Raw genomic sequence first — 144179 nt, forward strand, 5'->3', positions numbered from 1 at the left:
GTTTTTGGTGACCCTTGCATCCCACTCGGCTCCTCTGAGGTTTTGGTAGCCCTTGCCTCCATTAGCTCCTCGGTGCTTTCGGTGACTTGGCCCCTTTCCCTCGCGGTCTTCCCCAGTGGGCCCTCCCCTCTCCGCACCCCGCCCTCCTCCGCCCCCAGTTCCCCGCCCCGCCCCGCCGCCTCCTACCGTGTGACACAGCCCGGTCCTCCGAGCGGCCGCGGCGCCGACACCGCCTCCAGGGGCCGCGGACTCGGCCTGCGCGGCCGCCTCTGCCGCAGTCATGGCTGCTGACGGCGTGGACGAGCGCTCGCCGCTGCTGTCCGCGTCCCACTCGGGGAGTGTCACTCCCACGGCGCCCCCGTACCTCCAGGACAGCAGCCCCCGAGGTAAGGCCGGCGTGCACCTCTCCACTTCACAGGGGAGAAGCCTCGGACGTTCAATAGACCGCGATTTGGGAGGCGGAGGCTGGGAAAGACGGAGGCTGGCGGTGCCCCCTGAAGGGGAGCCCGCCTGCCCGGGAGGCCCCCCAGGGGCTTTCTCGGGGTGTAGTTTGGGGGGTGTGTGTGTATGTGTGTTTCGCCCCTTCCTCCCCACCGGTATGGGATGTGTGCGTGTGCACCCTGTCTTATCCACTGCTCTGTGTGTCTGTACTTCGCCACTTCTGACCCACGTACGGGATGTGACATGAATTTCCCAGGCTGGGCTTTGCTGTTTCACAGCAGCTCCTGAACTGCATCTGGATGATTTGGTGCAGATCTTCCGTAGTCATTCACAGTTCCTTTGGGTGGCCGAGAAGCCGGGAGTACTGCTCAACCTTGGCGTCTGTCCTTGAAAGGGCTTAGTTTGAAAAAATATGCATCTTCTACCATACTCCGTTCAATCAGGGAGTTGCCTTACCAAAAGGAATGGACGTTACTAATATATCTGAAACCTCTGTCCTTATTACTCCTGCTTGTAAGGAGTATGTGTTAATTTGAGTCGTAAATGCAAAGGAATAGAAGGCAAGATGGAATATTTTTGATGCATATCTAAGACTGAAATGGACTCTATAACATTGCATATTTCTCTTTATTTCTTTTCTCAAGGTGGAATCAAGAAAGATTTGATGGCAGTGGGATCTGAAGAAAATGAGGGGGAATCTATTTAGCAAACCATTCAATTATTCCAGTAACTATCCTTGTTCTAAGCCTGTAGTAGAAATAAGGCGGAGTCAGGAGTTAAAGATAACTGGAAAGCAGAGTCAGGGGTTATAGGAAATGGAAGGCTAGACTGAAAAAACACTTAGACTAGTGAAAAGATTGGTCAAATATGGCTCTTGCAAATGTAGGTTGTGTATCTCTCTTTTTTGGATAAATGTGAGAGGTTTAAGGAAGCACACAATAATGCTTTTGAAAATGTGAGTGGATCATGTTTCTTGTAACACAACTTTTTCTAAGTTCAAGTCTGAAATTGGAGCAGCTGTAGAGCAAGTTGAACTTGTCGAGTATTTAAAATTTCTGTTTAGCACTGTATAACTTTAAGAACAGCAATCTAGTTCTTAATCCACACTTAACAAGAAGCAGGACAAAGGAAAAAGATGTTTAGTTGTGAATAATTTAGTGTGATTGATGAGTTGAGAAATAAGGTGTGAACTGTACAGATACTCACACACTGAAAACCCGCAAGTCATGTTTGTTGGCCAGCATTAAAGATGTGTTAGAGGACCACTTGGGGGAATTTCCTTTACTGGGCAAATTTGATGTTAATATATTTACTATTATCTAAATTTTATAGTCTCCATTAGGTTTAAACACTTATTAATGACTGTTTCAACTTATCAAGTCACCTTTTTAAGAAAATATTTGACAGTTTATTGAGAGACAGAGTTTAGATTTAAGAAACTGTTTTATAACAGATTTTCATGCCTTCTATCTGGCATCTTTTTTTTTTAATTTTTAGTCAAATAGTAGCTAAATCATCCCACAAAAATGGTCATACTCATGGATCTGCTTGTAGATTTCTTTATCATTTGCCATGCAGTTGTTTAATCTGATAAGACTTCTGAAATCACACACTAAGGTAAAAGTTCCAGCTAAGGCACTAAGAAAATGAAGTTTTATTCCAGAAAACTTTTAACAATCAAAGAAATTCAATGTGTTATAAAATTCAACTGAGTAAATTTTTAAAGTCTTATTGGCTTCATTTATTGATTCATGAATCAGGCAGCCTCCCATCTAGCATATAGAAAGGAACTCCAGAGAGCTATCCATACAAAGTTTAAAGACTGATATAGGCAAAAGGCAGTGGGACAGGGAAATTATACTAGCAAAAAGTGGATTGATTGTGGCAAGGTCACTTTTCTTTAAAGGATGGCAGGTCTCTATCAGGCAGGTTGTCTCACTAGTGCTGATCAGGAGATTCCTGATTGATTAGGTTAACATTTCATTTCTGGGAGAAGCATGAAAGGTGAAAGGTGAAAGTGAAGTCACTCAGCCGTGTCCGACTCTTTTTGATGGACTGTAACCTACCAGGCTGCTCTGACCATGGGATTTTCCAGGTAAGAGTGGGTTGCCATTTCCTTCTCCAGGGGATCTTCCTGACCCAGAGGTTGAACCCAGGTCTACATAAGTGATTCCAGTTCGGGCTTGTTGTCTTGTTCTTAACAATTGACTTAGCCAAACGCTCTTTTCACCTATTGTAGAATTTTTTTCTTAACTGGTCATTGAGACGAGTTAGATAATTAGAAACACTAATTTTATATGGCATAATACCCAGGAAGCAAGAAGCATAAATGATAAGTAAAAGGCTTTTTTTTTTTTTTAATTTTTGGCAAAATATTTTTTCTTAATAAATAACAAATAAGAATATTGATAAATATTTTGCGAAATACATAGGATCTGATTCTAGAAGACCAGTGCTAGTCACTCATTCAGTAATTCATTGGTCAGGACCATGTGCCAGAGATTGCTCTAGGTAAACAAAACTAACCGAATTCATGCCGTCACGGAATCCACACTGTAATGTGGAGAAAGCATAAGTACAAACGTGGTTGAATCACTTCCGATTGCAAGAAACAGTCTTTCACTAGGCCAAATATTTTCAGTAGTTGACATCAATCAGAGTTGAGAGGCTTGGGATTCAAAAGACCAGAAATAAAACGTACTTTTTGATAAAGAACTTTGGCTTATGATAATTACCATCTATAATTATCCAGACTTTAAAAAAATTTTTGTAGAAGTGGTTAAAAGCCATAACTAGTGAATATTACAGCTACTAACCACTTCTACAAAAAAAAATGTTTAAAGTCTGGGTAGTTATAGGTGGGTTAATAGCCATAACTAGTGAATATTTGGCTTCCCTGGTGGCTCAGATGATAAAAGATCTGCTTGCAATGCGGGAGACCTGAGTTTGATTCCCGGAGGAAGGCATGGCAATGCACTCCAGTATTCTTGCCTGGAGAATCCTCATGGACAGAGGAGCCTGGTGCGCTACAGTCCATGGGGGTCACAAAGAGTCGGACACAGCTGAATGACTAAGCACAGTGAATATTTCCTCCAATTTAACCTTCCACCCTTTGTGTAACTTTCTAAGAACAGGGATGTGAGATCCCACCAGAAGATGAAATATTTCATTTCAAATAGAAACTTGATAGAATGTTTACTTGTAGACAAGTTATGGCTCAGATGGTAAAGAGTCTGCCTGCAGTGCAGGAGACACAGGATCAATCCTTGGGTCAGGAAGATCCTCTGGAGAAGGGAGTGGCTACCCACTACAGTATTATTGCCAGGAGAATTCCCTGGACAGAGGAGCTGGCAGGCTACAGTCCACGGGGTCACAAAAAGTCAGACATGACTGAGCGACTGACACTTTCACTTTTTTATTGATAATATTGTGAGAGGCAGTTCGTATTTGGGTCTCGTTTCACTTGTGTATCAAATCCCCCTGGGTTTCTAAGTAGAATGCTTCTAGTGGTCTTTGCTATCAGTACTGGATTCCTGTGTAGAGTAGGAAATCACCTCTCCATTTGGTATACTTTTCTGCTTTTTTTAAATCATAGAAATTAAAGTCAAAGAGTTTTAGCCTCATTTGAAAGGAGATTAGAAACATACCGCAAAACTTATTCAGTTTAGCTATATGTACTTGCTTTCTTTATACATCTGCTAATTTTATAGATAGGATGTGGCAAATGAATATGACATCTAAATTCATGAGACGTCATCTGTGAAAAATGGTTTATATTTGGGTTGTCTAATTATTTATGCATGGAATATGGGAATGTGATTATCTACTTCACTATAATTCTGTAGGGAAAAGGGTACTTTGTTATGCAGAGATATTTCATTTGTGTAGTTTATTTCTGTTTGTTATTTATTCAGAAAATAAATACTGGACTACTAGCCAGGCTTTGTGGTAAGAAAGGAAAAAACAGACATGGCTCTTCTTCCAGGTTAGTGGGGGATATTAAGACAAAAATTACATAGTCATTCAGACAAATACAAAGTGCAGTGGGGAAGAGGACAGTGCTAAAAATATATCCCATGCCCTGAGAGTATAGAAGATATCATGAAAAGATTTAGCCTGATTAGGAAAGGCTTTCGTCAGACTTGATTTAGGTATGAAAACTGAACAGTAGTTCATTTGTCAAACTGGGGATCAAAAGAACACTCTAAGCAAAAAAAAAAAAGGGGGGGGTGTGTGCAAAAGCCTGTAGCAGGATAGAGGATGGTGAGTACCAGGACCAGAGAGAAGGCCAGTGTGGTGAAAGCAGAAACAGCAATAGGAGATGAAATGCAGAATGGGAGGAGAGAGGGTGCTGTGGTTCATGTTCTCCAAAGACTTTCCTCCTCTCCTAAGAACTATGCTTTTTGATATTCAACTCCTAGAATAGTTCTTCTCTTTGAATCTGGACTGATATTGTGATTGCTTTTAGGCCACAGAATATTGTAATAGAGACCTGGATGACTGGAGACTAGGCCACAAGAAGTCTTCTAGCTTTTGCTTTGCTGTTGTTCAGAAGCTCAGTTGTATCCGACTATCTGCAACCCCGTGGACTGCAGCTCGCCAGGCCTCCCTGTCCTTCACTATCTCCTGGAGTTTGCTCAGACTGATGTCCATTGAATTGGTGATGCCATCCAACCATCTCATCCTCTGTTGTCCCTTCTCCTCCTGCCCTCAATCTTTCCCAGCATCAGGGTCTTTTCAAATGAGTCAGTACTTTGCATTAGGTAACCACAGTATTGGAGTTTCAGCTTCAACATCAGTCCTTCCAATGAATATTCAGGGTTGATTTCCTTTAGGATTGACTCGTTTGATCTCTTTGCTGTCCAAGGGACTCTCAAGAGCCTTCTCCAACACCACAGTTCAAAAGCATCAATTCTTTTCTGTTCAGCCTTCTTTAGGGTCCAATTTTCACATCCATACATGCCTACAAGAAAAAGCATAGTTTTGACTAGATGGACTTTGGTCGGCAAAGTGATGTCCTTGCTACACTGTCTAGGCTTCTCGTAGCTTTTCTTCCAAGGAGCAAGTGCGTTCTAATTTCATGGCTGCAGTCATTGTCCACAGTGATTTTGGAGCCCAAGAAAGTAAAGTCTGTCATTGTTTCCATTTTTTCCCCATCCATTAGCCATGAACTTATGGGCCTGGATGCCATGATTTTAGTTTTCTGAATGTTGAGTTTTAAGCCAGGTTTTCACTCTACTCTTTCACTTTCATCAAGAGGCTCTTTAGTTCCTCTTTGCTTTCTGCCATAAGGGTGGTATCATCTGCATATCTGAGGTTATTGATATTTCTTCCAACAATCTTGATTCTAGCTTGAGTTCCTCAAGTCCAGCATTTCGCGTGATGTACTCTGCATATCAGTTAAATAAGCAGGGTGATATTATACAGCCTTGACGTACTGCTTTCCCCATTTTGAATCAGTCTGTTGTTCCATGTCCAGTTCTAACTATTACTTCCTTGAGTTGCATACAGGTTTCTCAAAAGGCAGGTAAGGTGGTCTGGTATTCCCGTCTCTTTAAGCCAGTTTGTTGTGATCCACACAGTCAAAGACTTTAGTGTAGTCAGTGAAGCAGAAGTAGATGTTTTTCTGGAACTCTCTTGCTTTTTCTATGATCCATGGATGTTTGCAATTTGATCTCTGGTTCCTCTGCTTTTTCTAAATCCAGCTTGTACATCTGGAAGTTCTCAGTTCATATATAGTTGATGTCAGGCTTGAAGGATTTTTAGCATTACCTTGATAGCATGTGAATGGAGTGCAACTGCATGGTAGTTTGAACATTTTTTGGCATTGCCCTTCTTTGGGATTAGAATTAAATCTGACCCTTTCCAGTCCTGTGGCCACTGCTGAGTTTTCCAAGTTTGCTGGCACATTGAGTGTAGCACTTTAACAGCATCATCTTTTAGGATTTGAAATAGCTCTACTAGCTTTGTTCATAGTAGTGCTTTTGAAGGCCCACTTGACTTCACATTCCAGGATGTCTGTGGCTCTAGGTGAGTGACCACACTATCATGGTTATCTGGGTCATTAAAACCTGTTTTGTATAGTTAGATTCTGAGTATTCTTGCCACCTCTTCTTAAACTCTTCTGCTTCTGTTAGGTCCATGCTATTTCTGTCCTTTATTGTGCCCATCTTTGCATGAAATATTCCCTTGATATCTCTAATTTTCTTGAAGAGATCTCTAGTCTTTCCCATTCTGTTGTTTTCCTCTATTTCTTTGCATTGTTCGCTTAGGAAGACTCTCTCTCCTTGCTATTCTTTGAAACTCTGCATTCAGATGGGTATATCTTTTCTTTTCTCCTTTGCCTTTTGCTTCTCTACTTTTCTCAGCTATATATAAGGCCTTCTCAGAAAACCATTTTGCCTTTTTGCATTTCTTTTTCTTGGGGATGGTTTTTATCACCACCTCCTGTACAATGTTACGAACGTCTGTCCCTAGTTCTTCTGACACACTGTCTATCAAATCTGATCCCTTGAACCTATTTGTCACATCCGCTGTATAATTATAAGGGATTTGACTTAGTTCATGATTTAATTGCCTAGTGGTTTTCCCTACTTTCTTCAATTTAGTCTGAATTTGGCAATAAGGAGTTCATGATCTGAGCTACAGTCAGCTCCTGGTTTTGTTTTTGCTGACTCTATAGAGATTCTCATCTTCAGCTGCAAAGAATATAATCAGTCAGATTTTGATATTGACCATCTGGTGATGTCCACATGTAGTCTTCTCTTGTGTTGTTGGAAGAGGGTGTTTGCTGTGACGAGTGTTTTCTTGGCAAAACTCTGTTAGCCTATGCCCTGCTTCGTTCTGTACTCCAAGGCCAAACTTGCCTGTTACTCCAGATATCTCTTAACTTCCTGCTTTTTCATTCTAGTCCCCGGTGTTTCAAAGGGCATCTTTTTTCCTTTAGTTCTAAAATGTGTTGTAGGTCTTCATAGAACCGTTCAACTTCAGCTTCATCTTCATTAGTGCTTCAGGCATAGAGTTGGATTACTGTGATGTTGAGTTTTTTACCTTGGATATGAACTGAAATCATTCTGTCATTTTTGAGTTTGGATCCAAGTACTGCATTTAGAGTCTTTTGTTGACTATGAAGGATACTCCATTTCTTTTAAGGGATTCTTGCCCATGGTCATAGATATAACAATCATCTGAATTAAATACGCCCATTCTGGTTCATTTTAGTTCACTGAGTTTAAAAAAGTCAGTGTTCACTCTTGCCATCTCCTGTTTGACCACGTCCAATTTACCTTGACTCATGGATCTAACATTCCAGTTCCTATGCAGTATTGTTTGTGGTAGCGTCGGAGTTTACTTTCACTACCAGACACATCCGCAACTCGGCATTGTTTCTGCTTTGGCTCAGACTCTTCATTCCTCCTGGAGGTATTACTTTGCTCTTCTCCTGTAGCGTTTGTTGTTCCATCACTCAGTTGTGTCCGGCTCTTTGCGACCCCACGGACTGCAGCGTGCCAGGCTTCCCTGTCCTTCACCCTCTCCTGGAGCTTGCGCAGACTCATGTCCATTGAGTCAGTGATGCCATCCAACCATCTCATCCTCTGTGGTCCCCTTCTCCTCCTGCCCTCAATCTTTCCCAGCATCAGGGTCTTTTCCAGTGAGTCAGCTCTTCTCTTCAGGTGGCCAAAGTATTGGAGCTTCAGCTTCAGCATCGATCCTTCCAGTATTAAGAGTTGATTTCCTTTAGAATTGACTCATTTGGTATCCTTGCAGTCCAAGGGACTCTTGAGAGTCCTCTCCAACACCACAGTTCAAAAGCAACAATTCTTCTGTACTCAGCCTTCTTTATGGTCCAACTTCACATCCATGCATGACTACTGGAAAAATCATAGCTTCAACTATACAGACATTTGCCTTTAAAGTAATGTCTTTGCTTTGTAATACGCCATCTAGGTTTGTCATAGTTTTTCTTCCAAGGAGCAAGTGTCTTTTAATTTCATGGCTGCAGTCACCAACCACAGTGATTTTGGAGCCCAAGAAAATAAAGTCTGTTTCTGTTTTTTCCCCATCTATTTGCCACGAAGTCATGGGACTGGATGCCATGATGATAACCTGGACTCAGGTAGTGGTAGAGGTGGAGAGATAAGAAGACATTAGGGATTGCTGACGTGGGGCTGATGATAGATTAAATGTAGGAATGAGAAGGAAGTGTCAGGCTATTTCCTAGAACTCTGGCTTGTACAGCCTGGTATGCTTACACTGAGACATAGAGAATACCAGAAGAGGACCAAGTTTTGAAGAACACAAATCATGAGCTTAGTTTTAGACATGATGTATTTAAAGTACTTTCCAATATCCAAAAAAAGATCTCACATAGGCAATTGGATCTAGGGGTGCAGGGCTAATAATGAGGACTGGGCTGAAAATATAAAATTGTGTCACATATTGGTGATAGCCAAATACATGGATCTTAATTTAGAGTTGCCCAGATCCACACAGATTGTGATGAGATAGAACATACATGTGTTAAGATGTTAATTATCCTCTATCTGTGGAGTAGCAGAAGCCTTTAGGCCAGTGGCCTCCAGCTTTGAGTATCTATACAAAGATTTTCATTTTCTCTGTGTACCAAAATGTTTAAAAGTTGGAAGCTTTATCTGAGCCCACTTAGAGAGAAAGAACAACATGAGAAGAGGAGAGAGCCTTGGACAAAGCTTTGAGAAACTCCCACATTCAATGACCAGTTACATTAAGATGAACCTGCAAAAAGGCTGATAAGTTTCTTCCAGTGACGTAGGGTGAAAACCAGGAGACTGTACTCTTACAGAATCAAGGAGAAGAAAACACTTCAAAAAGGGAATGATCAAACATGTCAAAAGCTACAAGAAAGGACAAACAGATATAATCTAAAAAATGTCATTTGAATTTAGTGTCATGAAAGTTATCAGTGACCTTGTTGAGAATTGTTTAGATATGTTTATATGCAAATCCTTTTTAAGAGAACTGAGGAACTGTTCATTTCCATCTAATGTAATATGCTAATTACATTTATTTTAATCATAAAATTACCTCAAATCAACTTCAATAAAGAGGTTAATACTCCTTTATTGTGAAAACAAGCTTAGATTACCTATGAAACATTTTAGAAGGCATTGACATTTCCTTTTCACCTTGTTTCTCTTTAAAAAGTGTATAAATTCATAGTTGCTTGAGGAAATGTTTTCAGTGACTAGAAAATAAATTGACTCCTGGTTGGAGAGATAAGTTATTTAATATGAGCCTTTGTACATCTTACTTAGAAATTGTACAATAAGGAAGGTATATTTTAGTGGTTCTCTTAAGTCCTCTCCCTGAAGAAATCTAAGTGAAAATGGTTCCTCACTTCAACGTCTTTACAGTGGGGCAAAGTTTATTTCACTTAGAGCTACGTCCTACACTAGGCTAGAGTTTCACTAGACGCTGTAGAGTGCCTTGATTCAGGCTGTTATAACAGAATACCATGGACTGGATGGCTTAAACAGCAAACATTTATTTCTCACAGTTCTGGAGTCTGGAAAGTCCAGGGTGGAGGATCCAGCAGATTCGGTGTCTAGTGAGAGCTCTCTTCTGGGTTGCAGAGCCCCCAACCTCTCCTTGTATCCTCACTGTGGCAGAAAGAGGGCAAGAAAGCTCTCTTGGGTTCTTTTCAGAAGAACACCAGTCTCAGTCATGAGATCTCCATTCTCGTGACCTAATTATCTCCCAAAGTTCCCACCTCCTAATACCATCATATTGGAGGTGGGTAGGATCCAACATATGAATGGTGAGGGGATCACAACATTCAGTCCATTGCACTGAGCTAGCATTCTGTAATCTCTTGGGACAGTCTTAAGTTTCTGAACCTTGCATCCTTGCAGAGTTTAAGGTTGGCTGTGGATTGGCAGGAACAGATAAGGTCGACCCAGAGACCTACACTTACCTCCTGTAAGATTAAATTAAATTCTCATTTTATTTGCCAAGGTTTCTGAAAACCCACTAGAAACCAGTTGTCACCATGAGGGGAAATAGATGCAGCATATTTAACAGCAGCTACCTGAAGCTCCCAGTAAGGGTGTGTATCTGCTGTGATACTGAGAAGGTAGGAAAGCTTGATTTTGTGCTGTGCTGAAGCTCATCCTCCATTTAAGGAGATTTTTTTCCCCAATAATTCTTTTTTTGTTTGTTTTTTTACTGAAATATAGTTGATTTACAATGTTGTTTCAGGTGTATAGGCAAGTGATTCAGTTATATATATATATTGCCTGGAAAATCCCATGGATGAAGGAGCCTGGTGGGCTGCAGTCCACGGGGTCGCAAAAAGTCGGACACGACTGCGCAACTCCACTTTCACTTTTCACTTTCATGCATTGGAGAAGGAAATGGCAACCCACTCCAGTGCTCTTGCCTGGAGAATCCTAGGGACAGGGGAGCCTGGTGGGCTGCCATCTATGGGGTCGCACAGAGTTGGACATGACTGAAGCGACTTAGCAGCATATGTATATATATATAATTTTAAGATTCTTTTCCATTATAATTTTAACAAGATATTGAATATAGGTCCCTGTGCTCTGCTTGTACAGAACAGTTCTTGAATCAAAATCTGCTTCACTGAGACCATATCCTTATGAAGGGAAAATAGAGCCCAAACATTACTGAAGTATATCTTCTTCCAGGTTTCCAATATTCTGGCAAGCCTGTTTCCTATTATAATCCTTTTCTGTTATAATCCTATTCAGCAGGCTCCATGAATAAAGCTCCATGATTCTTTTATTCCATTTTATAATGCCCGCATAGCCTCCTGGCTCTACCAAACATCTTGAAAACATTAATCAAGGCATATTTCATTCAACCATTTCAAATATTTGAGCACCTGTTACACAGATCCAGATGACAAGGAGCTTACATTTCAGTGTAACATGACAAATGCCTTTGCTAAGCTTTACAGTTCCAGAAACTGAAGAGAATTAAGTATCATGAGGATAGTTAACTGGCCGTGTGGGGAGTATTTCAGGCAATGTGTTCAGAAAAGGTATCTCAGAGATGACCATTGCTCAGACACCTGAAAAAGAAATTGAGATCAGTCGTTGGAAGATTAAGGGAGGAGTGTGTCAGGCAGCTGGAACAACGGGCACAAAACATTCTGTTTTAAAGCAGAGGACAGTTGTTCCTAGTGTAGTGACTTGGGGGAAGTATGGTAGAAAGTGTTATGGGTCTAGGCTAGCATACACCAGGAGAGCTTTGTTGATGAAAAAATGCAAAAAGTGAAAGTTATGAGTTAAGCTTTCTTTGGGGCTAAATGGGGAACATAGCCTGGGAGACAGCCCCTCAGATAGCCCTGAGGAACTGCTCCAGAGAGGTAAGGGAGCAGTCCCACATATGTGATTTTAGTGAAAGGGGTGTGCGTGCAGCGAAGCACTCCTTTTGGCAGAATGTTGCTGCTAGTCATGAGGAGCAGAAGTCTCTCCATTACTGATTTTAGTCTTTTTCTAGATATGAGAAGATGCAAGGGCTTTCCCTAGTGTCTCAGTGGTAGAGGATCTGCCTTGCAGTACAGGAGGCACAGGTTCAGTCCCCGGGGCAGGAAGATCCCAGATCTCACGTGCTGGGAAGATCCCGCATGTCTTGGAGCAACTCAGCCCATGCACCACAACCACTGAGCATCTGCCCTAGAGCCTAGGCCCCACAGCTGCTGAAGCCTGTGCCCCCAGAGTCCGTGTTCCACAACAAGAGGGGCCTCCACAGCAAGAAGCCCCCACACAGCGACTAGAGGGTAGCACCCATTTGCCACAACTAGAGCAACAAAAATGCAGCACAGTCAAAAAAGAAAAATAAATGAAATCAATAAAATCATCTGTTTAAAAAAAAGATGCAAGAAAATGTGCTCGTAAAATCTTCTCTTGAGAATACCTACCTCTCTAAAGGCCTGTTCTGCCAGTTTGTCCCCCAAATACAGAATGCCTCATTCCTGATCGCCTCCCTGACCTCCTTTCAGGGCGTGCTGAAAGTCAGCAACTACAGGGGCTAGGACTTCATCCTTGTAGAGGCAGATGGCGGGTAATAGGTTTCATGGCAGCTTTGTTGGCCACCATCAGAGACGGGACTGTGTGCTCAGGGTAATGGAAGCCATGGAAATTTTGAAGCAAATGAGAGACATGAAATGTGAAATGTTTTAGCTTTAAGTAGATCATCCTGGTTGATGTTTAGAGAATGAATTATTGGGGGGGAGGGCAGGGAATGAGAAGAGGCTAATAAGACATGAAACTAATCAGGAGGCTGTTGGAGTGAAATAGGCAAGAGGTAATGGTGCTCTGAACCAAGGTAGAGGTGATGGAAGCAGTAAAATATGGTTAGATTCAAGACATATTTTAAGCAAAGAGCAGCAGGACTTGGTGAAGGATTGAATCAGTGGAAAGAAAGGAATCACACATGTCCAAAACTGAGCTAAAAAGCTAGGTAAAAAATGTACTTTTTTTCTAAAGTGGGAAAACTGAAAGAGTTTGGTGTGTGGAGGGGGATGAGAAGAAAGAAGGACAGTGGAAATAAATATTTTGTTTCAGACAAGTTGAGTGTGAAATACCTTCAGTCATCATTCTATTGAAAGTGTCCAGTATGCAGTTGGATATGCAAGTCTGGAATCTGGGGAGAGATCAGGCCTGAGAAATACATTTCATTCAACAGTTACCTATTAGATGTATGGTAAGGCTTTGCTGTAGTGGGAGATGATATTTTCAGCTTCTCATCTATTCCCAAGGATTCTTCATACTCTTCAGAAATGTCAGACTTTTAGGATACAGCATTCTGTTAAAATCTTGCAAGATTTGCCAGATGGATACAGATGTTAGATAGATATATACAGATGTTAGAGAGGAGACTCATAGCAGGATGTATGTTCACAACTATATTTCAGAGCAGTAAGCATCTGTCTGGGAAGTGATCAGTGGAAACCCTAAGCCTTCCACTTTGGAGGAAAGCCGACAACCCTGAATACAGCTTTATGCTCAGCTGTTACAAGTTTCCTTTTTATAAGGATGAAGAGATATTGTACAACCTAAGAATGACAACCCTTTAATCAATTTTAAAAGGGAATGCATTCTGCCTGCTGCTCTGTTCTTTTGAGAGAATTTCTACTTTTCTTTTTTTGAGGTTGGGTGGAGAGTGCATCAGAGTTTGTGTTGCTTTGGCATGTCCCTAGATTTTTTCCTTTTCCTATTATAAAGTGAATTTCTTTTTCTCCGAAAGAATACAAATAAATATGTAAAAAATAAATGAAAAATGTGTCTCCTCTTCCTGGTCTTCAGGTAAGTTCCTCAGGCATTGTGTAACTGAATTCCTGAGTAGCCTGAGATAATCTGCCACCGGCTGTGCTGCTGCTGCTGCTGCTAAGTCGCTTCAGTCGTGTCCGACTCTGTGCGACCCCATAGATGGCAGCCCACCAGGCTCCCCCGCCCCTGGGATTCTCCAGGCAATAACACTGGAGTGGGTTGCCATTTCCTTCTCCAATGCATGAAAGTGAAGTCGCTCAGTGTCCGACTCTTTGTGACCCCGTGGACTGTAGCCCAGCAGGCTCCTGCATCCATGGGATTTTCCAGGCAAGGATACTGGAGTGGGTTGCCATTTCCTTCTCCAATGAAGGAAAGTGAAAAGTGAAAGTGAAGTCGCTCAGTCGTGTCCTACTCTTAGCGACCCCATGGACTGCAGCCCACGAGGCTCCTCCATCCATGGGATTTGCCAGGCAAGAGTTCTGGAGTGGGGTGCCATTGCCTTCGCCACCGGGTGTAGTTTGGCCTACAGGGACCTGACACTTTTGAAATCTTTCAGCCAGTTAATAGCTGTGACCTCAGAGTAGTTACTTTACAACTCTAGGCCTCCGTTTTCACTTGAGAAGAAGTAGTACAATGTGTTCCCTTTTGCTTTTTCATCTCATGACATAATTGTTCTTGGTAAGGAATCTAGATATACCTAAGATAAAAATATCTATAACTTTAAAATATTGTCATTGTTCAGTTGCTCAGTCGTGTCCGACTCTTTGCGACCCCATGGACTGCAGCACACCAGGCCTCCCTGTCCATCACCATCTCCTGGAGCTTGCTCAAACTCATGTCCATTGAGTTGAGTCAGTGATGCCATCCAATCATCTCATCCTCTGTTGTCCCCTTCTCCTCCTGGCTTCAGTCTTTCCCAGCATCAGGGTTTTTTCTAATGAGTCGGTTCTTGACATCAGGTGGCCAAAGCACTGGAGCTTCAGCTTCAGTATCAGTCCTTCCAGTGAATATTTAGGATTAATTTCCTTTAGGATTGACTGATTTGGTCTCCTTGCTGTCCAAGGGACTGGTTATTATCTTTGTTTTTACTTCACTCTTTCACTGCCAATGTCCCTTTTTAACTAAAATTACTATTTCTTCCAGTATACTTTTGAAAATTGCAAAGACAATATATTGAGCATTAAGGAGTGCTACATAGCTCTTTTAAGCATCAGAAGGCCAACTAGCATATGATATTTTTTCTTCTGTAGAAAGTATTTGTATGTGCCATATGACCATTAGAGCATTTGATTCAAAGCATGTATTTCTAAAGGCAGTGGAAAAATCTCTTTTCCTCCCATGCTTTGTCAAGTTGAGATATTTAAGCTTTGCATATCCATAATACAAATTTAAAACCTGTATACAGAAAGCTTCTAATAGTTGCATCTGAACAGGTGAAGTTTTAAAATTTCAGAGATTAAAGTGCTAAGATTCACCATCCAGAGGAAAAGCAATACTTAGAAATGATAGTGAACAGACTTAAAATAAGAGACTTTCACCAACACCTGAGTGGTTATTAATCCTAGAGCATAGGAATTTCCCAGAGAAGGAAATGGCAACCCACTCCAGTACTCTTGCCTGGAAAATTCCATGGATGGAGGAGCCAGGTAGGCTACAGTCCATGGGGTTGCAAAGAGTCAGACACGATTGAGCGACATTACTTTCTTTCTTTTTATAGTTCCTTTTGAAGAAGGAAATGGCAACCCACTCAAGTGTTCTTGCCTGGAGAATCCAATGGACAGAGGGGCCTTGTGGGCTGCAGTCTATGGGGTTGCAAAGAGTCGGCCATGACTAAGCAACGAACACATACACACACATAGGAATTTCCCAAATAAACACTGATCTCTACTGAGCTGTATAGGTTCTACCAGTTAATACAAAATTATTTTTTAAATTTATAAGAAAACTATTTTCCAGATTTACAGAATTCAGGGATCCTGTTCTGGTTCTCTACATAGAAAGCTTTGTGCAATGCCTTGCACAACAAAAGTAGTATTTCCATTTACTGACAGTCTCTAATGAGAACATAGGTTATTTTTAAATCTACCAGACATGCCTGAAAATAAGCTGGGCTTCATGGAAGACATACATCTTTTATGACCTAGTCTAAGAAGTCACTTCTGCCACACTTAATTGGTCAAAACAGTTATAAGTCACCTGCATGTAAGGTGAAGAAATATAGACTTCAAATCTAACTCAAGTGTAGATGAGTGTCAAAGAATTTTGCAGCCATATGTAAAACCACCACAATAATCTGTGACATATACACAAATGGAGACACTGTGCAGCTGGAAAAGAAATGAGGAAGTCCTACATACCTTTATGGAAAGATTGCCAGGATATAAAATAAAATGAAAAACGTCAGGTGAAGAACGATGAAGGCCTTTTTTTTTTCTTTTTAACAAAAACGGAGAAATGAGAATGTGTGTGTGTGTGTGTGTATTAATATTACCTGTACTGGGCTTAAGAAACACTGAAAGGACTTAAAAAAAATGATTTACCTGGAAATCTTTGAAGTGGGCCATGATAAATTAACACAGAAATTGGAGTAACACTTCTAAGTATACATTTTTTGCATGAATATTGATTTTTGGGTCATGAAAATGTGTTACTTATAAAAATTTAATGTATTAGAAAGCACTTTGGCCACATGGTGTTATTGATTCTTGTAGATTTTATCCTTGACTGGGACCCTGAGTACTTTAGCATGTGCTATTTTTTAGACCCTATCCCTACCCCTCTGTACTGGCCCCTGGAGTGGAACCTTGCATTTCTTTGTGTTTGATTTAGTCCATTGCTCCAACTGGTCAAGACTTTAATAGGAAGGACCCTGTTTTCACATGGGGATCGTGCAGATGCACATGTATCACTATGTGTGTGTTTTTCCTAAGACCACACTCACTGCTTCACACCAGTGTCATTTATTAGCCACTTCTAGTCTACTCTAGACAAAGATTGACTTTTTGCTTACTGTGGGTAGGTTAGTAGGAAAGGGATTTTGGAAAATGAAGCATTCAAATTCTATCCATTCATCAAAGTCCTTTCTTTCTGTGTAATCCTTTCTAATCTCTGTTACTGGACAATATTTGTTCCCAAACCAATATCTCTCAATGTTTCTACTATATATTTTAAAACTTATTTGTGTGCATGACCTTATCGAGGAAGACAAGGAGGGAGACAGGATTCTTGGATCTTTCATCTCTGTTCCCTTGCACTTGATCTTATATTTCTAGGCATTAAACAAGTTATCAGTTGTATGAATGAAAGGATGAGAAAACAAAGAAGGATGCTGCTGGTGATTTTGAAGTCACTCAGGGAGTGAAGGTTTTATAAGGAGCTGGAAGAACATGAGAAGAAAACGTGGATAGGAGCTCCACCATTGTACTTCCAGCTGGCTACAATGAGGAACTCCCCACACTTAATAGATTAACTTTTGGATTTTTTTTTTAGTGGCTTCTCAGTTTTTATATTTTAATAGAAATGGAAAAGTGGGAGCAGTAATGTTTTATTTTCTTGGGCTCCAAAATCAATTTGGACGGTGACTGCAGCCATGAAATTAAAAGATACTTGGTCCTTGGAAGGAAAGTTACAACAAACCTAGAAAACATATTAGAAAGCAGAGACATCACTTTGCTGATAATAGTCTGTAGAGTCAAAGCTATGGTTTTTCCAGTAGTCATGTACTGATGTGAGAGTTGGACCACAAAGAAGGCTGAGTACCAGAGGATGGATGCTTTTGAATTGTGGTGCTGGAGAAGACTCTTGAGAGTCCCTAGGACAGGAAAGAGATTAGACCAGGTAATGCTAAAGGAAATCAACCCTGAATACTCATTGGAAGGACTGATGCTGAAGCTGAAGCTTTAATACTTTGGCTGCCTGATGCAAAGAGATGACACGTTGGAAAAGATCTTTATTCTGGGAAAGACTGAGGGCAGGAAGATAAGGGCGTGACAAGATGAGATGGTTGGATGGCATCACCAACTTAAAGGACATGAGTTTGAGCAAATTTCAGGAGATACTGAAGGACAGAGAAGTCTAGCATGCTGCAGTTCACAGGGTCACAAAGAGTCGGACAAGACTTAGTGACTGAACAACAACTTTTGTCTATAATCTATTAATCCTTAGGTCTTTTTTTTTTAATGAGTGAAATATTTCAAAATGGAAAACTATTGAGTGTAATATTATCCTTCATCTATCGTATCATCTAATTTCATCAGAGCTTAACATTATGCTGTGCTGTTTCATGTGTTTAAGCAAATAACACATCACAAATCCAGTTGAGCTTGTTCCCTTCCACACACTGAGTTTATCTCCCCATATTTTCTCATCTAAAATGTTTTAAAGCAAATTTTGGGATCAGTTATATTTCAGATCAGATCAGATCAGTCGCTCAGTTGTGTCCGACTCTTTGCGACCCCATGAATCGCAGCACGCCAGGCCTCCCTGTCCATCACCAACTCCCAGAGTTCACTGAGACTCATGTCCATCGAGTCAGTGATGCCATCCAGCCATCTCATCCTTTGTCGTCCCCTTATCCTCCTGCCCCCAATGCCTGCCAGCATCAGGGTCTTTTCAAATGAGTCAACTCTTCGCATGAGGTGGCCAAAGTACTGGAGTTTCAGCTTCAGCATCATTCCTTCCAAAGAAATCCCAGGGCTGATCTCCTTCAGAATGGACTAGTTGGATCTCCTTGCAGTCCAAGGGACTCTCAAGAGTCTTCTCCAACACCACAGTTCAAAAGCATCAATTCTTTGGCGCTCAGCCTTCTTCACAGTCCAACTCTCACATCCATACATGACCACAGGAAAAACCATAGCCTTGACTAGGCAGACCTTTGTTGGCAAAGTAATGTCTCTGCTTTTGAATATGCTATCTAGGTTGGTCATAACTTTCCTTCCAAGGAGTAATCGTCTTTTAATTTCATGGCTGTAGTCACCATCTGTAGTGATTTTGGAGCCCAGAAAAATAAAGTCTGACACTGTTTCCACTGTTTCCCCATCTATTTCCCATGAAGTGGTGGGACCAGATGCCATGATCTTCGTTTTCTGAATGTTGAGCTTTAAGCCAACTTTTTCACTCTCCACTTTCACTTTCATCAAGAGGCTTTTGAGTTCCTCTTCACTTTCTGCCATAAGGGTGGTGTCATCTGCATATCATGTATTTTAAAGCTGTGACTCATGAATACTTGTGACCTGCAAGTTGTCATTTAGCGTGTATACCTAGTTGTATGCAAAGGAGTGGCTGGCTTTCTCTCAGAAAATGAGCACAATCTGTGACAGTGAAAATGAGCTGTCTAGGAAGAGTGACAGGGGAGGAATTTGTTTTCTCCTCATGCTGTAGGAGAAGCGTCTAAATTTCTAGGCAAGTGTTTTTTTGCCTTGGAAATTATTTTTCTGTACTAAAAAAGAGTCTCTATTTTTCTTGAAACACATACTTTCTTGGAAGCAATATTGTAAACAACAAGTTAAGAATGGAGCCATGCATACAAACAGTATGATTTCACATATATAGGGTCAGAAAAAATTCCTTTTTTCAATAAAAATAAGTGTAGTAGTTGATGAAATGAGAGAAGAATATGTAATTGATTAGCTCTCAATACTTGAAGGAAGCACTAGTGCCACTGATGAAAGGCACTAGAATGAGATAAAAACATTGCTTAATGAGACATAGATGGAGCAGAAGCTTTTGTCATCCAGGAATTGGTCATTGGCAGATCGTTGGGCATTTCATGCCAGTATCTCCAGTTATATAGCAGTATTTTAGAAAAGGCAGAGGAACCAGAGATCAAATTGCCAACATCTGCTGGATCATCAAAAAAGCAAGAGAGTTCCAGAAAAACATCTATTTCTGCTTTATTGACTATGCCAAAACCTTTGACTGTGTGGATCACAATAAACTGTGGGAAATTCTGAAAGAGATGGGAATACCAGACCACCTGACCTGCCTCTTGAGAAACCTGTATGCAGGTCAGGAAGCAACAGTTAGAACTGGACATGGAACAACAGACTGGTTCCAAATAGGAAAAGGAGTACGTCAAGGCTGTATATTGTCACCCTGTTTATTTAACTTATATGCAGAGTACATCATGAGAAACTCTGGGCTGGAAGAAACACAAGCTGAAATCAAGATTGCTGGGAGAAATATCAATAACCTCAGATATGCAGATGACACCACCCTTATGGCAGAAAGTGAAGCGGAACTAAAAAGCCTCCTGATGAAAGTGAAAGTGGAGAGTGAAAAAGTTGGCTCAACATTCAGAAAATGAAGATCATGACATCTAGTCCCATCACTTCATGAGAAATGTATGGGGAAACAGTGGAAACAGTGTCAGACTATTTTTTTTTTTTTTGCAGCCATGGCATTAGAAGACGCTTACTCCTTGGAAGGAAAGTTGTAGCATATTAAAATGCAGAGACATTACTTTGTAAACAAAGGTCCGTCTAGTCAAGGCTATGGTTTTTCCAGTGGTCATGTATGAATGCGAGAGTTGGACTATAAAGAAAGCTGAGCACCGAAGAATTGATGCTTTTGAACTGTGGTGTTGGAGAAGACTCTTGAGAGCCCCTTGGACTGCATGGAGATCCAACCAGTCCATCCTAAAGGAGATCAGTCCTGGGTGTTCATTGGAAGGACTGATGCTAAAGCTGAAACTCCAATACTTTGGCCAGCTGATGCAAAGAGTTGACTCATTGGAAAAGACCCTGATGCTGGGAGGGACTTGGGGCAGGAGGAGAAGGGGACGACAGAGGATGAGATAGCTGGATGGTATCACTGATTCGATAGACATGAGTATGAGTAAACTCTGGGAGTTGGTGATGGACAGGGAGGCCTGGCTTGCTGTGATTCATGGGGTCACAAAGAATCAGACACGACTGAGCGACTGAACTGAATACCTTTCCTGCTCAAACTCTTCCAAAAAATTACAGATGGAAGAAAACTCTGAACTCATTCTATGAGGCCACCATCACTCTGATAGCAAAACCAGATAAAGACATCAAAAAAAATAAACTTATAAGCTAGTATCACTGATGAACATAGATGTAAGAATCCTGAACAAAATTCTAGCAAACAGAATTTAACAACATATGAAAGGATCATCCAGCATGATCAAGTGGGGTTATTCCCAAGGATGCAAGGATTTTCAATATACCCAAGTCAATCAATGTGATACTCCATATTAACAAACTGAAAGACAAAAACCATAGATCATCTCAATAGATGAAGAGAAACTTTCAACAAAATTCAATACTCATTTGTGATTAAAAAAAAAAAAACCCTCTAGAAAATCAACATAGAAACAATTACCTCAATATAATAAAGGCCATATACAACAAACCCACTGCAAACATTGTTCTCGGTGGTTACATACTGAAATCATTTCCTCTAAGATCAGGAAGAGGACAAAGTTTCCCACTTTCACCACTGTTATTCCACATAGTTTTGAAAGTCCTAGCCACAGCAATCAGAGAAGAAAAAGAAATAAAAGAAATTCAGATTGGAGAAGAAAAATATAACTGTCACTGTTTGCAGCTGACATGATACTATACAGGCTGCTGCTGCTGGTGCTAAGTCGCTTCAGTCGTGTCCGACCCTCAGTGACCCCATGGACTGCAGCCCACCAGGCTCTTCCGCCCATGGGACTTTCCAGGCAAGAGTACTGGAGTGGGGTGCCATTGCCTTCTCCAGGATACTATACATAGAAAACCCAAAAAAGGCCACCAGAAAATCCCTAGAACAAATCAATGAATACAGCAAAGGCTCAGGATATAAAATTAATACACAAAAACCCCTTGTAATCTTAAACACTAACATTGAAAAATAAGAAAGGGAAAGTAAGGAAAGAATCCCATTCATCATTGTAACAAAAAGAATAAAATATCTCAGAGTAAACCTACATAAAGTAACAAAAGACCTGTATGCAGAAAACTATAAGACACTGATAAATAAAATATAACATGAACAGATGGAGAGATATAATATGTTCTTATGTTGGAAGAAGCAATATTGTGAAAATGACTATACTGCCTAAAGCAATCAGCATATTCAATGCAATCTCTATCAAATTATCAATGGTGTTTTCATAGAACTAGAACAAAAACATTTTACAATTTGTGTGGAATCACAAAAGACCCCAAATAGCCAAAGCAATCTTTCTGAAAGAAAAACAGATTGGAGAAATCAGCCTGACTTCAGACTCTACTACAAAGCTACAGTCATCAAGACAGTATGGTATTGGCACAAAAACAGAAATATGGACCAATGGAAAAATATATATAACCTAGAGATAAACCCACACATATGTGTGTACCTTATCTTTGAGAAAGGATGCAAGAATATACAGTGGAGAAAAGCTAGCCTCTTCAACAAGTGGCGCTGGGAAAACTGGAGAGCTACATGTAAAACAATGAAATTAGAATACTTCTTAACACCATATGAAAATAATAAACTCAGACTGGATTAACAACTTAAGTGTAATACCATAAAGTATAAAACCTGGGTTCAATACCTGGGCCAGAGAGATCCCCTGGAGAAGGAAATGGTAACCCAGTCCAGTATTCTTGCCTGGGAAATCCTAGACAGAGGAGCCTGGCAGACTACAGTCTATGGGGTTGCAAGAGTTGGACATGACTGAGCAACTAAACCACCACATGAAGCTCTTAGAAGAAAACACGGGTGTTTGAAAAGACCCTGATGCTGGGAAAGATTGAAAGCTGGAGGAGAAGGGGATTACAGAGGATGAGATGGTTGGATGGCATCACAGACTCAATGGACATGAGTCTGAGTAAACTCCGGGAGTTGGTGATGGACAGGGAGGCCTGGCCTCGCAAAGAGTTAGACACGACTGAGCAACTGAACTGAACTGATACTCTTTGACATAAATCACAGCAGGATCCTATCTGACCCACCTCCTAGAGTAGTGGAAACAATAACAAAGATAAACAAATGGGACCTAATTATACTTAAACGCTTTTGCACAGCAAAGGAGACTATAAATAAGGTGAAAACACAACCTTCAGATTGGGAGAAAATAATTGTAAACAAAGCCACTGACAATGGATTAATCCGCCAAATATATACAAAATATACATGCATGCAGCTCAATATCAGAAAAACAAATAATTCAATAAAAAAATTGACAGAAGACATACAGACATTTCTCCATGGAAGACATACAGAGGGCCAATAAACACATGAAATGATGCACAAGATCACTCATTAGTAGAGAAATGCAAGTCAAAACTAAAATGAGGTATCATCTGACACCAATCAGAATGACCATCATTAAAAATTCTACAAATAAATGCTGGAGAAGATGTGGAGAAAAGGGAATCCTCCTGCACTGTTGGTGGAAATACAAACTTATATAGCCATTGTGGAGAACAGTATGGAGATTCCATAAAAAACTTAAGAATAAATCTACCATATCGCCAAGCAATCCTACTACTGTACATATACCCTGAGAAAACCACAATTCAAAAAGGCACATGTGCCCCAGTGTTCATTTCAGCACTATTTACAAGAGCCAGGACATGGAATCAACCTAGATGTCCATCAACAGATGAATGGATGAAGAGGATTGAAATATTGCTCAACCATCAGTTCAGTTCAGTTCAATCACTCAGTCGTGTCCAACTCTTTGTGACCCCGTGAATCGCAGCACACCAGGCCTCCCTGTCCATCACCAGCTCCCGGAGTTCACCCAAACTCATCTCCATTGAGTCGGTGATGCCATCCAGCCATCTCATTCTCTGTAATCCCCTTATCCTCCTGCCCCCAATCCCTCCCAGCATCAGGGTCTTTTCAAATGAGTCAACTCTTTGCATCAGCTGGCCAAAGTATTGGAGTTTCAGCTTTAGCATCAGTCCTTCCAATGAACACCCAGGACTGATCTCCTTTAGGATGGACTGGTTGGATCTCCTTGCAGTCCAAGGAACTCTCAAGAGTTCCAACACCACAGCTCAAAAGCATCAATTCTTCGGTGCTCAGCTTTCTTCACAGTCCAACTCTCACATCCATACATGACCACTGGAAAAACCATAGCCTTGACTAGATGGACCTTTGCTGGAAAATAAAATGGAACAAATTTGAGTCTGTTGTAGAGAGGTGGATGAACCTAGGGTGAAATGAAACAAATAACGTATATTAAAACATATATATGGAATCTAGAAATAGAGTACTGTTGAACCTATTTGCATGCAAGAAATGGAGACACGGATGTAGAGAATGATCTTGTGGCAAGGAAAGCAGAGGATGGGGCAAATTGGGAAAACAGCATTGACATATATACACGATCATGCGTGAAACAGATGGCTAGTGAGAAGCTGCAGTATGATACAGGGAGCCCGGTCTGGAGCTGGGACAGACAGAGGGTGTGTATATCAGATCAGATCAGGCGCTCAGTCGTGTCCGACTCCTTGCGACCCCATGAAGCGCAGCACGCCAGGCCTCCCTGTCCATCACCAACTCCCGGAGTTCACTCAGACTCACGTCCATGGAGTCAGTGATGCCATCCAGCCATCTCATCCTCTGTCGTCCCCTTCTCCTCCTGCCCCCAATCCCTCCCAGCATCAGAGTCTTTTCCAATGAGTCAACTCTTCACATGAGGTGGCCAAAGTACTGGAGTTTCAGCTTTAGCATCATTCCTTCCAAAGAAATCCCAGGGCTGATCTCCTTCAGAATGGACTGGTTGGATCTCCTTGCAGTCCAAGGGACTCTCAAGAGTCTTCTCCAACAACACAGTTCAAAAGCATCAATTCTTCGGCGCTCAGCCTTCTTCACAGTCCAACTCTCACATCCATACATGACCACAGGAAAAACCATAGCCTTGACTAGGCAGACCTTTGTTGGCAAAGTAATGTCTCTGCTTTTGAATATGCTATCTAGGTTGGTCATAACTTTCCTTCCAAGGAGTAAGCGTCTTTTAATTTCATGGCTGCAGTCACCATCTGCAGTGATTTTGGAGCCCAGAAAAATAAAGTCTGACACTGTTTCCCCATCTATTTCCCATGAAGTGGTGGGACCGGATGCCATGATCTTCGTTTTCTGAATGTTGAGCTTTAAGCCAACTTTTTCACTCTCCACTTTCACTTTCATCAAGAGGCTTTTGAGTTCCTCTTCACTTTCTGCCATAAGGGTGGTGTCATCTGCATATCTGAGGTTATTGATATTTCTCCTGGCAGTCTTGATTCCAGCTTTGTGTTTCTTCCAGTCCAGCATTTCTCATGATGTGCTCTGCATATAAGTTAAATAAGCAGGGTGGCAATATACAGCCTTGACATACTCCTTTTCCTATTTGGAACCAGTCTGTTGTTCCATGTCCAGTTCTAACTGTTGCTTCCTGACCTGCATACAAATTTCTCAAGAGGCAGATCAGGTGGTCTGGTATTCCCATCTCTTTCAGAATTTTTCACAGTTTATTGTGATCAACACAGTCAAAGGCTTTAGCATAGTCAATAAAGCAGAAGTAGATGTTTTTCTGGAACTCTCTTGCTTTTTCCATGATCCAGTGGATGTTGGCAATTTGAACTGTGGTTCCTCTGCCTTTTCTAAAACCAGCTTGAACATCAGAAAGTTCAGGGTTCACATATTGCTGAAGCCTGGCTTGGAGAATTTTGAGCATTATATATATATATATATATATATATATATATATATATATATATATATATATATAAATTATGACTGATTTTCATTGTTGTATAGCAGGAACCAACACAATGTTGTAAAGCAATTTTCCTCCAATTAAAAAATAAATTAAAAAAAAAATTTAGTAATTTAGTGGAACATAATTGAAACATGACTTCCAAGAGGGACCAACCAGCTGGTGCTGATGTCTCTGAGCTCTGGAGAAAGACTTTATATACCTGGGGAACGTGCTGCGAGTCCCTTCTTTTTTCTTTAACCTTGCAGTTTCTGTTTAATCACCTCTATTAACAGAATATAAGCTGCAGCCAACTGGCAAAGAAAAAATGTGGTTTGCAGAGTTTTAGTTCCAGTATGACAAAGTGTAGAATGTGAATTTGGAGCTGAGAGTTGATAACCTAATAGCTAGCTCATTTACCTTGCAAACTGGCTTTAGCCAGATGAATCCTTCTGAGAGAATAATGGTTCTAGAAGAACCAAGGAGTCTCTTGGAATAATCTTATTCCTTTGGTTTCAGAGAGGGTAGGAACAGAAGGTGGTCTTCCCTTTCTTTGTGTTGAGCTGGACTGGAGACATTTTATACAGAAAGTACGTATTCCATAGCACCTGGGTGCACCCTGTCCCTATCTTGACTCTTTACAAAGATCCTATGAGGAGATAAAGCCAGAGTTTTCCTTACTGGCTGGTTCTTTATACTTTTCTTGCTCATCTTATAATCATAGTGTTATAAAATATCTCTTAGTTTAATCTGACGTTACTTTTCGATTCCAATACAATATCTTTGTCAAGAGCCTGAACGACTGCATATAAAGAGTATATTAGTGAAGTAAGTGAATTAAACTGGACAATATTGTCATTGCAGAGATTTATAAAGGGATAACTGAGGTAATAAAGACCAGAGTTCTACAGCAAAACATTTTCAACCTTTAAAATGCTGTATCTGGGTACATCTGGTAAAAAATGAAGTAGGGATTATTTTACCAGAATGACTTAGCTGGAAAGAGGGACTTTTTTGGCATGAAATAGATACGTTTCAGGTCATTGTTTATGATGGGAAAGTGTAATTTGATCACTTGGGTTTACAGAATAATAATGGCTCTTTTTGAGTGCTTTAAGGAAGACCATTATGTGTGCCTTGTGGTGTATATTATTTTATCGAGTCTGTTTTTCTATGAAATTTTTATCATGAACTAATTGTTTATTCATATCATATTCTAATCTTCATTTTCCCTGAGTATTCTTTCTTATCCCCAAATCCCCTTTAACTAGTCCTTACGTCTTTTCCATATATTAAATCATTATTCATTAAGAGAAGTAGCTTTCATCATGGAGAGACCTCTAGGGAAGAGTCAGCTCTTGGTTTTGCTGAAGTGCTGTATAAAAGTCTATCCAAAAGGTAGAATTTTAGGGCTTCAGTTTTATCTTCCATAAAATGAATAAATTAGGCTATGTATTAGACTAAGATTGCATAAATTTCTAACATTGTATAATTCTGGAACTTTGTAGGGGGTGGTTTCAGCTTTGAAGACTACTGCTCTAATAAATACTGTTCATATGGAGGAAAAAGATTTTTCACATAGACAACCTCCATAGAAAAAATGATCATTGTTTAAATAACAAGTAAGACTCTTCCAAAATGAAGAACTTTTGTGTCTCTTAATATCCAATGATCCCACATTCTGAAATTGCCGTGGACTTTTTATCCAGGGCAAACATTTAAAATAGATATAATAGTGGTGATCTGTTGGCTGCTTTAAAGTGAAAGGAAATAAAATGAACCATCTAAGTTGCTAATTACTGCAGGTTTACAGACTGTGACACAAATTTCTAGAATCACAAGTCCTTTTCAAGAGGAGTTGTAGTTGTAGGTAAAGGTTTCCTTAAGATAAAAGTACAAGATATATCTCTAAATCAGTTTAGGGCTGAAATAACGGACAGAAAATTGAATCGGTAGGCCTGAAAGCACTGTTTAGTGGAGCAATTAGGCTGTAACATCTGTCATTCTATTGATCTCTTGGATTGATTGTACTTATATGGTGGACCAGGCCAGTGTCTCCTAATCCCCTCCCGGTCTCTGCATGTTTTGGAGAGGTTAGTCTACATGTAGGAGAAAGCCTTTTTCACAATCAAGCTGTGCTCCGGTGCTAGGATCCCAGCTCCTCTTTAAGGAGAGTGGTGGTAATATACTTAGTGTCACTTTCCCAAGAGAAATAGATGAGTCCATTAAATTTCAGTGATTCACTTATTCACCCACCATTCATTCCATAAATGTGTAGTGAGCATCTGCCATAGACCAGGCACTATGACAAGCACTGAATCTGACCTGAGCAAGTCAGATATGGCCCTAGCCTCGTGGAGGCTTTAGTCTCTCCCATGAGTCCCATTAGACTTCTCATCCTCACTCATTCTTTACACATTCCTTCGATTTCCCAAACCTCCAGAAGGTTTGAGCGTATTTTTGTCATTGAAAGTTTTTCTTTTTTTACAGGGTAAAAATTAAGTAGTGCAAATCTTAAAGGAAAAGTTCACAGGATTTTGTTGGTTCTGATAGACTTCAAATGCTTCAGAAGATCAACCATTGAACTCTTTAGGAGATTCCATTGAGCAAAACTTTTGCCTGTTGAAATGGATGGATTTTGCCATCCTTATTTGTGGCTTTAATATGTGGCCTTTCCCCCTCATCCTCAAGGCAAAAGAAGAAGCTTTTATTAATAATGGTATTGCTAATATTATTAAAACAATATTTATTGTTGCATACCAGGCAGTGTGTCTTGAATTTCTAGTAAGGTGTGTATTCTATTTGCCGGGACAATCCTTTCTTTATTGAGTTCTGATAAAGTAATCTACAAATTGCAAGGGCTCAAATGTACTGCTAACACATTGATCCTTTAACCCATTTTTTTCTTCTTCATTAATACATTACAGGTCACTGTGTATGAGCCTTAAATTCTTCCAAGGATTTAAAACTATTTTTATAATTTAGATATCTATAGCTTCTTTTTAAGTTCAGTGTTTGGCAGAATTCTGGTATAAGCCTCCCAGAGATGTGTGCATATTATCATTTCCAATGTGGCCTCTTTCAGAGCCTTGGCTGCTGCAGAAATTTGGCTTATTATGAATATTTGAATGAATATCACTTGTTGCTAATCCTTTTTAAGTCTAAAAATATCTCCATGATGTACCCCAAGCATGCCAGGTGTAAGATGTGGTATTTTGAACATACCATAATGTGCTGTTCTCTAACTCAGTTCTATCAGCTCAAAGTATCACAGAGTTCAGAATCTAATCCAGTGGATAGAAAAATCTCTATTTCAAAAATATCTCCTTTCATGATTAGCTACAGTGATTGTATTTTATAGTGTCACAGAAGCCTCTGAATGTATCAGTTCTCTTTACCGGGGATTCGATCATGTATTGAGGTGTAGCCTTTTCTAGGTGGCCTGTGACAAGACTTTGCCTTGAAAGGGCCTCCTATGCCTGCAGTTAAAATAGCCACACAATGAGGTTAGGCAAGTCCCCTTTAGAAATTCCATCCTGGTATAGTATATTTAATTTCCTTTCCTCTGACTTTTGTAACAAATAATACTTCTGGTTGAGGAACACAATTCTGAAGTTGGGCTTCTACCCTTTACCCAATCACCCAATCGGTCAACTTAAGGACTCTCAAAAAACAGTGTGTCTGTGTGTGTGCATGTATGTTTGTGTGTGTGTGCTTGTGTATCTTTGTATTCTGGGAATTTTCAAACACACACAAAGTAGTAAGAAGAAAATATCTTCTGTGTCTTTATATTCATAAATATCATCATTTTGCTGCTTTTGTTTCATCTATTAAACCATTTTTTTCTTGCAGCATTTCTACTAAATCCCAAGTAACATATTTTTACCCATAAATACATTGAAGCATTTCCTAGAATTTTAATGTTAGGTGAAAGTTTGAGACAAAAATTGTTGAATTTATTTCATTCTTGTTTTTGTCTGAAACTAGCATAGTTCCATTAAATTAGAACATGTTCCTTGTTGATAAGTTTAGTTTTCCTAAGTTCATTTTTATCTCTTCTTGACTGCCACCAAACCCCTGTTTTGTTCTTGTCATACTCAGCAGTTATTACACTGGTTCTAGTATAAACAGAGCTCAGCAACTACACCATTTATGCATATATATAAGTGATTTAGAAACTCTGTCCTCATTGACTATTTCTGTTTCATAGGAGTCAGATCATTAGTGTAAGATTTTTTACTTTAGACATAAATCATCACTTTCCTATTATAAACTCTAGGCATTTGCACATGGGAATGGAGTGGATGGTTTGAGTATAGGCTAATAAAAGGTGTGAACCCAGGTAAGTGTGATTTGGATTTTAGGAGTTAGGAATTATTCTACTTTATGATATAGTTCTATGTGTGTTTCTGTTCTGAAACTATATAATGTTGGCCAGCTTTAAAAACATAAAGAACCGGAGATATTTATTAATAGATTCCTGCTTTACTTCTATTGCTCATATGCTCAAATCAGTCGTAATAGCTCTGAGACTCTGATTCGGTGGCTACTGTCTTTTCAGCGGAACTCCCGCCTCCGTATACAGCCATTGTCAGCCCAGATGCCAGCGGAATCCCAGTCATAAACTGCCGTGTGTGCCAGTCTCTCATCAATTTGGATGGCAAGCTTCACCAGCATGTGGTTAAGTGCACAGTTTGCAATGAAGCTACGGTAAGTGGGGATTTTCATTAATAAAGCCCAAATTATTATTTAAAACCTTGTCCCTAAAAAAGTGTGTCAATAATGTTACTTAAAAGTAGATGTGGGCTGGATACAGAGATGGCCTTTTTTTTTTTTTTTAATGTTTCTTTCTTCTCTCTGGCTGTTTCTCTTTTATCATACAAGGATGCCTCCAGTGTTTAAAGCTAACTCCATTATGAAAATTTCATGAGGAATTATTTAAATGTAATGCCATTTGGCTCTTTATTTTCAAAAATAAGGCTGAATGTGAACAATCGTTTATAATTATCTTCAGTGTTATCCACATCGGAACTGAATCTATTCTGGTTTTTACCAAAATGAAATATACTGAAGTTCCTATAAATGTGAACTTTGTACTTCTTATGTGGAAAATTATTTAAACTTGTTTACACCTGTAGGATATATAGTTTTTCTGGGACTTTGTGACTGTGAGTTTGTTACTGACATTTGTGTTGAAGTGCTTATTAACAGCTTGTATATTATTCCATTTTTTATATTAATTTAGTGAAATATTTTAAAAATTTAAGGGCATTTTTTTTTCCTGAACTTTGGGAAGAGCAACTAAATTTTAAGTAAGATTTTTAAGATTTTAAGTAATAAACTGGTTAAGTGTATACTGGTTAAATTAAATATATTTCTGCTTTCATGGTTAGGCTTTAGTTTAAAATTTTCAATCTCTCAAAATTTGGAATTAATTAATAATTTTATTTTTGGCATTTGCATTTTTTTCTCCTTAGAAAAAGTCTTTAAAAAGTCAACCAATGATTATTGTGTCTCTAAGAACCATAAAAGATGAATATGGAGGACTTTATATGTTTTATGGAAAAGTTATAAAATAAAACCTTCAGTCATGAAGCAATATATTTCATTTTTATAAGGGATATCATTTAGGGAACTTTATTTTATAAATAAATCATACCTACAAAACCAGCTATTTTCTTTTTCAGTTGAACACTTAAATATACGTACATGCTAAGTCACTTCATTTGTGTCTGACTCTTTCCAGAGGAGCCTGTGGACTGTTGCCTGCCAGGCTCCTCTGTCCATGGGATTCTCCAGGCAAGAATACTGGAGTGGGTTGCCATGCCCTCCTCCAGGGGATCTCCCCAAGCCAGGGTTTGAACCCGCATCTCTTACCTCTCCTGCATTGGCAGGCAGGCTCTTTATCATTAGTGCTACCTGGGAAGCCTGAGAGCATTCCTTAAAGTGTTGGGTTCTCTCTTTCCACCTTATTTTCCTCCCTTGTAATATTACTAACTCCATACAAGGCAATCTAATTAAATATTATTCATTTTCTCTAGAATATTCACAATTATTTACGTTTCTTTATTTATTAGGGGTAGTAATCATGTAAAGTGTTAGTTGCTCAGTCGTGTCCAGCTCTTTGCCACCTGAAGGACTGTAGCCCACCAGGCTCTTCTGTCCACAAAATACTCCAGGCAAGAATATTGGGAGTGGGCTGCCATTCCCTTCTCCAGGGGATCTTCCCAACCCAAGGATCAAACCCGGGTCTACCTGCATTGCAGGCAGATACTTTACCATCTTAATGGGAGAAAGCAAAGAAGAATTAAAGAACCTCTTGATGAAAATGAAAGAGGAGAGTGAGAAAGATGGCTTAAAACTCACCATTCAAAAAACTAAGATCATGGCATCTGGTCCCATCACTTCATGGCAAATAGATGGGGGGAAATGGAAACAGTTACAGACTTGATTTTCTTGGGCTCCAAAGTGACATTGGATGGTGACTGCAGCCATGAAATTAAGACACTTGCTCCTTGGAAGAAAAATTATGAGAAACCTAGACAGCATATTTTAAAAAGCAGACACATCACTTTGCCTACAAAGATTCCTCTAGTCAAAGCTATGGGTTTTCCAGTATCCATGTAAGGAGGTGAGAGTTGGACCATAAAGAAGTTTGAGCGACAAAGAATTGGTGCTTTTGAACTGTGGTGCTGGAGAAGACTCTTGAGAGTCCCTTGGACAGCAAGGGGAACAAACCAGTCAATCCTAAAGGAAATCAGCTCTGAATTTTCATTGGAAGGACTGATGCTAAAGCCTAAACTCCAATACTTTGGCCACCTGATGCTAAGAGCTGACTCATTGGGAAAGACCCTGATGCTGGGAAAGATTGAAGGTAGGAGGAGAAGGGGATGATAGAGGAGGAGATGGTTGGATGGCATCATTGACTTGATGGACGTAAGTTTGAGCAAACTCTGGGAGATAGTAAAAGACAGGGAAGCCTGGCGTGCTGCAGTCCAAGCGGTCACAGTCAGTCAGACATATCTGAGTGACTGAACAACAACCAATCATATAAAAATTCCAGTCCAGTTTTCTTTATGTCCTGCTGCTAAGTCGCTTCAGTCGTGTCCGACTCTGTGCGATCCCATACACAGCAGCCCACCAGGCTCCCCCATCCCTAGGATTCTCCAGGCAAGAACACTGGAGTGGGTTGCCATTTCCTTCTCCAATGCGTGAAAGTGAAGTCACTCAGTTGTGTCCAACTCTTAGCGACTGCATGGACTGCAGCCCACCAGGCTCCTCCGTCCATGGGATTTTCCAGGCAAGAGTACTGGAGTGGGCTGCCATTGCCTTCTCCGTCTTTATGTCCAGAAGTAGCCAAATTTTATTGATCCTGTATGAACTCATCACTTCAGAGAACTGGATTTAGACTGTTGGTTAAATCCACAGTGACACATCTATCAAGGGAATCACTATCTCTGGCAGCTGTAGCCTTATAAAATCTATTTCCTAAAAAATGAAACTTGAAAGTCGAAATTGCTTCTTGATCCATCGACTGCAGAATGGATGTTGTGTTAGCAAGCATGAAAAACAACTTAATTTTATTGTACATCTCCATAAGAGCTCTTGGGTGACCAGGTGCATTATCAATAGGAGGTAGTATTTTGAAAGGAATCTTTTTTCAGCTGTAGGTTTCAACAGTGGACTTAGAATGTTCAATAAACCATTCTGTAAACAGATGTGCTGTCGTCCAGACTTTGTTCTAGTGGCAGTGCAGTTTTAGCATAATTCTTTAAGGGCCCTGGGATTTTCAGAACGGTAAATGAGCGTTGGCTTCGACTTAGTCACCAGCTGCATTAGCCCCTAGCAAGAGAGTCAGCCTGTCCTTTGAAGCTTTGAAATCAGGCACTATTTTTTCCTTTTTGTCTATGAAGATCCTGCTGCTGCTGCTGCTGCTGCTAAGTCGCTTCAGTTGTGTCCGACTCTGTGCGACCCCACAGACGGCAGCCCACCAGGCTTCCCCGTCCCTGGGATTCTCCAGGCAAGAACACTGGAGTGGGTTGCCATTTCCTTCTCCAATGCATGAAAGTGAAAAGTGAAAGTGAAGATCCTAGATAACATGTTTTTACTATATAGGGAAGAAGAAAATATGTTGAAACTATGTTGTTTAGTGTAGCCACTTTCATTAATTAGCTTAGCTAGATCTTCTGAATAGCTTGCTGCAGTTTCTACATCAGAACTTGTTACTTTACCTTGCAATTTTTTTTTTTTTACTGAAGTATGATTTACAATGTTGTATTAGTTTGAAAGTGAAAGTGAAAGTCGCTCAGTTGTGTCTGACTCTTTTCGACCCCATGGACTGTACAGTCCATGGAATTCTCCAGGCCACAATACTGGAGTGGGTAGCCTTTCCCTTCTCCAGGGGATCTTAGCAACCCAGGGGTCAAACCCAGGTCTCCCTAATGGCAGGCGGACTCTTTACCAGCTGAGCCACCAGAGAAGCCCAAAAATACTGGAGTCGGTAGCCTATCCCTTCTCCAGCAGATCTTCCTGATCCAGGCATCAAACCGGGGTCTCCTGCATTGCAGGGGGATTCTTTACCAGCTGAGATACTTCGAAGTGTATAGCAAAGTGATTCATATATATATATATATATATATATATATATACATAATTTTCATCTTCATTTACCTTATAGGTTATTATAAAATATTGAGTGTATTCTCTGTGCTATACAGTTGGTACTTATTGGTTATCTGTTTTATATATGGTATGTATGTGTATTTAATCCAAAACTCCTAATTTATCCTTCATTCCTCCACCTTTTCCACTTTGATGACCATCAGTTTGTTTTCTACGTCTATGGGTCTATTTATATTTTGCATATAACTTCATTTGTATCATTTTTTTCAGACTGCATGTACAAGCAATAATGTATGATATGGGCCTTTTTTTTTTTGCCTGACATTTCACTTAGTATGATAATGTCTAGGGCCATCCATGTGGCTGCATATGGCATTATTTATTCTTTTTATGGCTGGGTAACATTCCATTGTCAGTCAGTCAGTTGCTCAGTCATGTCCCACCAGGCTCCTCTGTCCATGGAATTCTCTAGGCAAGAATACTGGAGTGGGTTGCCATTGCCTTCTCCAGGGGATCTTCCCAACCCATGGAGAACCCCTGGTTCAATCCAGGATAGAACCCGAATCTCCTGCATTGCAGGGAGATTGTTTACTGTCTGAGCCACCAGGGAAGCTCTGTCAACATGTTTACTTAATGGTAAATATGAATTTAGAGAAATTAACACAAATTCTGGTTCTTGATACTTTATATTGTATAGCAATATATTCTGGATATTTTATATTGTCAGATTCTATTATAATATCGTTTAATAAATTACAGTTGACGTATTGCTGACTTATACATATTTCTCCCAAGGTTATTTACTTAAAATTTTTAAATCTTAAAAAAAACACATATTGTAGACTTATAGAAAGCTAGAACAATAATAGTACATAGTATGGAGAATTCCCATAGGGTAGGTTCTTTACCCACATTCTGTAAATATTGATATTTTACAAAGTAGCTTTCTGTCTCCAAATAAATAAATAATTTTTTAAGAACCTTTTAAGGTAATTGTGGACATTGTGCACTTCAAGCCCTAAATATGTGAATTTCCTTAAAAAAATAAAAAGAGCATTCACTTATATAATTATAGTAAATTATAAAATCAGAAATTAACATTGATATAATAGTTATCTAATCTTTTGACTTAATTCATGATTTTTTTAATATTTATTTTTATGTATTTATTTGGCTGTCCTGGGTCTTAGTTGTAGCACACAGGACCTTTAGTTGTGCATGTGGGATCTAGCTCCCTGGCCAGTTAGCAAACCCCAGCTCTGTGCAGAGTCTTAGTCGTTGGACCGCTGGGAGTGTCCCGAGTTAATTCATGTTTGCCCAATTGTTTCAGTGAAAAAAGAAAATCAGATCCAGAAGTCAATTAAAAAATATTTTTAAAATTTAAATACATTTAATATGTTATATAATATATAAATATAAGTATATTTAATACTATTAAAATTATAAAAATATATACAAATTATATATTGCATTTGGTTACTATGTTTCTTTAATCTTCCTTAATCTGAAATTTAGTCTTCTATTGCCTTGACAATTTTGAAGAGTACAGGTAAGATATTATTTTTTTTAAATTACTTTTATTTTATTTTTAAACTTTACATAATTGTATTAGTTTTGCCAAATATCAAAATGAATCCGCCACAGGTATACATGTGTTCCCCATCCTGAACCCCTCCTCCCTCCCCATACCATCCCTCTGGGTCGTCCCAGTGCACCAGCCCCAAGCATCCAGTATCGTGCATCGAACCTGGACTGGCATCTCATTTCATACATGATATTTTACGTTTCCATGCCATTCTCCCAAATCTTCCCACCCTCTCCCTCTCCCATAGAGTCCTTAAGACTGTTCTATACATCAGTGTCTCTTTTGCTGTCTCGTACACAGGGTTATTGTTACCATCTTTCTAAATTCCATATATATGCGTTAGTATACTGTATTGGTGTTTTTCCTTCTGGCTTACTTCACTGTGTATAATAGGCTCCAGTTTCATCCACCTCATTAGAATTGATTCAAATGTATTCTTTTTAATGGCTGAGTAATACTCCATTGTGTATATGTACCACAGCTTTCTTATCCATTCATCTGCTGATGGACATCTAGGTTGCTTCCATGTCCTGGCTATTATAAACAGTGCTGCGATGAACATTGGGATACACGTGTCTCTTTCCCTTCTGGTTTCCTCAGTGTGTATGCCCAGCAGTGGGATTGCTGGATCATAAGGCAGTTCTATTTCCAGTTTTTTAAGGAATCTCCACACTGTTCTCCATAGTAGCTGTACTAGTTTGCATTCCCACCAACAGTGTAAGAGAGTTCCCTTTTCTCCACACCCTCTCCAGCATTTATTATTTGTAGACTTTTGGATCGCAGCCATTCTGACTGGTGTGAAATGGTACCTCATAGTGGTCTTGATTTGCATTTCTCTGATAATGAGTGATGTTGAGCATCTTTTCATGTGTTTGTTAGCCATCTGTATGTCTTCTTTGGAGAAATGTCTATTTAGATCTTTGGCCCATTTTTTGATTGGGTCATTTATTTTTCTGGAGTTGAGCTGTAGGAGTTGCTTGTATATTTTTGAGATTAGTTGTTTGTCGGTTGCTTCATTTGCTATTATTTTCTCCCATTCTGAAGGCTGTCTTTTCACCTTGCTAATAGTTTCCTTTGATGTGCAGAAGCTTTTAAGGTTAATTAGGTCCCATTTGTTTATTTTTGCTTTTATTTCCAATATTCTGGGAGGTGGGTCATAGAGGATCCTGCTGTGATGAATGTCAGAGAGTGTTTTGCCTATGTTCTCCTCTAGGAGTTTTATAGTTTCTGGTCTTACGTTGAGATCTTTAATCCACTTTGAGTTTATTTTTGTGTATGGTGTTAGAAAGTGTTCTAGTTTCATTCTTTTACAAGTGGTTGACCAGATTTCCCAGCACCACTTGTTAAAGAGATTGTCTTTAATCCATTGTATATTCTTGCCTCCTTTGTCAAAGATAAGGTGTCCATATGTGCGTGGATTTATCTCTGGGCTTTCTATTTTGTTCCATTGATCTATATTTCTGTCTTTGTGCCAGTACCATACTGTCTTGATAACTGTGGCTTTGTAGTAGAGCCTGAAGTCAGGTAGGTTGATTCCTCCAGTTCCATTCTTCTTTCTCAAGATCGCTTTGGCTATTCGAGGTTTTTTGTATTTCCATACAAATTGTGAAATTATTTGTTCTAGCTCTGTGAAGAATACTGTTGGTAGCTTGATAGGGATTGCATTGAATCTATAAATTGCTTTGGGTAGTATACTCATTTTCACTATATTGATTCTTCCAATCCATGAACATGGTATATTTCTCCATCTATTAGTGTCCTCTTTGATTTCTTTCACCAGTGTTTTATAGTTTTCTATATATAGGTCTTTAGTTTCTTTAGGTAGATATATTCCTAAGTATTTTATTCTTTCCGTTGCAATGGTGAATGGAATTGTTTCCTTAATTTCTCTTTCTGTTTTTTCACTATTAGTGTATAGGAATGCAAGGGATTTCTGTGTGTTGATTTTATATCCTGCAACTTTACTATAGTCATTGATTAGTTCTAGTAATTTTCTGGTGGAGTCTTTAGGGTTTTCTATATAGAGGATCATGTCATCTGCAAATAGTGAGAGTTTTACTTCTTCTTTCCAATTTGGATTCCTTTTATTTCTTTTTCTGCTCTGATTGCTGCAGCCAAAACTTCCAAAACTATGTTGAATAGTAATGGTGAAAGTGGGCACCCTTGTCTTGTTCCTGACTTTAGAGGAAATGCTTTCAATTTTTCACCATTGAGGATAATGTTTGCTGTGGGTTTGTCATATATAGCTTTTATTATGTTGAGGTATGTTCCTTCTATTCCTGCTTTCTGGAGAGTTTTTATCATAAATGGATGTTGAATTTTGTCAAAGGCTTTCTCTGCATCTATTGAGATAATCATATGGTTTTTGTTTTTCAATTTGTTAATGTGGTGTATTACATTGATTGATTTGTGGATATTGAAGAATCCTTGCATCCCTGGGATAAAGCCCACTTGGTCATGGTATATGATCTTTTTAATGTGTTGTTGGATTCTGATTGCTAGGATTTTGTTTAGGATTTTTGCATCTATGTTCATCAGTGATATTGGCCTGTAGTTTCTTTTTTTGTGGGATCTTTGTCAGGTTTTGGTATTAGGATGATGGTGGCCTCATAGAATGAGTTTGGAAGTTTACCTTCCTCTGCAATTTTCTGGAAGAGTTTGAGCAGGATAGGTGTTAGCTCTTCTCTAAGTTTTTGGTAGAATTCAGCTGTGAAGCTGTCTGGACCTGGGCTTTTGTTTGCTGGAAGATTTTTGATTATAGTTTCAATTTCTGTGCTTGTGATGGGTCTGTTAAGGTTTTCTATTTCTTCCTGGTCGAGTTTTGGAAAGTTGTACTTTTCTAAGAATTTGTCCATTTCTTCCACGTTGTCCATTTTATTGGCATATAATTGTTGATAGTAGTCTCTTATGATCCTTTGTATTTCTGTGTTGTCTGTTGTGATCTCTCCATTTTCGTTTCTAATTTTATTGATTTGATTTTTCTCCCTTTGTTTCTTGATGAGTCTGGCTAATGGTTTGTCAATTTTATTTATCCTTTCAAAGAACCAGCTTTTGGCTTTGTTGATTTTTGCTATGGTTTCTTTTGTTTCTTTTGCATTTATTTCTGCTCTAATTTTTAAGATTTCTTTCCTTCTACTAACCCTGGGGTTCTTCATTTCTTCCTTCTCTAGTTGCTTTAGGTGTAGCGTTAGGTTATTTATTTGACTTTTTTCTTGTTTCTTGAGGTGTGCCTGTATTGCTATGAACTTTCCCCTTAGGACTGCTTTTACCGTGTCCCACAGGTTTGGGTTGTTGTGTTTTCATTTTCATTCGTTTCTATGCAAATTTTGATTTCTTCTGTGATTTCTTCTGTGATTTGTTGGTTATTCAGCAGCGTGTTGTTCAGCCTCCATATGTTGGAATTTTTAATAGTTTTTCTCCTGTAATTGAGATCTAATCTTACTGCATTGTGGTCAGAAAAGACGCTTGGAATGATTTCTATTTTTTTGAATTTACCAAGGCTAGCTTTATGGCCCAGGATGTGATCTATCCTGGAGAAGGTTCCATGTGCGCTTGAGAAAAAGGTGAAATTCATTGTTTTGGGATGAAATGTCCTATAGATATCAATTAGGTCTAACTGGTCTATTGTATCATTTAAAGTTTGTGTTTCCTTGTTAATTTTCTGTTTAGTTGATCTATCCATAGGTGTGAGTGGGGTATTAAAGTCTCCCACTATTATTGTGTTATTGTTAATTTCTCCTTTCATACTTGCTAGCATTTGTCTTACATACTGTGGTGCTCCCGTGTTGGGTGCATATATATTTATAATTGTTATATCTTCTTCTTGGATTGATCCTTTGATCATTATGTAGTGACCTTCTTTGTCTCTTTTCACAGCCTTTGTTTTAAAGTCTATTTTATCTGATATGAGTATTGCTACTCCTGCTTTCTTTTGGTCCCTATTTGCATGGAAAATCTTTTTCCAGCCCTTCACTTTCAGTCTGTATGTGTCCCCTGTTTTGAGGTGGGTCTCCTGTAGACAACATATGTAGGGGTCTTGTTTTTGTATCCGTTCAGCCAGTCTTTGTCTTTTGGTTGGGGCATTCAACCCATTTACGTTTAAGGTAATTACTGATAAGTATGATCCCAATGCCATTTACTTTATTGTTTTGGGTTTGAGTTTATACATACAGGTAAGATATTCTGTAGAATGTTCCTTGTTCGGGTTTGTCTGATGCTCTCTCATGATTAGATTCAGCTTATACATCTTTGGCAAGTATGCCACAGGAGTGGTGTTCTGTTCCTCTCTCTGCACTATAGCTTATTTACTTTAACAAGCTTACATCCTTGTAATGAAAGGAGTGTTTTCTTTTGTGTTACTTAGTCTAGCTTTTAAATTTACTGTGAAGAAATACTTGCATTAAGAGCTATAATAAGTCTCAAATTTGTGATAAGCTCCTCTTTCCCTACTATTCTTCTTGAGCTTGCTTTCCTCAGACATGTGCAGAAACCCTTGGCCAGGCAGATAGATGATCCTGTCTTGTGAACTTCAAATGGAAAACAATTCCAGGCCAATACAAACTAATTTTGAAACATGCCCTTCATAATTCAATCTCTGCGGTCCCCCAGATTTTATAGAGTGTTTCCAAATACTTGAGCTGTTTAAAATCACTTATGATTCATCGCTAATTATTAGAGAAATACACATCAAAGCTACAATGAGTTCACACCTGTCAGAATGGCCATTATTAAAAAGACTACAAGTAATAATTGCTGGAGAGGGTGTGGAGAAAAAGGGACCCTCATGCACTGTTTGGAGAAGGCAATGGCCACACACTCCAGTACTCTTGCCTGGAAAATCCCATGGACAGAGGAGCCTGGTAGGCTGCAGTCCATGGGGTCGCGAAGAGTCGAACACGACTGAGCAACTTCATTTTCACTTTTCACTTTCATGCATTGGAGAAGGAAATGGCAACCCACTCCGGTGTTCTTGCCTGGAGAATCCCAGGGATGTCGGAGCCTGGTGGGCTGCCGTCTATAGGGTCGCACAGAGTCGGACACGACTGAAGCAACTTAGCAGCAGCAGCATGCGCTGTTAGTGGGAATGGAAACTGGTGCAGCCACTATGGAAAAGAGTGTGGCAGGTTCCTCAAAAAAACTAAAATCAGAGTTGCCATATGATCAAGCAGTTCTACTCTTGGGCGTATATCTAGTCATATATCTAAACTGGAAAGGTAGAATAGCAGCACTGTTTACCATAGCCAAGACATGGAAACAGCCTAAACATCCACTGATGGATGGATGGATACAGAAGAGGTGAGATATACATATGTCTAGACCTAGAGATTACCATACTAAGAGAAGTAAGTCAGAAAGACAAAGGCAAACACCATCTGATGCCATTTACAAGTGGCAAGTCTAAGACATGATACAGAAACAGACTCACAGACATGGAGGACAGACTTGCGCTTGTCAAAGGGCAGGGGGTTGGAAGGGAAGGACTGGGAGGTTGGGACTAGCAGATGCGAACTCTTAGACCCAGCAGGGGTCCCCAGTGTCCCCAGCCCCTGGGCCACGGACTGGTGCTGGTCTGTGGCCTGTCAGGAACTGGGCCACGCTGCAGGAGGTGAGTGCGGCAGAGTGAGCAAAGCTCCCTCTATATTTGCAGCTGCTCCCCATCGCTCACATTATTGCCTGAATTCCACCTCTTGTCATATCAGCAGCAGGACAATGAATGTAATACACCTGAAACATCTGGCACCGCACCCTCCCCCCAGGCTATGGAAAAATTGTCTTCCACAAAACGAGCCCCTGGTACCAAAAAGGATGTGGACCGCTGGTATATATGATGGGTACACAAGGCACTACTGTATAGCACCAGGGACTATATTCACTATTCTGTCAGCAAACCATGATGGAAGAGAATGTGAAACATTCCATCAACAAACCATGATGGAAGAGAATATGAAAAAGAATATGTATGTGTATGACCAAGTCACTTTGCTGTACAGTGGAAGTTAACACAATGTTGTGAATCAACTATATTTCAATGAAATAAATCATTTATGATGCAATTTTCCTTAATTTGTACTTTGGTAGCACTATGTGCAGCTTTAGATTTTTAGGATTCATTTCCTCTTTATACACAAGCAAGCTTTGGCAATCTGTACTTCAGTTAATTCGCTTCGTTTGTATTTTCTTCTCTTATCTAGCCAATCAAAAATCCCCCAGCAGGGAAGAAATACGTTAGATGCCCTTGTAATTGTCTCCTCATTTGTAAGGACACATCACGGCGAATAGGATGTCCAAGACCCAATTGGTAAGACATAAAGATTCATCTATTCATTCATTTGTTCATTTGACAAGTCCTTATTAAAGATTCATTATGTGGCAGGGTTTGTTCTAAACAGTCTTTATCCTCAAAGTAATTATAAGACCTTCAGTATTTTTTCTTTGTTAAAGGAGTGATACTGCTTAGTTTGAAATTAATGGTTACAAGTATTCATAAACCAATATTCTTGAATGAACAATTCAAGTTATCTTGATGTTATATAACTATTTAATGCACTGTAATAAATCAGTGACTCATTATATTTAACTAAAAATAACTGATTAGTTTATCTTTGAACCTTTGACATATTTCATCTTGATTTGGAAGTGTTTTAGTAATCATTGTGCACTTTACCACATGTTAATACACTAGTCTTTGCTAAGTATGAGTGAGTGAGTGAGTGAAGTTGCTCAGTCGTGTCCGACTCTTTGCTATCCCATGGACTGTAGCCCACCACAATCCTCCGTCCATGGGATTTTCCAGGCAAGGATACTGGAGTGGGTTGCCATTTCCTTCTCCAGGAGATCTTCCTGACCCAGGGATTGAACCCAGGTCTCCCGCATTGTAGGCAGACGCTTTACCGTCTGAGCCACCAGGGAAGTCCTTGTTAAGTATAATCTACTTAAATAAATTCTATAGTTATTTGCCCCTGCCAAATGCCATATGTAGTGCCCAAACAGGAGTATATCAAAACCTTAACTGTACTTTTTCCCTGTGATTTCTGTCATTTTTAATGTTAGTCAGTTGAAACCCTAGGTAATGGTAGCGGGGGAAACAGAAAGGAAAGGAGCCTACCATTTTCTTTTCTGTCCAACTCTTATTAAATACATATTAAGGAGTACTGGCCTACCCAGAAAAATTTTGTTTGACTCAGCACTTTGGTATCTTCATGGCTCACATATAAATGTTAATTTAGAATATTTTAACTTCTTTAGTCTTTTATCAAACTCAGGTTGTCTTCCTAGATAGGATAAGATAAGGTAAGATGAGGAATGATAAGATTTGAAATTATATGGAGCAGTTAAATGGTTCCTAAGGGCTTCCCTGGTGGCTCAGAGGTTAAAGTGTCTGCCTGCAATGCGGGAGACCCAGGTTCAATCCCTGGGTCGGGAAGATCCCCTGGAGAAGAAAATGGCAACCCACTCCAGTACTCTTGCCTGGAGAATCCCATGGAGGGAGGAGCCTGGTAGGCTACAGTCCATGGGGTCGCAAAGACTGGACGCAACTGAGTGACTTCACTATACTCACTCACTAAGGTGATTTGATTAGGTCCAATTCCATCTTATTTTGTTACTTTTAAAATATTGACTATTGCTATTTTCTATGATTTTGGCCCTAAAAGCTGAAACTTAATTCACTTAATTTATAAAGCAAGAGTATCTTATTTTCAATGCTGTATCACATGTTTGGGCCGTATATTATAGGTTTTGCCCTCTCTCCATTTGTGGGATAATGAGGTTTTCCCTTTCTCTTTCCACAGTAGACGCATAATTAACCTTGGCCCAGTAATGCTTGTTTCTGAAGAGCAGCCCGCTCAACCTGCATTGCCCGTGCAACCAGAAGGTACAAGGGTCGTGTGTGGGCACTGTGGAAACACATTCCTGGTATGTAACAAGACATCTGTCAGAGACATCAGTCTGTTCAATGTAGGTCATGATCACACAGATTTGACCACTGCTTGTAGTCTTATAGTTTGGTCCAAGTGCAAATTGACCAACAGATTAAAATAAAGCCTTTTTTTAAAGAAAGATAGTTAATCAGAACTGCAGTTAATAATATACTGCATTATTTGTAAATTACATATAAGGTGAATCCTCTGACTCATTCATTTGCAAAAAGGGCCTCTCTGGATAGGCCAATAATAAACAAGCACCTTGTCCTCTAGGCAGAGCAACTTGGGTATCTTGGCTTAGTGAGCAATTGAACCTACCTCCTACCCTCACCTCCTTAGTAGAGCACAAAACGTACAGCCTCATGCAATGGCCTTGCTTGATTCTAGATTCAAGAAATATTCTTATTACAATTTATCAAAATTTTTCTGATTTTTAAATATGAAACTTGGAGTTAAGGGAATAAACTCAGTTCATTTCAGTTCAGTCTCTGAGTCCAGCTGTTTGCAACCCCATGGACTGCAGCACGCCAGGCTTCCCTGTCCATCACCAACACCCAGAGCTTGCTCAAACTCATGTCCATTGAGTCAGTGATGCCATCCAACCATCTCATCCTCTGTCATCCCCTTCTCCTCCTGCCTTCAATCTTTCCCAGAATCAAGGTCTTTTCAAATGAGTCAGTTCTTCACATTGGGTGGCCAAAGTATTGGAGTTTCAGCTTCAGCATCAGTCCCTCCAATGAGTATTCAGCACTGATTTCCTTTAGGATTGACTGGTTGGATCTCCTTGCAGTCCAAGGGACTCTCAAGAGTCTTCTCCAACACCACAGTTCAAAAGCATCAATTCTTCAGAACTCAGCCTTCTTTATGATCCAACTCTCACCTCCGTACATGAGTACTGGAATAACCATAGCTTTGACAATACGGACCTTTATTGGTAAAGTAATGTCTCTGCTTTTTAATATGCTATTGAACTTTCTCATAGCTTTTCTTCCAAGGAGCAAGTGTCTTTTAATTTCATGGCTGCACTTACCATCTTCAGTGATTTTGGAGCCCAAAAAAATAAAGTCTGACACTGTTTCCACTGTTTCCCTATCTATTTCCCATGAAGTGATGGGACTGGGTGCCGTGATCTTCGTTTTCTGAATGCTGAGCTTTAAGCCAACTTTTTCACTCTCCTCTTTCACTTTCATCAAGAGGCTTTTCAGTTCCTCTTCACTTTCTGCCATAAGGGTGGTGTCATCTGCATATCTGAGGTTATTGATATTTCTCCCGGCAATCTTGAGTCCAGCTTGTGTTTCTTCCAGTCCGGTGATTCTCATGATGTACTCTGCATGTAAGTTAAATAAGCAGGGTGACAATATACAGCCTTGACATACTCCTTTTCCTATTTGGAACCAGTCTGTTGTTCCGTGTCCAGTTCTAACTGTTGCTTCCTGACCTGCATACAAATTTCTCAAGAGGCAGATCAGGTGTTCTGGTATTCCCATCTCTTTCAGAATTGTCCACAGTTTATTGTGATCTACACAGTCAAAGGCTTTGGCATAGTCAATAAAGCAGAAATAGATGTTTTTCTGGAACTCTCTTGCTTTTTCCATGATCCAGTGGATGTTGACAATTTGATCTCTGGTTCATCTGCCTTTTCTATAACCAGCTTGAACATCAGGAAGTTCACAGTTCACATATTGCTGAAGCCTGGCTTGGAGAATTGTGAGCATTCCTTTACTAGCATGTGAGATGAGTGCAATTGTGCAGTAGTTTGAGCATTCTTTGGCATTGCCTTTCTTTGGGATTGGAATGAAAACTGACCTTTTCCAGTCCTGTGGCCACTGTTGAATTTCCCAAATTTGCTGTCATATTGAGTGCAGCACTTTCACAGCATCATCTTTTAGGATTTGAAATAGCTCAACTGGAATTCCATCACCTCCACTAGCTTTGTTCTTAGTGATGCTTTCTAAAGCCCACTTGACTTCACATTCCAGGATGTCTGGCTGTAGGTCAGTGATCACACCATCGTGATTATCTGGGTCGTGAAGATCTTTTTTGTACAGTTCTTCTGTGTATTCTTGCCACCTCTTCTTAATATCTTCTGCTTCTGTTAGGTCCCTACCATTTCTGTCCTTTATCGAGCCCATCTTTGCAAACCACATTATAAGTGAGCTGACTTCAGTTGTTCAAAAATAAATATTGAGTGTGTACCAGACACTGGGTTACATGCTTGGGAAACAGGAAAGTGCAGTTCCTGCCCTCATGGGATTTTCCAATAATAGCAGGAGAAAGACAGTTAAAACAAGAATTATGTGCTGGAAAATCCCATGAACGGAGGAGCCTGGTGGGCTGCAGTCCATGGGGTCGCCAGGAGTCAGACACGACTGAGCAACTTCACTTTCACTTTTCACTTTCATGCATTGGAGAAGGACATGGCAACCCACTCCAGTGTTCTTGTCTGGAGAATCCCAGGGACGTCGGAGCCTGGTGGGCTTCCATCTATGGGGTCGCACAGAGTCAGACATGACTGAAGCAACTTAGCATCAGCAGCACCAGCAGCATTTAGGCTGCAGCAGGGAAATACAGAATGTTCTTAGTGTATATATAGAAGCATCTAGGCTAGCTGAAGTGACATTATCCTAAGAGTAATGGAAAGCTAAAACAGAGATTTATAATTAAAATGTATTTGTGGATGTTATGTATATAATTTATTGCATATGGGCAAGTCTGAAGAGACATAAGATATTTAGGCTTTATTATTCAGAAAAATGATGACAGTGGTTATGAATAGCATAAAGAATTTGAGAGAGAATTGGCCAAACTGATATTAGGATAGATAAGGGTATGAGGAAAAAATAAAATTAAAAACAGCTGTTATAAAGCTTTATATTTAATTTTTGGAATCATCTAGAAATGAATTCTAGAGAATGATCTAAGTCAAGAGGTTAAATAGATATATGTGACATAACTTTATACATTTATGCGTAAAAAATTTGGGGTTTAAATATTTTCCCCTTGGAAGAAAATCACTAAGTTTTATGTAAGCCAGAAATGAACTTGTAACTTACTTAACATTCAGTGCAAGCACGTGAATCTTATTAGCATAGTAATTATGATTTTAAAATTTTATGTCTTTGGCAGGAACGGGTGTTTTGTATTAACACCCATGGTATTTAAAGATGATTTCAAAATTCCCAGAAAACAAAGTTTTTGGTGATACTTCTAGGGTGGCTATTACCTTTGAGAGTCTCAGACTAATGATGGATGCTGAGGGTTACAAAGAATAAGCCCTCCATTCTCACTTGAGAACATCACCTCATCATTATTATTATTATGCCAATCCAAGTAATCTTAGATTCTCCGTGTTAGTCTTTGTCCTTCAGACTTTTAACTAATAGGAAAATTCATCTACTTATTCCATACCTTGTTTCAGCCTTGGTTTACAAGGCCCATAAGCAACTGAGACAAGTTACAAAGTCCAGTAGCTTTGAAAATTAAAACATGCAAAATCAAGAAGATGAAAAATAGGGCAGAAATATGATGAAGTCATATATAAGAATATAAGTATGCATAATATTCAGTCCTGTGCAGTTGTTAAAATTTGACTGAATTTTAACAGTGAGCCTTCTATGGTTAATAAAAAGAAGAAAACATGATCTATTACAAGATATTTGTGATGTTTTCTGAAAACTTCACAGCTTTTACTGGAATACTGAGACCTAAGACAAAATCATTCCCATGGGTTAAAATTATAATGGACTGTGTCCTCAATGATATTTTTCATTTATAACAAATAATACAATGTAATATAATATCACTGCCATAATGCTAAAATTGTATTTACTAGAAATTCACACTATTCACAGTATTCATTTAACAGCCTGTCTGGAACCGTGGATAGTGTTGAGAAAAGCTAAATTTGCATTTTCCAAAGCATATTCATTAGAATGCTCATTTTACAGGATAATAATAAGTATTATGTGAGTAAAGAGTTCCAAGATTATAAGGAATTGCTAGGATAAAAAAATTAAGCAGAATTTTTATAGGTATATTCTTTAGCACTTTTAGTATATAATGTGTTAAAATAATAATAATTAAATATTAATGTTAAACTATTAAATAATTATTACAATTAAAATAATTAAACTTAATTTCTTATAAATGATTAAATAATATTCAGATCCAAGAGGAAGCTTTATGTAGTATGTATAAACATTTTAAGATGTCGAAACAGTTTTGAGGGGATTGTCTAACCAGACTAATGTTTGGGGGACTTTGTTTAGAAAGTATTTTTCCAGAAGAATAAAAGTGTTACAGACTGGTTCTACATGAACATAAAGAGGTTTCTTAAGACAATTAAACAGCAGAGAGTTTAACTGCGTCTGTGTGGGCTAGGTGTTTTCCGTTACTGATGGAAGGCAGGTCCACGTGCTGGGTACGGTTGGCATTTCCCAGAAAATCTAACACAACCTATCATACATACCTGAATCATAGATGATAGTTCAAACTTTGCCCTGAAGTGGGCCAGTATAGTACCTTCAGACAGGTTTCGATTTTCTTCACTTGTTCATAGGGTTCTATAGTTCGGTTGCTCAGCAGAGTGACAGCAGTGAACACACTTTAAAGTAATGACATGTGTGTGTGCTCAGTCGCTCAGTTGGCCTGACTCTTTGTGACCCCATGGACTGAAGCCTCCCAGGCGCCTCTGTCCATGGAGTTATCCAGGCCAGAATACTGGAATGGGTTGCCTTTTCCTGCTCCAGGGGGTCTTTCCAACCCAGAGATCAAATGACCCCAGTTGTGTGTTGAACCCATTAGAAAATAAAATCTAGTAGGGTACTATCAGCTGACTAGTTTTTAGTAGTATAACTTTCTTATGTGCCTCCTATGATCAATTTAAAAATATACCTTGGTGAATCTAAGTTATCTATTATATATTATAGAATGGTTAGAAATAAGCCAAACATTGGAAGACCTCTACTAAAAACAATTGGGTTTTAGAGAAGTTGCTTTTAACCTTTCTGATAGAAAATAATTTTCATAATAGCCAAAATGTGGAAACAATGCAAATGCCCACAATGGATGAATGGATAAAAAGGATGTGGGGCTTCCCAGGTGGCGTTAGTGGTAAAGAACCTGCCTGCCAGTGTAGGAGATGCAAGAGATGTGAGTTCGATCCCTGGGTCTGGAAGATCCCCTGGAGTAGGAAATGGCAAACCCTCCCCAGTATTCTTGCCTGGAAAATTCCATGGACAGAGGAGCCTGGTGGGCTACAGTCCCTGGGGCCGCAGAGAGTTGGACATGACTGAGTGACTGAGCGCAAACAAAAATACACAGTGGAATATTATTCAGCCACAGGAAATGATTTGGAGAAGGGCATGGCAACCCACTCCAGTATCCTTGCCTGGAGAATCCCATGGACAGAGGATCCTGGCGGGCTGTAGTCCATGGGATCACAGAGTCGGATACTACTGAGCAACTAACACTACTCCTACAAGGAATCAGGGTATTCTGCCATTTATGACAACACAGAGGACCTTGAGCACATTTGCTAAAAAAGGTAAGTCAGACAGAGAAAGAGAAGTGCTGCATGATATCCCTTAATTATAGAGTGGAAAAAAATTGAACCTGTAAAAATAGGAAAATTGTAGGTACCAGAAGATATCAGAACATGGGAGGTGGGGGATAAGACTCATGGTACAAACTTGTAACAATTAGTAAATAAGTCATGGAGATCTAAATAAAGCACAGCATAATGAATATTGTTGTTGTAGTTCGGGGCTCAGTTGTATCCAACTCTGCAACCCCATGGAGTGCAGCATGCTAGGCTTCCCTGTCCTTCACTATCTCCTGGAGTTTATAATGAATATAGACAGTAATATTGTATTATAATTATGTAATGTGATAAATGTCACTACAGTGACAACCATGTTACAAGATATAAATGTATCAAAGTAGTAGACTGTACACCTTAAATTTACACAATGTTACCTATCAAATTTATCCAATTAAAAACAGGAAAAATCAGATATTTTTTTATATTGACACTTCAAGGTTTGGCAATAAAATTATTTAAGAGTGCAGAGGCTGCATTTTAGATAAGAGAACAGTGGTAAATCCTTTCAAAAGGACAGGTATTTGCATTCATTCAAATAGATTATGACAAAGTTATTTCTAATAATACATGTTTTTCTAGTCTTAGTTTGCTACATTTAAAAGAATTCTTATAGATAACAACAAAACCAGATATGCTAAGTTGCTCCCTGTATGTTACTAATTATACAACTGAGTCTTAGTTGTCAGTTGTAATCAAATTTATCATGCATCAGTTCAGTTCTGTTCAGTTCAGTCGCTCAGTCGTGTCCGACTCTTTGCGACCCCATGAACTGCAGCATGCCAGGCCTCCTAGTCCATCACCAACTCCCGGAGTTCACCCAAACCCATGTCCATCAAGTCGGTGATGCCATCCAGCCATCTCATCCTCTGTCGTCCCCTTTTCCTCCTGCCCCCAGTCCCTCCCAGCATCAGAGTCTTTTCCAATCAGTCAACTCTTTGCATGAGGTGGCCAAAGTACTGGAGTTTCAGCTTTAGCATCATTCCTTCCAAAGAACACCCAGGACTGATCTCCTTTAGAATGGACTGATTGGATCTCCTTGCAGTCCATGGGACTCTCAAGAGTCTTCTGCAACACCACAGTTCAAAAGCATCATGCATAATCTGTGCTGAAATGATAAAACCTGACTAATCTCCTGTAGGTTGGTCATCTAAAAATTCTAGAATTTCTTTGCCAATGTATTAGCCTTCAAACTTGGATTTTGAGTTCAGTTCAGTCCCTCAGTCATGTGTGACTGTGACCCCATGGACTGCAGCACACCAGGCCTCTCTTCCATCACCAATTCCCAGAGTTTACTCAAACTCATGTCCATCGAGTTGATGATGCCATCCAACCATCTTATCCTCTGTTGTCCCTTTCTCCTCCCATCTTTAATCTTTCCCAGCATCAGGGTCTTTTCAAATGAGTCAGTTCTTTGGATCAGGTGGCCAAAGTATTGGAGTTTCGGCTTCAGCTTTCAGCTTTAAGGGGTTTCATAATTGCTTCCTCAGCCACTTTGCTTCTTTTAACAAAGAAAAACTTAAATTTGTTATTTATAAATAACATTTGCAATGACATTACAAGTTCAACAAGGGTTTCCCTTGTGGCTCATCTGTTTAATAATCCGCTTGCAATGCGGGAGACCTGGGTTTGATCCCTGGGTTGGGAAAATCACCTAGAGAAGGGAAAGGCTACCCACTCCAGTATTCAGGCCTAGAGAATTTCTTGAACTATATAGTCCATGGAATTGCAAAGAGTCGGACATGACTGAGTGACTTGCACTCTCACTACAAGTTCAACAACTATCTTATAACTACAAATACAGAAAAGTAATTAGTAAGATTTCTGTATTCTTCACTTCTTAATGTTCTATGCCAATTTCTGTAGATATCTATGTAAGTCTCTGTTTAGTGCATTAATTTTAGCATTTTTACTATTAATAATAAGCTTTGAAATAAATTCATTACAAAATAAGTAGCGAAAGAAACAGTTAATGGTGCTTGAAAGAACTGTAGCCTTGGTTTAGCTTTCTCAAATATTGAAAAATAATCACTGTGAAAAGAGTGAACATTCATGTAAAGTTTCATTTCTAGTTTGTTTACCTTGGGTCTGTATATTCCTACTGTGATTGAGAGAGACTATTTCAAGGTTACATAACTTTCAGAAAGTTTGAAATTAAAATGACTAAAAAGAAGTCCAAACTCAGATTTGTCTTTTTAAAAGTTAATCATTAAAAAATTAAAAAGAAAAAAATCATGTATCAGATATTTTCTGAACATTATCTTCTATTGTGTGGAAAACATTTGAATATGCATGACTTATTGAAGCCCCACTATACCTAAAACTTGAGAGTTATGAAGAAAAAAGGAGTGACCCAGAATAATTAACAAAAATTAATATTAATGAAAGAAAGGTTATGTTGATGATAAAACTGTTAATGTACTTGAAGGAATTCTATAAAGGAAGTGTACACTTTACAAGAAGATATATAGAAAAGCAAATGATGGGAGGCAAAAGCATTGCAGACAGATTCTTTACCAGATGAGCCACAAGGGAAACCCTTGTTGAACTTGTAATGTCATTGCAAATGTTATTTATAAATAACAAATTTAAGTTTTTCTGTGTTAAAAGAAGCAAAGTGGCTGAGGAAATACATTTTTTTGTGGTGAAGAGTTACTTTTTTATTATTTTTTAATTGGAGGATAATTTCTTTACAATGCTGCGTTGGTTTCTACCATACAACAATGAAAATCACTCAGAACTATATGTATATCAGTTCAGTTCAGTTCAGTCGCTCAGTCATGTACGACTCTGCAACCCCATTAATTGCAGCACACCAGGCCTCCCTGTCCATCACCAACTCCTGGAGTTCACTCAAACTCACGTCCATCGAGTCAGTGATGCCATCCAGCCATCTCATCCTCTGTCATCTCCTTCTCCTCCTGCCCCGAATCCCTCCCAGCATCAGAGGACTTTTCCAATAAGTCAACTCTTCGCATGAGGTGGCCAAAGTATTGGAGTTTCAGCTTTAGCATCAGTCCTTCCAAAGAACACCCAGGACTGATCTCCTTTAGAATGGACTGGTTGGATCTCCTTGCAGTCCAAGGGACTCTCAAGAGTCTTCTCCAACCCATAGTTCAAAAGCATCAATTCTTCGGTGCTCAGCTTTCTTCACAGTCCAACTCTCACATCCATACATGACCACTGGAAAAACCATAGCCTTGATTAGACAGACCTTTGTTGGCAAAGTAATGTCTCTACTTTTGAATATACATATATATATGTATATATATATATGTGAAGTAAAGTGAAGTCACTCAGTCATGTCCAACTCTTTGGGACCCCATGGACTGTAGCCTACCAGGCTCCTCCCTCCACGGGATTCTCCAGGCAAGAGTACTGGAGTGGGTTGCCATTTCCTTCTCCAGGGGATCTTCCTGACCCAGGGATCGAACCTGGGTCTCCCACATTCCAGGAAGACGCTTTAACCTCTGAGCCCCTGGCAATTTGGCCATATATATATATATATGTATATATACTTATACATACATATATCCTTTCCCTCTTGACTGCCATCCTACCATCCCCCCATGCTATATAGCATCTTCCCAGTAGCTAGCTATTTTGCACATGGTAGTGTATATATGTCAGTGCTATTAATACTTATTTTAAACTTATATTGCACATCTGTTCAAACACTTTAACCTACTTTTAATACCAGTAAGCTGTTTCAAGCATCTGAATAACAGTACTGTGGGGAAGGTAGCCCACATTACTGCCTATATTACAGGGAAGATATACGTAATAAAGTCGAAGCTATGATTTTTCCAGTAGTCATGTACAGAGGTGAGAGTTGGAGCATAAAGAAGGCTGAGCACCAAAGAATTGATGCTTTTGAACTGTGGTGCTGGAGTAGACTCTCAAGAGTCCTTGGACTGCAAGGAGATCCAACCAGTCAATCCTAAAGGAAATCAGTCCTGAGTGTTCATTGGAAGGACTGAGGCTGAAGCTGAAGCGCTAATACTTTGGCCACCTGATATGAAGAACTGACTCATTGGAAAAGACCCAGATGCTGGGAAAAATTAAAGGCAGGAGGAAAAGAGGGCAACACAGGATGAGATAGTTGGAGGGCATCATTGACTCAATGGACGTTGAGTTTGAGCAAACTCCAGGAGATAATGAAGGACAGGGAAGCCTGGCATGCTGCAGTCCATGGGATCACAACGACTGACTGAACAACAACAACACAGGGAAGAAAACTGAAAGAAAGTTGTTTATAGGAGTGTATTTTTTTACGTAGAATAAGCAACTATAAGCTGAAAGCAGTTTCCTCGCATTAGTTCTCAGTTCAGCTCAGTCGCGTCCGACTCTTTGTGACCCCATGGACTGCAGCATGCCAGGCCTCCCTGTCCCTCACCAACTCCTGGGGTTTACTCAAACCCATGTCCATCGAGTCGGTGATGCCATCCAACCATTTCATCCTCTGTCGTCCCCTTTTTCTCCTGCCTTCACTCTTTCCCAGCATCAGGGTCTTTTCAAATAAGTCCGTTCTTCACATCAGGTGGCCACTAGTTCTACTTGTATCTAATTTGTTTTATTTATTTACCTTGTGGATTTTCTTCATAAATAGAATAATTGTATTTTAGTATTGACTCAATATCCATGTATTTTAAAAATCTAGGCATTAATATTCGGAGAAGAAACAACTTTGGAGATACATGACATATGTTTTTATTTTCTGGCAGTGGAGTGAGACATAGAGCTGAATAAAATGACCCAATTATGACATGACATTCAGTTTTCATTGTAAAGCAAACCGAGATTGCGTCAGAAAACTGGGGAAACCTTGGGAACTGTTTCGGAGGGGAAGTGTAACCTTTATTTTAAGGGAGGGGGACATGAGCTGGAGGGGGAAAGCTCATATAAACATGAAAAGGTTGATGGCTTCTGTCGTGATCCCTGAGAACCTTTGAACTAAAAGAAACACCTTATCAGATTGGATAGTTTTCAGTTGTTTTTCTTGTCAACCTCTCTTCTCATTTATTTTACAGTGGATGGAATTGAGGTTCAACACTCTGGCAAAATGCCCACACTGCAAAAAAATGTAAGTTCTGTACCACTGGCAATACTACTGGGAAATATTTGAGAACAATTTAAACAGTTCAGAATTTTCACTAAAGTCAATTTCGATTTTAAGATATAGTTCAGAATGTATGCATGGTTAACATGTTTATGATTTTCAAAACTAAAAAAAAAATACATCTTTGAACTGATTAATATATTCCATTTTGCAATTAAAATGATTGGACTTAACCTGTTCTCTAAAGGTAAAGCAATTTCTAAGAAGGTGGACATTACAAAAACTAACAGTAACCTAGTAAGGATTTTCAAATGTTCTAAGTAGTTATAATTTGTTTTAAATAATCTAAAATTTATATTTTTAAAAGTGGGCTGTAATCTAGGAGAAAGCCAGATTTCGGGGAGTTAATAATTAGGTCATTGGATGGCAACGTTTTTATAATTATTTATCTCTCTTAACTGTTCAATTTCTCTGTGTTCCTAAATGGTGTACCTAGGAAAAAATAACAAAAGGCAATATAAAAGTGGGAAAAAGTAGAAGGTATTTTGATCATTTTATGCCATCTGTGTTGAGAGTCCCCAAGTAACCCTAAGAGTTTTTGACATTTTAGGAGAACTAGTAGGAATTAGTATACAGTTTACTCACAGCTTTATGGTGAACGTATGCAAAGTAAGATCAGCGAAAGAAAAAAGGCACTTGCGGCAACATCTGGAGGAAACCAGGAGCAAGCTTTCAAGAGTCCTCTCCCAGTGGAGTCACACAGGCTTTATTCCTCCATCAGTAAACTGTTACAAAACATGTGAAATGTTTTGGGGGACTTCCCCCTTGGCTCAGCAGTAAAGAATCTGCCTGCAATGCAGGAGATGTGGGTTGTATCTGTGGGTCAGGAAGATCCCCTGAGGAGGAAATGGTAACCCATCCAGTGTTCTTGCCTGGAAAATTCCATGGATAGAAGAGCCTAGTGGACTGCATACAGTCTATGAAGTCTTTTAGAGTCGGGCATGCCTAAGCATACACGCACGTGAAATGTTTTTGACAAGAGAAGCTTATTGGAGACTCAGTGTCCAAGGTATAATTGGAGCTGGTCACATAGACACCTGTTGCATACCACATACCACAATTCCGTACTCCCAGAAGGAAAGCGGGTATTCGACATAAACCATAGTTTGCTTTGCACAAGCAATTTAGGCATAGCAAACCACTCATCAGCAAGGGAATAGTTAGAACTATTTTGAAATCTAAGTTCCCAGGAGTCAGCCAGCTTGTCTAAGAATAGCAATCTTAGGCCAGCTATATTAACTGTTTTCTGCATAACATCTATTTTGATAATAAAATTTCAATTCAAAAATTACTGTTTTCCACTTACATGTGTGGAAAGTAAGCAAAGGAAATTAAACTGGAATGTTTTGGTAATTCAATATTTAAACTGAAAAGTATGAACTCATAGTTAAATTTTTGTGATCCTTTGAATGAAGTAAATACTGTATCTATTTTGAGAGTAAAGTAATTCTAAGAATGGTTTATAGGAGGAAAGAATTTAAAAATGTCTGAGAAGTAGAACATATGTAATGAGATATCTCCTTTTATTTGCGCTTGCTATGATTCCAGCTAAATATAATCCTATGAGAATAACTTTACAGCATATTTCTAGCTTCAAAGGAACAGATATTCCCTTTTTTATTTATTTCTGAAATTAATCATCTGAATGTTTAACTTAGCTGAATCTGAGACAAGTCTGCACATGGTGAAGCAAAGTGGATAACCTCAGATAAGTGCACAGAAAATGGATACTTCAGGGACATACCAAACACATGTGTGTGAATATGTGTGTGAATAATCCGTATTTCTGTATGTTACCTATATTTTCCCCAAAATGAAGACAATTAAATTGCATCCTCACCAGAAGGATTAAATTGGATTTTAAAAAATCTTTTAGAAAATAAAAAACAGAGACTTCTTGTGATTAGCAGATTGTGTGCTAAGCATGGTGATCATTCCTTTGTATGTACATATATTATTTGTAGTCTTTACAGGTCCTGGGTAGGAGGAATTATTATCCTCATTTTATAAATGAGGAGCTGTTAGAAAGGATAATGATTTTGCTCAAGTGATTTGCTTGGTTGGTTTATTTTAGAACAATGGCAATATTTTGCTAATAAGAAAGAAGTATTGAATGTTTAGATATTCTAAAAGAAGGCTGTGTTTTAGTGTAAGAAGAATTCGTATCTCTTTCTTAAGGAACAATTTGCCTAGAAATTCACTTGAAATAAATCAGCTTAAATGTCATTCTTAGAGGAATGTGTATAGAATTGGAATCACATGCTGAACACAAGAGGACTTAGGACATTCATTACTTATTTGAGGAAAGATCATGTTATCACATGAACACTCACGGGTCGTATATAGATTTCTTTTCTCTTTGAATATTTTTCTTAACAAAATGATGAGTCATCTATTGAAGTTAGATTCTGAGATTTTTATTTTTTAAACTCAAATAGCAAATATCCTAAAATTATTTTTTTCTTATAGAAATTACTAAATCATTGCTATGGAACTAGCATTATTTTTCTATCTCACAAGTTGGGGGAGTACCTTCCCCCAGGGCTCCAGAGACCAAGAAACAGTTTTTAATCTCACTGTTTCTTATTCACACAATCACTGAGGCTATAACAGCTAATGGTGAGGTTTCTCTTTCGATGAGGCAACTTGTGGCTAATGCTGGACAGGGGTTGTAGTCCTAGCATTCTGAAATGACAACCTGGACCATTTTTCCATGAAAATGTTTTGATGGATTTACAATTAGTGACATGATGACTTAATCCATGATAATTATCAATGAATATCATTCCTTTTACATCACTGAGGTACTTTTGTGTGGATCTCTTTCTACCATTTTAAACAAGAGCAATTTAAAACTTCTTATTCTCATAAGCTGGGGCTTCCCTGGTGCCTCAGTGGTAAAGAACCTGCCTCCTAGTGCAGGAGACGGGTTCGATTCCTGATCAGAAATATCCCCTGGAGAAGGAAATGGCAACTCACTCCAGTATTCTTGCCTGGGAAATCCCAGGGATGAAGGAGCCTGGCAGGCTACAGTCTGCAGGATTTCAAAGGGCTCAGAGATGACTTAGCAACTAAACAACAGCAATAAATTCTCATAAATTATCATTTTACTTTTCTGGTTAGTGCTTTCTTTTATAATTACTCATTAATTCAACAGTCCTGTGCTGGGTACTAGCTGCTCAAAATAAAGATATAATCTTGCCTTTAAGGAACTTTATCTTATGGATATGTGGAAGAGAACAGACAATTACAATAAAGTTGTACGATAAAGTGCTTTGGAAGGTTATACCTAGCATGTTCTGCTCTGAAGAGATCCTAATCCAGACTGGAGGGAAAGGGAATATGAAAGGAAGCTTCCAGGAAAGAGGGATATTAAAGGTGACTGGTGATGCAATATACTTAAGTGAAGAAAGGGAAGAAGCTACAACCCAGAATACTCTACCCAGCAAGACTCTAGTTCAGATTTGACAGAGAAGTCAAAAGCTTTCCAGGCAAGCAGAAGTTAAGAGAATTCAGCACCATTGAACCAGCTTTACAACAAGTGCTAAAGCAGTTTTTCAAGGCAGGAAACACAAGAGAAGGGAAAGACCTATAAAAAATAAACCCAAAACAATTAAGAAAATTGTAATAGAATCATACACACTGATAACTAACTTAAATGTAAATGGATTACATGCACTAACCAAGGGCTTCCCCAGTGGCTCAGTGGAAAAGAATCCGCCTGCAATGCAGGAGCCATGGGAGTCACTGGTTCGATCCCTGGGTCGGGAAGATCCCCTGGAGGAGAACATGGCAACCCACTCCAGTATTCTTGCCTGGAGAATCTCCATGGACAGAGGAGCCTGGCGGGCTACAGTCCATAGGGTCACAAAGAGTCGGACACGACTGAAGCGACTTAGCATGCACGCACTAACCAAAAGACCTAGACTGGCTGGGTAGATGAAAATGTACATGTATGCACTTCCACTCACCACATCACTCTACTTAACCCCCCAAATCGTATATAAATATTTTAAAAATTTATTTATTTTAATTGGAGGACAATTACTTGACAACATTGTGGTGTTTTTGCCCTCCTTCATCATGAATCAGCCTCAGGTATACATGTGTCCCCCGACCCTGAACTCTGCTTGCAGCTCCCTCTCCACCCCGTCCCTCTGGGTTGCCCCAGAGCACCAGTTTTGGGTGCCCTGCTTCCTGCATCGAACTTGCACTGGCCATCTGTTTTACATATGGTAATGTACACGTGTCAGTGCTATTGGGTTAATCATGTTTCCATTATGGCTTGCAACTGTAATTATCTTTTTTTGTTGTTTGGCTATTGATTGTGAAAATGGATAAATATCTTTTACTATAGTGATTGCTGCTAAGTCGCTTCAGCAACTCTGTGCAACACCATAGACGGCAGCCCACCAGGCTCCCCCATCCCTGGGATTCTCCAGGCAAGAACACTGGAGTGGGTTGCCATTTCCTTCTCCAGTGCATGCAAGTGAAAAGTGACAGTGAAGTCTCTCTGTCATGCCCGACTCTTAGCGACCCCATGGACTGCAGCCCACCAGGCCCCTCAGTCCATGGGATTTTCCAGGCAAGAGGACTGGAGTGGGTTGCCATTGCCTTCTCCGATAGTGATTATGTAACTATTATTCATTTTAATATGTTGAACTAAATGATGGAATTATATATCACTCTATATGTATCTAATTATGCTTATAATTATATATCACAGAAAATAATAGAATTATATATCACTAACACTATCATTTAGTATAAAAATCTATAATCACTCTTTAAAATCCAGATGTACATTATAATTATCTTGGAATTTTCTGAAAAATACAAAAGCCCAGGTATTGTTACTTTTTTGAAAACTCCAGATGAGATTATAATGAGCAAACTAGCTGGCATATTGAGTGCAGCACTTTAACAGCATCATCTTTTAAGATTTGAGATAGCTCCTCTGGTATTTCATCTCCTCCACTAGCTTTGTTCATAGTGATGCTTTTGGAAGGCCTACTTGACTTCACATTCCAGGATATCTGGCTTTGGCTGAGTGATCACACCATCATGGTTATCTGGGTCATTAAGACCTTTTTTATACAGTTCTTCTATGTATTCTTCTTAAATCTCTCTGTTTCTGTTAGGTCCATACAGTTTCTGTCTTTTATTGTGCCCTTCTTTGCATGAAATGTTCCCTTGGTATCTCTAATTTTCTTGAAGAGGTCTGTAGTCTTTCCCATTCTGTTGTTTTTTTGTTTCTTTGCATTGCTCCCTTAAGAAGGCTTTCTTATCTCTCCTTGTTCTTCTTTGGAACTCAGCATTCAGATGGGCATATCTTTCCTTTTCTCCTTCGCGTTTCGCTTCTCTTCTTTTCTCATTATTTGTAAGGCCTTCTCAGACAGCCGTTTTGCCTGTTGCATTTCTTTTTCCTGGGGTGGTTCTGATCACAGCCTCCTGTACCATGTTGTGAACCTCCGTCCACAGTTCTTCGGGCACTCTGTCTGTCAGAGTGAATCTCTTGAATCTGTTTGTCACTTTCACTGTATAATCATAAGGGGTTTGATTTAGGTTATACTTGAATGGCCTAGTGGTTTTCCCTACTTTCTTCACTTTGTCTGAATTTTGCAATAAGGAGTTCATGATCTGAGCCACAGTCAGCTCCTGGTCTTGTTTTTCCTGACTGTAGAGCGTCTCCATCTTTGGCTGCAAAGAATATAATATAATCAATCTGATTTCAGTACTGACACACAAATGAATATAAATAAAATAGGAAATATGAATATCAGTGGATTGTATTACTGTTAATACATTGGTTATAATACTGTATAAATGTTACCATTGGGGAAACTGGTTAGAGAACAAATGATATCTCTCTGAATTGTTTCTTTTAATGGCTTTTGAGTCGACATTTGTCTAAAACAAAAAAAATTAATTAACCCAAACAATAAGCAGGCAGGTTTTTAAAAACACAATGAAACTTCTAGAAATTAAAAGTTATAGAAGTGAAAATACGGTAGAACAAGCTAAACAGCAGATCGGATTAATTTGACAGATGAAGCTGTGGATTGGAAGACAGAATCAAGTAAATTACCTAGAATCCATCAGAGAGAAATATAAAAATAAAATTAAAAGGAATATATGTAAGAACATCTGATATATTTCTAATTTAGGAGGAAAAACTAGAGAATGGGATAGAGGTATTGTGAAGAGATAATCCCTAAGGATTTTCAGAGATATGATAGATATGCTCCCGTAGATTCAAAAAGCACAATGAAACCCAATAAATAAATGAGTTATAGTGAAATTGCAGACAACTAAGATAAATAGAAGATATTAAAAGCAGAGACAGAAAAGGCAGATTTTTAGTGTGAAAAAGATAGCAGTTCTGGCAGCAAGCCTCTCAATAGCAACAAGGGAAGCCAAAAAGTTTAAAAATACTTCAAAGTTCTAAGAGAAATCAACTGTCAAACTGTTGTAGACCTATCTAAACCATCACAGGCTAATGAAGTTTAAAAAAAGATATTGGCAAATGTAGAACTAACCAACTAGTCAGAACTATCTTCCCAACCCAGGGATCGAACCCAGGTCTCCCACGTTGTAGGCAGATTCCCACCAGCAGTAAAAACCAAAACAGAGTGGTTACCATTCTGAAACCCTCACTAAAGAGACTGATGAAAGATGAAGTTAGGGGAAATATCCCTGAAGAAATTTCTGCACTCCACGAGTAAAGAAAGTATGAACCAGTAAATGCTAAACATTCGTCAGAAGCACTGACTGTAAAATAGCAAACACAGCAACAATGGGACTTCCCGGGAGGTCCAGTGGTTAAGAGTCCACCTGCCGGTGCAGGGGACACAGGTTTCATCCCTGATCTGGGAACGAAGATCCCACGTGAGTGAGTGAGTGAGTGAAGTCGCTTAGTCGTGTCGACTCTTTGCGACCCTATGGTCTGTAGCCCGCCAGGCTCCTCTGTCCATGGGATTTTCCAGGCAAGGATACTGGAGTGGGTTGCCATTTCCTTCTCCACATGCCGGGAGGCAAGTAAGTCCCAGCGCTAACGGTACTGAGCCTGTGCTCTGGAGGCCGTGAGCCCCAGCGACTGAGCGCACGCCCGGCATATGCTGAAGCCCACACGCCCGAGAGACTGTCCTCCAGCACAGGGAAAGCCAGGCAGTGAGAAGTCTGCACAGCACAGCCAGAGCATAGATCCGGCTCACTGCGACTAGAGAGCCTGTGCGCAGCAGCGAAGACCTAGCGCAGCCAAAATGAATAAATTAAAAAAAAACAATAACAGGGGCTTCCCTGGTGGCTCAGTGGGAGAGAATCCATCTGTCAGTTGCAGGATACGTGGGTTTGATTCCTGGTCGGGGAGAATCCCACCTGCCCTGGAGCAAAGAAGCCCATGCGCTGTAAGGACTGAGGCCCACATGCCCAGGAGCCCTGCTCTGTAACAGGCCAGGCCCCCACAGTGAGAAGCCTGCACCCTACAACTGGAGAGTGGCCCCTGCTTGCCACAACCGGAGAAAAACCCACACAGCAACAAACACCCAGAGCAGCCTAAATAAATAAATAAATAATAAAAGTTTTCATTTTTGTTTAATAAATTTAATTTATTAATTTAATAATTTTATTTAATAGATTTAATTTATTAATTCAATAAATGTAAATTATTTGTTTAATAAAAATAGATAAATAATAAAATTATGAGAAAACAATAACAGAAATACTGTTAATGCTAACAAAATTGGAGAAACAAAAATAGAATTGAACTGACACATTGAAGAACAAAAACACGTAACATGGGAGTGGAGTATTTGGAGTTAAAGCTTCCTAAGATCCTTGCATTTGTTGGAAAGATAGATTTTTCAAATGATTATAATTTTTAAAAGGTATCCATATTAAAAATTAAGTTCCACTGTTAATTAAATAGAAATATACATCATTATGCCAGCAAATTTGGAAAACTCAGCAGTGGCCACAGGACTGGAAAAGGTCCGTTTTCATTCCAATCCCAAAGAAAGGCAATGCTAAAGAATGCTCAAACTACCGCACAATTGCACTCATCTCACATGCTAGTAAAGGAATGCTCAAAATTTTCCAAGCCAGGCTTCAGTAATACATGAACTGTGAACTTCCAGATGTTCAAGCTGGTTTTAGAAAAGGAAAGAGGAACCAGAGATCAAATTGCCAACATCCGCTGGATCATCGAAAAGCAAGAGAGTTTCAGAAAAACATCTATTTCTGCTTTATTGGCTATGCCAAAACCTTTGACTGGGTGGATCACAATAAATTGTGGAAAATTCTGAAAGAGATGGGCATACCAGACCACCTGACCTGCTTCTTGAGAAACCCGTATGCAGGTCAGGAAGCAACAGTTAGAACTGGACATGGAACAACAGACTGGTTCCAAATAGGAAAAGGAGTACGTCAAGGCTGTATATTGTCACCCTGCTTATTTAACTTATATGCAGAGTACATCATGAGAAACACTGGGCTGGAGGAAGCACAAGCTGAAATCAAGATTGCTGGGAGAAGTATCAATAACCTCAGATATGCAGATGACACCACCCTTATGGCAGAAAGTGAAGAGGAACTAAAAGCCTCTTGATGAAAGTGAAAGAGGAGAGTGAAAAATTTGGCTTAAAGCTCAACATTCAGAAAACTAAGATCATGGCATCTGGTCCCATCACTTCATAGGAAATAGATGGGGAAACAGTGTCAGACTTTATTTTGGGGGGCTTCAGAATCACTGCAGATGGTGATTGCAGCCATGAAATTAAAAGATGCTTACTCCTTGGAAGGAAAGTTATGACCAACCTAGATAGCATATTAAAAAGCAGAGACATTACTTTGTCAACAAAAGTCCATCTAGTCAAGGCTATGGTTTTTCCAGTGGTCATGTGTGGATGTGAGAATTGGACTGTGAAGAAAGCTGAGCGCCGAAGAATTGATGCTTTTGAACTGTGGTGTTGGAGAAGCATCTTGAGAGTCCCTTGGACTGCAAGGAGATCCAACCAGTCCATCCTAAAGGAGATCAGTCCTGGGTGTTCACTGGAAGGACTGATGCTAAAGCTGAAACTCCAATACTTTGGCCACCTCATGTGAAGAGTTGATTCATTGGAAAAGACCCTGATGCTGGGAGAGATTGGGGGTAGGAGGAGAAGGGGACGACAGAGGATGAGATGGCTGGATGGCATCACTGACTCAATGGACATGAGTTTGAGTAAACTCCGGGAGTTAGTGATGGACAGTGAGGCCTGGCGTGCTGCAATTCATGGGGTCGCAAACAGTCAGACACAGCTGAGCAAGTGAACTGAACTGAACTGATACATCTTTAAAATTCAAAATAGTAGGCAGCAAATGAAATAGGAGCATCAGCTGCTGCTGGTAAGTCGGTCCAGTCGTGTCCGACTCTGTGCAACCCCATAGACAGCAGCCCACCAGGCTCTCCCGTCCCTGGGATTCTCCAGGCAAGAACACTGGCATGGGTTGCCATTTCCTTCTCCAATGCATGAAATTGAAAAGTGAAAGTGAAATCGCTCAGTCATGTCCGACTCTTAGTGACCCCATGGACTGCAGCCCACCAGGCTCCTCTGTCCATGGGATTTTCCAGCCAAGAGGACTGGAGTGGGGTGCCATTGCCTTCTCTGAAGAGCGTCAGAGTCAATCCAAAAGAAATCTAGAAAAGGGGATGGGAGGGTAAATAAAACAGAGAGTAGAAAACCAAAATAAGAAGAAATAATCAACATATATTAGTTGTCAGAATATATATAAACTTAATAAAACTTGTGAGAAATTGTCAGACTAGATTTAAGTACATCTATATTCAATTTGAAGATGAAACATAAAATATGAGAACATAGAATAAAAGTAAAAGGTGAAACCGTGAAACGCTAACCGAAAGGAAAGGTATACCAGGCAAACACTAACCAACAGTAAAAGAGCAATAGTAATACCAGGTAAAATCGCAGACACTGCTGTTCTTTTCTTCCTTGCAGTGGAACTGTCAGTCTTAACGGCTGCTCAGCTAGAGACTCCACTTCCTAACCTCTCTTGCAGATAGATGGTTGTGACCATGTGTTTGTGTTGAGGACCATGGAATATGAACACAAGTGATGAATACATCTTCCTGGGACTCTATTTAAAGACAAAACCTGCTTGTCCTGCTTTTTTACTCCCTTCTTCCAGTTGTTTGGAGAAGGTAACTGCAACAGGATGTTTGTTACCATATTGAGTGAGGGGCAGTCATGGAACAGAACGGTTACCAGCCCTTGGGTGTACATTCACCTTTGAATTCTTATATGCAAGAGAAATAAAGCTGCTGTTTTATAGATTTCTCTGTTATAGCATTTTAGCATATACCTTAATTATCTCATATGCTTTAGGGTATTATTGTCATTATGGTCACTTCATTGGAAATTTAAATTCCAAACTTGTGTGCAACAAGTAATCTAACTTTGATACATATAAAATAAAAATGAATAATTATAAGAACTGTGCTCTTGACAATCAACATAAATGCTGTCAACTAAAAAAAAGGCACAGTGTGAGAGTTCAGAGTTAAGTTTTATCAGGGATAGATACTGCTCCAGAGAGGTAGGGAGGAAGGTCAGTATATGTGTGATTTTGGTGAAGGGGGAGTACGTGCAATCAAGCACCGATTTTTGCAGAAGATTGCTACTGGTCTTATGAAGTCATTAGTTGCTACTAGTGACTCTTACTACCGCTAGTAGACATAAGAAGAGTAGACATTAGTGCTTTTCTAGAAATGAGGAGCTGCAAGAATTGGGCTCATAAAATCTTCTCCTGAAAAGATTTATCTGAAGACCCGGTCTGCCAGATTTTCTCAGAGAACAGTGTCTCATTCCGGAACTCCACCCTGAACTCCTTTCAGGGAGTGTTGAAGGTCAGTAAGCTGCAGCAGCTCATGATTTAATCCTTGTAGAGGTCTCTGGCAAGTGCCAATTTGTAACTGGCGATGCAAAAAGCAAAATTGTAATACTTTTAGAAGAAAAGGTAGAAAAATATTTTTATGACGGAAGTAGAAAAGAATTTCCTAAAAAAGTACAAACCTTAAAGGAAAAGATTGGTAGTTTTGACTATATTAGAAGTACTTTGTATTACATTGGTATCACTAGTAAATACTCATATCAAAATATGTTATTAAAGATGAATTTGTAAAAACAGACTATAAGAAGATACGTATGGGGACTTCCCTGGCAGTCGAGTGGCTAAGACTTTGCCTTCCAGTGCAGGGGCTGTGGCTTCAATCACAGGTCAGGGAGCTGAGACCTCACGTGCCTCGTGGCCAAAAAAACAAAACGCAAAACAGAAGCACTGTTGTAACAGATTCAATAAAAACTTTAAAAATAGTCCATATTAAAAAAATCCTTTAAAAAAAGAGATATGTGTGGTATATATAGCTGTGTGGAATAGTATGCAGATTATATAAATATCATCTATGAATTATCTAAATACAGCCCAAGACAAAGAGACAATAGATATGAACAAGCAATTAATAGAAAAAATCAGTAGTCAACCTGCATATGAGAAGATGTCCAACCTCACTACAAATTAGTTCTATATTAATACAGAATAAATCCACAATGAAATACCATTCACATTCATGAAATTCTCAAACCTGAGAACATTACCAAGTTTTGAACTGTTAATGAGGATATAGGTAGAACTATGAAAGTTTTCATATAGTGTTGGTGAGATATAAATTTGGCATTTGTTAAAATTAAAGATATGTCTAACGTACAATCCAGCGATTCTATTCCTAGGTATATGTTTGATAAATTCCTGCATATTTACGTAAGGAAACATTTAGAGTGTATTTGAAACAGTCTTGTTATAATAGCAAAAAAAAAATTTTTTAAGTCCCTGACTGTCCATCAACAAGAAGAATGAGCAAGCTCTGTGTGTGTGTGTGTGTGTGTGTGTGTGTGTATAATGGAAGATAGTTGTGGAAATGAATGAAGTAAATTTCTGCATGTGAATATGGAAAAGTCATGTAGAGTATCAAGGGGAATAAAAACAAGTCACAGAAGCAAACAGTTTAATACATGTATCTGTAAAAAGTTTTAACACTTGCAAAACAATATTATGTGTTACATACAGATACCACATTTGTATTAAATGTATAAGAGATTTTATTATCCATGCAGTAGGTGTTTTTGGTCATTGCCTTTCCTTGTGATAAGATGGCACTTGGGTTGTAAAGTAGCGGTAAATTATTTCTTTCCTGTGAAGATTTTCCAGAGGTAGAGACTGTTTACGTTGAGTGATGAAAAATGAGCATGGTTTTCTAAGTATTAGAAAACTAAAGTGTGTTTTTAAACACACTTTAAACACAAAAGTGTGTTCCTTTGCCTCATAGAAAAGCTGCTACAACATTCACTTAGAAACGTTTGACTTATTCTAGTAAATTCAGTTGCCTTCTAATCCTTGGTAGATTGGGCTTCCCTTGTGGCTCAGCTGGTAAAGAATCTGCCTGCAATGAGAGAGATCTGGGTTTGATCCCTGGGTTGGGAAGATCCCCTGGAGAAGGGAAAGGCTACCCACTCCAGTATTCTGGCTGGGAGAATTCCATGGACTGTATAGCCCATGGGGTCACAAAGAGTCAGACACAACTGAGCAACTTTCATTTTCACTTCCATTGTAGATTAGACTGCCAAACGCAGATACGTAGGTAAATGAGAAATGATAGCCACCTGTGAGATATAACACAGAAATAACCAAATGCACACATGGTTATTAAAAGTAGTCAAAGGTTAAATATAACATATAGGGAGTGAATCACAGATTCCCTATTAACTCCAGATAATAGGCTGTATACTACCCAATTAATAATAACCACCCCCACCCCCAGATCATCCAGATGTTTCTGTTTTGGTTCAAGTATGCAGGAATTTTTATGATACATATTTGCAACAATGTTCATCAATTTTAAAAAAGATTTGGGACTTAAAGGAAGTTACTTTTCTGTTATGCAAAAGTAACCTTTTTGGAATAGCACACTCCTAAATTATGCCTAGTAAGTGATGCATTTCTATATTTCATTTATTCAATAGACATTCTATGAGTAATTTACCACATGGTAGGTATAATGTTGACCCTGGCTGGACACAGACAAATCAGATAATTATATATATATATATATATATATATATATATATATACACACACATATATATAGCTGTCTGCTCTCACCCTGTTTTACCTGTTCACTGAGGACAATATGAGAATGCCAAGCTGGATGAGTTACAAGCTGGAATCAAGACAGGTGGGAGGAACACCACCAGCCTCAGATGTGAGAATGACACCACTCTAAGGGCAGAAAGCAAAGAGGAACTAAAGAGCCTCTTGATGAGGGTGAAGGAGGAAAGCGAAAGAGCCAGATTAAAACTAGATATTAAAAAAACTAAGATCATAGCATCTGGCTGCATTACTTCATGGCAAATAGAAGGGGAAAAGGTGGAAATAATAACATTTCCTCCTGTTGGGCTCTAAAATCACTGCAGATGGTGACTGCAGTCATGAAATCAGAAGACCACTGCTTCTTGGCAGGAAAGCTATGACAAACCTAGACAGCGTGCTGAAAAGCAGAGACATTACTCTGCCGACAGAGGTCCGTATAATCAAGGCTATAGTCTTCCCGTGGCCTTGTGTGGTTGTGAGAGCTGGACCATAAAGAAGGCAGAGAGCCAAAGAATTGATGCGTTCCAACTGTGGTGCTGGAGAAGACTCTTGAGAGTCCCTTGGACAGCAAGGAGATCAAACAAGTCAATTTTAAAAGAAATCAACCCTGAATACTCATTGGAATGACTGATGCTGAAGCTGAAACTCCAGTATTTTGGTCACCTGATGCAAATAGTCAACTCATTGGAAAAGTCCCTGATGTTGGGAAAGATTGAGGGCAGAAGGAGAAGAGGGCATCAGAAGGTGAGATGGCTGGATGGCATCACTGATGCAATGGACATGAACTTGGGCAAACTTCGGGAGATGGTGAGGGACAGAGAGGCCTGGTGTGTTGCAGTCCATGGGATCCCAAAGAGTCAGACACAACAGGGCAACTGAACAACAGTAATATCATCCACTAACACAATATGTGATATATGATATGTGTTAATGTATGTTTGTTTAGGAAAGGAGAAAGTACCAGTTTGGCTTTTTGACCTTTGCTATACTTTTACTATTCTGAAATTTTTTAAAAAATTAGAAATAGAGAGATCTGAAAACTATTGAATTTAGAATTTCAGTTGAGAGATATATTTTATGAATTTCCCATAGGCTTCTTGCATATGTATTTAAGATTTTTAAAAGTTTAACCTCTTTAATTTTGTAATCCTAATTCTAACAATGCAAAAAATCAGTATTGTTAAAATGGCCATACTACCCAAAGCAATATACAGATTTAAAGAGATCCCTATCAAATTACCTATGACCTTTTTCACAGAACTAGAACAAATAATTCTTACATTCATATGGAATCATAAAGGACCCAGAATTGCCAAAGCAATCCTGAAGAAAAAGAACAAAGCTGAAGGCATAATGCTCCCAGACTTCAGACTACACTACAAAATTACAGTAACCAAAACAGCAAGATATTGACACAAAAACTTATATGGATCAATGAAACAGAATAGAGAGCCCCCAAACAAATCCACACACCTATGGTCAATTCATCGTCAACAAAGGAGGCAAAAATATACAATAGGGAAAAAACAGTCTGTCCAGCAAGGGGTGTTGGGAAGGTTGAACAGCTATATCTCTAATGAAATTAGAAACACTGTCATACCATGTGCAAAAATAACCTCAAAATGACTTAAAGACTTAAATATTAGACATGACACCATAAAACTCCTAGAAGAGAACATAGGCAAAACATCCTCCAGTATAAATTGTACCAATATTTTCTTAGGTCAGTCTCCCAAGGCAATAGAAATAAGAGCAAAAATAAACAACGGGCCTAATGAAACTTACAGCAAAAGAACCATTAAGAAAATGAAAAGAAAAACTAATGGCTGGGAGAAAATGACTTGCAAATGATGTGACTGACAAGAGCTAAATTTTCAAAATATGCAAAGAACTCAACAGCAGCAAAACAACCCAATTGAAAAACGGGCAAAAGACCTAAATAGGCATTTTCCAAAGACAGACAAATGGCCAAAAAGCACGTTATAAGATGTTCAGCATGGCTAATTATTAGAGAAATGCAAGCAAAACTACAGTGAGGTCCCATCTCACACTGGTCAGAATAGAAATTGTTAAAAATTCTGCAAATAACAAATACTGGAGAGGAGTGGAGAAAAGGGAGCCCTCCTACACTGTTCCTGGGAGGGTAAGTTGGTGCCATAGTGGTGGGGTAGGGGAGAAACAGATTGGGAGTTTGGGGTCAGCATATGCAAACTAGTATATATAGAATGGATAAGCAACAAGGCCCAGCTATGTATCACAGGGAACTATATTCAATATCCTGTGATAAACCATAATGGAAAAGAATGTAAAGAAGAACTTATATATATATATATATATATGTAAAATTGAGTCACTTTGCTGGCCAGCAGAAATTAAAAAAAAAAAACATTGTAAATCACCTCTACTTCCATTTTTTAAAAAGCAGAATGATTTTAGATGTTGCTTGTGAAAGTAACTCAGTCATGTCCGACTCTTTGTGACCCCATGAACTATACAGTCCATGAAATTCTCCAGCCAGAATACTGGAGTGGGTAGCTGTTCCCTTCTCCAGGGGATCTTGCCAACCCAGGGATTGAACCCAGGTCTCCCACATTGCAGGTGGATTCTTTACCAGCTGAGCCACCAAGGAAGCTTGGCTGGCATTATTTACAAGAAGGAAAATGCTAAGTGTCCAATAGTAGGGAATTCATTAAGTTATCTTATATTCATCTTTCAGAGTTCTAGTTTGAGAATACCTAATGATGTAAGAAAATGCTTATGCTAAACTGGTAAGTTAGAAAAGATGGCTGTAGAAAAATAGGCAAAATGTTCAGTAGTATTCATGGTAGTGAAATTATAGGTAATTTTCCTTTTTATTCTTTATTCTTATTTTCTACACTAAACATATGCCAACAGTTATAAATGTAAGAGAATCAAATGCTATTTTTAAGATAGCACCTATTTTCCATTCTGAAATAGAGTTTTTTGGAAATAAAATTTTATTTTGGAAAATCATTCTATTGTGGGTTTTTGTGGATATTGTCAATGACCAAGACTTGTATTTTGTTTAAAACTACAACGAGTCACACACAAACTCACTAATTATGATTTAGATAGCTCATTAAAAATATCATTCTTTTTTACCATTTTTGTTCTGGTTGCGCTGGCTCTTCGTTGTGGCCTGCAAGCTCTTTGTTGCGGTGCGCAGGCTTTCTCCAGTTGCAGGGAGAAGGCTTCTCTTGTTGCAGTTTGCGGGCTTCTCTAGTTCTGGCTCGAGGGCTTAATTGCCCTGCGGTATGTGGGTTCTTAGTTCCCTGACCAGGGATTGAACCCATGTCCCCCGCATTGAAAGGTGAATTCTAAACCACCGGACCACCAGGGAAGTCCCCCAAAATATCATTCTTATTATGCACGTTCTTGTCTCTCAAGTTGAAGAAATAAATGGAAGTATATGTGTTACTGAAGCTGTGAATTAGTACTCGCAATGATGATATGGAGAACCTTCATGTAAATACTTAGTATTCTGTTTTGTTCTCCTGAATTTACAGTTCTTCAGTGGGTAGTGCACTGCCTCGAAGGCGCTGCTGTGCATATATTACCATTGGAATGATGTGCATTTTCATTGGAATTGGATTAACTGTGAGTATTACTCTGTTCATTGTTAGAATTCTTTCCTCTTAACTTGATCAGTAGTAAATGGTGAGGTTTGGAACAACTTCCATTGAGCCCTAAAGAACCTGCCTCCCTAACATACCAGGCCAGAAGCTTCTAAAAAATTTTGAGCAATCTGAAGGCAATCCATGGGCTTGTTCTCAGCAGAGTTTGCCCATCCGGGTGAAGTCATGTCTTGGGATCCCTCTGAAGGTTCTTGATATGGGAACTTTTATCATCCATTTAACAAAAAGTCCATTTGTTTTATTTAGTGCCAGCACCAGTTTTGCCATGGCCAGAGCTGAAGCAATACTCATTCAGCTACGATGGTCTAAAAAAATTCTTTTTATTCAAGTCAAACAAAGATTTATCATCAACATGGGGATGGCATCAGGGATATAGATTAAATTCCTTTATAAATGTTTTAATGGAATTTTTGTTGATTTGATAAAATCTATAATTAACATAACCTGCTATGTCATTTTATGAAATTTCGCTCTGTCAGTGTTAGTCAGCAAATGCAGCAACTCATGTTTTGTCATCTCGGGAATATGTTTCATAAAAATCACCAAAAAAGCCAACACAAATTCTGAGTTTGTAACCTCTTATTTTTATATTGCTTTTTATTTTAGGTTGGCACCCAAGATTTTGCAAGACGATTTCATGCAACCTATGTTTCTTGGGCAATTGCTTATCTCTTAGGTTTGGTCTGCCTTATCCGAGCTTGTTACTGGGGAGCCATAAGAGTGAGTTATCCAGAACACAGTTTTGCATAAGCTTATTTATGACTTTGTGATGCAGTTGAGGGTATCTAGCAGTTCTTGATAAGCTACTCTGGACATCTTTAAATCATTTACCTAATGGATTTCATTTTCATTTATGTATGAAGTTTTAAGACTGGGAGCCTTAGATGAACAAACGTTTATTGTACTACATTATAAGCAAATAGTTTGTTTTGCTGCTAAGTTTTCAAGCTCCAAATAATAAAGCTTGGTCTTCATGTTCTTTTACATCTCTTAAAGGTATTTTTGATTTGTTCCCAATCATTACACTTAACACCACACTTTCATTATTTTTAAATCAATTATTCTATTACTTGCTGGTCTGTGAGTATTCTCAAGGAGTGTTTATAAATATTGCTGTAATAGCTTCACATTTATACTCACTTTTTAATTAAGCTATCACACTTGCTTGCTTTAAATCTAAGCAATATGCATTTTGCTTGAACTGCTTATAGTAACTTTAACCTAAGATCATAGTGACATTGTTCAGGAAAAAAAAATGTTTAGTGTACCTTCAAAGACTTGACATTCTTGTCAGATAAAGACCATTTCTAGATACTGTATGCTTGTTTTATGTTGTTTGTAGAAATAAATAATATTTTGATAGTAATTTAATATATAAGAATAAAAATATTTATTTGTCCACCGTTGGAGATATGTTGGATAAATGTCTGTTCTCAAAGATCACAGGACTTTTGTCTTTCATTTTTGTTATTGTTTGAAAATGTTCTAGTTATAAAAGTTCTGGCCTAGATTTATGAAATTTAATATTAACCAGCTCTATGTATTCCTTTATGGAACTTGAAGAAAGTGTTTCACATAACATGTTTCATAATATTTAACAGTTTACAAAAATGTATCTATATCAAATTGTCCTCCTTTTCATTAGATCATGGTTAATTTTTCTTATTGGGGGGGTGTGTGTGTTTTAGTCGCTCAGCCGTGTCTGATTCTTTGCAACCCCATGGACTGTAGCCTGCCACCTCCTCTGTCCATGGAGTTCTTCAGGCAGGAATACTGGAGTGGGTTGCCATGCCCTACCCATGCCATGCCCAACCCTAACCCTAACCCTACTTTATGGAATACTTGGGGCTTCCCAGGTGGCACAGTGGTAAAGAATCTGCTTGCCAGTGCAGGAGATGCAAGAGACTTGGGTTCGATGCCTGGGTTGAGAAGATTCCCTGGAGGGGGAAATGGCAACCCACTCCAGTATTCTTGCCTGGAAAATCCCACAGACAGAGGAGCCTGGAGGGCTACAGTCCATGGAGCCACAGGGTCAGACACAACTGCGCACACACACATAGAATACTGAAATGTGAAGGAAGCCTGTGACACTGTACACGGGCTAAAATATCAAGATTAGATGTAGTTAGTTTTATCATCCTTCTCAAAGATAGCTGGTCAAAATGATTGCCAAATTTATTCCAAATACAGATCAAAGACAAAAAGCAATGTTCTTTTCTAGGAATTGACTAGGATTTAAAGAATCACCTCTTGCACTGCCCATCTTTGTAGTTTTAAAAAGAAATTACTTAGCTGAAAGGTAATATTCTAAAGCTTTTGAAGTAGTACTGAATAGAATTAGATAATGAGGTGATCTGAGTAAATCAGTTGGCTATTCCAGGGATAAGAATAATATTTTTAACTATTTATGTTCCTGATTAGTATAACAATGTACTCATCAGAGGGTTTGGGGCAAAATGCACATAAACTTCACGGAGTAAATGATAAATGTATAAATGCACTAGCTCAGGATTGTATGTATCTTTGAAAATACACTAATAAAGATTATTGTTCAAAAATTACCTTGTTCTATTCCATTAAAAAAAAAAAGTCTTTCCAAAGTTGCCTTGAGATCTTACTCTAAAGTTGTCATGTTCAAGAATGCATATGATGTTCCTTTATATAATATTCAGTTACATTTTTCCAGTATTTTTGTGCTTTATTTTAAATATTTAAACATAAAGATTTTAAATCCATTTGTAATATACTTGATCCTAGGTATGAAATAATCTATTTTTTTCTCAATGGTTGACTAGTTGTAGCAGCATTGTATACTGAATAATACATTCCTTCCCCCATTAACTTTAAACCACATTAAATTATATCCTGTATGATCATATTTCTTTTGGAATATAACTCCATGATAGCAAGAAACTTGGTCTTATTTGTTGCTTTATTTCCAGCATTTTGAACAATGCTTAGTGTGTATGTGTTCAATAGATGCTTGTTGCACAAGTGAATAAATGATTGAATGAATTGGTATGTTAAATTCTTATATACTATGTGTAGGTAAATATTTGTATAGACTTGTGATAAGGAAAGACTTTCCAAGTAGAACCTCAAAGCAGATATTAATAAGAAATTCAACACCCATTTGTGATTAAAAAAAAACTCTCGACTATGTGGGTGTAGAGGGAACATACCTCAAGATAAGAAAAGCCATATATGACAAGCCTACAGAAATATCGTAGTCAACAGTGAAAAGCTGAAAGCCTTTCCTCAAAGATAACGGAAAAGACAAGGTGTCCACTCTTGGCACTTTTACTCAACATAGTACTGCAAGTCCTAGCTATGGCAATCGGGGCTTCCGCCACCAGGTGGCGCTAGTGGTAAAGAATCCGCCTGCCAATGCAGGAAATGCAAGAGAGGTGGATATGATCCCAAGGCAGGGAAGATCACCTGGAGTAGGAAACGGCAACCCGCTCCAGTATTCTTGCCTGGAACATCCCATGGACAGAAGACCCTGGCAGGCTACAGTCCATGGAGTTGCAATGAGTTGGATGCGACTGAGTGCGCGTACACACACACACACACACACACAGCTACAGCAATCAGATAAAGAAAAGACATAAAAGGAATCCAAACTGGAAAGGAAGAAGTAAAACTGTCACTGTTTACCAATTATATGATACTATATATATAAATGGACTTCCCTAGTGGGTCAGACAGTAAAGCATCTGTGTACATTGCTGGAGACCCAGGTTTGAGCCCTGGGTTGAGAAGATCCCCTGGAGAAGGAAATGGCAATCCACCCCAGTACTATTGCCTGGAAAATCCCATGGACAGAGGAGCCTGGTAGGCAAATACAGAAAATGCTAAAGACACCACCAAAAAACTACTAAAACTAATAAATGAATTCAGTAACTTGCAGGACAAAAGATTAATATATAGAAATCTGTTGAATTGTATACACTATCAGTTGACTCATTGGAAAAGACTCTGATGCTGGGAGGGATTGGGGGCAGGAGGAAAAGGGGACGACAGAGGATGAGATGGCTGGATGGCATCACTGACTCGATGGACGTGAGTCTGAGTGAACTCCGGGAGTTGGTGATGGACAGGGAGGCCTGGCGTGCTGCAATTCATGGGGTTGCAAAGAGTCGGACACAGCTGAGCGACTGAACTGAACTGATCAGAAAGAAAACCCCATTTTTGTAATGGATCATTTGTAAATGATCCCTTTGTAATTGTATCAAAAAGAATAAAACACCCAGGACTAAATCTAATCAATCTTTTACAAGAGGTGAAAGACTTATACTCATTAAACTATGACATTAATGAAAGAAATTGAAGACCACACAAACAAATGAAAAGATATGCCATCCTCATATATTGGAAGAATTAATGCTGCTAAAATAAGATTCATTGTAATCCCTATCAAAGCACCAATGGCATTTTTCACAGAACTAAGACAAATAATTCTAAAATTTTACAGAAACACAAAGACCTTGAATAGCCAAAATAATTGTGAGAAAAATGAACAAAACTGGAGATATTATGCTCCCCAATTTCAAACTATACTACAAAGCTGCTGTAATCAAAACAGTATGATGCTGGCAAATAAACAAACACATTATTAATAGAATCAAGAATCAAGAGCTAGAAATAAATCCACACGTATGTGGTCAGTTAATCTGGAAGGAAGGCAAGTATATACAATGGGTAAAGACAATGTCTTCAATAAATGGTGAACAGTTAGATGCAAAAGAATCAAACTGGACTACTTGCTCATATCACATACAAAAATAAACTCAAAATGAGTTAAAGACTTAAATGTAAGACCTGAAACCATAAAACTCCTAGAAGAAACATAGGCAGTATGTTCTTTGAGTTGAGTCTTAGCAATATTTTCATGGGTATGTCTCATCAGGCAAGGGAAACAAAGTCAGAAATGAACAAATGCGACCACATCAAGCTAAAGCTTTTTCTCAGCAAAGGAAACTATCAACAGAACAAAAAGCAACCTACTGAATGGGAGAAGATCTTTGCAAACAATACATCTGATACTAGGTTAATACCCAAAATATACAAAAAACTCATACTACTTAACATCAAAAAAAAAAAAAAAAAAAGTGGGCTGAAGACCTGAATAGACATTTTTCAAAGAAGACATATAGATGGTCAACAGACACATGAGGAGATGCTCAGTATCACTAATATCAGGGAAATGCAAACCAGAGCTACAAGATACAAACTTACAGAATATTTATTATAAAAATGATAACAAGTATTGGTGAGGATGTGAATCAAAGGGAATTACTGATCACTGTTGGTGTGAATGCAAATAGGTACAGACACATGGAACACAGTATTTAGGTTCCTCAAAAAACTAAAAATAGAACTACCATGGGATGCTGCAATTTCACTTCTGGGTATTTTGTGAAGGAAAGAAAAGCATTAGGTATATGTACTCCTATTTTCAGTGTAGCATTATTTATGATAGCCAGGACATGGGTGAAGCCTAAGTGTCAATTAAAGGATGAATGGATAAAGAGGATGTGGCATGCATAGTAAATGGAATGCTACTCAGCTGTGAAAGAAGAATGAAGTCTTGCCATTTGTGACAACATGCATAGACCTAGAGAGTATTATGCTAAGTGAAATAAGTCAGAAAAACACAAATACCATGTGATTTCACTTATATGTGAAGTCTAAAAAACAAAGCAAACAAAACAGAAACAGATTCATTGATACAGAAAGCAAATAAGTAGGGTCTGAGGGAGATAAGTGAAATAGATGAGAGAGATTAAGAGGTACGTACAGACTTTCAATTACAAAATAAATAAGTCACAGGGATGTGATGTATAACATAGGGAATATAATAAGTCATGATCAATAACTTAATATAGGGCATATAGTAAATAATATTTAATAGTAATATAGTTATAGGTGGTAACTAGATTTTTTATGGTGATCATTTTGTGGTGTATTAAAATATCAAATCATTATGTTGCATGCCTGAAATATATTGTAAGTCATTATAATACTTCAGTTTTAAAAAATTAATAGAAAGGAGTAATAACTTGTATGATTAAAAGAAAAAATCATAAGTAAATCCAAAGGACAAACTGGGGAAGATCTTTTAAAAAATAGTATAAAGAATTAATCTTTTTGATATGAGAAGGGACTAAAGGCATGATTCAGTTCAGTTCAGTCACTCAGTTGTGTCTGACTCTCTGCGACCCCATGAATGGCAGCACACCAGGCCTCCTTGTCCATCACCAATTCCTGGAGCTTACCTAAACTCATGTCCATTGAGTCGGTGATGCCATCCAATTATCTCATCCTCTGTCATCCCCTTCTCCTCCCGCCTTCAATCTTTCCCAGCATCAGGGTCTTTTCAAATGAGTCAGCTCTTCACATGAGGTGGCCAAATTATGGGAGTTTCAGCTTCAGCATCAGTCCTACCAATGAACACCCAGGACTGATCTCTTTTAGGATGGACTGGTTGGATCTCCTTGCAGTCCAAGGGACTCTCAAGAGTCTTCTCCAACACCACAGTTCAAAAGCATCAATTCTTCGGCGCTCAGCTTTCTTTATAGTCCAACTCTCACATCCATACATGACTACTGGAAAAACCATAGCCTTGACTAGACGGACCTTTGTTGACAAAGTAATGTCTCTGTTTTTTAATAGGCTGCTGCTGCTGCTGCTAAGTCATTTCAGTAGTGTCCAACTCTGTGCGACCCCATAGACGGCAGCCCACCAGGCTCTCCTGTCCCTGGGATTCTCCAGGCAAGAACACTGGAGTGGGTTGCCATTTCCTTCGCCATTGCATGAAAGTGAAAAGTGAAAGTGAAGTCGCTCAGTCGTTTCTGACCCTCAGCGACCCCATGGACTGCAGCCTTCCAGGCTCTTACATCCATAGGATTTTTCCAGGCAAGAGTACTGGAGTTGGGTGCCGTTGCCTTCTCCGTTTTAATATGCTAAAGCCATTCAAAAAAGAAGAAATACAGTAGTTAATAAACATCATCTTTTAAAAATTTGCTAACAGTCAAAGACTATATATTAAAAACTATATGAAAAAAATTTAACCTACCATAACAAAAGTAAAATAGAGCAGAAGTATTGGAATATTCCTGCAGTTTTGAAGATATGGGCAAATACACACATTCTTGCACCTAGTAATTCTATCTCTTAAGAATTTATCCTAAAGATGTTATGGATAAAATATTAAATATGTATGTACAACAATGTTTATCACATTTTTATTTAAAATGGGGGTTAAAAGAAGAAAATGTCTAAAAATTCAATCATGTGGACTAGGTGAAATAAATCAGGGTTTCCTAGGTGGCTCAGTGGTAAGGAATCTGCCTGCCAATGCAGGAGACCCCAGTTCAATCTCTGGGGCAGGAAGATTCCCTAGAGGAGGAAATGACAACCCACTGCAGTATTCTTGCCTGGGAAATCCCATGGACAGCGGAGGCTAGTGGGCTACAGTCCATGGGGTCGCAAAGAGATGGACATGACTTAGTAACTGAGCATGCACAGGTGAAATAATTTATGGTATATCTATACTGTAAAACAACACGCAGTAATTAAATTTTTCATCTGTTCAATTGGAATGGTTTACAAAATATTGTGAGACAAAATCAGGTCAGAATCTGTAGAGTATAATTCATTTCTTAAAAGTAGTTTTATATATTATGTGTTGAAGAAACTAAGGATAATTAAACACTAAATGTAAGAATTAGTTTTCTGTGCATGATAAAAGATAACTGATTTTTACTTTATTTCTGTACTAGATTAATAGTTGGAAAGTCATAAGTTTCCTTTTGATAAACAGGTACAAATGCTAAGTGATGATCACATCAATATTTGTTACATTGTCATTTAGATTCTTAAAGAGTTAAAATAAATTTATTAAAATCCAAGCCAATGAATTTAATTCCTAAAACTTTAAGTTTAAAATTAGCACATTATATATTCAAGCTTAGTCATATATGAATTATATTTTTAAGTAACTACATCCAAATATATGGATGTGAGAGTTGGACTGTGAAGAAGGCTGAGCGCCGAAGAATTGATGCTTTTGAACTGAGGCGTTGGAGAAGACTCTTGAGAGTCCCTTGGACTGCAAGGAGATCCAACCAGTCCATTCTGAAGGAGATCAGCTCTGGGATTTCATTGGAAGGAATGATGCTAAAGCTGAAACTCCAGTACTTTGGCCACCTCATGCGAAGAGTTGACTCATTGGAAAAGACTCTGATGCTGGGAGGGATTAGGGGCAGGAGGAGAAGGGGACGACAGAGGATGAGATGGCTGGATGGCATCACTGACTTGATGGACGTGAGTCTGAGTGAACTCCGGGAGATGGTGATGGACAGGGAGGCCTGGCGTGCTGCGATTCATGGGGTCGCAAAGAGTCGGACACGACTGAGTGACTAAACTGAACTGAACTGAACATCCAAATTTATGACACCTTATACTAGTGTTATTTAAAATAGAACATATCTTCCAGTGACTAGAACAGAAGTGGAACACAAAGTGCTGGGAAAATATTATTGGAAAGAATATAATATAGCCACTAGTCAGAAAAGGAAGGATTTATTTGTCCCCTGTGCACCAAAGTAGCAAAAAAACAAACAAACAAAAAAAGGCCTTAGTTCTTATTAAAGAGGGAAAAGATAGAACCATGATCAGGTGTTTTTGAGCAAGTCATTTGTGAGTATACATGTGTCAATTTGGAAGAAAAGAAAGAATTCTAGTGATATATGGCAAATACGGTGCTAGCTTCACATGTGCTGTTTAATATTCACAGGAATCCTAAGAAGGAAGTATTCTTGTTTCTCCTTTGCCAGAGGAAATTGACGTGCCATTCCCAAAGATCTGAAAAAGATTTTGTGTAGAATAGGCAACTGCAGACAACAAGCACGCCCTGTTAATTCTGATGCTGGGTTTTCCTGGATCAGTAGAGATCCTGGGTTTTCCTGGACCATACTCTGTACTAAGCCTTGCTGAAAATGTACACAGCACATGTTCAGGTGCACTTTCTCTGGCACTCACATTTTAATATATAGAAAAAGCCTTGATTGGATGTGAGTAGCAACTCATACACAACTCATTTCTTTTGCTTAGCTTTTATTTTTGATCTAGCTATACTTGTGTTTCTGTTCTGTCATGAAACTATAGCCATTTCCATGTTCATGGTTTGGAAAAATTACTATAAAACCTAAGTTTGCATTTGTTCAGTGTGGTTTCGGTGTACACGCACATATTTATATAGTAAGCACCGGAGGAAAAAAACCCTAATGTTTATTGAGCTGCCTTACATATACTGGTTTAATCTCCATGTTATAGTTATCATAATTCCAAGAAGTCAAGAGAGGTTAAATAATTAAAGGTCACTCAGCTTATATGTGGGCATCCCCAATGGTTTGTGGTGAAGAGTCTGCTCTCAATGCAGGAGACACAAGTTCCGTCCCTGGGTCTGGAAGACCCCCTGGAGGAGGAAATGGCAACGCACTCTAGTATTCTTGCCTGAAAAATCCCATGGATAGAGGTGCCTGGCAGGCTACAGTCCAAATGGTCACAAAAAGTCAGAAATGGCTAAGAGACTGAGCACAACACACACAGCTTACGTGTGATGGAGCAAGCTGAAATCAAACAGTCTGTCTGCCTCCAAAATTCATCTGCTTTCCACTGCAACTTGAGATTTCATTGTGCGTTGCTATGTAGAGAATAACTTCTGAATGTTGTGTCCCCTGCTGTTCACTGTGTGTAACTCATCTCTGGAAAGGGAAGAAAATACTTGTCCTACATATTTATTTCACAAACAATAGAATACTATAGCTTAAAATTTTTACTTTATTATATCAAACTTTATTAATTTTATTTCATTTTATCTTAACAGTACATGTTGCTATTGTTCAGTCGCTATTTGTATCTCACCCTTTGAGACCCAATGAACTGCATCATGCCAGGCTTCACTGTCCTTCACTATTGCCCAGAGTCTGCTCAAATTCATGTCCACTGAGTAGGTGATACTATCTAACCATCTCATCCTCCATCACCTCCTTCTCCTTTTGCCATCAATCTTTTCCAGCATTAGGGTCTTTTCTGATGAGTTGACTTCACATCAGGTGGGCAACATATTGGAGCTTCAATTTCAACATCGGTCCTTCGAATGAAATAGTCAAAGTTGATTGCCTTTAGGATTGACTTGTTTGATTTCCTTGCAGTTCAAGGGACTCTCAAGATTCTTCTCTAGCACCATAATTCAAAAGCATTCAGTCTTCTTTATGGTCCAACTCTCAGGTCTGTTCATAACTACTGAAAAAACATAGCTTTGACTACATGGACCTATGTTGGTGAAGTGATATCTCTGCTTTTTAATACGCTGTCCAGGTTTGTCAGAGCTTTCCTTCCAAAGAGCAAGCATCTTTTAATTTCATGGCTGCAGTCACCATCCGCAGGGATTTTGGAGCCCAAGAAAATAAAGTCTGTCACTGTTTCCATTGTTTCCCCATCTATTTGCCAAGAAGTGATGGGACCAGATGCCATGATCTTAGTTTTTTAAATGTTGAGTTTTAAGCCAGCTTTTTCACTCTCCTCTTTCAACCTCATCAAGAGTTTCTTTAGCTCCTCTTCACTTTCTGCCATTAGGGTGTATCATCTGCATATCTGAGGTTGTTGATATTTCTCCTGGCAATCTTAATTCCAGCTTGTGATTCATCCAGCCTGGCATTTCACATGGTGTACTACGCATGTAAGTTAAATAAGCAAGATGACAACATACAGTGTTGTTGTATTCTTTCTTAGTGTTGAACCAGTCAGTTGTTCCATACCCAATTCTAACTGTTGCTTCTTGACCTGCATACAGGTCTCTTAGGAGACAGGTAAAGTGATCTGGTACTCCCATTTCTTTAAGAATTTTCCACAGTTGTTTTGGTCCACACAAAGGCTTTAGCATGGTCAATGAAGCAGAAGTAAATGTTTTTCTGGAACTCCTTTGCTTTCTCCATGATCCAATAATGTTGGCAATTTGATCTCTGGTTCCTCTGCCTCTTTAACACCCAGCTTGCACACCTGAAGTTCTTGGTTCATGTACTGCTGAAGTATAACTTGAAGGATTTTAAGCATAACCTTGCTGGCATGTGAAATGAGTGCAGTTATATGGTAGTTTGAACTTTCTTCAGCTTGTCCTTCTTTGGGATTGGAATGAAAACACCTTTTAGTGTTTTACAGACTCCAGTCCTGTAGCCACTGCTGAGTTTTCCATATTTGCTGACAGATTGAGTGCAGCACTTTAACAGCATCATCTTTTAAGATTTGACAAAACTCAGATGGAATTCCATCAACCTCCCCTAGCTTTGTTCATAGTAATGCTTCCTAAGGCTCACTTGACTTCACACTCCAGGATGTCTGGCTCTAGGTGAGTTATCACACCATTGTGATTATCCTGGTCATTAAGACCTTTTTTGTATAGTACTTCTGAATGTTCTTGCCACCTTTTCTTAATCTCTTCTGCTTCTGTTAGGTCCTTACTTCTATCCCATATCATGCCCATCCTTGTATGAAATGTTCCCTTAATGGCTCCAATTTTCTTGAGATCTCTAGTCTTTACTATTCTATTGTTTTCCTCTCTTTCTTTCCATTGTTCATTTAAGAAAATCTTATCTCTCCTTGCTGTTCTCTGGGGCTCTGCATTCAATTTTATACTTACTTCTCTTTCTCCATTGCCTTTCTCAGCTTTCCCCAGCTATTTGTAAAGCCTCCTCAGACAACCACTTAACTTTCTTGCACTTCTTTTTCTTAGGGATGGTTTTAGTCACTACCTCCTGTAAAATGTTGCAAACCTCTGTCCGCAGTTCTTCAGATACTCTGTCTACCAGATCTAATTCTTTGAATGTATTTACCACCTCCATTATATAATCATAAGAGATTTGATTTAGATCGTACCTAAATGGCCTAGTGGTTTTCCCTATTTTCTTCAATTTAATCCTGAATATTCCAATAAGCAGTTGATGATCTGAGCCGCAGTTAGCTAGCTCCAGGTCTTTTTTTTTTTTGCTGACTATATAGAGCTTCTCCATCTTTGGTTGCAAAGAGCCTAATCAGTCTGTTTTCAGTACTGACCATCTGGTGATGTCCATGTGTAGTTTTCTCCTGGGTTGTTGGAGAAAGGTGTTTGTTATGCCCAGTGTATTCTTTTAACAAAACTGTTAGCCTTTGCCCTGATTCATTTTGTATTCCAAAGCCAAACTTGCGAGCTACTCCAGGTTTCTCATGACTTCCTACTTTTGCATTCCCATCTCCTATGACGAAAAAGACATCTTTTTTTAGTGTTAGTTCTAGAAGGTGTTGTAGGTCTTCATAGAACTAGTCAACTTCACCTTCTTCAACCTTAGAGGTTGGGGCATAGACTTGGAATACTGTGATATTGAATACTTTGCCTTGGAAACAAACTAAGATCATTCTGTCATTTTTGAGGTTGCAGCCAAGAACTGCATTTTTTTTAACTCTTTTGTTGACTATGAGCCTACTCCATTTCTTCTAAGGGATTCTTGCCCACAGTAGTAGATGTAGTGGTCATCTGAATTAAATTCACCCATTCCCATCCAGTTTAGTTCACTGATTCCTAAGATGCTGATGTTCAGTCTTGCCATCTCCTGCTTGACCGTGTCAAATTTACCTTAGTTCATGAACCTAACATTCCAGGTTGTTATGCAATATTGTTCTTTACAGCATAATCCTACTAATTTTTCTGTGATTTTGTTAATTATAAAAATAAATACATATAGTAAAAACCAATATTACAGGAATATTACATATTAAATATATGGAAATTGACATATAATGAGTTTTTATAGTTGTTTTATTCTTTAAAAAATATTTATTTGGCTCTGTTAAGTCTTAGTTGCAGCACTTGGGATCTTTAGTTGCAGTCTGCTAACTTAGTTGTGGTATACAAATACTTAGTTGTGGCATGTGGGAATCCAATTCCCTGACCAGGAATCGAACCCAGGCCCCTTGCATTGGGAAAATGGAATGTTAGCCACTGGACCACCAGGGAAGTCCCTGCAATGATTTTTTATTAAAATAACTTCTTTTTCCTATAATGGCAGTTTATTTAAATGATTGTTAAATAGCACCAAATGCTTAAAAAATTAATTTTTATATTTATTTTACATGCTGTTTCAAATTTAAATACTAAGATTCTTTATGTTTGATACATGTACCTACATTTGACCTTAAGTTGGAATATCATGTGAAAAACAGGAAAAAAAAAGCCTATTAAAATTTCAGATAAGGCTAAAGATCTGAGTACAGTTTGTAATTTAACAAGTAAGAGTCTTTGATCTATCACAGAGACAGTCTTCAGTTTTTTAAGTGTAACTAAATCTCATTGTTGGCTCAGACGGTAAAGCATCTGCCTACAATGTGGGAGACCTGGGTTCCATCCCTGGGTCGGGAAGATCCTATGGAGAAGGAAATGGCAACCCACTCCAGTATTCTCGCCTGGAAAATCCCATGGACAGAGGAGCCTGATGGGCTACAGTCCGTGGGGTCGCAGAGTCAGACACGACTGAGCGACTTCACCTTAAATCTCATTTAAGGTAATTTACTAAATAGGAAGTGATCACAGATTTTGCTCTTTTTAAATGTCTTATGCTTATGTGTAATGTCTGGATATAGAACTACTATAAATTCCCAGCATTCAAATAATTTCTGAAAAACCTTGCTACAGTGTCTGATATTCTACACCGAATATACCATTGGCTTCAAGTATTTGGTATTTAAATAATCTCGAAGAAAATGCATTAAATTTTTATTAGTAGTTAAGCCTTTATCAAGAGTAAGCTCAGGAGATTTGTAGAGAATTCCTCAGGTTATGCAATGCCTTATTGCTTTCTGGCCTTTTCCTACACATCTGCTATATGATTCCTTTCTTTAAAAGCGTCTCTCTGCCTACTGTCTGCAATCCACAGATCTTCTTTTATGCCCACATAATGCAGACTTCATTACCAATGTGAATGGCTTCTCTAGTACTCTGGTCTAGACTCAGTTCTTTGATTCCCTCAAGTTCAATGACCTTTATCTCCATTACATGTCTGCTTTTTACCACTGTAGCTGTACCGTGGGTGCCCATACTTAGAACTACTCCATCTCCAAACTAATAGATAGGCTCTGTCTAATCGTATGTGTCCTCTGTCCTTACAAAATTTGCTCTTTGTACTGCCATTCCTAAATATCACCTTTAACACTTCTAATTTCTTGATTATTCCAGTCTGTCATCTGTATTTATCAATGAATCCCATAACCACAAAGATAAATGCCACTACATATTTTTGATCTTTACCTTCAATTACTCTCCAACATTGCTTACCTGTCTTCAGTTCTCTCTGCAAATTTCCCACATTTACCATTTGAAAACTTCAGTCCTAAGGCCCCTTACCACACTTTGCACAGCAGATCCCCTTCCTCTTACAGTGGTTTTTCATCTAATCTTCCCTTTGTTCCTTCCCTTCACCTACCCTCTAGACTCATCTCATTCCTCCTCAGGGGACTCACAATATTTTTTCATTATTTCTGAGATCTGCCTGGCTGCCTAAATCAACAACTAGCCTCACCATTTTCATTTTTCTTTCTCACACCCTCTACAATCCATTAGCTCTCCCTGTTCTCTAAAGTGTGTGCACTTTTCTTCATGGCTTCTCCCCTATCTTAATTGTGGCTCTCATCAACATTGCATGTAAAAGTCTATTTGAACTGGTCACTCTGCTTCTGTTTTTGTCTTGCCTGCTGCCTGTACCTCTCCTCACTCCATTTTCCACATTAGTCACTTAGGTGATAATTTTCCATATACACATAAGATCTTATCATACCCTACCTAAAGGCCTTCAGCATCTCTCCACATCCTTAGAGATAAAAGGCTCTTCCCTTCCTCTGCCTAATATTGAACCACTACCCTAGCAGTGTCTCGTATTTTGTGTTTCTGCAGTACTGAATTACTGATATTTTTTGGTATTTCAATTCTATATGCTTCTGGACATGTCTTTCTGCCTGCAAGGAATATCCCTAACTTGGTAAACTCCTTTTTATCCCAGAAAATCGTGCTAAGGCATTACCCGCCCTGTAAACCCTTCCATGATACTTTCCTTCCTTCCACCCACAAGCAGAATTCTTTCCTCATACTACCTGTATTCCATGTACATGCTTCTGCTACATATACTACCTATATTTTACTTATTGATTTATACTCTTAGACTATTGTTCTCTTCTTACTGCTAAACTTCGTTTCTCTCTCACCTCAGGACATTAATACCTACACTTCCTTTCCCCTAAATACCTTTTTCCTGTCCTATATCAGCATCCACTTCTAGCTTAGATGATTCCTTTTCAAAGAGGCATTCCATCTCCAGTTGTACCATTCTAGTCAAGTTTTCTTTGCTTGCCTTTACACAGTCTCCTTTGGAGGTTACTGGCCTTTTGAGTCCCCTTTCTAAATACTTTTTTCTGGAATGGATATGTTTCTTAATCAGCATCCTTTCTTAATGTTCTAATTTATCTATAACATGTATGTATATGTTATTTACATATGGGTATATATTTTCTCTGTGTGTACATAAAAAAACTCAACTTATCCTTTTATGTTTACAAGTTCTTCATGTTTACAAGTTCCAATCTGAATTCATCATTTCCCTCCCCAAAACTGTTCTACCTTTTGAGTTCCCTATCTTCTGTCATCTTGTTATCTTATTCACTTGTTCACCCAACTCAGAAATCCCTATAGATTCTCTTCTTCTTCACTCAATCCTTCTGTCCAATCTGTCACAAAACTGTTGATTTCACTTCAGCAACATCTCTCAGATCTATCCCTTATACTTCATTATTTATCTCAGATATCATTATTTCTATTGGAGTTGAGAAATGGAGTATTTCCTGCCATAACAGTAAACAAAGATTAAGCCATGAGGGAAGTCCAACGATATTACAGTCATCAGCAATTCTGGCCTTCCACATGTAAATTCCTGAGCCCTAATGGTACACAAGAAGACTAATACCTGTGATCTGGCAGCCATCAGGCTGTAGCCACTCCCTACGGTGAGCTTAGAGGAAGTCAGGATGTGAAAAACACAGGATACTGGCCCCAAATAGCTGAGATGCATATGAAAGGAATGATTTCAGTGATCCCAGACTCTTGCATCTTACCACACATAGAAAAGCACTAAATTCCTTAACTTGGGATATCTAGTTTTCTTTAATTCACAAACATATTTCTGATATTCAGACCACCTGCTTTTGGTTGCAAAGTTCTATATAACTTGACTCCTCCCCAACCCCAACTTCACAGAGCAGTTCTCTCAGGGCAACTTGAGATGCTGTCTCCTGGGCTGAAGTCCTAAAAAGTCCCACCAAATAAAACATAACTCTCAACTTTTAGATTGTGAATATTTTTTAAGCTGACAGAGTCATTGCAAACACTCCTGAGGAAGACTTCTGTGGCCTAATATGTCAACCACAAGTTGGCATTTGTCATGGGTGCTTGCCACCTACTTCTACAGGGATTAAATCATGTGCTGCTGCAGCTGACCTTCAACACCTTCTGAAGAAATTCAGTGTGGAAAGCAGAAATGAGGCACTCTATGCTCCAGAAAACTGGCAGAACAGATCTTTAGACAGAAATTCTCAGGAGTTGACCTTATGAGCTCAATATATTTCCCCACATTTAGAAAAGCACTAATATCCTTCATGGTGACAATTGTTTTTCGTGACTAGCAGAAGCTTCATGAGACCAGCAGGAACTTTCTATACCAAAATATGTGCTTGATTGCATACACTCCGTTTACCAATATCACATATAGACTTATCTTTTCTCCCTCCCTCTTTAGATCAGTTTCTCAGAGCTATCTGAGGTGCTGACTCTTGGACTGTAGTTCTCATATTGCCCCAAATAAAACTTCACTCGCAACTCTCGTGTTATGCATTTTTCCTCAACAAATATTGCTATACCTTACACTCCCTCCCAAATCTTCCCTTCATTGTGCTGTAAGAATGACCTTTCCCGAGTATTCAAAAAGGTAAGCTATGAAAGATTCAAACAGAAAACTTGTTTTCTTTCCCCACTGCTGTTTCCCCCAACTCCAACTACTGCTTACTAGGCAAGGTTTCTTTTCCCTTTGAACCATCTCTTCTCGCCTTCCTCCCCCAGCCGCAACAAACCAAGCATAAGCTGCTTAGAAAACAGCTGACATTCCAAGCCTGAGTCAATTCAGGCATTCCTTGCACTATGCTCCCAACTTTAATCTATTCCAACACGTGGCACACACGGCCCATGGCCCACCAGATTGTGAGCTGGGTAATGACAGGAATTTTCCTATTCACCCGTGTTCTGCCTCCACGTCCCCTAGCAGAGTGAAAGGACCAAAAGGGGGACTCTCAAAAACAACGGTGAAAAATATGAGTGAAGAGAATAAAGGTGATTAAAAAGAGGATTCGGATTCAGATGAAGTCGCTTCAACCAGTTTTGTTCCTTCAAGATGGCGATCTGTGTGAGCTGTGTACGCCTGTCTGAAGTTAACTATGTCCCTTACTCCCTGACCGCCCTAATCTCAGCACTGCTTAGACTCAGGGCAGGGGCAGCGCGGGCAGCGCCCACGGGGCCTACCGGCCGCTCTGACGCGGAAGGGGCGCAGTCGTCAGCGCGCCCGAGGCCTGGCTCACAGAGGCGGCCTGGCTCACAGAAGCGGCCTGGAGCCCCCGCCCGGCCCTCGGAGCCGGCGGCTTGCCTCGCCCCCGCCCCGTCTCAGGCAGGTCGGACCGCCGGCTGGGGTCCTGAAGGCTGTTCATGCGGGCACGCCCCGTCCAGGGAGAGCCCGTCAGCACCTCAGAGAGGCCTCCCGCGGCCTCCTCGTCGCCAGGCGCGACCTCCAAAGGGGGCAGCTTCGGCCCCTCGCGCCCCGTACGTCCAGGAAAACGCGCGCAGCCAGTTTAACGGTTCAGTTCCCGCCCGACTGCGGCAGCGCGGTAGGTCGGGCGCCCGAGGCTCCGCCCCGCGCGCGCCCCGCGCCTCTGGGGGCCGCCGTCTGCCCCACCCCCGCGGCTGCCAATCGCGGCCTCGAGCGAGCCGCCGGAGCCGTTCCCGGACGGGCACCCCCGGCGCTCCACAGTCGTGTCTGGACTGAGCGCCGCGACGCGGCTGCCGGCCCCGAACCCTCCAGGATCTTCAGGCGGTAGGTTGCCGGGGAGGACGGGCTGCGAGGCGAGCAGAAATCAGGACCGCGGGGAGTGAGGCGGCGAGTGGGCGCCGTCTCCGAGGACGGACACGGGAGAAGTTGGGGTGACGGGGAGAGAACTGGCTGGGGTCTGGGACGAGTCGGGCAAGGCCTCCACAGGGTCCCCAAGATGGGGCTCTTAGGACGCAAAGTGGGCGGGCAGGTCGGCAGGAAAGGCGCGGGGGCTGGGGCGGGGGAAAGCGGGAGAGAAGCAAGTGGCCCGGGGAGTTAGACTGCTGAAGGAATGTTGATAAAACAAAAATAAAACAAACAAAATGCCCCCAGAAGTAAGTGTGTATGGACCCCTGCCCCACGACCTGGTGATAGGCAAGTGGGATGGTTTGAAGACTGTTTCCCGTGTCCTGGCATCGTCCGTACTAAACGTGACCAACAGTTTGTTTTTGAGATTACTTTAGTTGTTTTTATTAATAATAAAGAGCAAACGAATAATTAATTACACGAAATTATATTCTGGAAGAAAAGAAAACCCAGTAAGAATAAAGAAACCAAAGACATATGTGGTCACTTCACAGAAGAAAGTCAAATGGCTAATGAACCGTATTTGAAGATGTTCTGTGCAACTTGTATGTAAGGATGCGCGTTTTTACGAAAGTTGACATACAACATTTTGTTAGTTTCAGATGTACAACATAATATTTTATCAAAAATTTATAGTTGCTGATATTTTCGCAAAACTAAAAAACTATGAAAAAGGACAGTTACCTCAGTTATGACAACCACCAACACGCATTACCTGGACAATTTATTCCACCTAAATGTTAAATTGTATTTGTGTTAAAAGATGCTTCATAGGAAAAAAAATTTTTTGTCAGAAAGCATGAAACAGAAAACAGGACACTCTTGGCTTATAATTTTTTGATATTTCAGTTTAAATATTTGATATTTAATTGTTCTAAATAATGACAACCTAGTTTGTGGAATATAAAACGTCTTTCAAGTCACGATTAGTTTATCCTTTAGTCCTCTGTATTTTCCATAATCAGTTTATGCTGCTTAATTACATCAGCATTTGGCTTTAAGAAATCATAACTTTGTAAAAGGTATTTTGAAGTTGAAAACTGAGATTAAATCTTACATAATCCTATATGGGAAATATACATGAGATAAATGAAAGCATGTTCTTTTCACTTCTCTCAGCATATTTCTTAAATTTTATATGCTCTTATCTCTTAATTGCAGCAAAACCATCAGCAGTTTCTAAAGAAATCTAGCATTTAAGTTGTATATTTTAAGTATAATACTGTTTCTAAGTATAGTAGGTAGTAAGTATAGTATTTAATGGATTAGAATGGCAGTGTACCATGTCTGCAGAATGAGGAAAGCATATTAATCCCATAATATATTTAGTAGTCTAAGAAAAATTGAAAATTGAGGAAATGAAAATTATTAGCACACATCAACTTATTCAGAAGGTTTTATACATGTAAATGTTCCTTCTCATAAATTTTTCCATACAAGTACTGTCCATCCACATGGAGTAGTGGAGAGTCAGTTGTGTTTTACTTGCCAAACACACAAATTTAGAGACGACAGCATGAACTTTACAGTCAGAACCGCATTTCTACCCATTACGAACTGTGTGAACTTGTGCATTTCTCTTTTTCTTAGCTTCAGGTTTCTCATCTGTAAAGTAACTAATAATGAGTTTCTGCAACAGTTAATGTATGGCTCAAAATTAAATGAGATAGTATATGTAAAGCATTTAATATGTAGTAAGATCTCATAAAAATGAAGTTTTAATTAAGAAAAGCATATATTGGGTAATGAAATTGTGCCCCATCTGATCAGTATATATGCTTATTATCTCATAGTACTATATTTTAGAAAATTTTAGGTTAATTTATAATTTCAGAGTTGGTGGGCCCTTAGGATTCATATTTAGTTCAACATATTTTTTTAAAAAAGAAATAATCTAAGATATAGTTAGTATTCTAGATGTAGAATAGCAGTGATATGGATTTCCTGACTTGCAAACCAGTGTTCTATTCATATCACTTGGCCTTAATAAGTGTGATACACCATTTTAACAGATTGACAGATAAAAACCATATGATTATCTCAATAGATGCAGAAAAAGCCTTTGACAAAACTCAGCTCCCATTTATGATTAAAATTCTTTAAAAAAAGGGCATAAAACGATTAAAAATCATTCTAAGATGATTTGTTAAATATGTGTGAACTTGAAAAATAATAACCATTTCTCAGCATGTGTTAGTTAATATTATTAATTTTTGAGATATTGGATCAAAATGTTCTTTAAGAAATATTTATACCACAAAACTATATTTACATTTCAAAGACAACTGTATGACAGACCCACTGCTTGCTACCCAGTGGTGTAGGTAGGATTATGTTTTTTTACAACTGTTCTTTGTAACACTTGATATCATAAATGCCTACACTAGGTAGGACAACCCACTCCAGTGTTCTTGCCTGGAGAATCCCAGGGCGGGGGAGCCTGGTGGGCTGCCATCCATGGGGTCACACAGAGTCGGACATGACTGAAGTGACTTAGCAGTAGCAGCAGGTAGGACCAGTAGCTTCCGAAAGGAAAGGTCCAAAAGGAAACTTTTGGAATTCTACATTAGAGTTTGCTAAAGACTGAAGTTATTTTACATACTGATTTTGTAGTTCAGCTGTCTTTATTTTTAACACAATTAAAATTAAGAGAATTAAGAAAATTTTTAAGAGAATTAATTCTTAATTAAGAATTAAATTAAGAGAATTAAGCTTTGGTTTGTGGAGCCCTGTCCTTCATTATGATACTTGATCAGTTTTACAATAATAATTGCATATTTATTATATAAGTACTTGCCTTTCCATTAATAACACTGTTTAAGATATGATGCTGTTATGTAGTATGCATCCAAAACTTATTTCCTATAATATCACAGTCTCTATGCAGGCATAGTTTACTTTTAAAAAATCGTATTGAATAGAATATTGTATGAGATGTGAATTTGTATCTGGAGACTTTGCTGTAGTTTCTCTACTACAAATTGAAAGAGTGCATGCTTGCTAAATTGCTTCAGTCGTGTCTGACTCTTTGCGACACTATGGACTGTAGCCCGCCAGGCCTCTCAATTTGTAGTAGTTTTCCTACTACAGATTGATAGGGGAGAGGGTAGGTGGGTACAGAAATATCTTTGGTGGGGTTTTTTTTGTTGTTTATTTATTGTATTGCAAACTCATATAATAGTTCTGTAACTCCTAAACTCTTGAAAATCCCTAGTTTGAATACTGTGGATTTGCTTTGCTCAGCAACTGGAATACACTTTACAACCTACCAACTCAATTTCAGCTGAGCAATGAAAAAAAAAGTGTGTGCCAAAGTAGTCTATTGTATTCTTTTCATGGGGAATAGGATGGAAAGTTAATACTACTAATATTGACATTAGGGTCCTAATTTAAATGGTTAGGATACATATTAAATAATGACAGATTGCTTTTAGGTCCATGTTAAAATATCTCTTTCACATAGAAAATATTCAATCAATAAAGTGGTTTTTTTTCTTCATATACTTTTTGGGTTTCCTATTATATCAAAGTTGTAATGTCAACAAATACATACAGCATTAGTTTTGTTTAGAAGGTTGTTAATCACCATGCTGAAATACTAGTTAACATACTCATTACAAGTCTAGATGGGTGCTAACTTGGGTTGTTGTCGTTCAGTTGCTCAGTCGTGTCTGAATGTTTGCAACCCCATGGACTGCAGCATGCCAGGCTCCCCTGTCCTCTGTCTCCCAGAGTATGCTTGAACTCATGTCCATTGAGTTAATGATGCCATCCAACCATCTCATCTTCTGTCGTCCCCTTCTCCTCCCTCCTTCAGTCTTTCCCAGCATCAGGGTCTTTTCCAGTGAATCAGCTCTTTGCGTCAGATTTGCTTGACTCCAGACTTCAAGAAAAAGTAACTATTTTGTGCTTAGTTATCATTGCTAACTTTGAGAGGTTGTTTATAAATTTATGACTTTAACACTTGAATTATGTCCAAAGGAATTAGATGAAAGCATTTCTTTGGTGTGTAAAGAAAGTGATTAACCCCATTTTATACTTAGGGAAAAGGTCGCTTAGACCAGCTTCTGCTCAAGATCATATGGTTACAATCAGTTTCTGGAAAATTAAGTGAAAATCTGGTGGAGTTTTACTTTTGACTTCATCTTGATAGGCATCAAAATTTGGAAAACTTGTGATCCATTCAAACATCAGAAAATTTTCATTAAATAGGCATTTAAATGTACAGATGTATTTAGTAAAACTGATTGTGTTGTAGCTACTAAGATACACAAAGTCAGTTTTTTTTTACTTCAATTGTCTAACCAATTAGGCTTATAATAGATTTTTTGTATGATATATTTTAGAAAAATTAATAGTCAAAATATAATATGGGCCACTGGAAAAAGAAAGAAAATCATTATTGTTGTTACTGTTCTTGTTATTTTACTATCAACCATTTGTTAGGAACTAGAGAACTTCATGTGAGCTTCATCTGAGCTTCCCTGGTAGCTCAGCTGGTAAAGAATCTGCCTACAATGTGTGAGGCCCCGGTTGGATTCCTGGGTCAGGAAGTTCGCCTGGAGAAGGTATAGGCTACCCACTCCAGTATTTTTGGGCTTCCCTCATGGTTCAGATGGTAAAGAATCCACCTGCAATGTGAAAGACCTGGGTTCAATCCCTGGGTTGGGAACATCCCCTGGAGGAGGGCATGGCAACCCACTCTAGCATTCTTGCCTGGAGAACCCCATGGACAAAGGAGCCTGGTGGCTACAGTCCATGGGGTTGCAAAGAGTCAGACAGGACTGAGCGAGTAAGCCCACACAGAGAACTTCACATGAACTATTTTATTTAATGTTACTGTTGAAAGAAGAAGAGCAGCTGAAAGAGTAAGGAAACACCAGAAAACCTGAGTTTATAGATAAATGGTGAAACGTAATAACATTTATGAATTCAACAATTTATTGAACATGTAGTGTATATTAGATGCTGTGGCAGCCCTTAGATGCTGTATATTAGATGCTGTGCTAGCTCTTAGAGAAAGTGATGGAGCTATGATTTTATAGTCAGCTAATGTAATAAAAACCACACTGGAAGAGGGCACAAGGGTGCTTTGTGAACATAAAAGAAGGGTGCTTATTGAAACCTGGACAGTTCTGCCTGTGTCAGCGGTGGGAAGAGAGGGAGGAGCTAGCTTGACTGAAGGGTGTTCCGTCTAGAAGCATGGGGATGAGCGTATATGCCACTTTCTAGACTCATGAGCTGGGGCAAATTACCTAATTTCTCTAAGCATTATCTGGAAAATGAGGTTTAAAAAATCATAAAACTAACATTTATTGAACTCTTACGATGTAGTGGGCATTGTGCTAATGATTTATACAGATTTTCTTGTGGAGTCCTCAAACCTAGGAGGTAGGGGTTATTATTTTCCATAATTATATAACTAGGTGGTAGAGCTATGATAAGAACCCAGGTAGGCTGACCCAAGACCTGAGCTCTAACAATTAATAGTGCCTGATTTATAAAGTTGTTCTGAATATTAAATAATGTGGCATAGTTAATGGTTTACTGTGCATGAAACGTGGATGTTGGCTCATGTTTCTATTATTAATAATTCAGCAGGTGATGGGGAACTAAAGTTTTTGAAGCAGATATGTGTGTAAAGGGATCATAATTTGGAGAGAGAAGAAGCTGTATTCTCCCATTTGTTCAGCAAGTGCTTGTTTTGCACCTACTTTGGATCCAGTCCAAGTACTGAGTTAGTTGCAAGGGACACAGGAGGAATGAAAATATTGTTCCTCACTTTGAGAAGAATCTGTCCCTCGCTTTGCTAGTATGGAAGATAAATCAGCCATCATAGTTTACTATATAGTATAGTACAGTGTTCTCTAAATGCCGTGATGTGGCCATATTCATTTTGTCTCAGGTAAAGAGGTACATAGGGAAAGGCAGTATTTAATTAAATCAGACTAGGTGTTCAGGGAGATATAGTAGGAACTACTGGGAGACTAAAAGAGTAGTGGTAGGAGTAAAGAAAATAGATCTGAGTGATATTTTGATAATAGAATGGAATTAGAGACTGATTATGGTGAGGGGCTCTAATTTAGATAAATTTAAGGAATACAACAGGAGGGACATCTTTGGAGTCAAAGTAATGAATTTAATTTTGGATATGTTGAATTTAAGGTACCTACTATAAGATATACATGGGAATATCTTTTGGCAATTAGATAGTTAATATAATAATAATACACTCAGGAGGTGATCATTCATCACCTCCTGAATTATTAATAGTAGGAACAGAAGCCAACACCCATGTGTCATGCACAGTAAACCATTTACCTATGTCACATTATTTAAAAAGAGAGGTAGACGCAGATGTGTAAGTAACGGCATACTTATTATGTAGATAGGTAGTTGCAGTCATGAAAATAGCTAGGAGAATCAAAGCCAAATTTGGACTAATTCCTAAATTTAACTGGAGAAAAATAGGAATCATCTAAGGAAGTTAAAAGAGACAGTCAAAGAAATAGGAAACAAAACCTATAGAAAAGAGGGAAGTTAAGGGAGGAAAATGTTTTAAAGAGGGAATATTCAATTGTGAGAGATGCTGAAATGGGTCTCTGGTTGTTGCAGGTTGTTTTAAATTCTTGTTTTGTGTTTGTGTTTTCCACTTTAATTTATAAAATAGTTATCTTCAAATGAATGTCGTGGTTTTTTTTATTGTAAGTTCTATTTTTTTTGTCCTTTTTTCTTTTGTTCTTTTATTGAAGGATAATTGCATTACAGAATTGTGTTGTTTTCTGTCAAACCTCAACATAAATCAAACATAGGTACACATATTTCCCCTCACTTTTGAACCTCCCTCCCATCTCTCTCCCCACCCTACCCCTCTAGGTTGATCCAGAGCCCCTGTTTGAGTTTCCTGAAGTATACAGCAAATTCCCGTTGGCTATCTATTTTTACATATAGTAATGTAAATTTCCATGTTACTCTCTCCATACATCTCACCCTCTCCTCCCCTCTCCCCATGTCCATGAATCTATTCGGTATGTCTGTTTCGCTACTGCTGTCCTGTAAATAAATTCTTCAATACCATTTTTTCTAGATTCCATATATGTATATATGTTAGAATATGATATTTATCTTTTTCTGACTCACTTCACTCTGTGTAATAGGTTCTAGGTTCATCCACCTCATCTGAACTGACTCAAATGCATTCCTTTTTATGGCTGAGTAACATTCCATTGTGTATATGTACCACAACTTCTTTATCCATTCATCCGTCCATGGACATCTAGGTTGCTTCCGTGTTCTAGCTGTTGTAAATAGTGCTGCAATGAACAGTGGGATACATGTGTCTTTTTCAATTTTGGTTTCATCAGGGTACATGCCTAGGAGTGGGATTGCTGGGTCATATGGTGGTAATGTCATTGTTTTGTTTGTATATGTGTTAAAGCAATTTGTGTTTTTCCCTCCTAAAGTATGGAACCTCAAGATCTTTATGATAATGGAAACCAAAAAGTTGATTGGTAAACCACTTCAACCAGCAAGACCTGTTCGTCATCTGAGTTCTCCCCCTGGTGAGTCTGGTATCCACATTTAAAAAATTAATTGGCTAATAGCTAATTAGTATTTGAAAGGCCAAATAATACATAAATAATATATGAATAGAATACATAAATAGTTTATGGTGGATATTTAAAGATAATGAAAACCAATGATCTCTGAAGAATTTAGAAGTATTACCAATGAGAAGGGATTCTTTTTTTATTGATGTATATAATTGATTTACAATACTGTGTTGGTTTTAGGTATACAGCAATGATTCAGATTCAGTTTATATATATATATATATATATATATATATATATGTGTGTGTGTATGTATGTATGTATGTATGTATGTATGGGCTTCCCTGATAGCTCAGTTGGTAAAGAATCCGCCTGCAATGCAGGAGCCCTGGGTTCGATTCCTGGGTTGGGAAGATCCCCTGGAGAAGGGAAAGACTACCCACTTCAGTATTCTGGCCTGGAGAATTCCGTGGACTGTATAGTCCATGGGGTCGCAAAGAGTCGGACACAACTGAGTGACTGACTCTCACACACATATATATGTATATACACCCATGTTGCTGCTGCTAAGTCGCTTCAGTCGTGTCCGACTCTGTGCGACCCCACAGACAGCAGCCCACCAGGCTCCCCTGTCCCTGGGATTCTCCAGGCAAGATTTCTGGAGTGGGTTGCCATTTCCTCCTCCAATGCATGAAAGTGAAAAGTGAAAGTGAAGTTGCTCAGTCGTGTCTGACTTGTAGCGACCCCATGGACTGCAGCCCACCAGGCTCCTCCGTCCATGGGATTTTCCAGGCAAGAGTACTGGAGTGGGGTGCCATTGCCTTCTCTGATATACACCTATACATATATATATTTTCAGATTATTTTCCATTATAGGTTATTATAAGATACTGAACATAATTGTGCTATATAGCAAATCCTTATTGCTTATCTGTTTTATGTATAATAGTTTGTTAATCCCATACTCCTAATTTATCCCTTTGCTCCTCCCTTTCCCCTTTGGTAACCATAAGATTGTTTTCTGTGTCTATGAGTCTCTTTCTGTTTTGCCTATAGATTCATTTGTATTATTTTTTAGATTCTATATATAAATGGTATCATATAATATTTGTCTTTATCTGACTGACTTCAGTAAGTATACTGTGCTCTAGGTCCATTCATACTGCTGCAAATGGCAATGTTTCATGCTTTTTATGGCTGAGTAATATTCCACTGTGTATATATACCACATCTTCTTAGACCAGTCATTTGTTAATGGGCACTTGGGTTATTTCTGTGTCTTGGCTATTATAAATAGTGCTGCTGTGAACATTGGGATGCACGTATCTTTTCAAATTAAAGAGTTTTTGTCTTTTTTGGATACATAATCAGGAGGGGGATTGCTGGATCATAAGATAACTCATTTTTTAAGTAACCTCCATACTGTTTTGCATTGGAGAAGGAAATAGCAACCCACTCCAGTATTCTTGCCTAGAGAATCCTGTGGATGGAGGAGCCTGGTAGGCTGCTGTCCACAGGGTCACACACAGTCAGACACAACTGAAGCGACTTAGCATGCATACATGCGTTGGAGAAGGAAATGGCAGCCCACTCCAGTGTTCTTGCCTGGAGAATGCCAGGGGCGGTGGAGCCTGGTGCATCTATGGGGTCGCACAGAATCAGACACGACTGCAGCGACTTAGCAGCAGCAGCATATACTGTTTTGCATAGTGGCTGCACCCATTTACATTTCCACCAACGGTGATTGGAAGTGCTCTCACCAGCAATTATTATTTATAGATATTTTCATGATGGCCATTCTGACCTGTGAAGTGGTACCTCATTGTGGTTTTGACTTGCATTAAGAAATGGATTCTTAATGGTCTACTAATCCATAGTCTACCAGACCAACAAAGATGGGAAGAACAGTTTTTGCTTAAGAGCAACTCATGGATTTTTTTTTTTAATGTCTCATTTTCATGGTTAACAACTGGCTTATACTCAGAATGATACTCTCAGTGCAAATCATGTTCTGTGATTTTGATCACTGCTGAGCAGTCATGCTGGAGAGAGCATTAGCCTTTTAAAAATATACCTAATTGAAAAAAATTAGTCCAAAGCAGATTAAGGCTGTACTTTAGCTGAACAGAAAGTCTTAATTTTTTAGGAAATCTAAACTAAATTTTCTAAAATTAGATGGTAACAATAACCCTGTGTACGAGACAGCAAAAGAGACAGTAATGTATAGAACAGTCTTATGGACTCTGTGGGAGATGGAGAGGGTGGGAAGATTTGAGAGAATGGCATTGAAACATGTAAAATATCATGTATGAAACGAGATACAAGTCCAGGTTCGATGCACGATACTGGATGCTTGGGGCTAGTGCACTGGGACGACCCAGAGGGATGGTATGGGGAGGGAGGAGGGAGGAGGGCTCAGGATGGGGAACACATGTATACCTGTGGTGGATTCATTTTGATATTTGGCAAAACTAATACAATTATGTAAAGTTTAAAAAATAAAATTAAAAAAAATAAAATAAAATATTTTCTCTTGTGCATAATACTAAACTTTTGGACAAATTCTTGAAATTCCAAATTGGGATAATAATTTTTTATTCTTTTTCATTACTATCTATATATACTTATATTTTACATATATGTGTATAAAAATTACTTTAATTCTGCTTAGTCCATGTGTTCAACTGAGTAACTGGCTACTTAGAAAAGGGAGAACATAGCACTTTGATTGATTACAAAGATGAAGCAGAAAAGATAGAAATAACACAGTTCCTCAGTCCTCCACTTGTTCTTCCATCTTTGGCTTCTACAGAGAAGATTGTCTACATTTTGGTCATGTTTCCTCTGAAGATAGCTGTGACTTAGGACAGACAAAATGAAATGAGATTTCTGGACCATAGTTCAGCAATACTGATGTGATTCAGCATTCTTCTGGAACACTGAAGAAGCAGTTGTATAGGGCCAAGTCTCATTTTGTCCTAAAGCAAAGGAAATAAAACCATTGTCAGCTACTTGTTTCTGTGACTAGGCTTTTTATAGTATCCCTCCCTCCCTTATTTGTACAGGTTCCATTTTTCACGGATGCTTTCCCTTGAAGGCTATTTTAGCAGTGGGTAGAAGTGGGCTGGTAGCCCTGATCTCTCATTTCATTATGTCCTCTTAAGATGTGGACAGGAAAAAAAAAAAAATGTGGACAGGAGTAGGGGTTTATTAAGCAGAAAAGTTAGGTAAATCAGAAATTAATTTTAGCATTAAAGCATAGTTCTGTACTGTTTGGGCAACTCACATCCCCAAAGAAATCTACTTTTTCTTCAAGACCCATACTGAATTATTTCCTTTTGTTAAGCCTTAGTTGATATGCCCAAAGCCCAATCTTCTCTCCCCTGGTATCTTCTCTGTACCTGTCACATAACTTATTGTTATTATAATCATTTTTTATGAGCTTGTTTTAAAAAATAGGCTATGAAGTCTTTTATCTCTGAACTTTTTTCATGTTTATAAACCCATCTCCTAACACAGTAGCTGACATTTCATTGTGTTGAGTAAATGAACTCTCAGAAAACATTTCAAAACAGTGCCTAGCATATCCTAGATACTTAAGGTTTTTTAGGTGGTATTATACCATTTATTGAAGTAATAAGTATTTAAAACAGGTTTTTTTTCCTCTCTCCTAACAGGAGCAGTATTCCCTTTCAACTTTCAGAATGAATATCCATGCAACACCCAGTACTTACAAAGTGGAGTTAGCAGAGTAAGTCTTAGAAGTTATAAAAAAATGAAGCATTGCAGACTGGAAAGTAAAATTTGTTAGATGGCTCTTGTGTGTCAGGTACTATATTAAATGCATCATATACTTTAATAAGTTATGATATATTTCAGGCATACACTTAAGAGAATAAAATACTCATTATGCCCATTGCTCACCATTTTCAAATCTCAATATTTTTTTGTTTTATTTTAGAAAATTAAAAGAAATCTTACATACATAGTTAAAAACACCTGTATATCCCTGAACCTTCCCATTTGCTTCCTGCACTTCCCCAGGATAAGTATCCTCAATTTGTCACTGTTTCCATGAATGTATTAGTACTTTTGCCATAACAAATAGACTTGTTTGTATGTAAAGCTACTACATTTCTTGTTCCATTTTTTTGTTGAGGGGTATGACCCTTGTTAAATAAGCAGGGTGACACTATACAGCCTTGATGTACTCCTTTTCCTCTTTGGAACCAGTCTGTTGTTCCATGTCCAGTTCTAACTGTTGCCTCCTGACCTGCATATAGGTTTCTCAAGAGGCAGGTCAGGTAGTCTGGTATTCCCATTTTTTGAAGAATTTTCCATAGTTTATTGTGATCCACACAGTCAAAGGCTTTGGCATAGTCAATAAAGCTTCCAACCAGTCCATTCTAAAGGAGATCGGTCCTGGGTGTTCTTTGGAAGGAATGATGCTAAAGCTGAAACTCCAGTACTTTGGCCACCTCATGCAAAGCGTTGACTCATTGGTAAAGACTCTGATGCTGGGAGGGATTGGGGGCAGGAGGAGAAGGGGACGACAGAGGATGAGATGGCTGGATAGCATTACCAACTCAATGGATGTTCTGAGTGAACTCCAGGAGTTGGTGATGGACAGGGAGGCCTGGCGTGCTGCGATTCATGGGGTTTCAAAGAGTTGGACACAACTGAGCGACTGAACTGAACTGATGACCCTTGTTTATATTTTATAATAGAAATAGAAATATTTTATAATAAATGCAATTATATAATAAATATCCATCTATATGTTATGTTTTATACATGTTTGAAAGGTCTTCTGGAATATAAACTTGGAGTAGATTTGCTATATACCGTCAGATTACCCTCCAGAATGATTTGTACAAACAATGCATTAACTACTCTGATTTTTCTACAGCCTTACCTTGTTATTGTCAAACTTTCACTTTTTTCATGTTTAATGTGTGAGAAATGTATCTTTCTTGGTTTTAATTTTTAATTCTTTATTACTTTGAAATGCAGCATCTTTTTTTTTTATGTTTAATTTGGCCATTTGGATTGTCTCTTTTGTGACATCACTGCATATTGTCTGCCCATTTTTCTTGGTCTGTGAAAGAATTGTTTTTTTGTGTGTGTTTCTTTTTTCAAATTTTAAAATCTTTATGTAGTCATAGTGTCAAATTTTTTTATGATTTCACTTTTTGTGTCATTGTTTATGAAGTCTTCCCTGCCCTAAGCTCAAAAGACATTTTTCCTACATATTCTTCTAAAAAGTTTAAAGTTTTGCTTTAATATTTAGGTGTATAATCTACCTGAAATTAATTTTTATATGATATAAATAAAATCAATTTTTTTCATAAAGTACAAGTCATCGAATATTCTTTCCATATAGACTTACGCCATCTTTACTGTATAAATCTTTATATAAATAGGGATTGTTTCTGGACTTTGCTTTTCCATTGGTCTATTTGTGTATCTCTGTGTCAGTACCTTGATATCTTAATTATTCTTGCTTTATATAAATTTTTAAGCCATTGTAATGTTTTGTTTAATCTATCCCAGCAGTTAAAATTTACCTACTTAATACATAAGAATATTGTATAGTATAGTAACTTTCTTTGGAACCCTTGACCTTCTTTTGAAAGCTTTATAAGTAAAAAGGAGTATGTTAATATTGCAAAACCTTATACAAAATAAATTAATTAGATTTACTTCTAAGCTTAAAATTTTGTCTGCTGCTTCAAATGTAATTCAAAAGCTACCAGAACCTATGTCAGAGATATCACATGATTTTTAATGAAGAACATTTTTTACCAACTTTTTGTATTTTTTAAACCAACTTTGTTAAGGCATAATTTACATACAGTAAAATGAATCCATTGGTTCAATGGGTTTTGACAAATAATCAATATATACCTCATGTAACCAACCCCACAATGAAACTGTAGAACATTTTCAGCTTCCCCAGAAGTGCTCTTTTATTCCTTTTCAGTCATTTACTATTTCCACTTCCATTAATCCTAGTGCTCCCTCCTGCTCCAGGCATCTGCTCATCTGCTTTCTTTAGCTATAAAGTAGTTTTGGCTGCTCTAAAATTTCATATAGATGAAATAACACAATATATTCTTTAGTGTTAGGTTTTTTGTTGTTTTTTTTTTTTTTTTGCTCAGCATAATGTTTTTGAGATTCTTCCATGTTGTAGATATTGGTAGTGATTTTCTTTTAAATTTGGAGTAGTATTCTGCTGTATGAATATAGGATAGTTTATTTATTATGATAAATATTGTGAATAATGCTCTGTGGATAGTTGTGTTCAAGTCTTTGTGTATACATACACACAATAACCAGAAGTGGAATTGATGAATCATGTTAAATCAGTTTAGAAACTGCTAAAATGTTTTCCAGAGTGATTGTACCACCAGTAGTGTATGAGTGTCCTGGTTACTTCACATCCCTGTTGACACTTGGTATAGTCAGTCTTAATTTTTAGCCATTTTAGTGTGTGAGTAGTTGTATCTCATTGTACTTTATATTTGCATTCCCCTAATGATTAATGAAATGGAGCGTTTTATCATGAGTTTATTTACCATCTGTCTTTTCTTTTCTTTTTTTCTTTCTGATAAATTATCTGATCAAATCTTTTGCATGTTTTTACTGTTTGGGTTGTATACCTTTCTTTCACTGAATCATAAATTTGTTGACATCAGTATATTGTACATGTGTGAGTTTATTTCTAAACTTCATTATGTTCTACTGATTTATAATGTGTTTTCTCCAGCTTTATTGATATATAATTGACATATAACATTGTGTAAGTTTAGGGTATAGAATGTGATGATTTGATTGATACCTGTTTATGTTGCAAAATGTTTACCACAATGAGTTTAGTTAACATATTCTTCATTTCACATAATCACTATTTTGTTGTTGTTTTTGTTGTAGTGAGAACATTAAGATTTATTCTTTTAGCAGCTTTCAAGTATTCAATGCAGTATTGTCAACTATAGCCATCTTGCTGTACACTAGATTACCTAGATTACATATCTTTAGGTCCACATCAAGCTTTACAGACTGTTGTAGCCAAGTCAGATAATGAAAATTCACTAACTTTATAGTTTTTCAGATTTATCTCCCTTATTCTGGGTCCTTAGCATTTCCACAGAAATTTTAAGTGAACCGGTAAATTTCTACCAAAAAGGCTTATTGGAATTCTGATTGTTTGAAATTAGTTTGAAAAGAATTACCATCTTAATATTGTCTTCTGATCCGTGAGCAAGACATTTCTCTCTGTGCTTTGTATTTTTCAGCATAGGGTCTTGAACTCTTGTCAAACCTATAAGCATTTTGTATTTTTTATACTATTGTAAGTGGTACTTTTTTTATAAATTTCAAATTCCACATTTTGGATGCTAGAATACAGAAATACTATTGATTTTTGTACACTGACCTTGTTTAACTCACTTTTTAGGTCTCAAAACCTTTTTGTAGTGTATTCCCTCCCATTTTTCTCTACTGTCAGAATTTTACTTAAACTTGTACTATAAATACACAGTACATTGTTACTAATTTTTGCTTTTGTAGACTATCTTTTAAAATAATTTTTTAAAATATAAGAATGAATTTTATTTTAACCTTCATTTATTCCTTTTCCAGCACTCTTAATTTTTTTATGTAAATCCATGTTTATGTCTGGCATTACCTTCCTTCTGCCTGAACAACTTCTTTTAGTCTGGTTTTTTTTTTTTTTGCTGTTATTACCTCACAAAAATTACTTGAAAACATTGACTTAACAACTCATTATTATTATCTTTCATGGGTCTGTGGCCTTAGTGGTTTCAGTGGCCATTTCTCAGTAATGTGGTTGCAGTCAGATAGGGTCTAGGCCTGGAGTGCTTTAAAGTCTTGACGGGATTGGATGGTCCGATGGCTCACTCACATGGCTGGTAGAGTTTAGCTGCCCTGGTAGACTGGAGGTAGCCCCTACAAATGGCCTCTCCAAAGGGCCTGGGCTCTTTACAGCACAATGTCTGGGCTTCAAGACTAAGGCCTGGAAACCAGCCTGTCATTTTTAGCCTGTCATTTTTAGATTGGTCTTGAGCAGTCACGGATCTTGCTCAGATTCAATGGAGAGATGAGAAAATGTCAAGAATTTGTGGCCACTTTTGATCTGTTTAAGAGTAATATGAATTTCCTTTCATCTATATTTACCAATTCAAGGCCTTTGCCCATTCTTTTTTTATAGACTCCATTGTTTTCTGGGAGCTCTTTCATACTACAGAAATTAGCTCTTCAAGAGTATTTTTCCTGTTTCGATTTTGTCTTTTTATATTGTTTATAAATCTTCCTCTTTAAATTTTCACCCTGAAATGGATGTTGATATGAATTTGTCTCTTCCTGTTCTCCTTCCTTTGTCTCAGTGGTGTGCATTTGTGTAAGATGAATGAGAGGGGCTGGAAACATTTTTGCTAGAAAAGTGGAGGCTCAGTAGAATACCTGAGCATGCAGATGGGGTATTTTACTGCAAATTGCAAAATGCCTTGCCTTGGGGGAAAAAGCCTGGTGTTTATTTTGCTTTGCTCAAGCCTATTCAGCTTTTTTCATTCCCTAAGCTAGCCAGTCAATATCACAGTAATCCAAGTCTATGCCCCAACCAGTAACGCTGAAGAAGCTGAAGTTGAATGGTTCTATGAAGACCTACAAGACCTTTTAGAACTAACACCCAAAAAAGGTGTCCTTTTCATTATAGGGGACTGGAATGCAAAAGTAGGAAGTCAAGAAACACCTGGAGTAACAGGCAAATTTGGCCTTGGAATACGAAATGAAGCAGGGCAAAGACTAATAGAGTTTTGCCAAGAAAATGCACTGGTCATAGCAAACACCCTCTTCCAACAACACAAGAGAAGACTCTATACATGGACGTCACCAGATGGTCAACACCGAAATCAGATTGATTATATTCTTTGCAGCCAAACATGGAGAAGCTCTATACAGTCAGCAAAAACAAGACCAGGGGCTGACTATGGCTCAGACCATGAACTCCTTATTGCCAAATTCAGACTGAAATTGAAGAAAGTAGGGAAAACCACTAGACGATTCAGGTATGACCTGAATCAAATCCCTTATAGTTATACAGTGGAAGTGAGAAATAGATTTAAGGGCCTAGATCTGATAGATAGAGTGCCTGATGAACTATGGAATGAGGTTCATGACATTGTACAGGAGACAGGGATCAAGACCATTCCCATAGAAAAGAAATGCAAAAAAGCAAAATGGCTGTCTGGGGAGGCCTTATAAATAGCTGTGAAAGGAAGAGAAGTGAAAAGCAAAGGAGAAAAGGAAAGATATATACATCTGAATGCAGAGTTCCAAAGAATAGCAAGAAGAGATAAGAAAGCCTTCTTCAGCAATCAATGCAAAGAAAAAGAGGAAAACAACAGAATGGGAAAGACTAGGGATCTCTTCAAGAAAATCAGAGATACCAAAGGAACATTTCATGCAAAGATGAGCTTGATAAAGGACAGAAATGGTATGGACCTAACAGAAGCAGAAGATATTAAGAAGAGATGGCAAGAATACACAGAAGAACTATACAAAAAAGATCTTCACGACCCAGATAATCACAATGGTGTGATCACTGACCTAGAGCCAGACATCCTGGAATGTGAAGTCAAGTGGGCCTTAGAAAGCATCACTACGAACAAAGCTAGTGGAAGTGATGGAATTCCAGTTGAACTATTCCAAATCCTAAAAGATGCTGCTGTGAAAGTGCTGCACTCAATATGCTAGCAAATTTGGAAAACTCAGAAGTGGCCACAGGACTGGAAAAGGTCAGTTTTCATTCCAATCCCAAAGAAAGGCAATGCCAAAGAATGCTCAAACTACCGCACAATTGCACTCATCTCACATGCTAGTAAAGTAATGCTCACAATTCTCCAAGCCAGGCTTCAGCAATATGTGAACCGTGCACTTCCTGATGTTCAAGCTGGTTTTGGAAAAGGCAGAAGAACCAGAGATCAAATTGCCAACATCCGCTGGATCATAGAAAAAGCAAGGGAGTTCCAGAAAAACATCTATTTCTGCTTTATTGACTATGCCAAAGCCTTTGACTGTGTGGATCACAATCAACTGTGGAAAATTCTGAAAGAGATGGGAATACCAGACCACCTGATCTACCTCTTGAGAAATTTGTATGCAGGTCGGGCAGCAACAGTTAGAACTGGACACGGAACAACAGACTGTTTCCAAATAGGAAAAGGAGTACGTCAAGGCTGTATATTGTCGCCCTGTTTGTTTAACTTATATGCAGAGTACATCATGAGAAACGCTGGACTGGAAGAAACACAAACTAGAATCAAGATTGCCGGGAGAAATATCAATAACCTCAGATATGCCGATGACACCACCCTTATGGCAGAAAGTGAAGAGGAACTAAAAAGCCTCTTCATGAAAGTGAAAGAGGAGAGTGAAAAAGTTGGCTTAAAGCTCAGCATTCAGAAAACGAAGATCATGGTATCCGGTCCCACCACTTCATGGGAAATAGATGGGGAAACATTGGAAACAGTGTCAGACTTTATTTTTCTGGGCTCCAAAATCACTACAAATGGTGACTGCAGCCATGAAATTAAAAGACGCTTACTCCTTGGAAGGAAAGTTATGACCAGCCTAGATAGCATATTCAAAAGCAGAGACATTACTTTGCCAACAAAGGTTTGTCTAGTCAAGGCTATGGTTTTTCCTGTGGTCATGTATGGATGTGAGAGTTGGACTGTGAAGAAGGCTGAGCGCCGAACAATTGATGTTTTTGAGCTGTGGTGTTGGAGAAGACTCTTGAGAGTCCCTTGGACTTCAAGGAGATCCAACCAGTCCATTCTGAAGGAGATCAGCCCTGGGATTTCTTTGGAAGGAATGATGCCAAAGCTGAAACTCCAGTACTTGGCCACCTCATGCAAAGAATTGACTCATTGGAAAAGACTCTGATGCTGGGAGGGATTGGGGGCAGGAGGAGAAGGGGACGACAGAGGATGAGATGGCTGCATGGCATGGCTGACTCAATGGACGTGAGTCTCAGTGAAGTCCAGGAGTTGGTGATGGACAGGGAGGCCTGGCGTGCTGCGATTCATGGGGTCGCAAAGAGTCGGACATGACTGAGCGACTGATCTGATCTGATCTGAAGCTAGCCGTTTAGTACCATGCTTTCCAGCTCAAGGCTGCTTTTCTTCAGTAAACGTACATTTTTCAGTCATCATCCAGTTCTAACTCCTATTAACCCTATAAGTATTGTTTATGCATCATTTCCTATGTAAAGCCTTTTCTGAAATTTCTAAGTCAAATTTAATGCCCCTTCCTCCCATTGCACTTTCTGCATATCTTTATTTAGAGAACTTCTCAGGTTTTATTGCAATTTAGTATTTTATTTTTCTGCCTACCTTTTAATTTGTGAGTCCTCCAAAAATGAATCCTGGGATGTCATGTTCATCTTTGTATTCCCAATACAAAGCACACTGTCAGTCATGTAATAAGCACTCTGTTTTTGACAAATGAGTGGGTTTTAAAAGTCTACTGCTACCCACTTTGTGCCTTTACAAGAATTAGAAGAGGAATAGAAAATTATACAAAAATGCAGATTTTGTTAAAATAAGATACTTTGCTGCCATCTGGAAGGAAATCTGGCATATCCATGCTGTGAGTGGTACCCCTTTAGATGCACATCGTTAGTAACTGTGTGCAGTAGCCATCAGTTTCAGAAGCTGTCTCAACTACCTCTTACCTGTATACTTTGGGATTTGTTACTAAACACTTTTTGTCTTGATTTCCCTTGCCTGTAGTATGGTGATCGTAATGCTTGCCTTATTTCCTTGTAAGACTATGACAATTAAATGAGATAAGACACTTTAGAAAATTTTAGTAGGTGTATTTTCTTAAATACTATGAAAGATTTGAAATTTTCTCCATTTTCAGTGATTAATATGTGCAGGCATGATAGAATAAATTTACTGTTTTTTGATGTTATTCAGATATGTTGACAAATACAAATTGAATACACTTAGGCTATACAACGTGGTTTGTTTTAAAGGTATCTGACCTGATGATTTAATATACATTGTGATATGATTACCAAAATCACGTTAACTAACACACACAATTTGTATGGAAACACAAAAGACCCAAATAGCCAAAGCACTCTTGAGAAAGAAAAATGGAGTTGGAGGAATTAAGCACCCTGACTTCAGACTATACTACAAAGCTGTAGTCATCAAAACAATATTGTACTGTCACAGAAACAGAAATACAAATCAGTGGGACAGGGTAGAAAGCCCAGAGATAAGCCCGGGCACCTGTAGTCAGCAAATCTGTGACAAAGGAGGCAGGACTATGCAGTGGAGAAGAGACAGTCTTCAATAAATGGTGCTGGGAAAACTGGACAGCTGCATGTAAAAGAATGAAATTATAATACTCCTAACAACATGTGCAAAAATAAACTCAAAATGGATTAAAAAGAAAGTGTTATATAAAATTTTAAAACCTTAGATAAAAAGTATATCTTTTTCTTCTATCAATAGTGTAAGACGAATGGAATGCAAGCCTTTTCTCAAGGTCTTAATGAACAACAACATCATTCTCCAGTTAAAAAAGGTAAATTTTTACCATAATTACCAACTTTCATAAAAGATTCATAGCAATCATGTAAAGTTAATATTTGCTTACCTGGAAACCTTATGTACATTAGAAATTTTATTATATTCTTTTGGTTGATTTCTGTATATTACAAATTATAGGTTTGACTGCTCTAAACAGACTATCATTACAGTGACAAGATAGAGGTTTATTTCTGTCTTTTGTAATATGTAAAATTTTAAGCTGGTATATTAATTCTGTTCTGTGAAGTGCTACTAGCCCCAGTATTAAACTGTCCTTGGTTTTACCATCTTTAATACGTGGCTTCCATCTTAATGCCGAACATGAATGCCTCTGCTCCGGCCATCACATTCTCTTTCTAGCCATCAGGTAGGAAGTAGGGAGGAAGAAGGTTCTTAAAACTATGACTCAGAAGTTGCATATATAACTTCCACTTAATGTCTCATTGGCTGGAACTTAGTCATGCTGTACAAAGCAGACTGGAAAATGTAATCTTTAGCTCTGCAACCAGCTAACTTTATCACTGAAGCAGAAAGGAAGAACTGCTCTTGGGAAAAACCAATAGTCTCTCCCACACCGGCTACTTTTTAATAAAATAAAGGTTTTTTATTAATGTAGTTTCCAAATTTTGTCAACCAATCTATATATGTAATTTACATGTAATTAAACCCTGTTAACACTTTCTTCTAGTACTTAACTTCATATTCCAAATAAAATATTTAAATTGTTTCTATATTTTTCATTTCTATATTATATTTTGACAACCTCTTTTGGAAGATGAGACTTTATATCTTCTACATCAGTCCCCTCATTTCTTCAGCCCTTCTATCTACCCCCTTTCCACCATATAGTTACTAAGTTTCAGTTAGAGTATCATCACTCTTTATATTATATATAACTGTGTAATTGCAGTAGCTTAGCTGAAAAGTGGAAAAGGCAATGGCAGCCCACTCCAGTACTCTTGCCTGGCAAATCCCATGGTAGGCTGAAGTCCATGGGGTCGCTAGGAGTCAGACATGACTGAGTGACTTCACTTTGACTTTTCGCTTTCATGCATTGGACACGGAAATGGCAACCCACTCCAGTGTTCTTGCCTGGAGAATCCCAGGGACGGGGAAGCCTGGTGGGCTGCCGTCTATGGGGTTGCAGAGTCAGACCCCACTGAAGAGACTTAGCAGCAGTAGCAGCAGCTGAGAAGTACATACCTGTTTCATAAAATCCATCCTTTTTTCTGGAGCTCATGTTCACCTTGTTTTTCTATGTAACTATTGTTAATTTTGCCCATCATTTGCTCCAGCAACTCTGCCACACTTATCTATATTTTCCTTATGGTTGGAGAAGACTCTTAAGAGTCCCTTGGACTGCAAGGAGATCCAACCAGTCTATTCTGAAGGAGATCAGCCCTGGGATTTCTTTGGAGGCAATGATGCTAAAGCTGAAACTCCAGTACTTTGGCCACCTTATGTGAAGAGTTGACTAATTGGAAAAGACTCTGATGCTGAGAGGGATTGGGGGCAGGAGGAGAAGGGGACGACAGAGGATGGACAGAGGATGAGATGGCTGGATGGCATGGCTGACTCGATGGACGTGAGTCTGAGTGAACTCTGGAAGATGGTGATGGACAGGGAGGCCTAGCGTGCTGCAATTCATAGAGCTGCAAAGAGTCGGATACGACTGAGCAACTGAACTGAACTGAACTGAAAAATGTATGAATTGTTATTTTTTCCCCTGGAGATGATTTTTCTTTTAGACTATTCCATTATCCATTTCCAGTATGGATTAATTCCTCTTCAGTACTACTATAAAGCTGTTGTCTTGGAATGAATTTTACTGTTTTTATCTGGAGACATCCTCTTTGCAATTCTTAGGTTTCTTTTTTCATCTTTTTGTCTTGAAATAAAACTCATCATTTAAGCCATTATAAACGTACAGTGTCATGCAACCATCAGTTCAGTTCAGTTGCTCAGTCATGTCTGACTCTTTGCAACCATATGGACTGCAACACTCCAGACTTCCCTGTCCATCAACTCCCGGAGTTTACTCAAACTCATGTCCGTCAAGTTGGTGATGCCATCCAACCATCTCATCCTCTGTCATCCCCTTCTCCTCCCACCTTCAATATTTCCCAGCATCAGGGTCTTTTCAAATGAATCAGTTCTTTGCATCAGATGGCCAAAGTATTGGAGTTTCAGCTTCAGCATCAGTCCTTCCAATGAATATTCAGGACTGATTTCCTTTAGGATGGACAGGTTGGCTCTCCTGGCAGTCCAAGGGACTCTCAAGAGTCTTCACCAATACCACAGTTCAAGAGCATCAATTCTTCAGCGCTCAGCTTTCTTTATGGTCCAACTCATCACATCCATACATGACTACTGGAAAAACCATAGCCTTGACTAGACGGACTTTTTATTGGCAAAATAATGTCTCTGCTTTTTAATATGCTGTCTAGGTTGGTCATAGCTTTTCTTCCAAGTAGCAAATGTCTTTTAATTTCATGGCTGCAGTCACCATCAGCAGTGTTTTTGGAGCCCCCCAAAATAAAGTCTGTCACTGTTTTCATTGTTTCCCCATCTATTTGCCATGAAGTGATGGGACTGGATGCCATGATCTTAGTTTTTTGAAAATTGAGTTTTAAGCCAAGTTTTTTTAAGGACAGACTTTTTGGCACAGTGGGGGAAGGAGAGGGTCGAATGATGTAAGAGAGTAGCATTGAAACATATACCATATGTATATGTTACCATATGTAAAATAGATAGCCAGTGGGAACGTGCTGTATGATGCAGGGAACCCAGCGCCCATGATCAGTGACAACCTACAGGTGTGGGATGGGGATGGAGTTGGGAAGGAGGTTTAAGAGGGAGGGGACATATGTATACTTCCAGCTGATTCATGTTGATATATGGCTGAAACCATCACAATATTGTAACATAATTATCCTCCAGTTTAAGACCACAAAATTTTTAAAAATGAAAAGAAAACAACTGAATACCCAAATAGATACATGAAGCAAAGTCTTGAAGGGACCAAAATGCAAGAGTTTCTTTCCCACAGATTTGATAATATCATTCTTCTGGTATATGGATGTGTTCACCCACCTGGAAACATTCCAGAGCCTGCACTTTTTTTCTTAAACAGGTTTGTTTTTAAATTTTCATTTATTTATTTTTGACTGTGCTGGGTCTTGACTGCTGCATGGGCTTTTCTCTATTTGCGGCAAGCACGGGCTACTCTCGAGTTGCAGTGCATGGGCTTCTAGTTGCGGGCCTCTCTTGTTGCTGAGCACGAGCTCTGTGGTGCACGGGCTTTAGCAGTTGTGGCTCCCGGTCTCTAGAGCACAGACTCAATAGCTGTGCACGGGCTTAGTTGCTCTGCGGGCTATGGGATCTTCCTGGATTAGGATCAGACCTACATCTGCTGCATTGATGGGTGGATTCTTTAATATTGAGCCACCAGAGAAGCCCCCAAACCTTGTAATTTGGGGATTTTTTTAGAAGCTTCATCACATAGGCACAATCTATCTTTAATTCAGTCTCCAACCCCTGTCCCCTTCAGAGGATGTAGGAGTGTGGCTGAAAGGTCCATGCTTCTCATCATTGCTTCGTCTTCCAGCTGACCAACCACTACCCATGATCCCACCAAGAATCATCTCATTAGAACAGAAGACCAAATCACCCAGAAAATTTTAAGGAATTTAGGAGCTCTATTAGGAACCCAGAGTCAAGTAACAAATATTAGAATGAAAGATGCTCTTAAGTTTTCTTATCACTTAGGAAATTACAAGGAAAAGAATCTCTGTACCAGGAACCAGAGCAGTATATATTTTTTCTATTATTTTGCAATATGGAAATCTCAGTTGCCAATCCTTTTCTGTTAGCATTTTAAAAATTACAGCTCCACTATTTCTGACCCAGTAAATGTCTAATATAGACCAAGATGGTGATAGTCTCTGATGAGAAATCTGCAGATATTTGACTCATTCTTCCCCTTAAAGTTAGGGATCCTATCTTGTAGCTTTGTCACCATTACCTCAAATAGTCCTTGATTCACAGTAGGTATACAATAGATGTTTCTTGAATTCATGTTGATTATATAAATTTTTCATAAGTTAATACAAAAATATAAAGATAGGCTTATTAGAGTTCCACTTTGGCAGGATATGAATTGCCCAATAGGTATTATGCCTGCTATATTTTATAAGATTTCTCTACTACTTGTGAATAACCAGATTAAAGAAGCCATGCATTTCCAATTTTCTGAAATTTTTCATGGTTAATTGGCTTTGTTTCCATGTAAAAGGAAAATTGAAGGCAGTAGATGTTTGTCAGAGTTTTTTCCCCTCCCTTCTCCTTTATGTAAAAACTACTTACTATTTTACAAAATAATGGACTGATAATAGACATCCAGTAAGAAATGAGTCAAAGGTGTTCTGAGAGACTGTGCTCTCAGAACAGAGAGCACAACATCTGTGTGCTCAACATTATGTTTGATGTTCCATATCTACAGAGAGAATCAAATACAGCAGAGATTTCCTGTTGAAGCTCTCAAGTGTTTCCATCTGCAGAAAAAAACCAGACTTTCTGCCTGATCATCCCATTGTACTTCAAAAACCAGTAAGTAATTTTCTAATTTTGTATCATTTTAATTCTAAATATATACTAGAGATTTTCATATTATTTTAATTCTAAAATATTTGCCTTTTAAACATTTTTAATCTTTCTAATTGTTAAATATAATTCAGAAAAGTACATAAATCTAAATATATGACCAATTATGTAACTAATTACCACTCTTGTCAAGAAATAGGATGGAATTACATTTTAGGAAATACTTTTCTGTTGAAAGGTCATGGAAGGAGATCCTGTGTTATCTTCTAAAAGTGTTATTGTTTTGTTTTTCAACTGACTTTTATAATTGATTTTACTATAGGTTGTGAGAGACACAGGAGATTTTACTATATATTATGAGATACAGGTGAAGTTTTATTTTTTACTGCATGGATATCAAGTCATCCTAGCAATATCTAGCAAAAGGATAGACCTGCCATCTATTTTTATATTTATGTGTGGTCTGTTTATGGGCTGTCTGTCCTGTTCAGTTACTTGTTTTATACAATAGGACAACATGTTCTGCAACATGACTTTGTTGTTTCTTTGCCTTTATTTTTTTTAAACATTTTATTGCCTATAGTCAATTAACATTGCTGCGTTAGTTTTAAGTGGATAGTAAAAGGACTCAGCCGTTACATATACGTGTATCCATTCTCCCGCAAACTCCCCTCCCATCCAGGCCTCCACATAACACTGAGAAGAGTTCTCTGTGCTGTACAGTAGGACCTTGTTGGTTATCCATCGTAAATAGAGCAGTGTGTACATGTCGATCCCAACTTCCCTAACCATCCCTCACCCCATCCTTATCCCACTGGCAACCATAAATTTTTCTTTGTGAGTCTGTTTCTGTTTTGTAAAGTTCATTTGTATCATTTCTTTTGGATTCATATAAGGGATGTCATATGATATTTCTTCTTCTCTGTCAGAGTTACTTCACTCAATATGACAATCTCTAGGTCCATCCGTGTCACTGCACCTGACATTATTTCATTATTTGTAATCGCTGAGAAGTAGTCCATTGTATATATGTACCACATCATCTTTATCCATTCCTCTATCAACAGACAGTTAGGTTGTTTCCATGTCTTGGCTGTTGTAAACAGTGCTGCAGTGAACATTGAGGTGCATGTATCCTTTCAGACCATGTGTCTCTCTGGATATATGCCTAGGAGTGAGACTGTAGGGTCATATGGTAGCTCTGTTGTTGCTGTTGTTCAGTTACTGAGTCATGCCTGACTCTGCAACCCCATGGATGGCAGCATGCCAGGCTTCCCTGTCATTCACCATCTTCAAGAGCTTGCTCAAACTCATGTGCATCGAGTCAGTGATGCCATCCAACTGTCTTATCCTCTCTCATCCCCTTCTCCTCCTTCCTTCAATCCTTCCCAGCATCAGCGTATTTTCTAATGAATCGGCTCTTCACATCAGGTGACCCATGTATTGGAGCTTCAACTTCAGCATCAGTCCTTCCAGTGAATATTCAGGGTTGACTTCCTTTAGCATTGACTGGCTTAATCTCCTTGCAGTCTAAGGGACTCTCAGGAGTCTTCTCCAACACCACAGTTCAAAAGCATCAATTCTTCAGCACTCAGCCTTCTTTATGGTCCGACTCTCACGTCCATACATGCTGCTGCTGCTAAGTCTCTTCAGTCGTGTCCGACTCTGTGCAACCCCATAGACAGCAGCCCACCAGGCTCCCCCGTCCCTGGGATTCTCCAGGCAAGAATACCAGAGTAGGTTGCCATTTCCTTTTCCAATGCATGAAAGTGAAAGGTAAAATTGAAGTCGCTCAGTCGTGTCCAACTTGTAGCAACCCCATGGACTGCAGCCTACCAGGCTCCTCTGTCCATGGGATTTTCCAGGCCAGAGTACTAGAGTCGGGTGCCATTGCTTTCTCCGATCCATACATGACTACTGGAAAAGCTATAGTTTTGACTATGTGGACCTTTGTTGGCAAATTAATGTCTCTGCTTTTTAATGTGCTATCTAGGTTTGTCATAGCTTTTTCTTCCAAGGAACAAGCATCTTAATTTCATGGCTGCAGTCACCATCTGCAGTGATTCTGGAGCTGAAGAAAATAAAGTCTGTCACTGTTTCCTTTGTTTCCCCATCTATTTGCCATGAAGTGATGAGACCAGATGCTACTTTTAGTCTTTTAAGGAACCTCCATACTGTTCTCCATTAGTGCTGTACCAATTTATATTCTCACCAACATTTTAGTGTGGATTTTTGATAATAGCCATTTTGACTGATGTGAAATAATCTCATTGTATTTTTGATTTGCATTTCTCTAATAACTAAGCAATGTCTATTTGTACATTTTAGAGACCCTTGTTGGGCACATTATTTGCAAATATTTTATCCCAGTCTGGGGTTGTCTTTTCACTTTGTTTATGGTTTTCTTTGCTGTGCACAACCTTTTCAGTTTAGTTAGGTCTCGTTTGTTTATATTTGTTTTTATTTCCATTATTGTGGGAGATGGAATGAAAAAGATTTCTAAGATTTATGTCAGTGAGTATTCTGCCTATATTTTCCTTTGGGAGTTTTATTCTGTCTGGTCTCACATTTAGGCCTTTAATCTATTTTGAGATTTTTTTGTGTATGTGTTAAAGAATGACCTAATTTTATTTTTTGACATGCAGCTGTCCAATTTTTCCAACATCATTTGTTGAAGAGACTGTCTTTTTACCAATGTATAGTCATCCCCTTTGCCATAGATTAATTGATCATAGGTGCATGGGTTTATTTCTGGGCTGTTATATTGATCTATTTTTCTATTTTTGTGCCAGTACCGTACTATTGTGATTACTATAGTTTTGTAATATAGTCTGAAGTCAACAGCCTGATTCCTCTAGCTCTGTTTTTCTTTCTCAAGATTGCTTTGGCCATTTGGGGTCTTTTGTGTCTCTATACAAAATTTAAGATTTTTTGTTCTAGTTCTGTGAAAAATGCCATTGGTGATTTAATAGGGATTGCATTGAATTTGTAGATTTCCTTGGGTAGTATAGTCATTTTGACGATATTGATATTTCCATTCCATGAACATGGTATATTTTTTCCTTCTGTTTGTGTCTTCAGTTTCTTTCACTGGCATCTTATAGTTTTCAGAATACAAGCCTTTGTGTCTTTAAGTAAGTTTATTCCTAAGTATTTTATGCAGTGATAAATGGGATTGTTTCTTGAATTTCTTGTTCTCATCTTTCATTGTTAGTATATAGAAGTGCAGTGGATTTCTGTGTATTAGTTTTGTAACCTGCAGGTTTATCACATTCATTGATGAGCTCTAATAGTTTTTTGGTAGAATCTTTAAGATATTCTATGTATAGTATCATGTCATCTGCAAACAGTGAAAAGTTTAACTTCTTCTTTTCCAACTTGAATTCCCTTTATTTTTCTTGTCTGATTGCTGTAACTCGAATTTCCAAAACTGTGTTGAATAAAATTGGTGAGAGTGGACATCCTTGTCTTACTTGTGGTTTTAGAGGAGATGCTTTCAACTGCACCATTGAGTACGGTGTTAGTTGCAAGTCTGACATATATGGTGTTTATTATATTGAGGTATATTCAATCTGTGCCCACTTTCTGGAGAGTTTTTGTCATAAATGGGTATTGAATTTTGTCAAAATATTTTTCTGCATCTATTAAGATGATTGTATGGCTTTTATTCTTATGTGGTGTATCAAATTGAGTGATTTGTGTATACTGAAGAATCCTTGCATTCCTGGGATAAATCCCACTTGGTCATGATGTATGATCCTTTTAATGTGTTGTCAGATTCTGTTTGCTAGGATTTTGTTGAGGATTTTTGCATCTGTGTTCATCACAAATCCCACTTGGTCATGATGTATGATCCTTTTAATGTGTTGTCACATTCTGTTTGCTAGGATTTTGTTGAGGATTTTTGCATCTGTGTTCATCAGTGATTTTCTTTTCTTATGGTGTCTGTCTGGTTTTGGTATTATGGTGATGGTGGCCTCATAGAATGAGTTTGTGAGTTTTCTTTACAATTTTTGGAACAGTTTCAGAAGGATAGGTGTTAGCTCTTCTCTAAATGTTTGATAGTATTCACTGTGAAGCCATCCAGTCCTTGAATTTTGTTTGTTAGAAGTTTTTTTTTTATGACAGTTTCAATTTCAGTTCTTTGATTGGTCTGTTCATATTTTCTGTTTTTTTTTCCTGGTTCAGTCTTGAGAAGCTCTAACCTTTCTAAGAATTTGTCCATTTCTTCCAGGTTATCCATTTTATTGGCATTTAGTTGGTTGTAGTAATCTCTTAAGATCCTTAGTATTTCTGTGGTGACAGTTGTCACTTCTCATTTTCATTTCCAACTGTATTGAGTTTTCTCTTTTTTTTCTTGATGACTCTGGATAAAGGTTTATCAAATTTGTTTATCTTTTCAGAGAAACAGCATTTAGTTTCATTGTTCTTTCTTATTATTTTCTTTGTCTCCATTTCATTTATTTCTGCTCTGATCATTATGATTTTTTTCCTTCTATTAACTTTAGGTTTTGTTTGTTCTTTCTCTAATTGTTTTAGTTGTAAGGTTAGGTTGTTTATTTTTCTTGTTTCTTGAGGTAAAATTGTATTTCTATAACCTTCTGTATTAGAACTGCTTTTGCAGCATCCCATAGGTTTTGGATCATTGTGCTTTCATTTTCATTTTTCTTTAGGCATTTTTTTATTTCTTTTTTGATTTATTCAGTGATCCATTGTTTGTTTAGTAACATATGGTTGAGCTTCCTCCTGTTTGTATTTTTTATATTTTTTTTCTTGTGGTTTACTTCTAATCTCATTGTGTTATGATCTGTGATTGGCAGTCAAGTGGGCCTTAGGAAGCATCACTACGAACAAAGCTAGTGGAGGTGATGGAATTCCAGTTGAGCTATTTCAAATTCTGAAAGATGATGCTGTGAAAGTGCTGCACTCAACATGCCAGCAAATTTGGAAAACTCAGCAGTGGCCACAGGACTGGAAAAGGTCAGTTTTCATCCAGTACCAAAAAAAGGCAATGCCAAAGAATGCTCAAACTACCACTCAATTGCACTCATCTCACACGCTAGTAAAGTCATGCTCAAAATTCTCCAAGCCAGGCTTCAGCAGTACATAAACCATGAACTTCCAGATGTTCAAGCTGGTTTTAGAAAAGGCAGAGGAACCAGAGATCAAATTGCCAACATCCGCTGCATCATCAAAAAATCAAGAGAGTTCCAGAAAAACATCTATTTCTGCTTTATTGACTATGCCAAAGCCTTTGACTCTGTGGATCACAATAAACCTTGGAAAATTCTGAAAGAGATGGGAGTACCAGAACACCTGACCTGCCCTCTTGAGAAACCTGTAGGCAGGTCAGGAAGCAACAATCAGAACTGGACATGGAACAATAGACTGGTTCCAAATAGGAAAAGGAGTACGTCAAGGCTGTATATTGTCACCCTGCTTATTTAACTTATATGCAGAGTACATCATGAGAAACGCTGGGCTAGAGGAAGCACAAGTTGGAATCAAGACTGCCGGGAGAAATATCAATAACCTCAGATATGCAGATGACACCACCCTTATGGCAGAAAGTGAAGAAGAACTAAAGAGCCTCTTGATGAAAGTGAAAGAGGAGAGTGAAAAAGTTGGCTTAAAGCTCAACATTCAGAAAACGAAGATCATGGCATCTGGTCCCATCACTTCATGGCAAATAGATGGGGAAACAGTGGCTGACTTTATTTTTGGGGGCTCCACAATCACTGCAGATGGTGATTGCAGCCATGAAATTAAAAGATGCTTACTCCTTGGAAGGAAAGTTATGACCAAACCTCAGTTCAGTTCAGTCGCTCAGTCATGTCCAACTCTTTGCGACCCCATGAATCGCAGCATGCCAGGCTTCCCTGTCCATCACCATCTCCTGGAGTTCACTCAAACTCACGTCCATCCAGTCAGTGATGCTATGCAGCCATCTCATCCTCTGTCGTCCCCTTCTCCTCCTGCCCCCAGTCCCTCCCAGCATCAGAGTCTTTTCCAATGAGTCAACTCTTTGCATGAGGTGGCCAAAGTACTGGAGTTTCAGCTTTAGCATCATTCCTTCCAAAGAAATCAGGGCTGATCTTCAGAATGGACTGGTTGGATCTCCTTGCAGTCCAAGGGACTCTCAAGAGTCTTCTCCAACACCACAGTTCAAAAGCATAAATTCTTTGGCGCTCAGCCTTCTTCACAGTCCAACTCTGACATCCATACATGACCACTGGAAAAATCATAGCCCTGACTAGACGGACCTTTGTTGGCAAAGTAATGTCTCTGCTTTTGAATATGCTGTCTAGGTTGGTCATAAGTTTTCTTCCAAGGAGTAAGCGTCTTTTAATTTCATGGCTGCAGTCACCATCTGCACTAACCAGATGGTTGGATGGCATCACTGACTCAATGGACATGGGTTTGGGTAGACTCCGGGAGTTGATGATGGACAGGGAGGCCTGGCATGCTGCTATTCATGGGGTTGCAAAGAGTCCGACACGACTGAGCGACTGAACTGAACTGTGATTGGATAAATACTTGATATGATTTTATTTTCTTATGTTTATCAAAGCTTACTTCACATGGTTCAGCATGTGGTCAGCCCTGGAGAATGTTCTGTGTGCACTTTGGCTTCTGCTTCTGTGTATTCTGCTGCTTTAGGATGGGAAGTTTTATAAATATCAGTTAAATGTATCTGGTGTAATGTGTCACTAACCCTGTGTTTTTTATTGATCTTCTGTCTGGACGATCCCTCCATTGATGAAAGTGGGGTGTTAAATTCCTCCAGTACTATTGTGTTACTGTCAATTTTTTTCCTTTATGGATGTTAGTATTTACATTATATATCGAGGTGCCCCTGTATTAGGTGCATATATTTAACAATTGTTACATCTTCTTAGACTGATCCCTTTATCATTAGGAACTGTCTTTTTTTCCCTAGTATAACAGTCTTTGTTTTAAAGTCAATTTTGTCTGATATGAGTATTGATAATTCCATTTTCTTTTGATTTCCATTTGTGTGGTATACCTTCTACCCCCTCACTTTCCCTATGTTTGTGTTTCTAGATCTGAGGTTGGTCTCTTATTGATAGCATATATACTTGTCTTATTTTTGTATCCACCCTACCAGGCTTTGTCTCTTGACTGGCACATTTAATCTGTTTACATTTATGGGTAATTATCAATATGTGTATTTCTGTTGCCATTTTCTTAATTATTTTGGGTTTGTTTTTGTAGGCCTTTTTTCTTCCCCCCTCTTTTGTTCTCCTGTGGTTTGGTGACCAGCATCTTTAGTGTTGTGTTTGGGTAGCTTTTTCTTTTGTGTCTTTGGGTTTCCAGAAGGTCTTGGAATAGGAAATGACAACCCACTCCAGTATTCTTACCTGAAGAATCCCGTGGACAGAGGAGCCTGGCAGGCTACAGTCCATGGGGTTGCAGAGATTCAAACAACTGAGCAGCTGAGCATAGGAAAGTTTTTTTGGTTTGTTTTGTTTTTAATTAATTGAAGGATAATTGCTGTACAGAATTTTGTTTTCTGTGAAACATCAACAGGAATCAGCCATAGGTATACACATGTCCCCTCCCTCCTGAACCTCCCTCCCATCTCCCTCCCCATCCCACCCTTCTAGATTGTCACAGAGCCCCTGTTTGAGTTCCCTGAGTCATATAGCAAATTCCCGTTGGCTGTCTATTTTACATATGGTCATGTAAGTTTCCCTGTCAGTGTCTCCATGCATCCCACCCTCTCCCTCCTCCCCTGCCCCCATGCCCTTAGGTCTGTTCTCTTATGTCTTTCTCCATTGCTGCCCTGGAAATAAATTGATCAGTGTCATCTTTCTAGATTCCATATATATGCATTAGTATATGATATTTATATTTCTCTTTCTGGCTTACTTGTACCACAGCTTCTTTATCCATTCATCTGTTGATGGGTATCTTGGTTGTGTTCATGTTCTAGCTATCATGAATAGTGCTGCAGTGAACACTGGCGTACATGTGTCTTTTTGCAATTTTGGTTTCTTCAGGGTTTATGTCTAGTAGTGGGATTGCTGGGTCATGTGGTGGTTTTATTCCTAGTTTTTAAGGAAGTTTTACTATAACAGTACATATATCCACAAGTTTTTTTTTTTTTTTTCCAAGTTGGTATTCTTTCCTGCTTAGAGGAATTCCTGTAACGTTTGTTGCAAAGCTGGTCTGGTGCTTTTGTTTATCATTTTGTTTGTCTTAGCTTTTGTTGGTCTGTAAAGCTTTTGATTTCTCCGTCAACTCTGAATGAGAGCTTTGCTGGGTAGATTATTCTTGGTTGTAGTTTCTTCCCTATTATCACTTTAAATATATCATGCCACTCCCTTCTGCTTGCAGAGTTTCTGCTGAGAATTCGGCCAATAACCTTATGGGAGTTCCTCTTGTATATGATTTGTCCTTTTCCCTTCTTGTTTTAATATTTTATGTTTGTCTTTGATTTTTGTCAATTTGATTACTGTGTGTCTCAGTGTGTTCTTCCTCGGGTTTATTCTATCTGGGACTCTCTTTGCTTCCTTGACTTGATTGACTGTTTGCTTTCCCATGTTATTTTCTCAGGCCTTTCCCTTTCTCTTCTTCTAGGACCCCTATGATTTGAATGTTGGCATGTTAAATATTGTCACAGAGGTCTCTGAGACTGTCCTCATTTATTTCATCCTTTTCTATTGTGCTCCTCAGCAGTTGTTTTCACCATTCTGTCTTTCAACTCACTTATCCATTCTTCTGCCTCAGTTATTCTGCTATTTCCGTCTAGTGTATTTTATATTTCAATTATTGTATTTATCTCTGTTTGTTCTTTAGTGCTTTTGCTTAGTTGCTCAGTCGTGTTTGCCTCTTTGCAACCCCATGGACTGTAGCCTGCCAGGCTCCTCTGTCCATGGGATTCTCCAGGCAAGGATATTGGAGTGGGTTGCCATGTCCTTCTCCAGGAGATCTTCCTGACCCAGGGATCAAACCAGGTCCCATGCATTGCAGGCAGATTCTTTACCGGCTGAGCTTTTGTTTAACATTTCTTGCATCTTCTCAAACTTTGCCTCCGTTCTTTTCCCCAGATCCAGGTCATTTTCACTCTTGTGATTCTGAATCCTTTTTCTGGAACGTTGCCTATCTCCACTGCATTTAGGTGTTTTTGGAGAGGTTCTGTCTTGTTTCTTCATCTATTTATGATCCTCTCCCTTTTTTGTTTAACTTTCTGTGGTTATGGTTTTTCTTTTAGAGGCTGCAGGATTGTAGTTCTTTTTGTTTCTGCTCTCTGCCCTCTAGTGAATGAGGCTACCTAGGAAGCTGTGCAAGCTTCCTGATGGGAGGGACTGGTGGTGGGTGGAACTGGGTCTTGTGTGGTTATCAGGGGCCATGCTCGCTGAAGCTTTCATCTGCTTTTCTGCTGATGGTTGGGGCTGCTGTCCCTCCCTGTTAGCTGTTTGGCCTGAAGCAACCCAGCCTTGGAACCTACAGGGTTCACATTATTTTGGACAAATCATATACACTGAAATTGAGTTTACTTCTGTTTTTTGCATTAATAACATTGTTAAAAAATTAGGTACTACAGAAGCAGAACTGGTTTGGAGTATAATCTGTTTTAAAATGAATTGCATATGTTCTTCTATGAAAAAACTGTTTTTTTTGACAAATTCCAGTTACTTTAATAGTTTCTTTAGAAACATGCATTTAGATCTGCAAACAATAAGCCACAGAATTTATTCAATAAAATAATTATTAAAAGCTACATTCATTCAACCTAATTGGTAAATTAACATTTTCTTCTTTATTACAGGAAAACAACCAAAGCTTTAAGTAGCATTTTAAGAACATATGTATTTGAAGATAAAGAATTATTCATTTTCTATTTTGGACACCTGCAAATGAAGTGGATCTAGTAACAATAACTGTAATGACTGTGCCAATTCAATTTATTTTTAATTTCGATGGTTGGGTATTTGGTTTCTCCTAAAATGAGAAAGAGATTTAAACCTTAAAAATTTTCTAATCAGTTTCAGCTTTGTAGGCAGTTTCCTGCATAAATTGGGAAGTAACACTGAAAAGTAAGAATTTGGTTAGTGAAATGGGAAGACTGTGTATTTATAATTTGAATGCTACTTGCAATTTTTTGTTTTTCATCACCTGTAATAATGGAATGGAAATGTAAGCTGTAAAGATTCACAAATATAAAGTATTTGCTACGATGTATATATGATACATAATTTCTTGTTGCTTTAAAGTTGCTTTTGTTTCGTTTCCCGCTGATTTCATACTAGCACTTGAAAGGATCTTTACAATCTCCATAGAGGCTTAGAATAATTCAGGATGTTCAATGAACAGTTCTCAATGACAGGAGGTAGAATATTTTAAGAGGTATTTCTTTTCAAATATATGATTGATCTCTAGGTTTGTGATAATAACAACATTGTCTAAGATTCTTTTATTTCGAAAAGAGGAATAATTGAGGAATTTGCAAATAATTGAGGTGCATTAAATTTCAATTCTGTAATTTCTTATAGCAACAACATGTATGGATGAAGAATCTGGGGGTTTAAACTTTTAGCTCCTAGAAATTTTATACAATAAACCTGCAATTTGTCATTCTGGATATTATTCTTTAAAAAAAAAAAAAAAGTTCCAGCGCAGTGTCACAGATACTGAAAATTGCTGATATAAAGGTAAGTGTAAACTCTGTCTGGTTTGAATCTCTCAGATCCCTGGGTCCATTGGCAAGGAATCCAAGGACATCATTTGTCAGAAAGTTTATCTTAAACTCAATGCTGAACTCCTAAAACCATGACCTTTTTCTTCACTTGTCTTTGGGCTTGTTACCCAATTCAAACTTTAGTCCAAGGTTTCCCATCTTGGTCTTTATTACACTACTTTTCACTGTTTTGTTCCCCAGAAAAAGATTGCTCTTTAAATAGAAAAAAAGCCTTCACTAGCCATAAATTTATTAGTTTACTTAAAAATGAGTATAACCTATGGTCCAATTTTTTTCACTTGTTTTTGCCCTATTATTTCTGTTATATCATAGGTTCTAGTATTTATATGTGTATGATACACACACACTTTCACATACATACACAAAAATACATGTAATTCATAGAAGAGCTAGGGTCATGTCAACAAAAAAGTAATTAAAAAGATTTACCATATAATTAACTTGGTTTGCTTTATTATTTATCTATTCTTAAAGGCTTTTGACTCTACTTAAAAAATGTGATAGAACCTATTCCAATTTGGAATCTAAAGTGCCCTTTACTTAGCACTGTTACTGAGAGCAGAACCCTTTTGAAGTCATACTACCACTCCACTTGGAAACTGCCTAGTATCCACAGGATTTGATGTATTTTCTGAATCTACTGAAATGGACCGGCCAGAAAAATATATTGATTGGCTATAGTTTGTATTTTCGTAATCATTTATAACCAGGATTTTCAAGAATATTTGTATATCAAAAGTCCCCAAGGTTTCAAACTCTTTTGATCCTTTCTTACTGTATATAATCAAAGTGAGACTGCAGAGACTGTTTTATTATCTCTTTGCCTTTGTACATACATACAGCATATTTAAATAATCATTGTATATCTCTATTCGTATTGTTCTTTGCTTTGTATGTAAATTAAAACAGTTAAGCCAGGTGTTGTTTCATAGTGTTTTCACGTTTAGAAATGACCAGACACACACACACACACACACACAATATGACTATGTATGTCAATATTCACTACCTACTTCTAGTAGAAGCTGTGGAAAATTCTTTAATTTTATTTGACTTGATTGAGGGTATATAAAGGTCTTTGTTAGACTTTATATTAGTTTATGTTATATAAACTTTTATATTTAAAAAGTAAAATTTTAGTTCAGCCTTTCTTTTTGTCTGAGTTATCCAACAGTTAAAAAACTAGGAAAAATTCACTTTATATTTGCTTCCAAGAGGACCTGTAGTTTCAAAGGAATTTGGACTAGAGAATAACATGGTAACAAATTTCTATATGCATTGAATTTTCATTAGCAGTATTTATCAGAATAAAGACATTATATCAAAAATACTTCATTTATGAGCTTGTACAGCAGAGTATATAAGGTACATAGTCTTAGTTGATCTAGTGATGCTGAGATTAGTCATTCTAGGGTTGAAACAGTAAAATAGATGTTTTTTGTCCACTACATATTTTATTATTTCCTTGAAGTTTTATACGTATTTTATAATTCTTTGTTCACTTAGGTTAAAATTTTGGTTTTAAAACATTTGAAATTGTTGTTGTTTAGTCACTAAGTCATTTCTGACTCTCTGAGACCTCATGGATCTGCATGCTAGTTTCCTCTGTCCACTATCCCCAAGAGTTTGCTCAAAACCATATTCATTGAGTTGGTGTTGCTATCTAACCATCTCATCCTCTGTCGCCCCCTTCTCCTTTTGCCTTCAATCTTTCCCAGCATCAGGGTCTTTTCCAATGAGTCAGCATTTTGCATCAGATGGCCAGAATACTGCAGCTTCAGCAACAGTCCTTCCAATGAATATTCGGGGTTAGTTTCCTTTAGTAGTGATGGGTTTGATCTCCTTGCTGTCCAAGGGACTCTCACGAGTCTTCTCTACCACAGTTTGAAGGCATCAATTCTTCAGCACTCAGCCTTCTTTATGGACCAACTCTCACATCTGTACACGCTATTGCTGCTGCTAAATCACGTCAGTCGTGTCCGACTCTGTGCAGCCCCATAGACTGCAGCCCACCAGGCTCCTCTGTCCCTGGGATTCTCCAGGCAAGAATACTGGAGTGGGTTGCCATTTCCTTCTCCAATGCAGAAAAGTGAAAGTGAAGTTGCTCAGGCGTGTCTGACTCTTCGAGACCCCACTGACTGTAGCCTACTAGGCTCCTCTGTCCATGGGATTTTCCAGGCAAGAGTACCGGAGTGAGGTGCCATTGCCTTCTCCACATCTGTACATGACCCCTGGAAAAACCACAGCTTTGACTATACAGATCTTTGTTGGCAAAGTGATGTCTCCTCTTTTTAATATGCTGTCTAGGTTTGTCATAGCTTTCCTTCCAAGGAACAAGTAAGTGTCTTTTAATTTTATGGCTGCAGTCACCATCTGCAGTGATTTTGGAGCCCAAGGAGAGAAAGTCTGTCACTGCTTCCACTTTTCTTCCTTCTGTTTGCCAAGTGATGGGACCAGATGCCATGATCTTAGTTTTTTGAATGTTGAGTTTTAAACCAGGTTTTTTACTCTCCACTTGCACCTTCATCAAGAGGCTCACTTTCTGCCTTTCGAAGAGTATCATCTGCATATCTTAGGTTATTGATTTTTCTCCTGGCAGTGTTGATTCCAGCTTGTGATTCATTCATCCCAGCATTTCACATGATGTGATCTGCATAGAAGTTAAATAAGCAGGGTGACAATATGTAGCTTTGTCCTCGTTTCCCAATTTTGAACCAGTGTGTTGTTCCATGTCTGGTTTTAACTGTTGCTTCTTGTACTGCATACATGTTTCTCAGGAGACAGGTAATGTGGTCTGATGGCTTAAAGAGATGGGAATGTCTTTAAGAATTTTCCATAGTTTGTTGTGATCCACACAGTCAAAGGCTTTCTGCTGGTGGTGGTTTAGTTGCTAAGTCATGTCCGACCCTTACGACCCAATGGACTATAGCCTGCCAGGCTCCTCTGTCCATGGGATTCTCCAGGCAAGAATACTGGAGTGGGTTGCCATTTCCTTCTCCAGGGGAAATCAAAGGCAATGAAGCAGAAGTAGATATTTTTCTGGAACTCCACTGCTTCCTCTGTGATCCAGCAATTGTTGGCATTTTGATCTCTGGTTCCTCTGCCTCTTCGAAACCCAGCTTGTTCATGTAGAAGTTCTAGATTCACATACTGCTGAGGCCTAGCTTAAGGGATTTGGAGCATAACCTTGCTAGCATGTTAAATAAGTACAATTGTATGATACTTTGAGCATTCTTTGGCATTGCCCTTCTTTGGGATTGGACTGAAAATTGACCTTTTCCAGTCCTGTGGCCACTGCTGAGTTTATTACTTAAATGCAAGTGTCTATTCTTCATAAGAAAATATAGACCTCTGGACCATGTGCCAAAAATTTGAACCACATTTTCTTAAAGTAAAGCTGCCCTCTTTTATTGATATGTTTAACTTACATGCATGGAATGATGATACCAATACATGGTAATGCATGGTATAATGGTGTTGCATTACTAAATGATACCATGTCACAAAACTGTTCACTTGCAAAAAAAAGTATAACTTGACAGATGGATAAAGAGTCTATCAATTAATTATAGTGAAGGCTGGTATATGCTCATGTATTAATACTAACTTTTCTAAGCTTAAACAGCAGAAAGATATTTCTCACAATTTTAGAGACTAAAAGTCCAAAATAGAGTGCTAGCAGAGTTGGCTTCCTTGAGATCTTCCTCCCCGGCTCACTGTTGGCTACCTTCTTGCTGTGTCCTTGTGGCCTTTTCTCTATGTACCCGCATCCCTGCTGTCTGTCTCTCTGTGTATATAAGGGTTTCAGCCATATTGGATCATACGTTAGCTTTGTAAGTAACATAAAGCGAATAGTTACAGCATCCTGAGTTGAGAATGGTGTAGGTATTACTGAAGAATAAATTCTACTCACGGAAAATCAGATAATTAAAAATCACAAAACACTGATTTAACCTTTATAATTTATGACATCGACAAAAGCTGTCTTATGAAGTAATATTCTAAAAGTTACCACTTTAAATATTTTTTCAATTTTGTTCCTCTATGTATATTTTTTCATATATTTTCATATATATGCATACTTTTCCATATATTAGGGTTTTGTGACTAAAGGTTTTAGTTTAAAATGTAGCAATGTAACAGCAAATACTGAGAGTAATAGTGAACTTTGAAAGTTGAGCTAAAAGACACATTAAAGATAGAGTCATAGGAGACATTTAAGAAGAGTAAATATATTTAAACGAAAGTAGAGAGTAGGCTCGGGCTTCCCTGGTGCTCAGCTGGTAAGGAATCCCCCTGCAAGGCAGGAGCCCCCGGTTCGATTCCTGGGTCAGGAGAATCCCCTGGAGAAGGGATATGCTACCCACTCCACTATTCTCAGGCTTCCCTGGTGGGTCAGATGGTAAAGAGTCCACCTGCAATACGGGAAAACTGGGTTCAGTACCTGGGTTGGGAAGATTCCCTGGAGGAGGGCATGGCAACACACTCCAGTATTCTTGCCTGGAAAACTCCATAGACAGAGAAGCTTGCTGGGCTACAGTCCATAGGGTTGCGCAGAGTCGGACATGGCAAGCGACTAAGCAGCAGCAGAGTAGACTAGTAAGTACAGAGAATTTCCCTGATTCACGTTTTAGATGAAAACTTGTTTTTCACTTGGAACAATGAAGAAAATGTTTAAGAAAATCTTAATTGTTCAGGATCCAACATAAAGCTGAAAAGAAAAAATAGTTTTTTAAATAATGAAAGTAATGCAGGGCTAAGTTAGTTCATAGTGCAAATGATTGTCAGAGTATTTTCTCTCATCTTTATTCTGTGTAATTACTTACCTCAAGTTACTTTTTCCTGACTTGACTGAATTTTCCTATGCAATTGTTAGTTGTACCATATCTTTTGGCACTTGGTTGCAGTCTAAGTTTTTGTTATATGAATAGAACTTGTCTTGGCTGAGAGGGGTGTCCCTGGTGGCTCAGAACGTAAAGAATCTACATGCAGTGTGGGAGACCTGGGTTTGATCCCTGGGTGGGGAAGATCTGGAGAAGGAAATGGCAACCCACTCCAATATTCCTGCCTGGAGAATTCCAGGGACAGAGCAGCCTGACAGGCTACAGTCCATGGGATCGCAAAGAGTTGGCCCTGACTGAACAACTAACACTTTGACTTTCACTTTCACTTTATCTTAGCAATGAGGTTTTAAATGCCCTGAGCAAAAAATCATGTTGTTACTGTTTTAATTTACCCAGTTCAGAAAGGTTGGGTATAAGCAAGTGGATGTTCTTTAAATAATACTTTTTAGTAACATTGTAAAATGCAAAATATGTTACCCAGTAAATATAAGTATCCCAAAAGACAAACCTATGGCAAAGAAATAAGTTTGGTGGAATGAGGTGAGAAACAGACAAATGGAAAGTATTAAAATTTGTCTTCAAAGCTGTTTAAATAACATCCTGACTGTTAATGACTGATCTTGCTTTCTTACATATAATTTTTTCCCATAGCCATATGCTTTCTCTTCTGCCGAGGGATATTCTGCTCCACTGACCAATCCTCATACTCTTGTCTAGGTGTTTAATGATGGCTCATCAGCCTAGGCTCCATATTCCAGTATGCCTCATTTAAGTTATTTTTAATATTTGTGAGTTCATAGGAATATATTTTGGTTTATATTTTTGTATCTAGGTGCAGACTGGTTTAGGTACACCACTTAGAAATCTTAATTAAATACAATATTATTAGGAATCTTTATTTGTGAATTAAATTAGTTAATAGAAGCTCACTCATTCTGTGTTTCTAACTAATAGCTTTTCTTTCAGATTTTAATTTTAGGTCAAACTATATGCAGCTAAAACATTTTTAATTGTTTTTATTTTATAACCACATAATAAACATAATGCTAACTAGTTCTTAAAAATATAAGAAGTCATATGGACATTAAGACCATAAGTAGTATTTATAAGCTAATTTCAGCTTTGTGTCCAGAGAGATGTGTCTGCTGTTTGTTCCTGAAAGGAGTCAGCTGTTAATAATGATGAAACTTTCAGTTTAGAGTAGGATGCTCCAAAAGATATTTAAAATGTTGTTTGAAATAGGTTTTAAAAATCACGTTAGAATCAAGGCTACCTTTTCTTTCCTATCAGATTCTGGTGATCAGTGTAGAAATTAGGTATGTGAATTGAATGCAACACAGGGCAGCAGGTAAAGGGCATTAAATTGTATTGAATTTGAGCTCCAAGTACAAGAATTCAGTTTTATTTGCACTCAGTTTTTCTTTTAAATTAGGAAATGCTCTAAGAGAGAGAGAGTAATATAATGCATGTATCAGTACACTAATAGTGCATAGCAAGTCAATCTAAGGTAATGAAGTAAAGTTAGGCCATAGAAATCTATCAGATTGCTATAAATGTGCTATTCTTACTATGATATTTCTCTTGCTAACTCATTAGCCTACCTCTCTGTTTTCTTTTTCTATTGTATACTTGTTCAAGTGTTTTCTGTCCTGGAAAGTCTCAAGACATCAATAAGAACAAGCTTCTTTCTTTACTTCTACACTATTGTACCGGTGGTTTCAAGATTGGGAGAGTTGAAGTCCAGGCTCCCAAGGTTGTAGCAGAGAACAAGAGAAAGGTGAAGGCTCTCTAAGAAAGAGAGAAGGGGGCACAGTATCTTCCAGAGAAAATGTATCAGTTTAGATGAGAAAGAATGGGGGTTAGAAATAGGAAACAGGGGAAATTAGCTTAGGACATTTATTCACAGAGTTCCGGAGTCGGAGCAAAAGCAGTCTCAAGAGAGAGAACTAAACACGTGGTGAATCAGAGAGGGAAGACCAGGACCCCAGCAGACCTGGGGGACCGACGGCCCGGAGCCAACACACAGACAGTTGTACTTAGCTGTGTGCTCACCTGACTCACAAGCACAGTCACATGCTTGTGCAGCCATCACAGGCATCTTCATTGTGTGCCAGGTTGATGGAAATGAGTGCAAAATATCGGATTGGCCAAAAGTTTTGTTCAGATTTTTGTATAACTTCTTATGGAAAAACTATGAACTTTTTAGCCATCTCAATATCTTTTTTTTTTTTTTACACAGAAGGCAGGAGGGCCATTTCATTCTTACAGCCTGCATCCTCAGTGCCTTTTAACCTTTGTTCCCTTTCAGTAAAACATGGAAGTCACATGCATGGGTGTGTGCTCAGTTGCTAAGTCATGTCCAATTCTTTGGGACCCCATGGACTGTGGCCACCAGGCTTCTCTGTACATGGGATTTTTCAGGGAAGAACACTGGAGTTGGTTGCCATGTCCTCCTCCAGGGAATCTTCTGGACCCCAGGATCGAACATGCATGACTTACCTCCCCTGCCTTGGCAGGTGGGTTCTTTACCTGCTGAGACACATGGAAAGCCCAAAAGGCACATATTACCTGTCAAAGCTATTGGAAATTTCAAAATAAAAACACTAACTAAAAACAAAAAAAAAGATTGGGAGAATTGAAAATGGATATAATGCTAGACACACAAATTCTGTGTCAGAACTTACTGGGGTGCTATCAAAGTCCTTCCTTATTTCTTCATTTAGAAAATAATTTGTTCCCTTGTGTCCCACACTGTACTAATTCTGCACTAGGGCAGGGGGTGTGAACATAAGATGGGGCTCTTGTTTTCCTGCATTTCTATGCACAAAAGCTGTAGTAGTTACGGAAGTTACTTAAATTAGTTCCTTTCATCTCATTTATAACAGACTGTTAAAGCCTGATATAATGTGAAGCTAAAACCTTTTGTGGTAACTTTAAGGCAGTCACTGAGGTCTTCCTTAACAGCCTTTGTTACGAACTCACAACTTTCCTAAAGCTATGGTGCATCCTAATTTAAACTGTATGAGTCAAATTGTTAATCATGAGAAATTTCAACCATATTCTTGGCTTATTTGAGGGTTAAATCTGAGATATATAAAAAGATATTCTAAAAGTCTACCATCTCTTGGCCAGATAAACATGTCCTTTCAATTCAGTTCTGTTACTCAGTCGTGTCTGACTCTTGCGACCCCAGGGACTGCAGCACTCCAGGCCTCCCTGTCCATCACCAACTCCCAGAGCTTGCTCAAACTCATGTCCATTGAGTCGGTGATGCCAACCAACCATCTCATCCTCTGTCGTCCCCTTCCCCTGCCTTCAATCTTTCCCGGCATCACGGTCTTTTCTAGTGAATCAGCTCTTCGCATCAAGTGGCCGAAGTATTGAAGTTTCATCTTCAACATCAGTCCTTCCAAAGAACACCCAGGACTGATCTCCTTTAGAAAGGACTGGTTGGATCTCCTTGCAGTCCAAGGGGCCATCAAGAGTCTTCTCCAACACCACAGTTCAAAAGCATCAATTCTTCGGCACTCAGCCTTCTTTATAGTCCAACTCTTACAACTTGTCCTTTAGATCTAGAGTAAACACATAACTAAAGCTCAGGCTGAGACTGTCAGGGTCAGCCAACTTGAAAGCATTCACACCTGATCTCCCCCACCACCTCACCTAGCCTCAGTTTAAGAATTTATTTTTTCACCTTCAATTTATTACCCAATCCATCAAAATCCACCCTAATTTTTAAATTCCTACCCTTTTATTAAAACTTCTCTTGTCAAGTCCAACTTTCAGTCCCATACTCTTCAGTCATGCTCTGCTATAATAGGCCCCCTGAGAAGCACTGTACCTTGCATGTTATTCCTCTTTTGGTTTCCTTGATACTCTACTGGGTTTGCCTTGTGACTCGGTTGTATGACTCTCCTATCTGACTGGTGGCCCTCAGTCTCCTAAATGAAAGGAGGCTTCTCTTTCCCAGCCCTTTAAGAAAAGGCAGTTACCCAGGCTTCTGTTAGGTATTTTCTTCTTACCTACACACTTTGTCACCAATCCCAGCTTCAGCCACCATCCTGCTGTAATTAACTCTTAAACATTTTTATCTGCAGGGGAGCTGTAGAGGTTATCTTCTTGACTCAGATGCCTAGACAATTGTCCTACCTAACCTAATTTCTCTCCTCCCTATGACATTCACCTTTTCCCCTCCTGTCACAGTTACTACTGATTAGAGCATTCACTGTCCCTCTCAAAAATCTTTCATGACTCCCTGAACTACTGTCAGTCAGTTCAGTAGAGTTCAGTTGCTCAGCCGTGTCCAACTCTGCAACCCCATGAATAGCAGCACGCCAGGCCTTCCTGTCCATCACCAACCCCCAGAGTTCACTCAAATTCACGTCCATTGAGTCAATGATGCCATCCAACCATCTCATCCTCCGTCGTCCCCTTCTCCTCCTGCCTCCAATCCCTCCCAGCATCAGAGTCTTTTCCAATGACTCAACACTTCGAATGAGGTGGCCAAAGTACTGGAGTTTCAGCTTTAGCATCATTCCTTCCAAAGAACACCCAGGACTGATCTCCTATAGAATGGACTGGTTGGATCTCCTTGCAGTCCAAGGGACTCTCAAGAGTCTTCTCCAACACCACAGTTCAAAAGCATCAATTCTTTGGCACTCAGCTTTCTTCACAGTCCAACTCTCACATCCATACATGACCACTGGAAAAACCATAGTCTTGACTAGATGGACCTTTGTTGGCAAAGTAATGTCTCTGCTTTTGAATATGCTATCTAGGTTGGTCATAACTTTCCTTCCAAGGAGTAAGCGTCTTTTAATTTCTTGGCTGCAATCACCATCTGCAGTGATTTTGGAGCCCAGAAAAATAAAGTCTGACACTGTTTCCACTGTTTCCCCATCTATTTCCCATGAAGTGATGGTACCAGATGCCATGATCTTCGTTTTCTGAATGTTGAGCTTTAAGCCAACTTTTTCACTCTCCTCTTTCACTTTCATCAAGAGGCTTTTTAGTTCGGAGTACGTCAAGGCTGTATATTGTCACGCTGCTTATTTATATGCATAGTACATCATGAGAAACACTGGGCTAGAAGAAGCACAAGCTGGAGAAGCTAGAAGAAGCACAAGCACAAGATTGCCGGGAGAAATATCAGTAACCCTACTACTGTAAGAAGTTCAAATTCTGTGTTGCAACATTTTCAATTCCCATTTCCTCCTCTTCTCTCTCTGCATGTGTACCACATATAAACCTTATGCTTTAGTTGTATCTTTGCACCAGTTAATGTCGCACACTCAACATTTCTTGGAATTGTTCACATCTACGAGTCACCTCTAAGTACCCTTCTCCATCTTTATTTGCCCAAATCTCATTGTTTGAAGTCCAGCTCATGGGCCACAAAACGTGACATGAGATAGCCTGACACACCGTCTTGGCTGGTTGGTTCTCCCCCAACAATATTAAGTACTAAATTAATTGTTTCCCTGTTTTCTTGTGCAGTAACTCTGAGATGTCAACTATGAAACAAGCTGGTCACACGTTAGTTCCGGGAAAAGAAAAAAGTTTTACACTAACTTGAAGTAAAATCTGACTAATGTTAATTTTCTTACATGCTTTGTGCTTGTTAAAGTCCCTTCAGTCATGTATGACTCTTTGTGACCCCATGGACTGTAGCCCCACCAGGCTCCTCTGTCCATGGGATTCTCCAGGCAAGGATAATGGAGTGAGTTGCCATGCCCTCCTCCAGGGAATCTTCCCAACCCAGGGATCGAACCTGAATCGCTTATGTCTCCTGCACTGGCAGGCAGGTTTCTTTACCATTAGCGCCACCTGGGAAGCCCTTTATTATATGGGAGAAGATATAAAAGTAATTTTAAGTATCATTGCTATAGAATGCATATTGTATTATAAGCACAACTAACAGCGGTTTTAAAAAATGGATCTGATTACCATTTTAGGATATGCATATAAAAACCTGAGAAAGAGTTTTTGAATCATTTTCCTAGCATATTTTTGTGATGAAAACTAACATTTCCCGGAGAAGGCAATGGCACCCCACTCCAGTACTCTTGCCTGGAAAATCCCATGGACAGAGGAGCCTGGTGGGCTGCAGTCCATGAGATCACTAAGAGTTGGACATGACTGAGCGACTTCACTTTCAATTTTCACTTTCCTGCATTGGAGAAGGAAATGGCAACCCACTCCAGTGTTCTTGCCTGGAGAATCCCAGGGATGGGGGAGCCTGGTGGGCTGCTGTCTGTGGGATCGCACAGAGTCGGACACGACTTAGCTGCTGCTGGTGCTGCTGCTAAATCGCTTCAGTTAGCACCCTTTAATTACTTGTTTCTCTCCTCTAATTGGTTGCATCTTTGAAGGCTGAGAGTCATTTCTATATGTCCAGATGCAGAAGAGTCTGAACCCATTAATGAATAATAAATGAAAACCCATAGAACTTCCAAGGTCTAGGTTAAGAGTACTTTGTCATGCAATTAGTACTTCAAAAGGCATGAGAAATTATGTCACATCTTGAATATTACAGCTCAAGTGACTAACAAGTTATAACAAGAGTATTTTACTCAAATCACAGTTATTTACCCTCTGCTCCTTTGCTTCTGTGTGAAATTCACTATTTTTGGTTTATATCTTTCTTTTTTCCTGTCTTTTACTTATCATTCCTCCTCCACACTGCTGTTCCTTTTATGGAAGTAAATTATTGTTAAATGTTTGTTGAATAAAGTTGAGGTTTCCTGGACTAAATGTTAACAACATGCTTATATTAACAACTTTTTCTGAGAAGAAAAATCTTTCTGGATTGCTTTGACTTCTAAGGGCTTTATTAATTAGACAATGTTAATTAAAACATACTTAACATGAAATATAGAAAGCAAAATTTTTTAAGAGAATATAAATTTGATTTTACCACCATATTTTCTCTCTCCATTTTCCAACTTAAATAGGAAAATTTGTGTGAGGCAGCAATTGGCTTTATAATTGACTTTTCAAATTCTAACATCATTTTTGATTAAACATAAGGTATAATCTGCTGGAAATTCAATAATTCAAGAGTCTAATAATCATTTTTGGTATCTATGTTTTAGATTAAATACTGAAAAATAGTGTTGATAAAGGTATAAGTTACCTTAAATAAATGGAACTGTGAGGATTATCTAAAATACAAATACCATTTTGACCCAAGAGTTATTTGTGAAAGTGAAAGTGAAGTCACTCAGTCATGTCCGACTCTTTGCGACCCCATGGACTGTAGCCCACCAGGCTCCTCTGTCCATGGGATTCTCCAGGCAAGAATGCTGGAGTGGGTTGCCATTTCCTTCTCCAGGGGATCTTCCCGACCCAGGGATTGAACCCAGCTGTCCCGCATTGCAGGCAGACGCAGGCAGATGCTTTAACCTTGGAGCCACCAGGGAAGTACTATTTGTGGCCACATATAAATATAAAAATGAATTTTATCTATCATTAAACATTTAATTATCTACATATAGACAAATTTTTATGCAGTAAAAACTATATTATACTGCCAGATTTATACAGTTCTGTGCACCAATTTATAATGTTAAGAATTAGAGATATGTATGTTAGAGTTTCAGAAGTCTTCTAAAATTTATTTCGGCTATAGTAAATATCAATATAACACTTGTTCCTTTTTCTTTCTAATGAAATGTAAGGACTGTTGTAGCATAAGCCCTAAAATTGTCTTGAACATGGATGTCTGCAGTAAATCCAATAGGTAGCATACACATTAGACTTCTAATGAACGAAAACATGGAAGTGATCAAATGAGCAAAGTGAGTTCACACTTAATGATCAGTATCTACAAAAGAGACTTTAAATGTTTCATTCATTCAACAAATGCAATTGAACACCTAACGTGCACTGGGCCAAGTGATAAGCACTAGGAATCCAACAGTGCGCAAGCTAGACAGCGTTTCCTGTGCTCCTGTCGTTTACAAATGCAAATTTTATGAAGTGAGTGTATGAAAGGAGGATGTCCATGGGAGTAAGGACACATACTACCTGGCCTGAGGGCTTAGCAATTTTTTTTTTAAGTATAAGATTTAATTTTCTTAGAATCATTAGTTAATCAAATAACAACACTTCTAGAGCTAATGTTGGGTAAGCAGTCTATGCTTTGGGGGAGGTGAAGAGAATCTTCTGCAAAATGCTTTCCCCAGTGGTTTTAGTCAAGAGCACAAATATCATTCAACAGTAAAAAATCAATTGAAGGCCTGCTAAGTGCAAGAGAATAAGAAGACAGAGTCATGTCTTAGCTCTTGAGGAGCTTCCAGTCTAGGAAAAAGATGGCTGTTAAAGAATAACAAAATTTGATAGGTGTCTTAAGAGTTGGAGCTAGGGGAAATATAATCAAGGAGTAAAGCCAGTCAGCCATTGGCTGAAGGTTTCCAAGAGATTTTTAGGTACGTCAGTAGCTATGACTTTGGTATCTTTGGGGTTCTACGAGTGTCTCAATTTTGCTCCTCTTTGTCTCATATACAGTGTGTTCCTTCATGTGACTTTGGTATTGAAATGCTCCCCAACACACACACCCTCAAATGTTGAGTGGCCTAAAAGACTTGGTGACAGATAAGATCAGTTCTAAAGTTCTAAACATAAAGACTCTTTTACCTTTGTTGCAATTTTTCTCAAAATTGTCTTTTCTCCCTTCTTATTGAAGTAGAAAATCCAAAAGCAAGAATTTAGGTACAGGCCTAGGAAAGAGGAGTCAAATAGGCCTCTTTTGCTTTCTTTTCATTTAGGCTTTTAGGCCAACAGCACAAAAGGAGTCCTTGTAGAACTCTATGACTCAGCTTTGCCCACTAGGGCTCTGGGATAAAAAGAGATTTATTGTAAAGAATGCATGTGTGTGCTTAGACTTTTCCACTAGTCCCCGAGGAATAAGAAGGTGGATGACTTTTCAGGGACTTGAGGGTCCCTCCAAAACCTCTTTTTATCAAAGATCTAACAGAAAACAACAGTATGCTGCTTCCTTCAAGAAATATACCCAAATAACTTGAAATAATTTTGTTGCTCCACATTCATCCCCTTTTTTCCACTTTAGGGAGGAGAATAATATCATAGAATATTGATTAAGCCGCTTTTTTCAAGAGTCAACGTTTTCCAAGGAACTACAATTCATACAATTTTCTCTCCTCTTTTGCAGGACAGGGCAAGGGGTGTGGAGGCACTTTGGGGCTGTCCTCTCCCCCTCCTCCCTCTCCCTAGGTTTGGAGCACAAGAAGTTAACTTCAGCAATACATAGGAGAGCTAACGGAGGTCTCTTGTTTGGCATTCTTTCCATTTCCACTAGTGCCCACTGGCATATTAGGATTCCCTTTGCAACATTAAAAGTGAGAGAGCAATCCTTGGAGCCTGCTTTCACCTGAGGTTATTTAGGCCTAACAAGCTAAAGAAATAGAGACTTTTCATGTGTTCAGCCCAATTTATTGTACTAGAGCTCTGTACTCTGCTTCTAAGCCAAATTCCCAGCTAATATACTTTTTTTAAAAACTATTTGGTTATTTTTGCCCTTGAAATCTGCTTTATAAGAAGATACCTCTCAGAAGTATGAGGGAAGGAGTTAATTGATTGAACTAAGTTCAGAGGTACCCCTGAACTTAATCATCAGTATCTACAAAAGATACTGACTATAGCACCCCAATCCCATTCAAATTTCTAAACAATGTAAGCATGAATAATTGATTTAAAAGTGAAAATGTGGGAATTCCCTGGTGGTCCAGTGGCTAAGACTCTGTGCTTCCAACGCAGAAGGCCTAGGCTTGATCCTTCACTGGGAAACTAGATCCCGCACGCTGCAATGGAGAGTTCTCATTGCTGCAATTGAAGTTCCTGTGCACCACAACCAAGATGTGAGGCAGCTAAATAATTAAATGCTCTTTTTGTTTGCAGTATTTTACTGATACTGATCCCAGTAAAGGCCTCTCAAAGGCAGAATTATACAGAGCAGTAAAATTTTTACAAAATCTTGATAATGAACTTAAGACTCCCCATACCGAACAGATGAGACCTGTGCCACTACCCACAACTGTTCATGAGCTTCTCTGTCTGCCTTGCTAGGCTTAGAATTAAAGAACTATTACCCATTAAGTTAGATGCAAATGATCTGAATACCAGTAATAAAATGTATATGGCTGAGTCATACTGCAACCATATGATTGATATTGTACAATGAATAAAACCACCAATTGCTATAACATGCCAGGGTTTCCCAAAACAAACGCTAGAGATTGTCCATGGCACGTATGTTTAGAAATAGTTATCTGTTTCCTGCAAGAGCATCCTGTAAATTCTGACTTTTGTATACTGAGTCTCAGAGGATTCAACCTGTATGGTTTTGTTTGCAGCTCCTAGCAATCCTATGAGATGAGTAGGAAGCCACGGCTATTCCTTTAGTAAAGCTGCCATGCTCAGCTCGCTGCTCTTCTCATTTATCATTTCTAGTCTGAAACTCCAATAGTTTGGCTACCTAATGCAAAGAACTGACTCATTGGAAAAGACCATGATGTTGGGAAAGTTTGAAGGCAGGAGGAGAAGGGGACACCAGAGGATGAGATGACTGGATGGCATCACTGACTCGATGGACATGTTTGAGTAAACTCCAGAAGGCAATGAACAGGGAGGCCTGGCGTGCTGCAGTCCATGGGGTCGCAAGGAGTGGGACATGACTGACTGAACTGAACGAACTGAGTCTGGAAATGCATATTAAATTTTATAGTAATTTGAAAGTGAAACAAAAATACTAGTTTTAGAAAATAGACCACACAGGTCACTTCCGCCTCAGCCTCCGCCGCCGCCGCTCCCTGCCAGCGCTCCGGCGCCACCTCGGGCCGGCGGTCCTCCGCGGGAGGGAGCGAGGCGGCGGGCGGCCGGGCTAGCGGCTGACGGGGGCGGCGGGGCGGCCGGCGCGTTGTCTCCATGGGTTTGGCCCGCGCGCCCCTGCCCCTGCGCTCTGAGGTGGACAGCAGATTGTGTGTTTATCGAACATTTCCACTGCTGCGCAGAGAGCACACGCATCTTCGGTAGACTTGGAATTCCTGGAGAATTGCCTTTGTGAAAAGTTGACATAATCCCTTTAAATTCCATCTCTTTTACGTTTCCTATTTTGTTGTGTCTCAAAAAGACATCAAGAAACCATGAACAGCTTTAGTAATGAAGAGTTTGACTGCTATTTCTTGGATGAGGGCTTTACTGCCAAGAACATTCTAGACCAAAAAATGAAGTTTCTTCTGATGATAAGGATGCCTTCTATGTTGCGGACCTGGAATACATTCTGAAGAAACATCTGAGATGGTTGAAAGCTCTTCCTCTGGTCACCCCCTTTTATGCAGTCAAATGCAATGATAGCAGAACCGTAGTGAAGACACTCGCTGCCATTGGGACAGGATTTGACTGTGTCAGCAAGACTGAAATACAATTGGTGCAGAGTCTCGGGGTGCCCCCAGAGAAGATTATCTATGCAAATCCATGTAAACAAGTGTCTCAGATTAAGTATGCTGCCAATAACAGAGTCCAGATGATGACTTTTGATAGTGAAGTTGAGCTGATGAAAGTTGCCAGGGCACATCCAAAGGCCAAGTTGGTTTTGCGGATCACCACTGATGATTCCAAAGCAGTCTGTCGCTTCAGTGTTAAATTTGGTGCCACTCTCAAAAAAAAAAAAAAAAAAAAAAAGCTCTTTCGCCCTTTTGGAACGGGCGAAAGAGCTAGGTATTGATGTCATTGGTGTCAGCTTCCACGTGGGAAGTGGCTGTACTGATCCTGAGACCTTTGTGCAGGCCATCTCTGATGCCCGCTGTGTCTTTGACATGGGCGCTGAGGTTGGTTTCAACATGTATCTGCTTGAAATTGGTGGTGGCTTTCCTGGATCCGAGGATGTAAAGCTTAAATTTGAAGAGATCACCAATGTAATCAACCCAGCACTGGACAAGTATTTTCCATCAGACTCTGGAGCGAGAATCATAGCTGAGCCTGGCAGATACTATGTTGCATCAGCTTTCACGCTCACAGTTAGTATCATTGCCAAAAAACTTGTATTAAAGGAACAGACAGGTTCTGATGACGAAGAGGAGTCAAGTGAATGGACATTTATGTATTACGTGAACGATGGAGTATATGGGTCATTCAACTGTATCCTTTACGATCATGCACACGTGAAGCCTCTTCTGCAGAAGAGACCCAAATCAGATGAGAAGTATTATTCATCCAGCATCTGGGGACCGACCTGTGACGGCCTGGACCGCATTGTTGAGCGCTGTAACCTGCCCGAGATGCATGTGGGTGATTGGATGCTCTTTGAGAACATGGGTGATTACACTGTTGCTGCTGCTTCTACCTTCAATGGATTCCAGAGACCCACCATCTACTATGTGATGTCAGGGCCAACATGGCAACTGATGCAGCAGATCCGGACCCAGGAATTCCGCCCAGAGTGGAGGAGCCAGACGTCGGTCCCCTGCCCATGTCCTGTGCCCAGGAGAGCGGCACTCGGCAGCCTGCGCTTCCATGTATATTAACATGTAGATGCCACTCTTGTAGTTGTTAACTGCGGGTATAGCTTGATTTAAGGGTTTGGGGGTACCATTTAATTACTGCTAGTTCTGAGATGTCTATGTGAATAGGGTTGGCACAGGTGCACCAATATGGAAGACTGGGAGATGGGGTCACACTTATCTGTGTTCCTATGGAAACTATTTGAATATTTGTTTTGTATGGATTTTTATTCACTTTTCAAACATGCTACTAAAGGCTTCAACTGCTGAGCGAGCATCTGTGGCTTGTGTATCAGCAGGATGGGCCAGAAGCTTAGTGTTGTGACCGGTTTTAACAAAAAGGAATAAAGGATCTTGACATAACTTGGCAAAAAAAAAAAAAAAGAAAGAAAGAAAATAGACCACACAAACTAAAGCTAAAACCTGTGGATATTGAGGCTTTGATAAGGATTAGGGAATACAGTGAGGAGGTGTTGTATTTATTCAAAAAGGGCATGGATTTTAGATAGCTGATAACAGTTCTACTTTTTCCTAGATCTCACCCACTGGCATGGCCTTCTAAACTATACATCCCCTTGCTGAATTTATCTCTTATCTTCTAACTGGTATTTTCATTTGCTTGCTGAACAACTCTCTGGGTGTGGGGGATGCCAGCTTGATTCAGATTATCTTAAGGTATGAATGGAGCTGGGGTTGAGGGGTTGAGGTTGACAGGTTGAGGTTCTTTGGCAACATCTGGAGATAAGTAAGCTAAAGAAGGCAATTTATATAGGCAGCAAAGCATAGGGCTTACATCAAATGTGATACACTAAAACTAGTTTATTCTTTATAATACATTTCCTCTATTTGTGACAAGTATTTTGAATTGTTTTTAATTCTGGTATTTTTTTTTCTTTAACTATCCCCAAAAGTCATGTAAATAAATCATGAGGCTAAAAACAGAAAACTTCAAATAAGCACAATTTACCAGCTGATTGATCCACAATGGCCAGTAGCCCTCCCATTGATGAAATATCTATATAGACATTACCAAAACATGACATGAGGTTATCTGGTATTATACTAAAGTGTAAATAGTTTAAAAATAATTGCAAAGCAGGTGCAAAAGCAAACAGTGTAACTGATAGTTTACAACCAAAATAATGATCATCCCCTAATTTTTAGGTAACTGGTGTTTCAAAAATTAATTAGCAAAAAAACTGAATGTGGAAACAAGAACTCCTGTTTAAGACAAAAAAATCATATAGACCTTTCTATGAGGTTTTAGCAATCCTTAAAAACTTATGATCATAACTCCTACTGGCTTCAATAAACAACACCTTTGTGTAAACTCAGCTGGGAGGTACATCTTCCAAGGTTACTTTCAAGAAAATATGTATTTGCACAATAAAGTTTTTCTTTAGTATTTGTCTATGCTTGCCCTTATTTTCATTTAATTATGCATCATAATAGCAATCACTGTTTCACCCAGTGAAACATTTTTTTCAATTTGTCTCAGAATATGAGAGTTTTTATTTTTTATTTTTGCAAGTATAAAATTTATTTCATTTGACAAAATTTCAATGTGATCAATCAAAATATTTTAAAATTTCACATATAACTTAAAGCAAATGTTTTTGTCTTTCTAATAGTTACCTTCCCATATCTTGGTGGATAATTATTAATAATGTCTCTGGCCAGTGGTGATGTCACTGTGAATCAGGTGAAGGGCTAGCCACTGCAAAGGACTGATAAATAAGCTCTTAGGAGCTTTAGACTAGCTTGAACTTTTCAATTAAAACTAAAAACAAGATTGTAAGATTTTGTTTCAGTTGTAAGGCTTTTAATTTCAAATAAATAAAAAAGGCCTGTTTTTGTCATCTTAGTTTTCTGTCTTTTAGGAGCAAATACCTGATAGTAATGCACTTTGTATG

The 144179-nt window shown here is 38.8% G+C and overlaps 2 protein-coding genes and 1 pseudogene across 4 annotated transcripts; all 3 read left to right on the forward strand.

Annotated features, from left to right (window-relative positions):
• The first annotated feature begins 203 nt into the window (after positions 1–203).
• Positions 204–74113, forward strand: PIP4P2 (phosphatidylinositol-4,5-bisphosphate 4-phosphatase 2). The gene is made up of 7 exons (XM_027561588.1): positions 204–386; positions 29957–30105; positions 41794–41900; positions 43393–43516; positions 54154–54206; positions 70970–71060; positions 71705–74113. The coding sequence occupies exons 1-7, from the start codon at positions 281–283 to the stop codon at positions 71846–71848; spliced, it is 774 nt and encodes a 257-aa protein (XP_027417389.1). The 5' UTR covers positions 204–280; the 3' UTR covers positions 71849–74113.
• A 15063-nt stretch (positions 74114–89176) lies between these two features.
• On the forward strand, positions 89177–125821 carry C14H8orf88 (chromosome 14 C8orf88 homolog). 2 transcript variants are annotated; one of them, XM_027561591.1, is made up of 6 exons: positions 89177–89313; positions 96858–96956; positions 100625–100698; positions 109499–109571; positions 112626–112709; positions 114078–114134. In XM_027561591.1, the coding sequence occupies exons 2-5, from the start codon at positions 96878–96880 to the stop codon at positions 112703–112705; spliced, it is 306 nt and encodes a 101-aa protein (XP_027417392.1). In that variant the 5' UTR covers positions 89177–89313; positions 96858–96877; the 3' UTR covers positions 112706–112709; positions 114078–114134. The 2 variants fall into 2 exon arrangements, with proteins under 2 accessions (XP_027417392.1, XP_027417391.1); XM_027561590.1 differs by lacking the exon at positions 112626–112709 and adding an exon at positions 123975–125821 and having other exon boundaries at positions 89182–89313; positions 114078–114184.
• Positions 125822–140721: 14900 nt separating this feature from the next.
• LOC113904434 lies at positions 140722–142334 on the forward strand (annotated as a pseudogene). Its single transcript, XR_003514511.1, has one exon. The product of XR_003514511.1 is annotated as an ornithine decarboxylase pseudogene (transcript).
• The last annotated feature ends 1845 nt before the right edge of the window (positions 142335–144179 follow it).

The sequence above is a fragment of the Bos indicus x Bos taurus genome, chromosome 14 (assembly GCF_003369695.1).
Source record: "Bos indicus x Bos taurus breed Angus x Brahman F1 hybrid chromosome 14, Bos_hybrid_MaternalHap_v2.0, whole genome shotgun sequence".
In the NCBI taxonomy this organism is placed as follows: Eukaryota; Metazoa; Chordata; class Mammalia; order Artiodactyla; family Bovidae; genus Bos; species Bos indicus x Bos taurus.

Excerpts from the sequence above, each read along its gene's own strand:
- PIP4P2 (XM_027561588.1), top strand. The coding sequence starts at position 281 with ATGGCTGCTGACGGCGTGGACGAGCGCTCGCCGCTGCTGTCCGCGTCC. Across the intron at positions 30,106-41,793 it reads CAGTTTGCAATGAAGCTACG|CCAATCAAAAATCCCCCAGC; the intron begins GTAAGTGGGGAT and ends TCTCTTATCTAG. Across the intron at positions 71,061-71,704 it reads TCATTGGAATTGGATTAACT|GTTGGCACCCAAGATTTTGC; the intron begins GTGAGTATTACT and ends TTTTTATTTTAG.
- C14H8orf88 (XM_027561590.1), top strand. The coding sequence starts at position 96,878 with ATGATAATGGAAACCAAAAAGTTGATTGGTAAACCACTTCAACCAGCA. Across the intron at positions 96,957-100,624 it reads TCATCTGAGTTCTCCCCCTG|GAGCAGTATTCCCTTTCAAC; the intron begins GTGAGTCTGGTA and ends CTCTCCTAACAG. Across the intron at positions 109,572-114,077 it reads TCATTCTCCAGTTAAAAAAG|AGAGAATCAAATACAGCAGA; the intron begins GTAAATTTTTAC and ends CCATATCTACAG.